Source organism: Panicum virgatum, chromosome 9K (genome assembly GCF_016808335.1).
Source record: "Panicum virgatum strain AP13 chromosome 9K, P.virgatum_v5, whole genome shotgun sequence".
NCBI classification, from domain to species: Eukaryota; Viridiplantae; Streptophyta; class Magnoliopsida; order Poales; family Poaceae; genus Panicum; species Panicum virgatum.
Genome location: NC_053144.1, coordinates 28,714,518 through 28,857,882, shown reverse-complemented (window position 1 = coordinate 28,857,882; position 143,365 = coordinate 28,714,518). Strand labels below are relative to the sequence as shown.

At 45.4% G+C, this 143,365-nt stretch overlaps 9 protein-coding genes, 1 non-coding gene and 1 pseudogene across 28 annotated transcripts in view; 8 read left to right on the top strand and 3 right to left on the bottom strand.

Annotated features, from left to right (window-relative positions):
• LOC120648662 (protein BIG GRAIN 1-like) overlaps positions 1-5 on the top strand; it is a 1,264-nt gene extending 1,259 nt beyond the window's left edge. The window contains exon 1 of the mRNA XM_039925371.1: positions 1-5. This exon is cut by the window's left edge and continues 1,259 nt beyond it. The gene's annotated coding sequence lies outside the window, so the exon portion shown is untranslated.
• Positions 6-17,007: 17,002 nt separating this feature from the next.
• Positions 17,008-18,417, bottom strand: LOC120651132 (solute carrier family 25 member 44-like). The gene has a single exon (XM_039928520.1). The coding sequence runs from the start codon at positions 18,137-18,139 to the stop codon at positions 17,159-17,161; it is 981 nt and encodes a 326-aa protein (XP_039784454.1). The 5' UTR covers positions 18,140-18,417; the 3' UTR covers positions 17,008-17,158.
• Positions 18,418-23,435: 5,018 nt separating this feature from the next.
• LOC120648661 lies at positions 23,436-24,977 on the top strand. The gene is made up of 2 exons (XM_039925370.1): positions 23,436-23,992; positions 24,112-24,977. The coding sequence occupies exons 1-2, from the start codon at positions 23,919-23,921 to the stop codon at positions 24,536-24,538; spliced, it is 501 nt and encodes a 166-aa protein (XP_039781304.1). The 5' UTR covers positions 23,436-23,918; the 3' UTR covers positions 24,539-24,977.
• A 35,277-nt stretch (positions 24,978-60,254) lies between these two features.
• On the top strand, positions 60,255-60,363 carry LOC120653120. Its single transcript, XR_005666803.1, has one exon. It is a non-coding gene; the product is annotated as a small nucleolar RNA R71 (small nucleolar RNA).
• Positions 60,364-66,089: 5,726 nt separating this feature from the next.
• On the top strand, positions 66,090-67,787 carry LOC120648660 (cystathionine gamma-synthase 1, chloroplastic-like). The gene is made up of 2 exons (XM_039925369.1): positions 66,090-67,145; positions 67,239-67,787. Exons 1-2 carry the CDS (start codon positions 66,234-66,236, stop codon positions 67,683-67,685), a joined length of 1,359 nt encoding a protein of 452 aa, XP_039781303.1. The 5' UTR covers positions 66,090-66,233; the 3' UTR covers positions 67,686-67,787.
• A 9,058-nt stretch (positions 67,788-76,845) lies between these two features.
• Positions 76,846-78,725, top strand: LOC120647925 (translation initiation factor IF-2-like). Its single transcript, XM_039924729.1, has 3 exons — positions 76,846-77,064; positions 77,624-77,790; positions 78,311-78,725. The coding sequence occupies exons 1-3, from the start codon at positions 76,846-76,848 to the stop codon at positions 78,723-78,725; spliced, it is 801 nt and encodes a 266-aa protein (XP_039780663.1).
• Positions 78,726-88,035: 9,310 nt separating this feature from the next.
• LOC120647923 lies at positions 88,036-90,798 on the top strand (annotated as a pseudogene).
• On the bottom strand, positions 89,586-96,008 carry LOC120651129 (pentatricopeptide repeat-containing protein At2g22410, mitochondrial-like). 9 transcript variants are annotated; one of them, XM_039928513.1, is made up of 5 exons: positions 93,554-96,008; positions 93,330-93,400; positions 90,338-93,126; positions 90,163-90,244; positions 89,586-90,062 (listed from the first exon to the last, which is right to left on the bottom strand). In XM_039928513.1, the coding sequence occupies exon 1, from the start codon at positions 95,986-95,988 to the stop codon at positions 94,054-94,056; it is 1,935 nt and encodes a 644-aa protein (XP_039784447.1). In that variant the 5' UTR covers positions 95,989-96,008; the 3' UTR covers positions 89,586-90,062; positions 90,163-90,244; positions 90,338-93,126; positions 93,330-93,400; positions 93,554-94,053. The 9 variants fall into 9 exon arrangements, with proteins under 9 accessions (XP_039784447.1, XP_039784446.1, XP_039784444.1 ...); XM_039928515.1 differs by lacking the exons at positions 89,586-90,062; positions 90,163-90,244 and having other exon boundaries at positions 90,337-90,495; positions 90,575-90,690; positions 90,806-93,126; XM_039928518.1 differs by lacking the exons at positions 89,586-90,062; positions 90,163-90,244 and having other exon boundaries at positions 90,337-90,513; positions 90,605-90,690; positions 90,806-93,126.
• Positions 96,009-125,684: 29,676 nt separating this feature from the next.
• On the top strand, positions 125,685-134,668 carry LOC120651127 (regulator of MON1-CCZ1 complex-like). 11 transcript variants are annotated; one of them, XR_005665933.1, is made up of 15 exons: positions 125,685-126,024; positions 126,876-126,977; positions 128,075-128,259; positions 128,344-128,603; positions 128,856-129,009; positions 129,417-129,526; positions 129,625-129,712; positions 129,787-130,098; positions 130,178-130,252; positions 130,375-130,982; positions 131,312-131,420; positions 133,289-133,468; positions 133,595-133,780; positions 133,824-133,851; positions 133,954-134,668. XR_005665933.1 is itself a non-coding variant. In XM_039928506.1 (14 exons), the coding sequence occupies exons 4-14, from the start codon at positions 128,104-128,106 to the stop codon at positions 133,754-133,756; spliced, it is 2,214 nt and encodes a 737-aa protein (XP_039784440.1). In that variant the 5' UTR covers positions 125,685-126,024; positions 126,876-126,977; positions 127,844-127,905; positions 128,031-128,103; the 3' UTR covers positions 133,757-133,916. The 11 variants fall into 11 exon arrangements, 9 of the variants coding, with proteins under 9 accessions (XP_039784440.1, XP_039784441.1, XP_039784436.1 ...); XR_005665932.1 differs by having other exon boundaries at positions 133,595-133,851; XM_039928506.1 differs by lacking the exon at positions 133,954-134,668 and adding an exon at positions 127,844-127,905 and having other exon boundaries at positions 128,031-128,259; positions 133,595-133,916.
• A 1,110-nt stretch (positions 134,669-135,778) lies between these two features.
• On the top strand, positions 135,779-137,231 carry LOC120647922 (protein ALP1-like). Its single transcript, XM_039924728.1, has 2 exons — positions 135,779-136,200; positions 136,274-137,231. Exons 1-2 carry the CDS (start codon positions 135,935-135,937, stop codon positions 137,229-137,231), a joined length of 1,224 nt encoding a protein of 407 aa, XP_039780662.1. The 5' UTR covers positions 135,779-135,934.
• Positions 137,232-137,456: 225 nt separating this feature from the next.
• LOC120647921 lies at positions 137,457-138,728 on the bottom strand. Its single transcript, XM_039924727.1, has 3 exons — positions 138,464-138,728; positions 138,181-138,380; positions 137,457-138,029 (listed from the first exon to the last, which is right to left on the bottom strand). Exons 1-3 carry the CDS (start codon positions 138,726-138,728, stop codon positions 137,457-137,459), a joined length of 1,038 nt encoding a protein of 345 aa, XP_039780661.1.
• Positions 138,729-143,365: the final 4,637 nt, after the last annotated feature.

The window sequence follows — 143,365 nt, the reverse complement described above, 5'->3', positions numbered from 1 at the left end:
CATATTTGCGCTTCAAACAGGTCTCGCTTTCTTTTGGTCACTAAAATGAAACGAAGCATCTTAAGGACAACTTCAACCGAACTCTCAAATTTGAAACTCTATTTCTTTATATGAGAAGCTCTCATCCAGATTCCAGCCCCCTACTTACCTTCCAACTCCAACCGAACTTTTATATATCTCCCTACATCTTCACTATCTATTTTTCAATTGATATCATGTAACTAACGATCGTAGAACTATATAAGCAAATGGTGTTTATTATCAATAATGATTATCTCAATGAATATATTTCAGATTAATAATTTTTGAACAGGATTATTTATAATAATTAATTATTCAATAATTTGGCCGTTAATGATAATTTGAACGATGACTAATATTCCAACGGCTATATTTCAAATGGGTATATTTCAACGGCTATATTGCAATTAAGTATATGAAACGTCTATATTTCGAATGGGTATATTCCAATGGCTATATTTCAAACGACTATATTTCAAACGGACATATCCCAACGGCTATATTTCAAACGGCAATGTCTTTCATCTCTATATATACATGCTCATTTACCCTATTTTGCAAAGAGCCAATCACTTTGTTGTTGCTTCCTCACCTCAAAATGAGTAGACTCTATCGCTTAGACTCGTCGTCCTTGTCAGATGATGATGACGAGCCTGAACTCACCCTTGGTGCACTACATCAAGCTCATACGAGATACTTGGCTGTGCATAGTTCACAGTGGGGTGGGGGTTGGGGTGGGAGGGGGCTCTGTACCTGGCCGGCAATATATTCATCGCGATAGAGAAGCTGGACATTGGAGGTTGTACCATGACTATTTTTCAGAAGCTCCAACATATGATGCATCTATCTTTCGGCGCAGGTATGTGAAATTGTCTTTTTTTCCCCTCGCATTCTCCATCCATCGATACGAAGCTCCTACATTTTTCTTATTATTGATCCTTCGACTCAGGTTTAGAATAGCTCGTCCTCTATTTCTTCGCATAGCACATGCTGTAGAGGAGCATGATCATTACTTTGTGCAAAAAAGGGATAGATGTGGAAGGCTTGGGTTATCTTGTCTGCAGAAAATTTGTGCTGCCTACATGATGATTAGTTATGGCGTTCCTACAGATTTTATGGACCAATATTTTCGTATTGATGAAAGTACTGTCATAGAGAGTCTTAGAAGGCTAGTTAGAGCTATTATTGAAGTGTTTGTGGATGAGTACTTGAGATCTCCAAACGAGTAAGACACAGCTAGATTGCTTGCAAGTGCCGAGCATAGGGGTTTTCCTGGAATGCTTGGGTCCCTAGATTGTATGCATTGGGTGTGGAGGAACTGCCCTACAGCATAGAAAGGTCAGTATACAGGACGTGTCCATGAGCCTACAATCATTCTTGAAGCCGTTGCTTCTAAAGATCTTGGATTTGGCATGCTTTCTTTGGATTGCCAGGCTCTCATAGTGATATCAATGTGCTCCATCGATCGCATCTGTTTGCAAGGCTAGCGGATGGGCAAGCCCCCAAAGTTGATTTTACCATCAACGGACATAGTTACAGCATGGGCTATTACCTTACCGATGACATCTATCCTCAATGGGCAACATTTGTGAAGAACATACAATCTCCACTAGGCAATAAGAGGAAATACTTTGCCAAGGCTCAAGAAGCAGTTAGAAAGGATGTTGAACGGGCTTTTGGAGTTTTGCAATCTCGTTTTCCATTGTTCGTGGACCTGCTCATTTCTGGGATAAGGAAACACTCAGGGAAATAATGACAGCTTGTGTTATAATGCACAATATGATAATTGAAGATGAAGATGTTGACATCCACTACGAGGGGGTTGGCCAACTTGTAAGAACTATGCCACCTGAACAACACAACTGTACACGTGAGTTTTCTGATTTCATTCAAGCTCATTGTGATATCAGAAATAGAGAAACACGCCAACAACTTCAGCAAGATCTGATCGAGCACCTTTGGCAACGCCATGCAGACTTGTATTGATCATCCACTATGTATCTGATCAAGTACTTTCTATGTAATGTAATCTCTATTTCTAATCATGTACTTGCTATTTAATGAAATATGTATTTCTCATCCATGCATAGCTTATGTATTGAACACAAAATAGCATAAACAGTCCACAAGTATACCAAGGCAAATAATAAAATTGTTCATACATACCATACATAACTGACAAATGCCCATAATCTCAAGTACTGCCGGTACCCAACCGTCGAGCAATGATCTATTTTTGCAGCGTACTATAGAATATTTGCTGCACCTCATTCAATTGAGTTAAATCCACATTCATTATTTTCTCATCATCCATCCTTTGTTTCAACAGCAATTCTTGTTGTTGGAGATCAATGCGTCTATTCTCTACTTGTTCCATGATATCAAGCCTCCTAGTCTCAACTTCTTGCTTCATTTGCATCCTTCTAATTTCTACAGCAAGTCTCTCATCATTGTGCTCTTTTTTCCTAAGCTCTTTTAGCTCATCAGCCTTTTCTCTCTTAGACCAACTATATTCTACTACTTCCAAGTAAAGAGTTTCACCATGAGCTATAGGATTTTTACCTCGCCTTTCTTTCTCCTTCTTCTGACCATCTGGCCTACCTTTTCTTGGTGAAGTATGACTTGGACCATCTTCTTCATCACCATGGTGACTTTCATGTGTTTCAGGAGTAGCAGCCCTTGGACTTGCTATTGATGATGTCTTCTATTTTTTGTTGGTGCTGTTACAAGGGAGGTCCTTCCACTTCTGGGCATGCTGCAACAGGTTCCAACAATGCAGCAAACCAAATGACCTCTTATTCGTATCTGCATCCTTGTACAACACACATGCTTGTTGAATTTAAAAAACACAATATGTTAGTAACCAGATACACACCATTTTAAAACTAGTCAAAGTATAAGACTTCGTACCCTGTCTTGCTCGGTGACACCGCTTTGATTTGAACGAAGTACTTGACTGTACCATGAACAAAATTTACTAACACTTCCTTGAATTATACCCCAACGGTGTGAGAGAGAACTGATATTACGATCAGATTCAAATGTCTTGTGCTTGTGGTAGTACTCATGAATTCGCTGCCAATAACTACTACGAGTTTGATCAATAGATTGAACATGATCCATGCTTACTTCTAGCCATGCCGACACCAACAAAATGTCCTCTTTCTCTCTGAAATTTCTGGTTCTCTTCTTGTTCTTGTTTCCAATCTTCAAAGGGGGAGAAGACTCTGTAGGTATCTTTGTGGTATCCCTGTAGAAGCTTGTTCAGTAAGCATTGCTCCAAAATTAAACTCATCAGCATCAAGCTCGATCACTGCTCCTGGTATTGTTCTCCACCAATTCCACCCAGCTTTCCATTTGAACCTCCTGCAATTGAGTATAAAAAAATCAAATAGCAGCAACAGAACAGAGGGCGGCGCAAGGGGCAGCAGCAGAGGGCACCGCATGGGGGCACGCCACCCCCAGCCCCCTCGCACGACCCACGATTGGTGCGGGGCAGGGCGCCACCTACCGCCCCCCATGGGCATAGGCGCGGGGCGGGGTGCCGCCAGCCCCCTCAGGCGCACGCGCGATACGGGGCGCCGCCGCCTCCCACATGCGCAGCAGGCATAGGCACGGGGTGGCACGCCGCCGGCCCCCATGGCCGTGGGAGCTACCGCCTCCATATCTATGAGGTACACCATTACCCTTCCCTTCCCTAGACTGTATGGTCACCGGAGACGAGAAATCCTCCGTGGACAGCGCGGGGGGGCCGGCCGTTGCCGCCGTCACCGGATGAGAGCTCGAGAGAGGACCTCCTACAAGTGAGAGTCTGAGGGGGGAAATGAGGTCGCCTCATCCATCGGGGGCGGGATGAGAGGCCAGTTGGAGAGATATTTTTGCATTTTAGCCCTCATCTATGAGGTAGGGGTCCAAATGAGCACTCGGTTGGAGTTGCCCTAAGTTCTTAACTTCGATAATCTATTGTAAAGTTTCCAGCATAGAGAAAAATACCATAAAAACGTACAGCATCCATCGAATACGCTGCAACGATGATGGCAAAATAGCCACTTTAGTCCCTCCACTTTATTACAAAGGTCAAATTTGTCTCCGTACTTTCAAATTGGCCAATATAGTCTCTCAACTTTCATTTTCGGGTGATACATGTCCTTACGCTAATATTATACTCTATAATAACATGAGATAAATGCAAAAAGTCCTTTTTACCTTTGGCTTATTCTTTTCCTTCTAAATTTCCACTCTTCATGAGCCCGCAATACAATGCGATGCATGAGTAAATAAAATTCTATGTTTCAAATTTAACACTTGTGATATTCAGCTCCTAAATGCATTTTATGCTCGTGCCACTACATTAGTTTGCATAGCTAAATATTTTATTAGTAATAACAAACTGTTGAGGAATTTAGAAGGAGAAGGAGACCAGGGTAAAGAGGATTGAGTATAATATAGCACAAGGATGAGTTTGACCTAAAATGAAAGTTGAGGGACCATATTGGCCTATCTGAAAGTTGAAGGTCGAATTTGACCCTCAGCTCAAAGTTGAGGGATCAAAACGCCTATTTTGCCAATGGTGAGTAAAGCCAGACGTGAGACACAAATTACCCTATTTTGTAGTATCCTATCTCATATCGTTGGTAGTTTGGTAGTACTCTTTTTGTATGCCCTTCTCTTCTGCTTTTTCAAGATTTTGAAAATTGCATATCTGCATGTAAAATTTGTGGTTGTTGTATATTTTTATTTGAAATGATTTTGTTTCGTCTGCCTGTGGCTGTTGGCTGGTGCTGATTTGCTATCAAAAAAAAATACTGCTGACTGGCTGGTGACTGTTGCCGATTTGGTGTGAGAGAAAAGCACTGCTGCTGGTTGCCAGCAGAACAGAGTGAATACAAATAGAATAACATGATATTGATTCCGCAAAATTTTACCATTAATGTTTCTACTGTAGAGAACCATGAAGAAGATTTCATCATTAAATGTGCCAACACAAACCTGCTGCATCAAAGAAATAAAAATGTCAAGGAAGCTGGTAAAATTCTAGTAATCAAACAAATAGATGCATCTTTATTCGAATAAAACAAAGATGCGCCCTTTGACCCTGAAATAATTTGCATCGCCTTACCACCATGCGGAGGCGCCTTTCTGATCTAATTACTGAATCATAAACCTTTTTCTCATAGACCAAAATTTTGGTATTCTAGAAAATTTTGCTGATTTAGCCGTAACACAATCAACAATGCAATGTGTACTGTATCACGCTAGAGTTTCATTGTCATGATGCTACATGATCACTGCTAAGCCTCCCTAGCAAGTATCACCGTACCAAAGCGATAAAAGGAAGGAAAGCGAGCTCAGCGTCAGTTATTTTTAATTTCCCTAGAAAGGAAAGGGACAGCTAGTAAAGGAGCTAGCGATCCAGGGGAGAGAGCTGCACCCGTCGTGTCTCCCTTCCTGCACGAGAGCGCATCATCACGGGGATCACCAATGGAGCTTGCCATGCTCAGCCGTGACAGCCGACGACTTGCGAGCCAAGCGAAATGATGCCAATGATCATGCCCCCCCCCCCCCCCCTTGATCGCCCAAGCAATTGTTGAACTGAGCAGAGGGAGTGGTTCTCTGCCCAGTGACACCCCACATTGAATCCTGCCACATTGTGTAGAGAGAAATTGTTTGTAAAATTTTAGAATCCAAACTCTCCAAGAATTAAAAAAAAACAGGACGTGTTTACTGTTGATGAAAAATAAAAGAGAAAGAAAAAAACACAAGGACACGTGTATGCTTGTGTGTTGCGAAGATAGAGCCCGGGCACCATCTGTACGATGTTCGATTTCTGCATACTACTCGTACAATTTTGGGCGTCGATCTCGAGAAACAACGGACGGGGAAAGCAAAAGGATGGACCGAAGAGAAGATCGATCGATCGAAAGGCCGGCCTGACATTTCATTCCTCCCTTCCCTGGCTCCGTACCTGCTGGTCTTTTCTTTTCCCCCGAGGCAGCTGCCCAAAGCACCCTCGTCCGACCGCGACCGGTGACTTATCGAGAGGAGAGAAGATCACGGCGGAGGACGACTACTGGCCGATCCCAAGAATATTTGGGAGTTCACAACGCGCGTCTTCTCGTCTCCTTTGTTACCTCCACCCTTGGGTTGCGTCGCGCATGCTTCCAACATCCAAGTTCCAGGCGGCAAGCGAGCACCCGTCGAGTCACGTTAAGTGCGACAGGGCGTCCCGGCGCCGGTGCCATCGCTCCAGGCAGACAGGCAGTAGGATCGCGGCCGCGGATTTGTCTCGCAGGAACGCGCGGCAGCGGCAGGGTGCGGAACAGAGCAGCCGGCGGGGCATGAGAGCCGGCAGTAGGATGCCGCCGCGCCGCCGCGGGAGAGAGTGGCCTTGTTTGGATTGTGCTAGCGTCTAGCGTGTATGCACGTTTTTCGAAAAAAGAATCTCATATGCATGGACCATTAAAGGAAGTCTATTTGCAAAAAATTTCAGAGATGGATGTAATTTTTCGCGACGAATCTAATGACGGTAATTAATCGGTGATTGGCTATAGTGATGCTACAGTAATCATCCTCTAATCACGCAATCAAAGGTCTCATTAAATTCTTCATGGTTTCTAACACAGGGGTTCTGGAGTTAGTTTTATAAACTGATTTTATTTAACGCTGTAATTAGCAGTCAAAGTTTTCTAGCACTCCTAGTAGTGCAGAGAACCAAACAGGGCCGTGTGTCCCGAGCTTGACATGGGCTGACTCACGGCCCAGCAGGTGGTGTTAAGCCTAAAAAATAGCAGGCCCCGCTGCCAAAAACAGGCACCCGCCTTCGCAGGCTGCAACGCAACGTTCAGGACTCCAGGGCCCATCATGGATCTCACGCCATCAAAATTGGGCGAGCAGCTCGCACAGGAGATTTTTTTAAAAAAAACTGGTACGATCTTTTTAGCACTAGCTTCAATAGGTGGGATGTGAGCACAGGCTGCAACGCCAGTTTTTTAGCACTTCCACTAGGTGCGGTGTGAGCACAGGTGCACAAACCTTCTATCTCCATTTCAAGCTTCACTTCAACTTCAAGCCACCACTGTGGAGGGTTTTAGCCTAGATATTTTACATTCCAGATGCGAATTGCCTAAAACCTTGTGCTTTACATTCATGTTTTGGGTCGGTACCATGCACGCAAGATGTGCAATCGGAGTTCAAACAATCTAGCTGACATCATCATGCTCAAAAATCATATAGAAACTAAAAGAACCTATAGATTCTAGACAAAATCTTTAAAACAAGATCACACTTAACTATATCAGAATGAAGTTTTTTTCCAATTATATTAGATTTTGTTTTATGACATGAATCTCTCCTACTTAAAAGTTGTTGTATGTAGATGAATTTCTTATGAACCCTATTTTTAAAGTTGAAATATTTTATTTATGATAGGTACCCCCTCATATTAAAAAGAATTACCTACTAGGCTTTCCGTTTCTGCCCTCCATGCGTTCTGCTCAAGGCTTCATTTTGTTTATGCTCTTATGCACTCTTAGTGTTCCATCTTGCCTGACGTACACTCCCTCCTCTTTGACGACGCTCACCACTTCACCGTGGGCCATGGCCTCTACCCACCAATTTTCACCCTTCCATCAATGAGCTTACTTCACTCCTTCTCTATCGATACTGGTGGTGTTCCTCCTTCTCTCTCAAATCTGACGATGGATCTTCTGACCTCACCGGACCCTCCACCCACCCTCACCATATTCTATTGTCATTATTGCCACCATCCTCACCCACTAGAAAGAAACTCCCCCTCCCTCCTTGGGCATCGACGCAGATGCAGGAGGGCGGGAATATGAATGCTAGGTCGTGTCCAAAGGTATCGATTTCCATGTGCCACGTCGTGAGAGCAACAATAACAACAATACATTTTCCAGGTGGCTGAATTAGATTCCCTCCACCGCCATGTTGAGGTGCTCCACGCTACCACTACTACCCAGCCTCTCCTTCATCGATTTTGCCTCCTACAAATAGCCAAGTGATGAGACAAGCCGCACTAAGTAGATACAAGTCAGCAATCCTGATGTCCTTCATGGGAATCCCATACACCGTGATGTTCCGTCCATTCTCCATAGATGTTCTCTCAAACTACATTGTTGTATACCTCCACCCCCTTGTGTCATCTTCATTGCTGCAAATCCCAGCACGTGACTTACCGGGTGAGGATAAGTTTTGAAGACGCTATCATGGTACCCATCCTTCTCAAATCACCCAACTTTCAACTATAAGTTCTGAAAGACTTGCTAGCTACTTTTGCTTCTGCAACAAAACTTTCCGTTAACATCAATAAATCTTTGATGGTCCCTGTCAACACAAGTCTAGAAAAACTCAATGAGCTGGCCATCTCCTTCAATTGTTCTACTGGAAGTTTGTCCTTCACCTACTTAGGTCTGCCTCTGAGCATCTCCAAACCAAGTGTGGCTGATTTTTCTAGGAAAGTCTATTCATCGCAAAGTGCGAATGGAGTTTGCCACATCGTAGAGGCGATGCTCGTCTTCCCCGGTGAGCCGCAGTGGCCTTAGAAGAGGGGGAGGGGGGCTAGGGAAGCCTAGCGGCGGAGGCAGGTAGCTAGCGGTAGCGAACAACGGCCGGGACACCGCCGACCAGGGGTGGCTGGTTGACATCCGGTGGGCCAGACACCGGGTGGGAGAGCTCGGGTCCGAGCTGATTAGCGTTGGTGGTGGGGGAAGGTGGGGGTGCGCGGCCAAGAAGCTTCTGCGATAGATCATCGCTAACTCGCACAAGGCGAACCCCCCCCCCAACACACACACACACACACACACACACACACACACACACACACACACACACACACACACACACACTTTTTCTTCCCCTGTTCTCCAAATGTGAAAGAAGGCTTTCCTCAACATCGGCATTCAACAATTCCCATGGTCCAACTTAGAACACTACTCCTGCCACAAACAGTAATAAATAAAATTGCCAAATACAGAAAATATTATCTTTAGAGGGGGTCTAATGTTAATGTTAATCAACCTCCTGCTTGGACCATGGTCTGCCTGCCAAAGGAAGAAGGAGGGCTGGGTGTTCTAAATCTTAAAACTGAGAATGAGGCTTTACTACTCAAGAACCTTCACAAATTCTACAACAAAGTAGAAAACTCTTGGGTACGCCTAATTTGGGAAAAAAACATTACGGAAATGGTAAGCTACCCACCAGTCATGTAAAAAAGGGTCTTTCTGGTGGAGAGACAATCTCAAACTTCTAGATGCTTATAAAGGAATGTCAATGGTTAATATTCAAAATGGCTCAACTTGTTTGCTGTTGTAAGATCTTTGGAATGGCCAAGTACCAAATCAGGCTTATCTAGAGCTTTTGTCTTTGTGAAGGAGAAAAACAGTTCCTACCAAAAAGCATCAGCTACAGTACCCTTCCACACTCTTTCATCTTCCTCTATCAGAAGAAGCCTTCTCCTAGATGACATCTCTGCAGCAAAACATGAATAGGCCGACACCCATTCAAGAACCTCATTGGTGGGCTTAAATTTGAGGCAGTCACCTCTTCTCCTCAGCCAAGGCCTACAAACATCTCACTGGTCATGCACATGTTCACAAGCCCTTTAACTGGTTGTGGAAATCCTGTTGTCAAAATAAGCACAAAGTGTTCTTTTGGTTACTACTAAAAGATAGAAATATTCTAAGAAGGAAGACAATGTTCCTGGATTCCTATGATTGTGTTATGTGCACTACAAAAGCACTGAAGAACGATATCCCAGTTATTCTTCCATTGCAGTTTGCCCAAATTTGCTGGAACCTCCCCAACTTACAAGTGCCAGGTCAAACTTCAATACCTAACATTGTTGACAGCTTCAAACAAGCACTGCATTAACCCCTCTCGATGAGTCTCATCATAATGCTCTGCTAGGCTATCTGGACAATAAGAAATGATTTATCTTTCAAGGAACCCCGCCTATGGTGCAAGCCTGCTGACAAACCCTCCGGAAAGAACTCGCCCTGCTTGAGCAGAGTTAAAACAAAATACAAGAACAATTTTCAGGAATGGCTAAACCTCCTGGTGTAATTTTTGGTTGTTTTCTTTGATTTTCTTCCTTTCCTTCTTTAGTTCCTAGAGGTCTCTCATGAATGGCTATACATGAAACTTCTTTTAATATATTTCAGTGGGGGATTACGAAATCCCCTCCTATTTACATGAAAAACTCTCATCATGTTGAAAATATCAGATTGTAAGTCATGCCTATTCAGATTCTGTTATCCTGAAGCAAGTTCTTTGTGGACATCAGCAGACAAGACTTTCCATAGCAATCGAGACAACTGGATTTTCATGCATCCTAATACATCACCATGATCAAAGGATCCACTGCAGAACCTCATGCCCTCTTCCCCTAAAGGTATGAACAACAAGGAACCGAAGAAAGCAGACAATCATCCCTTGTTAGTTTCAACTGTTCGTAATTTGGCAATGTATGGTTAGCATTCCAACCAAAAATCATAAGGCCTACTAATTTTTGAAATGCCTACTCGTGAACCAAATGTTCCCTTGCTGGTCTCTATAAAGTTTTTAGGGCTTCTTAATTCCTAAACCTGCCACCTAATGCCTGCCCAATGAATGTTCGTCCGATTAGTAAGTAGTAACTTATGTCTCATCTCATCAGTTTTGTTTGCTGCCATGGTATTGTAAGTTTAAGGATCCCCTGTTATGCTAGGAAAAGGTAAGAAGCTTCGTCAAAAGATAAGTGACCTTCACGAGGTAATTAAATAAGCTGGTTAACATTCTTGAACAGCTTAGTTGGTTGTTACCTATACTACAAACATAGCCCTCCCTAAACAAAACATAATATACAGATTGTGTGAGTAAGAACAAACCGCACTATTATTGGTATTGGCTGCTGTTTGGCGCAAAAGTCATCACATGTTTCCTAGGGTGTGGGCTCTCATGTGTTTCTCATTGAAGGAATGCATGGTAAATGATACCACATGCCGATGGTAGCCTCCTTCCTAGATACTACCTCTGTTCTAAATTATAGGTAGTTTTTGGTATTTCTAAGTGCATAGTTTTTGCTAAGCACTTAGATATAAACTATGTCTCAATACATGACAAAAATTATGCACCTAGAATGATCTATAATGTGGAAGGGAGGGAATAGTTTTCTACAATGTATTAGAAACATATCTTGCATTGTTGATCATGAATAATGCATAATATTGCTGCAAGGTCAAAAGTATGTTTTCCCCTTTGCTGTGATCACCATGAACCATAATGCCATTGCAAGATCTAGCCTTCTATGAGGAAGCTAAAAAACGTTCTAAACTTGAACTGAAGTGAGGGGGAACTGCTTGTTCATCAATGTTATTTTGATGCAAAAGATGAGTATCTATGTGTACTGTTATTGAGAGGAAAATGAAATGACCTCTGAAAATTGTATGAAAAAAGGACTTGACCTTGGCTGTTGGAAGATATATGTATGCACAATCTTCTTTACTTTTGGTCCCATCAAGGGTCAAGTTTGTTCTGGGGGAGTTATATACAAGGTGTATGCCGGCTGTTTGTTTCATTTTTTTAGATAATGGAAACGAGTTCCGGCCTCTACAAAGTGTACACAGCCCAATAATTGTTATAAAATATTGCCGTCTATTGGCTAACTGGGGAATGAACAAAGAAAAAATGATATAAACCAATCCTAAGGTTATGTTTCCACCCGTGATTGGCTATCTCCAAGGCAACAGCCTCCAATGCAAGACTCGCCCTTCGGAACAGCACCTTTATCATATCTTTATGCTGCAGTTGCGCCCATAAGCGCAACTAGTAGGTCCCCCTGAAAACAGCATGCATAAATGATGGATACTTGGTTTTGTTAAAAATAATATCATTACGGCATCTCCAAATAGCCCAACACAATGCAGCTGCCCCCACCAAAACGACACGCCTCTCGTTGTTATCAAAATTTGAGAGCCAATTTCCTAGCATATGGAAAATAGATTTTGGTGGGGTTAACCCTGTAGCTAAATAGACTATCTTCCAAATCTCCTTTGTATGGTGACAATCAAACAGGAGATGTGTAATTGATTCATTACAATTACAGAAGCAACACTTCAAACTCCTCTTCCCATTCTTCTTCGCTAGATTATCTTTTGTTAGGATAACTCCTCTTTGGAGAAACCAAAAGAAGATCTTTATTTTGAGAGGAATTTTTAGTTTCGAAATCAATTTGTGGCGAAAGGGAGCATGTTCGTTTATCTTGTGGAGGTACATAGATCTAACAGTAAAGACCCCGTATTTATGTAAATTCCATCTAAAGTGATCACTCTCTTCAACTAAATTGATGTTGGTTATCTTAGCTACCAGATCAAGCCATTCTTGGAGTTTTTCATCCACCAATGCCCTTCTAAATGAAATATTTAGGGGTTCTGAACATAACACACTCGCTACTGATGCATGTGGTTGGCGAGCAATGTTATAAATTGATGGATACTGTTCTTTGAATGGCCTTTGGCCCACCCAAGTGTCCTCCCAAAATCTTGTTTGTTTCCCATCTTTAATCTCAAAGGATCCACAGGCCAAGACTTCTTCTTTAATCTTCATTAACCCTCTCCAAAAATGAGAGTCGTTCGGTTTAGCTTGGACTTCTTCTTTAAGTCTTGAGCTCAAATATTTATTTCTGAGTAAAGGCTGTCATGTGCCTTCGTTGTTTAGCAAATTTACTATCCATTTGCTTAAAAAGCACTTATTCTGAACCTCGAGGTCAATGACTCCAAGGCCCCCTTGATCTTTTGGACGGCAGAGGATGTCCCATTTAGCTAAGTGGTATTTTTTTTTATCTGAACCACCTTGCCAGAAGAAACGCGATCTGTAGTGATTAAGTTTTTTAAGAACTCTTTTTTGGTATCTCAAAAAAGGACATCATAAACATGGGTAGGCTACTAAGAATTGAGTTTAGGAGAACTAATCTGCCTCCGTAAGACAAATGCTTAGCTTTCCAACATGTTAGCTTCTTTTCGAAACGTTCTTCAACTTTCCTCCCGTCATTATTAAGGAGTTGTCGATGATGCGTTGGTATCCCCAAATATCTAAAGGGATACTGACCAACATTGCATCCAAAGAGTTCAATATATTCCTCTTCAAACTCTTTCACTTGTCCATAGTAAAAGATTTCACTTTTGTGAAAGTTTATCTTAAGACCAGACATCTGTTATCTTAAGACCAGACATCTATTCGAAGACACTTAGCAAAAGTTTCAAATTTTTTGCTTGTTCGATGTCATGGTCTAGAAAAAGGATGGTATTGTCTGCATATTGCAAAATCGACAAGCAATCATCCACTAGGTGTGGTATAACACCCCCGATTTGTCCATCATCCTTAGCTCTTTTAATCAAAATTGCTAACATATCTGCAACTATATATTGAATAGGACGGGTGACATAGGTCATCATTGACCTTGACCCCATCACTACCCCCCTTAATCATTCCTTCAATCCATCTACACCATTTGGATGAGAACTTTTTCATTCTTAGTGTTTGTTGAAGGAATGACCATGTAACTTTGTCGTAGGCCTTTTCAAAGTCAATTTTGAAAATAACCCCATCTTGTTTCTTAGTGTGTAGCTCGTGAATGGTTTCGTGGAGTATGACCACCCCTTCCATGATATTTTTGCCTGGCATAAAAGGCACTTACCACTGTTTGAGCTATCCTATTCAACCTATTGGTGCAGACTTTTGTGAAAATCTTGAAGCATACATTAAGAACACAAATTGGTCTATATTGTTGTATCTGTTTTTGCCTCCGCTGTCTTTGGAAGCAATGTAATCACTCCAAAGCTGTTTGTTTCATAGCCGGCAGCTCATCGAAACCAACGATGGCTCTTTATTAAACTCATTGGGTTATCTAGCTTAAGCTAAATCCAGCCTATCATTTCATCGGAACAATTTGAAGTCTATTGAAAATGTGAACATCGAGAAAAACGCAATTGGATAAAAGAAACTTTCACCCTCACGGGTCAAGTGACATTTCCTAGAATATTACGATGCCAATACGCCAAACAGAGGTTAGTACTACTCCAAATGCCATTTCTTGGCATTGTAGAGCTGAGGCACTTCAAGTCTCCTCATGGGGAGCAGAGCGTCCAGCTCAAGCGAAAAGGCCATCCGCCATTGTTCGTGAGAAGACTGGCGAAACTGAAACGAATGGCACAATGCCATGCTCAGGAAAGGTAGGCAGAGGCTGCAGGAGGGGAGGTTAGGTTATCCACACTCGTGGTACTCTAAATCTATTCTCTAAAAGGAATATTCTATCATTGTCATCAATATTCCCTTCTCTATATTCAGTTTCTCCGCACCCATCATACTCTATACCACATTCTCTATACCAACTACCAGCACATGGGGTCCACATATCATACACTGTTTAAATTTTCTATCCCCACCCACCCACCAACCCACCCATCTCATCGCCCTCCTCTCTCTCTCTTCCCTCCCTTCTGTGACACCCCAGCCTAGGGCTTAATAGGATTAATAGGATACTCATACCGACAAGTTGCAACTTCTTTTTCGGAAGCCTGTCTCCAAAGAACTCCGAAGTTAAGCGTGCTTGGCCCGATGAAATTTGGGGATGAGTGACCGACCGGGAAGCTCTTCCCGGGTGTGCATGAGTGAGGACAAAGTGTGCAGAAACGACTGGTGTTGGTCTGGGAGGGCAGTCTATGTCCTAGAAAGCAGCAAGATGTAAGCGGGCTCGGCCTCGGGGGGGCGGAACGTTACAGAATGGTATCAGAGCCGACTCTCGCGGCTTCACGGGCACGTACGGACGTAAGTGCGGAGGCATGAGCACGGGCGCGTGGCGGGTCAGTGCGCGGGCATCTGGGATGCGCCGTTGGCACTGGACGCACGGACATGGGCTGCTGGCACTGGACGTACGGGACGTGGCCAAGAGAGGACGTTCCTGGCTTGGGATTGACCCACGAGGACGTCGGTCTCTTAAGGGGGTGAGTATGTGACATTACACCTTCCCTCTCCTGAGGCCGCCGGCGGCCCAGCTCCCGCCTCCCTCGCCGGCGCGCCCCTCCACCGCCCCCTGCTCCAGCTCCGTAATGGATCCGGCTGGAGTGGAGCTCGAGAGCGCCGCATGCGGCGTCCATGGCCCCCTCCCTGCGCCCTCCACCGACGGCGCATCGCGCGCTATGCCGGCACGGCGGGGCGAGGGCCACCGGCGCGACGAGGGCCGGGGCAGGCCTCGTTGCGGTCGGGGCAGGCAGCAGCTGGGCCGGCCAGTGCGGCGAGTTGCCCGAGCAGGCGGCGCGGGGCGGCCACGGTGCGCACGAGCTGCAGCCCAGGCGAGGCAGGGGCGCGCGCCGGACGGCGAGGCGGAGGCGCACCCCTCCTCCGGCCTTCCTCCCCGACGCCGGTGCCCCCCTCCCATCTCTCCATCGCGGGAGGCCGCGGCGGGGCGGAGCGGCGGCGGCGAGCCGGAGCAGCCGCGGCGAGGCGTCCTCGGCGGGGCAGAGGCGGAGCGCCGGCCAGATCTCCACGGTGCGGGCGGGCCGCGTAGCTTGGAGCAGCAGCCAACAAGGGCGGCGGCGAGGAGCGCAACTCCCCTGCTCTGAGCGACGCGGGGTCCCCTCCTCCCGGTGCTTCCCTCTCTCCCTCCCCAGATCCGCCCTGCCGCCGCAGCCGCCCCCTTGCTCCGCGTCGTCGTTGCCATCGGGAGCGCGGCCGATGGCGGAGCGCGGCCGCGGGCTGCGGGCGGGCGTGGCGTGACGCGTGGCCAGGGGCGGAGCGCGGCGTGGGCGGAGCATGGGCGGCACGCGGCATGGGCATAGCGCGGCCGCGAGCAGCGGGTGGGCGTGGCGCAACGCGTGGCCAGGGGCGAAGCGCGGTGTGGGCGGAGCGTGGGCGGCACGCGGCATGGGCGGAGCGCGGCCGTGGGCGTGGGCAGCCTTCTTCCCCAAATCCGGCCGCGCCCTCCACCCAGTCAGCAGAGCTCGAGCGCGCGCTCGTCCCTCTCTCTGAGCCCGGACCGACAGAGGACCCCGGCACGGCGAGCTCCGACGGATCCTGCGCCGGCGCCTCCCCTTCCCAAGCCCTCTCCCTCCTCGTGCGCTCCGACGTCCGCCATCCGCTCGGGTGGCTCGGCGGCGACGACAAGCTGGTGGTGGTTGGGGATGCGCGCGTCGGAAGGCAGGCCCGCGCCATGTCGGTGATGGCGGACGTACTGGGAGCGCTCTATTCCCAACGCGCGGCAAGCGATACTCTTTTTTACCGTGACACATCCAGTACCCGCTACTACGTTTTTCACAGTAAAGTGGCTCTCCATGGAGCGCGGTGGAGTACCCACTGCGGACAGCCTTATGTATGGGTCAACCGCTGCTGGATCGCTATTGCCGGTCCTACCGGCAACCACTAGGACCAAACCCAATCCACAATGAATGGGATGTAATGGCTTAGATATTCCAATCAAATTCTCTACGCCTCACCATGGCCCCACAAGCAGGAAAAAGCCCCTTCCTTGGCCGAGCAGCAGTACCCTTTTTGTTTTTAGATGTTGCTATCTGAAACTACTAGTACTAATCCTGATCTGAATCGTGACTTATCATACGTGTTTCCTTGTACGGTGGCTTTGCTTATTTCAGTTTAGCACGCAACCATGGGTGGGTTCGTCGCAAAGTCGTGGCACCCGACGATCATGTGATGATGAACTACACACTAGGCACAACGTTAGATGTTTGGGAGTTTTCAGTAATTTTCAGTAAATTTTCATCAAGTGCTGATCTCACACAAGTACTGCAATTTCAGTAGTTTTTTTTTTCAAAGATGGAGAAGGAAGAGCCTTTCCCTGGAGATATCTCCGATCCGGCCTGCTCTAGTTTCTCCCGGGGGAAAAAAAAGAATACACCAGTAGCTTCTGTTGTCTCGGTCGCAAGAGGAGAAGGCCAACTGTAACAACCAATGGACCAAGAGCTGCGGACATTCGCACAATTGAGAGGAATGAGATCCACGACAACATTTCAGGAAAGTCTAATCAATTCTTTATTTTACAAAATTTTTCATCATCATCGCCGTCGGCGCAGGGAACGCGTTTGGACATGTACAAGGATCATCCGTTCGCTGCCATGATGGAGACCGGAGCTCAGAGGGAGCCTTCCTTGGCCGAGAGCCGCTTCAAGAACTCGTAGGCGGTGACCATGGTGGCTGATGACAGCGACATGGATGCCCACCTCGGCCCGAGCCCGCGGTAGCACGCGGCCCACCCTCCCACGCGCACTAGGTCGCGCGCCGCGGCCGCGAGCGTCGGCGCTCGGGCCCCGGCGCCCATCACCTGCAGGCGCGTCTTCACGGTGTCCAGCGGCATGGTCACCAGCGCGGCCGCGCCCCCCGCCGCGGCGGCGCTCGCGCCCTGCACGGCCATCGCGGCCCCGCGGCTGTCGTGGTGCGCGGGGTCGACCGCGCGCCAGAGGAGCCGCTGCGCCGTCGCGTAGGAGGCCCACCACGCGGCGCTGGAGGGCGCGTAGGTGAGCACCGAGACGCCGAAGCCGCGGTACAGGCCGCGCACGCCGTCCGCGAGCAGGATCTTCCGGAACGCGTCGGCGCCACCGCGGTAGTGGGCGGCGGCGGCTGGAGCAGTCTGAACCATGAGGCGCTGGCTGACGACGTCGACGGGCGTCCAGACGACCTGTGCCGCGACGGCGGCGGAGACGCCGCCCGCGGCCGAGGCCGCCGCGTTGGCCGCCGGTTCCGCGACGCCGAGGCGGAGCGCGGCGGAGCCCACGGCGCTCTTGGTGGTCTCGAGCGCCGCCATGTAGACCGCGCGGGCGGGTACCGTGCCTGCGAGGGACACGCCGAAGCCGCGGTAGAACCCCCGGGGCCCGTCGCGCCGGAGTATAGCCGCCGCGGCGGCTGCGGCCGCGGCCTGCGGCGGCGGCGCGACCTGGAGGCGCGTCTTGAGGACGACGGCCGGGTAGAGCGCCGCGGAGACGCCGGAGAAGAGCGCGGCGCCGAGTACGAAAAAGCGCGACTTGTCGAGCATCTCCCAGCTCACCTCCGCCGGCATGGCCCGCGCCTCCTCCACTTCGCCTCCATGCCCTGCAGCTCTCACGGAGCTAAAGCTCATCCCTCTCCGCCTCTCCGGATTCGGCTCCCAGACCCAAACGCCCGCCCACCTACAGCAGCTCGATCCAATCCAACCAGTTCCTGCGCTCTGCCGCCGCAAGAAATCAGATGTGGAAGGGATGGAACATCTCGCGCGCCGAGTAGACGTCGCCGGCGGTGTACCCTGTCGCCGACGCCGACGGCAGCATCTCCGCTCCGACGAGGCGAGGGCTCGCTTCTGCACCCCTCTGTTTCTTTGGATCGAACCTGTTCGGCCAACGGGAAAAGCGAGACGAAATATCTGGGATATGAAGGGTGTAACTGAATATTTATATGGGATGAGTAATCGAGGATTAGGTGTGTGCACGGGAACCGCCACGTGGCGGTCGTTGCTTTTTTTTTTTGAGAGGACGTGGCGGTCGTTCTGAAAAGAGAAGCTGCAGACACGTACTGGCCCAAGATAAGATACAGAGACAAGATCCACGAATATTTTTTTTTACATTACCCGTTGATTACTCTGTTTTCACTCAGTTTTGCGTAAATGTTACATGTCGCCCAAGTTGCTGCGATCCGTCGCATCGCAGAAGCTGTTTATCTCACATGGGCCGGCTTTTTTTTTTCATTTTCTTGGCCCATTAGTAGAGATTTTAGGGTCCAGCTCTTCTTCATTTTCCTTCATCTTCTTTTCCTCTCACTACTTCTCGGTACCGTCCATCTTCAACATTTTTGCACTATGATGCAACTATTCTTTCTTTACTGGTCAATTATATCTGTGCGTTGATACGGATAAAATTGCTATAAGTATCGGATATGTGTTGGTGCCAGTGTGTTAATGTGTAGGAATCTACGTGATTGAGTTGTTGATGGAGAGGGGTGGTCCGACTCGCATACGGGATAGACTAAGACTCACCTGTCAATAACACAGGCAGACCAAACTAACGTACCAAATCAAAAATTTAGGTGAAAACTTTACTCGCTTTAGTAATAGGTATAGATATAGATATAAATTAAGGTTACTGTATAGTCATGAATCCAATAATAAATCTTTATGTGATGACTTCATGTGTTTTCTTAGATCAGCGGACACATTTTTATTCGGGTGGAACAATTTTTTTAGTTCTAATGGTAAAATTGGATGCAATTGAACAAATTCTAATATTTATTCCGATGGAACAATTTATTTCAACAGTGCGATTGGATCCAGTTGAACAATTCTAATATTTGTTGTGAAAGAACAACTTCTTCCAATGGTCCAGTTGGATGCAACAAATTCAAATAACAATTCTTAATTGTTTTATTGTAACATATTTTTATATTTGTTCCAATGGAAAATTTGTGTTCTCGTCTGTAATGCCACAAAAAGTTTCAGTTCCAGTTATAGTTTCAGTTCCAGACTATAATAATATTTGTTTAGGCTGTTCATTTGATTAGACTGTCCGTCTTGATTTGATGTTATAATTCTTATCATGTATTAATTCATCTAAGAGAGATCTGAGCTTTTAGTTATTCTGTTTGTTTTGGTTTCGTATCACGATTCGGGAAAAGAGAAACGGTAATGCTAGCGGACGTACGTGTCGGACGCTTTCTAGTGGGCATGCTACCCCTACCGCTGAATTGTTATCCCAATTCCTTTCTGCTCACACGCCGCCGCCGCTTGTCAGCAGCTTGTTTGTTAGGTGACACGACGCCGCCGTTGCTGTCCCATCTCGAAGTTGCGCCGCCGCCCGTCCCCATGTTCCAATTTGCTTCTGCCTCACGCAGCTCAATCCACTCGCTGCCGCGCCTCCTAGCTATGGACTATCCCAAGAGCAGTTACAGTGGGCCGTCTCCTCTTCCTTCTCTCTCTATCTCTCTTCTACAAATCCAGTGATCCGCTGGTGAATTCGGTACCTTCGTGGCTCGCATGCATGAGGTTCATTGTTTCCTGGATGCACCACCGCGAAGCCTTGCGCTGTTCCTGTTTCTGCAATCACCTGACCAGGAGGCCCAAGGGAAGGCATGGGAAGGAGGACCCGGAGCAGATTAAGGCCACGTTTGAAACTGCGACTGCGCTGCTTTTCTAAGAAAAAAAGCAAATTAAACCCGCCAAATGTTTTGCGTTGGACGCGTGTTTCCTGTCCGCTCACAACAACAGATCGTGAGATTTGAACTAGGCGGCGAAAAATCGCAGAAGCAAGCTCTGAGCTGTGTTACGCTTATAAGCACCGCGTTTTTTTTGCACGCGGTCCCAAACAGAGCCTAACTCACCGCCATGTAAGTCACCTGCAAGCCACACACTGTTTCAGTGATGGGATCAAGGGGATCTGGAAAGGGATGCCGCATGGCTGAGCATCCAAGGAGAAGAAATGTGTACGATGTTGTCTTAGTATTTTTTTAATTGTTGCAGCAATATTTATTTAATGTTGCAGTTATTTGTGAGCCGGTTTTATGATTAGGTTTGGGTATGAATGTTGCGCTGTTGCAACCGAAAATTGATGTTTTGTGACTAATATTGTGATTCATGTAAGCAAAGCTCTATAAACTATTTCTATATTTTTTATGTTTCAAAAGTTTAATTCTAATGTTGCACATGCCATCTTCTGATGTTGCAAATTTATCTATATTTTGAGTGGATATTTCATGAAATATAAGGATATGTTGCGGTGGGAATTTTGGACCTCATAGTCAGGATATTATAGTAATTTTTGTACATACTTTTTTATGTTGCAAGCGAAGTTTTTTGATGTTGCAGCGGTTCGTTTCTAATGTTGCGATGGGGCATCCGATGGGAAATTCTCATCAGACGTCCGGGCGGATGGCCAGCAGCCCATAAAAAACAAAGCAAATTGGCCAAATAATTTATTTTCTAATGTTAATCCTCTTGCGATGATTCGGCTGACAGCCACGCATGTTGCCCCTAACGCGACCCCAGTTTTAAGCGTGAAGGATGCTTTTCAAGATTCTTGCAAAGTATTTCGGTTAATGTTGTTCAACTATTTATGTGTACAAGACTAGGCTGGAATGTGTGCACTGTCATTTACTCTCCACTTTCAGTTCACTAGAATAACATTCCTTCTGTTCCAAATTGTAGGTTGTTTGACCTTTTTGACTCTAATATAAATTTGACCACTCGTTTTATTTAAAAATTTGTGCAACATATCGCTTCTTTTGTTGTGGCTTTCATTATCAATATAAGTTCTTCAAAAATCATTTAAAGTTGATTATGTTTGCATAACTTTTTTGAATAGACAAGTGATCAAACTTGAGATTAAAAAAATCAAACGATCTATAATTTATAATTTGAAATGGAGGGAATACAAAACAAACGTCAGGATTCAGAGCACTAAGTGTTCGTTGTGTAGTGTGCAGGGTGTGCACTGCATGTTTGCAGTATGCACCTGCCCACAGGGCTCCTATCGTAGATACTTAGCTCAAACGTCTTAGATCCAACAACTGTCCGATGTATACCTCTAAGAGCAAATATTATGAGGGATTGGGAGCCGGAGAAATTCAATGGGAGGAGAGAGAGAAAGCAGAAGAGAGAGGGAAGCGGGTGGCTCGCGAGTCGCTCGCTCGAGCAAACGCATACAGCTGCTTCTATTTATTGCTCTTCCAACTCTGCTTTAAATGTCTAGTTCTTATTGACTGCACTTTTCACTCTACATTAAATATTTGCGGGATCCACTATTTGTTGAAACCAGCTGCGGGCATAACTATTAGGCCTCCTCCAGAGATTGCAGTCAGTATGGGCGATTTCGCTGGGTGGCTGGGTAGCAGCAGTGCCTCGAGTCGCGTCCGTGGGAGGGGAGAGCCTTCTCGCCCAGCGAGAACCCCAGCGCTAGCGAGAACTATTCTACACTATTCATCCATTAAAAAACTAGTTGAGCCGGCGACGTCGGCAGCCACTGGAGGAGCCCTTAATCTTGCTCTAACAGTAACAGACCCACTCCACGCGCGGTTTTCCTCAACAGAAGGCTGGCGATGTCTTCCATGTTCCGTGCCATGGGGAATTAATGGTGTATCCCGGCTCACCACGGCCCATCAAAGAGGCTAGCAGCTCCAGTGCGCCATCGTCGAATCATGTAACCTGCATATAAGCTAACCAACTGCCAATGTTGCACCACTCAAAAAAAAAAAAAAACTGCCAACGTTGCAACTTGCAAGCATGTGAATCACTGGTGTGATGGTGTTATATAAAGAGTATGACACTGTGTCAATAAATGGTCATTTTTGCTAAACTACTTACTCAATATTTTAGAATACTAGTTTCAACATTTATTTAAACTTAGTACAACATTTCTTATAAAATATTTGAACATATTATATGAAAATGTGGAAAACATATATACGAAATGTTGAACATGTGCATTCATATGTTGTAAGAGTATATTTTCAATGTTTAGTTTTTCAAAAAAGTAAAAAACTAAAATATATGCATATGAGATCTTATTTTTTTGCATAAATTCTAAGCAACACTATGCTTCAGACGGAATTCGAAATGCATTTATGGTTTGAAAAAAAAATGAGATTGAATTTTTGAATCTAAATGGAATCTCTACATCCATCGTGTCATCCACCCACGTGTTGACACCTGGACCAGGCCACTCTATTGCTGTGCGTGCGCTTGGCCCTGTCATTCGCCCAATGAAATCTCGTTTGTTGGATATAGTCTGCACAAATCTTAAAAAATGGGAGGTAAGAGTTGAATGATTTTATGGTCACTGTTAGCGCCCAGACGTCCTATGAAAGAACCATTGGACGATTCATGCAACATTCAAAAACAACGTATGCAATATAGAAACTCAACATATACAATATCGAAAATCAGTATTTGCAACATCAAAGCATGCTGAAAATTTTTATTATCCATCCATCAATGATGAGAAAAAAATCCGCCGCAACATTTATTTCATGTTAAATGAAATATTCTAAATCTTTCGATGAAAATGCAATAAAATATTTGCAACATGTATGTGAAACACATGTAACATCGCAACATCCAGACCTATTTTTGCAACATCCACGTAAAACACTTACAATATTGTTCTAACACAATTAAAACACGTAAAATGTACCTGCAACATGCAACGAACCCTAACAAAAAAAGAGGAGGATGGCAAGCCGGGGGAGCTCGCGCTGCCAAGGGAGGCCGCACCGCCGGGGGAGCTCGCGCGGCCTCGTGCGCCGCCACCCTCACGCGTCGCCGCCCCGAAGCTTCGCCGTGGGGCCATGCGCTGTCATCAGGGTGAGCTCGACCTACGGAAATTCGCTTTGGACGTCCGGCGCCCGTGAGCCGGATATTTCGACGGCAGAGATGGGCTGTCGTGGTGGGCCGGAGACTTCGGGATACGTGAACTGCCATGCTGTTTTTTCAGCAGTATGTTTTATACGGTGCAAATACAAGAGCATACGGGCTCATAGCTGTAATAAAGAAAGTTTGTTTTTGAATGCTCCTTCACTTGTCGTATCCGTCTTCTCCGCTTAGAAAATATCGCCTGGCAATGGAGGAGGACCGATGGATCAGATGGACCGATGCCGCCGCCCATCTCCACCCCTTCCACCGCTCCCCATCCAACCGACAGTCTCCGCTCCTCCCCGGCGCAGCAGGCCGGCGCCCGGCGGTTGGTGCCCCTGCCCGCCAGGTCTCCTCGCCGGATCCGAGGTACCCCAACCCGGATACAATGAGGTGGGGTCACGCCGTCGCCGCCGTCGCTTGCCCCGAGACAGCATGCCTCGCTCGTCCCTCATCCCGCGGCTAGGAGCGAGGGGAGGGGCCTCGGAGAGGAGCAGAGGGGAGGGGCCTCGGGCCGTCCCGCCGGAGGATGGCGGCGGCGGTCGCGGTGGACGCCGCGGGCAGCAGCGCCACCTGCAGGTGGGTCTTGACCACCACGGCCGGGTACATGTTCTTCCTCCATTATCTGCTGCGACCTGCGAGTGGCGATTTCATATGGATGGATTTGCCTATCCTTTTTGGTTCTCTCCCCCTCAGACTTCTCTTTCTTCCTCCAAGCGCAGTTGCACGAGCTACGGCGAGCTTCACTGCTACGGCCGCGTTGATTTCCCAAAGCAAGGGGTAGTGCGACAGGGGCATGTTGGCATGTTGCAACTTGCAACTTGCAACTTGCAAGAAGCTAGCATCCGCATCCAGATGCTGGAGTCGTCGCTGGGGCGTGGCCGCGCTGGTCCACTAAGCAACACGCGCTCCGCGACGGCCTCCAGGACTTTCACCGTCGGGTTGCTGTACCGGCCGTACTCGTGGCAGTGGCGCCGGCCTTCCTTGAAGGCGATCAGGTCCTCGGAGCTCTTGAACCAGTGCGTTGTCCCGCTCACAATTGGCGTCGCGATCGAGTCCGTGACGGCCTCATCCGCGCCCTTGCCAAGCTTCTCCCCAGCGTGGACGGCTAGAGTCTCGTCGGAGGCGCGTCTTGTCTTGGGAGGCTGATCTGCCTGAGCATCCCCGAACAATTCTTGGAGCAACACAGCTGGGGGTGTGGCGGCAACGCGCTTGTGCTTTGGAGAGTTGAGAGGTTGGAGGAGGCGGCGCTGCTGCCTCGGGAGCGAGATCTTGCCAAGGGAGGTGGACGGAGCCATGAGCTTGGAGAAGGATCAAGCCGAAATGGAAGGCGGATTAATCCAAGTGATTGAGCTCAGTTGTGAACTCAGTTTGTGCTTTGGCCTTGCTCTCTCCCCTGAACAAATATATAGGCACAATTCGACGCGCGTTTATACGCGGTTGTTTTTTACACATGCGTGTGCGCGTACAGGACATTTTGGCATGAGCTTATTGTGCGCCAAGAACCAAAAGCGAGTAGGTTATTATTAAGATGGTGTTAACGAATAAGCAAGTAGTGCGTGCAAGTGTGATTAAGAAAACACACGGGAGGATCTGAATAAGATTGTACATCAAGAAGGGCAAAGTCAAAAGCGATTGAGTATAAGCAGGAACAAGGTAACAGTGGCCTTGTCAGCAATAAAGACATGCTAGCTGCTATAACAAGCGTATACTACGCTGGCCCTTCTTCCATCTTGCTAATTGTGTCGAGCCGGGCTGATAAAGTAAATAATAGCGACTTCAGTGTGTGGGTCCTTTCTCGCTAATGGAATCTGAGTTAATTGCGGCTGAGTCGCTTGATTAGGTATAGGTTAGCATGTGATCGTATTCTTGACGGTATACCCGCAGGCGCGTCAATTGGACGACGGCGGTGCTCTCGCAGAAAAGACAAGGCAAGCAGCCGATGAGATCTGCCTATGGCAAGATAGGCGCATCTAGAACAGTGGCAGCAGCATAGTATCTCCAAGAGTTCCTAAAAAATACTCCCTAAATTTTGTTGTTTGCTAACTCCCAAAATAGGTATAGAGAGGGGAAAAAATTCATCTCCAATAGTTCTCTATTTTTACTCATAAAAATGAGAAGTCTGTGGTCCCACAAGAAAAATTCCGCGAGAAACATCGTGGGGGACGGGCGATCGGGAGCCACGAGGGGTGCGTATTTTTACACACAATGGAGCCCAATTTACTAATTGTTAGGAGATGGGGAACTAGGATGGGGAACTATTGGAGAGTGTTTCTTTTTGTTAAAAAAAGGATAGGGAAGAGAAATAGAGAACTTTTGGAGATGTTCTTACGTAGAAGATAAAAGATACTCATATTATCTTGCAAATAATCTTAGTTAGATCTTGCAATTGTGTCTGCAAATGATCACTTTTCTTAACCAATGGAGCTAGATTGAGCCGGGCATGCTAATATTTAGCCTCATCACTTTATTATGCTACAAGGCCAATATTGGCAGGGATAACCATCATCAATAGTGATGGGTACGGTATAGCGCCCGTCCTATGGATAAGTCACTAATGACATGCATGGCGGTGCATGAATCTAGCTAGCTATTAAACATCAAATACGGTGTAAACAGTCTATGTGAATTTTTTATGTAGTAATGCATCAAGTCAAACTAACTAAAATCCTAAACCGGCCTGGATTCTGAAGCTGACCGAGTATTGCACAATATGAATGCGGCTGCGTAAACAGCGGTTCAAAATATGTTATGACCCTTTGCAGCAATATAATGTGTACACGGTACACCATGATGCAACATTTGCTAAAACTACTCACTTCAAATGATATTACTTCTAGAAAAATGTGTTGGAGCAAATTAATTGGATATTTCTTGTGCAGTGCGATACTGTGCAAACACTGCAACTACAGTAATACGGTCATGGTGTAACGTGTACATACTTGGTAATCAATTAACTTGAACACTGCAATCAGTTTCTATATATACTACCACCAAACACACATCTAGTATTGCTTCTAGAAACTGTGATAAGAAAACAATGTAGTGTGCAACCACGCCACAAGGGATGGGCGCTGATCTAAGTTAGAGTATGAAAGGTAGCACAACTAATAATTTCATAACACACCTATTTAAATCAGTTTATTAACTAGCAATAATGTACGGGCATGTGCACCGTTTTTGTGCTTTATCACAGATCAATGTCATTTAAGTTGTTGATTTCATTTAACGTGATAGCAAGTCAGAACTTGGCTGTTGCGTGCAGTTTCACTGTCATGACTATATGTGACAAATCGAACAGTTCCCCGCTAATTGATCTGTAAGAAATATGGCCTCATTAGGCTATAATTTGTGATTTTGGTAATTGTGTAACAACATAGTCAATGAGACTGACCATAGATGAGGCTTGGCTATAGGTTGCAAAACTTGTTTTGGAACGAGGGTTTCACACTAGTTGAACCATAATTTTTAGATAAGAGAATATATTAATTATATTCCAGCCTTTGTATCGATTGATACATATAACTGTTCGAAAACACAACCACACCGCACAACGTGTCCGAAAGAAATGAAATCGAGTAGCAAAAAAAAGAGAGCCTAAAACGTGCTTAAACACAGGCAATCCGATTACTAAATGGCCATCCATTCGACGTGAAGACTTCCATGGCAAGGCACTCAAGTGCGCGACACCCCTCTAACACCGGCAGCCTTTCCTCTTCTTTTTACAGCAGCGCTCAAACCCGGATCCAATATGTTCCTCTGAACAGCACCTGCAGAGACAAAGAAACTTGCGCACAGTTAAAAGTAATATCGTTTCGAGTTAGCCAAATCGCCCATAAGATGGCACATGCTCCCACTAAGGCCTGATGCTTGTGTTGTTTTTTCAGCCCATTTAACCAGTGAGTAAACATATGGTTCACATTTAACGGCATAGGCAAATTAAAAATAACACTTATAAGTCTCCACAAAAATTTAGCATTTTGGCAATCGAAAAAAGGTGTTGTATTGTTTCATTAAGATTGCAACAACATTTTAAACTCTCTTTCCATCGCCGTCTAGCTAAATTGTCCTTAGTGAGAGTAACCCCTTTTATCAAGTACAACATAAAAATCTTAATCTTAAGTGGCAATTTTAGTTTCCAGATAATGTGATTATGTGGTATTATATTAGTGGTAGTTATTGCCCTATACATGGATCACACTGAAAATAGCCCATTCTGTTGCAGAGATCACACAAAACTGTCACTTTAATCTTGTAGCTGAATATCCATTACTCTAGCCACTGGCTAGTGCCACGAGAGTAAGTTATTAGCCACCAAAGACCTTCGAAAAGAGACATTTAGTGGAATCGAGCTTAGAACAGAGCTGACTAAAACTGACTTTTTTCTAACTATGTTATACATAGCCGGGTATTAACTTTTTAAAGGTTCATTGCCTAGCCAAGTGTCTTCCCAGAATCTGATCAGAGACCCACTACCCAGCTTAAACTTGCCCCATCTCAGGAACTCGGGTTTGATGCGCATGAGACCATGACCAGAAATGAGAATCTCTAGGCGATAATTCTACGTGAGTGAGAGATTTGAACCGAAGGTATTTCCTCCTGAGTAAGGTTCGCCACACCCCTTGCTCATTTATTAACTTGAAAAGACACTTGCTTAGTAAACATTTATTTTGAGCATCAAGATTTAAGATTCCCAAACCCCCTTGGTCCTTTGAGCAGCGGAGGACATTCCATCTCGTAAGCCTATACTTTTTTTATGTAAGCCTATACTTTTTTTTATGTTCGTTAGTTTGCCAGAAAAATCTAGACCAATAGAAATCCAGCTTTTTCAAAACCTCACGAGGAACTTCAAAGAACGAAAATATAAACAAAGGTAGACTACTAAGCACGGAGTTAATAAGGACTACCTTTCCACCAGCAGAAAGCAACTTCCCTTTACAGCCCCTTAATTTTTTTAGAATCTTTCATCTACTCCCTTCCAATCTGAGTTTTTAAGTCTTCTGAAATGCATGGGTATTTGTAGGTATCGAAACAGGAACATACCTTGGCCGCAACCAAAGATATGTTCATATTCCGTTTTGAAGACCATGGCCTCCTCGAAGCAGAATAATTCGCTTTTATAGAAATTAATCTTGAGACCAGACAATTATTCAAACGCACATAACAAGAGCTTTAGGTTTTTTGCCTGTTCAAGATTATTCTCCATAAAGAGAATTGTGTCATCTAGATATTGCAAAATAGAAAGACCATCGTCGACTAGATGTGGAATGTGGAACTACTCCCTTGAACTGATGGTTTTCTTTGGCTCGCGCAATTAAGATTGCCTTACTCCTTTTCATGTTTGGAAGTAGTGACCGACATCATCATTAACTTTTATCGCTACAGAACCTTTGGTTATCACTTGATTAATCCAAGCACACCATTTGGTTGAAAAGCCTTTCATCCGCAACACTTGTTGAAGAAACGGCCATTTCACCTTGACATATGTTTTTTTCAAAATCAAGTTTTAAAATAACCCCATTTTTCTTTTTCTTATGCATTTCATGAATTGTTTCATGTAGGATGACCACTCCCTCCAGAATATGTCGTCCTGGAATGAACGCTGTTTGAGATGGTCGTATTATTTTTTGAGCTATAGTGGATAGTCTGTTCGTGAGTACTTTTGTGAAAATTTTAAAGCTAACATTTAGGAGGCATATCGGCCTGTATTGTTGCACTTTGGTTGCATCCTTCTTTTTTGGTAGTAGGGTAATCACTCCAAAGTTCAGACTATGTAAAGGCAACTCGCCCTTATGGAATTCTACAAACAGCTGAAGCAGGTCAGCTTTAATAGTTTCCCAAAAGAATTAGAAGAACTCCGCTGGAAAACCATCCGGACCAGGTGCCTTGTTGTGTTCCATTTGGAACACCGCCTCTCTAATTTCCTTTTTGCTGAACTCATCACAGAGAAACTCATTCTCTATCTGAGACACCTGAGGAATGTCCTCCCTAGCGTCCTCATTTAGAGAAAAGTCATTCTGCTCCGGCTCCCCGAAAAGTTTTTTGTAGTACTCTGTGATATATGTTTTAATATTTTCATGGCATACTATGGTCCCCTCCTCTTGTTCTAGCTGAAAGATCCTTGTTCTACGATGTCTTCCATTAGCTACAAGCTGAAAATACCTCGTGTTGGCATCCCCTTGCAAGAATCTGATCGCTTTAGATCTCTGGAACCAATAAAGTTCCTCTTCTCTATGCATCTCAGAGAGCTCCGCAGATAAAACATGTTTATGTTCCAGCTCTTGTGGTGATAGCAACATAGATTCAGCCTTTCTATCTAAGATATCTAGCTGATGGAGGAGGGAAATTTTTTTTTGTTTTCTCCCACTTGGTTTTTCACCCAACCACGCAGAAATTTATGGACCGCTCTGATCTTATTTTGCATCGATGTAACGGTGTTGTACCTCGGTTTTCAGCTTTCCACACATTTGTTATCAAATCAAAAAAATCGTCTCTAGTGAGCCACCCTGATTCAAACTTGAATAAAGGTGTATTCCCTCTGTGAGACGCTTGATTTGTATCTAACAAAAGTGGTGTATGATCTGAAATTTCCCTAGTTAAAGCCTCGACCATTGACAATGGGAATTTTTGTTCCCATTCAGTGCTAACCAGATTTCTATCAAGTCTTTCGAAAGTTGGGTGTTCCGCTGAGTTCCGCTGAACCATAGATGCATATATAGATAGCATGATCTAGTTTATATTTTGTGCACAATTAGCTTGAGCCATAGATTAAGTTTGCCTAATTCACCCCTGGCCCTCTTTGGCTACGAGCACTGATTCCTTTCCACTACTCCAGCGCCACCAATCACCGCCGGTTCAAAATAGTCAATGTTGCCGGTTTCGGGGGTGTTGGATTTAACTCGACGGTGATGAAGAGGGCCATCATCACCGATTCCAGAACCGGTGGTGTTGTCCTGTTACAAAACAAATAAAAATTGAATCATGCGGTCTCTCTGCTCCATGCACCTCTGCTGCTTGGGCGGCGCACCATCGCTCCACCACACACTCATCCGCCGAGCGCCCTCTGCCGAGCGCCCTCTGCGTGGATTGGAGCCGATGCTGCGACGCAGCGAGCTGAATCAGGAAGTAGGCAGCTGTAGGAGAGGGTGAGGGTGAGGGGAGCAGCGGCCGCCGCCGCTAGCTGCTGCCGCACCTCCGCTTCCTCTTGGAGAGGAGCTCTGAGAGGGAAAGCAGAGCTTGGAGAGTAGCTTGGACGGGAGAGGGGAAGGGAGGGAGGCTGGGGAGGAGCAGGGGGGGGGGGGGGTTCGGAGGGGGGATTGAAGGGAGGGGAGAGAGGATACGTAGAGGAATGAGATAGAGAGAGAAGATGGGATGAGTGGAAAATATCTGCGACAACACGTCTCAGCGGCGATGCTCGTAAATCTATCACCGCAGAGGTATTGATGATATATGGTTTCTTCCTAATTTTGCTTCCTGATCGGTTTGCTCATTTCAAATACAATATAATTATACAATGCTTCCTCTGCTGAAACCGCAAGTGACATGGGAGAGAAGACATACAGCACCAAAACTGGCCGGGTAGAAAACAATGTGCCGTGGCTATTGTCAAAACCACCTCACATAAACAATGGCAGGGGGGATTATTTAGTCCAGTATTTGTTAGAGGTTTTGCAGCAGAACTGACAGCGATTATTCCAAAATTTCATTTGTTAAATCAGATTGGCCCATGCATGTCGCAATGGGGTAAGAAGCTGAGTTGGGTGTAGCGTTCAACACGGCTCCGTGGTCCTTGATACGGCGTAGGAGCTTTTTCTATTTCATGCTGATGTGCAATTGAGCAACTAATGAGTCCACTACCTGATTTTACAAAACATGATGGAAGTACAGACTTTTTGAAGCAAGCATGTGTTGACGACCAAATAAAATTGGCACTGACTGGTCTGGCCGGTACCCACAGCCGGTCTGACCGGTCTGAGTTCTGTAGTTAGTCCAGCAAGGGCCAACCGGTCTGACCGGTAGGCTCGACGGTTCTGACCGGTCCACCAAGAGTCCGATTGCAATTAAGAATTTTTGTAGATTTAGATTTGTTAAAGGATTTCTTACGGAGTAAGACCTCCCACCTTATAAATATAAATGGCCATGGTCGATTGAGGGCATCCAGTCGATCAAACACAAAACCAATCTGCTATTTTATTGTCTCTATTTTTATCTCCAAATCCTAGCTCTTCCAACCTCATTAGCTGCTGTTCTTCCTTAGTCTCGACGATGTCTGAAGGCGTTCTAGGTGGCCTGCTGGCCCTAAAACTACCTACATGTGCTTGCCCTGACGGGTCACTTCCGGGCGAGCGTTCGTTGGACTTCGCTGGTTTACCCGTCAAACTGGTCTGACTGGTCCCTTAGACCGGTTTGCCCGCTCCACACAGGAGCCCACCGAGCTCCTCCTCGCACCGCTCGATCGTGCGTGTTCTTGTGTTGGTCCTCAAAAGGCGTGAATAGCATGCTGTCACTCGCCCGCCCTGCTCCGATGTCATTTTCTTACATAACACTACTACAAAAACATTGATTTGTCCCGGTTGGGAAACCCCTGTTGTCCCGGTTTCCTAACCGAGAACACCAGTCCGGGACAAAAGGGGTGCCCTTTTGTCCCGGGTCTGGCAACCGGGACAAAAGAGGACCTTTTCTCAATTCTTTTTCTATTTCAATTATACTTTTGCATTTCAATTAAACTTATGTATTGGAATTCAGTGTGTATGATCTCCACTAATATATACATACATATATATATAGTTAGTTATATAATATTTGTCCTAGATAGTTTTCATATATAAATTAATTCACTTATATATATGTATATATATACACACACACATATCTATACATGTCTATACATGTGAATTCCTTTACATATGAAAATGTCTAGGACCAATATTATATATATATACACACACACATATATATATTATTGGAGTGCTTATATATATAATACATACATGCTCATAAATAGAAATTTAATACATACACACACATATATATTTACATAGGTATATTCGTTCTTAATTACATATATACACGTATATTATCATATTTGCTGCGATTGTCAATATTAGATAGTCCATCATAGTAGAATTCGCCTTTTGGATTGAGGACTTGCTCAACAATAAATCCGGACAATTGTTCTTGAATCGCCATAATCTTTTCCTCCGGTATGAGTTTATCGCGCATCTCCTCGACCTATGGAAAAAGGGGATAATTAATTTCGACTAATTAAAATACGAGTTCAAATATTAACAAGTTTTTTACTTACTTCCTCCTCCCAATTTGTCCAGCCCTTTGGAGGACCTACCAGACCATGGATGTTCTTGCATACATAGTATGCGCATAAATTAGTGCCTTGTTTCTGCCTCATACACTTTAAGAGAGAAGAGATTATCAGGTATTTACATGAATATATAATAAAACTAATGAATCGTGCAACGAATCATCCAAGTGCGTACCGCAAAATCTGTCTTGATCTTCAATTCCTTGTCAAATTTGCCTGGATGATTTTTAGCGAATTGTTTCCAAATCCTGTACATGATTAGAACAATTATAGTCAAGTAACAAAGTGATTCAAATTATCGGTCATCGACGGAGTAGTGGTAGAATTACTTTTTCATCATGTTAAGAAGATTTTCGTATTGTTCTGGAGGTCTCCTCAATGAGTCCATAACCACGAGTAGGCTCTTCTCGGGAATTATGACAATTAGGACCCAGTGTTCACTGCAAGATTATACAGAGGCAGTTCTTGGTAGTTAAGGTTTAAACAATTCGATTACAGAATAGAAAGAGTTAGACGGAAGGAATCACTCACGCAAAGTTGTAAGGAAACAATATCATTTGCTTGTTGTGATGAACGCTTATGTACTTGAACAAGTTTTGGTATAGCTCATCGGCAGTGTCGCGTAGAATCCTCCAATTACAAGTAATTGGGTCAATGAAGCCGAGGTGAGAGTATCCCTTTCTCCTGCAAGTTTGTATCTCCATTCTACATGATACTGAATAAATCAAGAGATCAGTATGTTGAGATCATGCAAAACAATACGTAAGAAGAGTAAAATACTTACAGAACCCACAAGCCGACCATAGAGATATCGAGGGCCTCCTGATGGAATAGTTGGTAAATTTCTTCCCAGTTTATCCATATAATGGCCTCCCCCCGTAAGAAATCGTCATCTTTAATCTTTGCGCCCTGCATGAAGATGCATTCGGCCATCCCATGCATATAGTGCTGGTGCAGCTTATACATTTGCGTTGGAAGCACGAACACTACTTCGGGGGGTACAAGAGATTTGCCGATCTCATACGTCTATTTGACGACCACATCAGCCTTTGGAATATCTTCTCCCCCTGTAATCTGAGCCACCGTCAGGTTTGATTCTTTCAAAAATGTAACAAAGTATTGTTCTTGCGTCGTCTGTCCCACTACGAGAGGCTCTATTGATTGTTTCTTTTGGGCTCCGAGCTGTGGAACGTCGGACGACGACGACTTTGATTGTCTCTTCTTTTTCTCAGTAGTTTTGATAATTGTGCGTTCGTAGTCTGAAGGGGGGGTCTCTCGGAATGAATTTTCTCTTATTTGCTTCGCACATTCCCTTAAAAAATTTCAAATCTATCGGATTTATCACTTTCTCGGGCTCTGGCTTCGGCTTCGGCTTGAAGTGCTCTTTAACTCTTTCTTGAGTTTTCCGATCGCATTCTTCAAGGCTCATGTCCCAGGGTTTAATAGGAGCCTCTTTGGTTTTCTTCTCCTTTCCCTTCTTCTTTGGAGGCTCCTTAGCCGGTGCAGCTACCTTCTTTGCCAGCGGCCGTTTCTGCTTCTTTGCCGGCGGCGGAGGGGGTGACCATGGAGGTGACGGTGACGCTTGAGTTTTCATCGGCGCATGAGATGATGGTGATGGAGATTGTGCCGGTGAACCTTGCCGAGACAGTGCTGCACTTGGGGAGTTTTGCGGAGATGCCGGCCTTGGAGAGGCATGCTGAGATGCCGGTCTTGGTGTTTGATCATCCGACTTTAAGACAATGTAGCGCTTATCCCATAGGATGTAGCCATGAATGGCTTCTGCTAGTGTCCTCTCCCCATCGCCTCCGAGAATATCAAGCTCGAGCGTCTCCCAACCCTGGCACACCTGCTCCACGCCAACTCTTGTGTATCCTGGCGGAATTTGCTGCCCGTGGTACACGTCGCCTGGTTGGGTTGGCATGGCGGTACCGTACGCAATAGTGAATATTAAGTTCTTAACGGCAGTCTGCAGGTCACAAGGTGTCCGCTGGGTGATCTCATCCACTGGAAATCGCTGCGGGGCCGTCGCTTCAACTGCGGCCTAGATCCCCGTTGGCCCGGCGACGGCGACATCTATTGAAGCGCAGATGCTTTTTCGCTGAGACAGATGATCGGCTGCGACATTAGGCTCTGGAGGCACCGTTTGCGCTTGCTGTTGCTGGCTCATTGCTATGGCCACTTGGCGTTGAACCTCTTCCTCCAGTCTTTGATCGTGTGGCATGAGCCGTTCCTCTAGCCTTCGCATGTGCTCCTGCTCATCATTCTTTCTTCTTTGCCGGCTTCTATATGATTCAATGTAATTCCTGAACCCATACTTCCACGGAACCACGCCTTTGCCTCTTGGGCGGCCCGGATGCTCTGGATTCCCAAGGGCGTAAGTCAGCTCGTCCCTCTCTCTATCCGACTGGAATGTTCCCTCGGCTGCTGCTTGTATGGCATCCTGTAGTCTCTGGGCTGCTCGCTGGATGTTTGGCCCATAGATGCAGTCACCAGTCAATGGGTCCAAGCTTCCCCCGTGACCATAAAACCAGGTCCTTGACCTTTCAGGCCAGTTCGTGGTCGCAGGTTGGATGCCTCTGTCAAGCAGATCCTACTCCATCTTCTCCCATTTGGGTATTGCAAGCTTGTAGCCTCCTTGACCTAGAGTGTGATGGTACACTTTCTTCGAGGCGTTGTCTTTGGCCTTCTGCACCTTCTGAAGCCCAAGCTCTGAAGACTTGTATTCCACAAATGCATCCCAGTGACTCCTGAGCTTTTCGAGCTTGCCGGTAAATACGGGTGTGGTCCCAGTCTTGATATATTTCTTCGTCAAAATTTTCTTGAATGATTGCAGCTGTTCTGCCATCTTACTCAGGGTCCAGCGCTTGCATATCTCTTCGGATTCGCTGGAACCGTGAAGTTTTTCTTAAGCCCCCGCCAGCACCATTCTTTTTCTCTTTCAGGTACCGCATCCCGTTCCTCGCTTGGATTGGAAGCTTTCCAGAGCCTGAAGCTGATCGGGATGTGGTCCCTGACAATACATCCGGATTGTCTTATGAATTTTTTGGCGGCAGCTTCGGGAGCGATCGGTTCGCCATCTGGACCAACTTCCGTTATAATGAACCGCCCTTCCAGTTTTTTATTGGGCCTCGCTTCGTCTTTTTCTGCTGCGACGATGATCCAGACGGCTATAAAAAAACATTCATAGTATTTATATACATTCAAATGAAAATATGATTGTCACTATAAATAAGTATAGTTGTGATATGTACATTAGCACTTTGTTCAGCAGCAGCGTCATCCTGAATAGATGGTGGCTCAATTCCATCACCGGACATATTCAAATATATGTTGGTATTGCTGCCATCATCAGCTTGTTCAGGGACATCTCCTTGACCTTCGCCAATCATATTCAACAGGAACTGTTCATCTTCCGCGTCTGTGTGTCGCGGGTCCATCGTAACTAAAATATGAATACAAATAAAACCCTTAAAAAATTCTCTAAATAATCTACATATTTAGATTGGTAACGATCGGAAACTATCGGAAACGATTCGGTCGGTATCGGTAACGATCGGAAATGATTCGGTCGGTATCGATAACGATTCGGTCGGGATCTGTAACGATCGGAAACTATCGGAAACGATTCGGTCGGGATCGGTAATGATCGGAAACTATCGGAAACGATTCGGTCGAGAAGTAATATAAATGACAAAATTAAATAATAAATACATGATAAATTAAAGGCTTCGAATGATATAATTAAATAATAAAAACATGATAAATTAAAGGCTTCGAATGACATAATTAAATAATAAATACAAGATAAATTAAAGTCTTTGAATGACATAATTAAATAATGAATATATGATAATTAAAGTCTTTGAATGACATAATTAAATAATAAATACATCATAAAAGAAATTCTCTCTAATTCTCTATTTCCTTCTCTATTTCTCTATAAATTCTCTCTAATTCTCACTATATCTCTATAAATAAAGAAAAAACTATATCCATAATATAATTCTAATAATGTCTTTATAAATCAATTCTACCTAATATATAATAAATAAAACACTATATCCATAATATAATTCTAAAAATATCTATATGCATAATTGAATTCTAGTTAATATAAAACAAAATTACATAAACATAAAATTTGAAAAGAAAAAAGAAAATGCCGGCCACACTACTCACACAGGGCGGGGAAACCTAGGGGCGGCGGCCCTGGACGACGAGGCGGGGAGCTGGCGGCGCGGCGGCGTGCAGTGGAGGCCGCCGGGGGCGGCGGAGACGAGGGCGTGCGCGCGGAGTTGAGGCCGGGGCGGCGAAGACGAGGTGGCACGGGGCCGGGGACGGCGGCGCACCGGTGAGCGGCCTGGTGGGGTCATCGTCCAAGGCGGCGGAGCTCGGGCGGCGCTCGGGGACGGCGGTGGAGCAGGAGGCGCGATGGGCGAGACGACGGCGGCGCGGCGCAGATCAGGAAAATGCCCAAGTGTTATTTTGACCATGCAAAAATATATTAGGTGAACAAATTTTTTCAAACTGTTGCTTTTCGACAGAAAGTGGATTCTATCACGATATTAACATTTAAAAAGTGAATTTTAGATAAAATTAAGCAATTTCATGATATTAATGAGTAGTGTGTGAGTTTGATAGATAGTGTGTGTTAGTGAGATTGTGTGTGTTAGTGAGAGAGTATAGTGTGTTAATGTGAATGTAATTTCATGAAATAAATAAAATTAGTTGAGTAATCCATTATTGAATGAAAATTATAATTGAGTCTGGTAATTAAGTGAAAAATATAAAAAATAATACATATATAATAAAAGTATTCGAATTGCGATTACATTTTTATACAATAATATAAAATGATTCAAGTACATGAAGGATTAGCGGTAACAGACTTTCTCTTCACAAATGTCCCATGATTATGATCACGGCGCAAGTATGGAGCATCATCATTGGCTAGCAGGATGCATGGATCAGCATTTACTTCGAAAGATGGAATGGCAACAAAATTATTATATTCTTCTGACAAGTCTGTCTTGTCCTCCACTCCAACGATGTTTCTCTTTCCTGATAGAACTATGTGTCGCTTAAGCTCATCCTTTTGCTTGTTTATCCCCTTCTTTGGCTTGCTGGACATGTCCTTATTGTAGAAAACCTGAGCGACATCCTGGGCTAGGACAAATGACTCGTCTGTATACCCAAGATTGTTGAGATCAACTATTGTCATCCCATACTCATCTTTTGTTACCCCTCCTCCAGATAGCTTAACCCATTGGCAACGAAATAGAGGCACTTTGAAATTGGGACCGTAATCCAGCTCCCATATCTCTTCAATGTAGCCGTAATATGTGTCCTTTTTTCTATTATTGTCTGTGGCATCCATACGAACACCGCTGTTTTGGTTGGTACTCTTTTTATCTTGGGCTATCGTATAAAATGTGTTTACATTTATCTCGTACCCTTGGTATGTTAAGATATTCCAAGATGTTCCCCTAGCCAATAAGAACAGTTGTTCACTTATATCCATGTTATGCATTAGATGCTCCCGCAACCAGCTGCAGAAAGTGTTCATGTGCTCCCATGTAATCCATGCCTCAGACTTTTCCGGGAAATTGGAGAGCAGAATTTTCTTGTGTTCCTCGATATATGGGTCAACCAAGGATGATTGTTGAAGAACCGTATAATGCGCTTTCTTGAATGACAAATCATCTGTGCAGACATAATATTTCTTTCCTAATGTGCCTTTTCCAGTTAGTCTCCCCTCATATCACGATCTAGGGACTCCAATCGGTTTAAGGTCATCAATAAAGTCAACACAAAAGTCAATGACCTCCTCAGTTCCGTAGGCACTGGCGATGCTTCCTTCTGGACGAGCTCGATTACGAACACATTTGTTGAATACCCCCATGAACCTTTCGAATGGGAACATGTGTAGAAATACTGGTCCGAGGATATCAATCTCTTTCGCAAGGTGCACTAGAAGATGTGTCATGATGTTGAAGAAAGATGGTGGAAATATCAGCTCAAAGCCAACAAGACATTGCACCACATCGTTTTGCAGCTTTATCAAATTCTCCGGGTCAATTATCTTCTGAGAAACTGCATTGAGGAAGGCACATATCTTCACGATGGTTAACCGGACGTTATCAGGCAGAATCCCCCGCAGCACAACCGGAAGAAGTTCGGTCATAAGCACATGACAGTCATGGGACTTGAGATTTGTAAATTTCTTCTCTGCCAAATTTAAGATTCCTTTTAAATTGGATGAGTATCCAGATGGAACCTTTATACTGCTCAAGCAGTCAAACATGGTTTCTTTCTCTTTCTTGCTAAGAGTATAGCTGGCAGGACTTAAGTATTGTCGTCCATTATCTCGCTGTTGTGGATGTAAGGCATCTCGTTCTTCCATACGTTGCAATTCTTGACGTGCTTCTACTGTATCTTTTCTCTTTCCGTACACTCCCAAGAATGCTATCAGGTTGACGCAAAAATTCTTCGTGAGGTGCATCACATCAATTGCATGACGAACATCTAAGACTTCCCAATATGGTAGCTCTCAAAATATAGATTTCTTCTTCCACATAGGTGCCATTCCATTTTCGTTCGGAACAGGTTGGCTACCAGATCCCTTTCCAAAAGTAACTTCTAGATCTTTTACCATGTTGAAGATGTCTTTACCACTACGGTGCATCGGTTTTGTTCGGTGGTCCGCTTGGCCTTTGAAATGCTTGCCCTTCTTTCGTACCGCATGCCTGATGGGGAGAAACCGACGATGACCCATGTATACAACCTTCTTACAGTGAGTCAACCATATATTATCGGTATCATCTAAACAGTGTGTGCATACTTTGTATCCCTTGTTCGAATGTCCTGACAAGTTACTAAGAACAGGCCAGTCATTGATCGTTACGAACAGCAATGCTCGTAGGTTGAAGTTTTCCTGTTTGTATTCATCCCACATCCGTACACCTTCATCGCCCCAGAGCAATAAGAGTTCTTCGACCAATGGTATTAGGTACACATCAATGTCATTTCCGGGCTGCTTTGGACCCGGGATAAGCACTGGCATCATGATGAACTTTCGTTTCATGCAGAGCCATGGTGGAAGATTGTACATACAAAGAGTCACAGGCCAAGTGCTATGACCACTGCTCATCTCACCAAAAGGATTCATGCCATCCGTACTCAAACCGAACCTTATGTTTCTCGCATCCAAATCAAATTCAGGGTACGTTCTATCTATTTTTCTCCACTGCGACCCATCAGCAGGGTGTCTCAACATCGAGTCTTTCTTGCGTTCCTCTTTGTGCCATCTTATCAACTTAGCATTATCTTTATTTCTAAACAGACGCTTCAAATGTGGTATTATAGGCGAATACCACATGACCTTCGCAGGAACACTCTTCCGGAGAGGCTCCCCCTCGACATCTCCAGGATCATCTTTTCTAATCTTTTAACGCAATGCACTGCATACGGGACATGCATCCAAATTCTCGTACTCGCTTCGGTAGAGGATGCAGTCATTGAGGCATGCATGTATCTTTTGCACTTCCAATCCTAAAGGGCAAACAAGTTGTTTGGCTTCATACATTGTAGCAGGCAATTCGTTGTCCTTAGGAAGCATTTTTTTAACAAGTTTGAGTAATTCACCAAATCCCTTGTCGGATACACCATTTGTCGCCTTCCATTGCAGCAACTCCAAGGTGGTGCCAAGTTTCTTCAATCCATTTTGACAATCTGGGTACAATAACTTACGGTGGTCCTCTAACAACTTTTGGAACTTCAACCTCTCCGTTTCACTCTCACAGTCTGCCTGCACATTGTGCAATGCCGGCCCTAGATCATCGCTGGGATCATTTTCTGCTACATCTACTTCGGGCTCTTCCATGGGAATATCGTCATCTAATGCACCGATTCCAGCATTCCCGGGAAAGTGGTCGTCAAAATCTTCTTCTGCATTGTCTTCCATGGTAACCCCCTGTTCTCTGTGCTTCGTCCAACAAACATACTTCTCCATGAAACCATTTACGAAAATGTGGCTGTGTATGATTCTTGAAGATGAGTAATCCTTGTTATTGTTGCAATGAACACACGGGCAACACATAAAACCATTCTGCTTGTTTGCCTCAGCCACAGACAAAAAATAATGCAGGCCATCAATGAATTCTTTCGAACGTCGGTCAGCATTGTACATCCATTGCTGGTCCATCTACATTTTAAATAAATCGATTTGAATTCTTTACACGTATCGAATAAATAAAATTTATCAAACCTAAATTAAACTAAATGTAACATAACATGAATAATTAAAAGATATGCAATATCCATCATACATCTTGATTAATTAAAAGGAGTACTTAATCCGTTACAGAACTTAACAAAGGAGTACTATACACGAAACTTAAAAATTCGGACAACAACACATAGGTTTTCAACCGTCCTTGCGTTGGAACGCAGAATGCTCTAACGAATTTCTTGCTGGCGCAGAAGAAGATGGCGGAGCTGAAACCTCCGAGTTTGGTGGTGACGAACTGTAACGCCGCAATAAATCCTCAAGATCAAACGGAGGTTCCTCGCCCCTTGCCATGCATTCTCTATATTCTGTTTCCAAATAATGAGTGCTGCCCTATGAAAAGCACTAGGTTTTTTGGACCGACGACCTACTCGAGTTGTGCCCTTCTCTCCAGAAGGACAATGATCACCCCCACCGGCGCCACTCCCTCCAGCTGCTGAAGCCATATTTTACTAAAAAATACCTTTATTTTCCACAAAATTATAAATTCTTACCATTACAATGCAAAAATTATTTACTATTACAATTACAATGATCAGATTAATAACTCTTGCAAATAACAATGAAATCATATTAAAAAGATGAAATGTATCATTAATCCTCAAGAAATCTCTAATTAATTGGAAGAAATCCCTATAACTTCTAATTACTTTGACACCCTTCAGTTCCAGGAGTACTCTTTTCAATATCCAGAAACCCTCTAGAAGAAAAATAAACCTTTATTTCTGAAAATGTATATGTCAGTAACCTCAACCCTGCGGTGATGACACTGCCTTTCGGGGGGACACGGTGCGGTACAAGGATGTCACCAATCGGCCAATCGCAGCACCAACATTTACGATTAATAGGCACAGCACTTGGCACAGGCAGCATACTCGTTGATATGCTCTCAGTACAACAACGGTCATGCTGACTGCGTTAAATGCTGTCTTCTTATCAATCGGAAGTGCTGGTGATGCGACCAACCGATTCGCGACGTCCTTATAGCGCATCGTGTATCCCCGAAAGGTAGTGTCATCACCGTTGGATGGAGATTAACGACGTATACTTGTTTCGAAATAAAGATTTTTTTAGCTTCTAGATGGTTTCAATGTGAGCCTGAATAAATACATCACTAGAGTGTCAAAATAATCCATTCATAATACAAAAAATTCTAATATACTCATTTCATTAATTCATTCATGAATACAAAAATCAACTATCCACAATATGGTCATATATACAAGTACATCACATGAAGTGTCTACACTCATTCTAAAAATTTCTACTATCCACATACTCATCTAAATCTAAAAGAAAATCACACCTACATATGCAATCTAGCTAAATGTCCAAGAAATGAGCTAGCTACACATTTTCTCTATTTCTAAAGCATGAAATGAGCTATACAAGCCAAGGAAGAAGAGAAAAACAAGCCCCAAACCTTTAGCGCCGATGGATGGACGGGGAATCAAAGGTCTTCACAAATGTGGTGAAGAAATGAGCAAGAACTCCTCTCTCCTGAGCCAAGAACAGCAAGAAACAAGTGAGCTGAAGAATGGCTCGGGCGGGGGGGGGGGGGGAGGAAAGGGGATAAGGGGGCCTTTTGTCCCGGTTGGTGTCTCCAACCGGGACAAAAGGCCCCTGTCCCCCCTGCTGGCCCGGCTAGCCGTTGGACCCGGGACAAAAACCACCTATTGTCCCGGGCCCAAAAGTTGCCGGGACAAATAGCATAGAACAAAGGTCTATTCTGTAGTAGTGTAAGCAACGCAAGTGGTGAATAACACATAGTAAAATTCACTGAGTAATATAACAAGCAAGCAATTCAAGATTCATGAACCTGCCCTGTGTTTCCCACCGATCGGTCTCTGCCAGCTCATCAGCGTCCACTAATTGGTAGCTTTGTTTGAAGTGCCACCAAGCGTCCATTAATCAAGAGCTCCATTAATCAAGAGCTCTGTTCGTGGTTCTAATTAGTATAGGTACACACTGTAGCCTTAACGAAGTAAAACGAGCTTATTTTCTGAGGTGTTGTCACCAAGTGCATTTTCCCCCATTTTTTCGGACTTAGGTGGTGGGCTGCCTAGAATTATGTTAATTGTGTTCTTCCTAGTATTGTTAGAAAGAACACAATTAACCTAATTCTAGGCCCCACCGGGTTCATGTATTCACTTTAACCCCCATTTTATATATGACCTGAACCCGGTGCGGTCAATCTAAGGTGATTAATTTGCTTCAAAAAAGTTTCAGCTAAACTGGATCAAAAATATATACATTCTTCTTTGTATGATTTTAGGGCTCTCATACCTGTGGGATAGTTTGAATTATATTTGCTAATTAGAACTTTCCAATGTTATATCATAAAAATAGAGCACAAACTATAAAAGAGCATACTATATATTTGTAATTTTGCGTCCCTAAGAGTATCTCCAAGAGTTTGCCATATTTTACTTGGCATATCTTGTGTTTTGCCAACTTCTAAAAAGATATGCCAAGTAAAAAAAGAGCTTATTTCCAACAATTTGGCATAATTCACTTGCCAAATCCAGATCTAACTTACATCAGGAACCCTGAGAGAGAAACAAAATTATATTTATGCCCTTCCACCTCTTGAAAACTTAAATCAGGAATCCTTCTCTGTTATTTATTTCTTTTTTCACTCTCCCACCTGACTAGAAACCACGATGCCAACCGCGCGCCGCGCGCGTATATTTACGCGCTGGAGGCTGGTTTTTCCCAAGTTGCCAAAAATTGCCAAATCTTTTGCCAAACTGTTGGAGGAGTATTTTTAACGTTTTTACCAAAAATCAAAGATGGCAACTCGATTTGCCAAACTCTTGGAGATGCTCTAACTAATCAATAGGCTTGCTTTGTGAAGTACTGTGGTAGTGTTGTTTGCTTTCAGTCGATACTTTGTGTTACTAGCGTTTGCTCTCAAGCCATACTGTGAAAGTGGATTTGCTGTTAGTCACCGCGTGGTTAAATAACTAGCGGTGTGGCAGAAGGGTTATTCCGGAAGTTGAAGAATTTTCCACGGGATAAGATTTGTTTCTGAGTGGTGATTTAGGGTTTCATTTTGGGAAATTATTTGATTAACCCAAATTAACCATCCAAAAGCAAAGCAAATTGATAATAAATTTTAATGATGCCACGATATTTTGTATTTTTTAAAATTCTGGATTTGGATTCAAGGATGGGGGCTACGGGATACGTGTCATTAGTAGGTTGTTTTTCAAATTTATTTGGAGGATAAATGAAAGGAATTTCAAACTCAAGATGCACCCTCAGCCTAATTCTTCAATTCAATATAAGGCTCGGGGCAACTCCATATAGAGTGTGATTTTATCACAACCCATATGTGGATATTATTTCTGAGGATTTAACATCTACTTGGCAGAAGCACCACACAACCTTGAAGCAACCAGGAAGGTACTCAGAAGACATGTTCTAGGTTAAGTTCAACGAACTAAAAGATGACTTAGAAGTACTCGAAAGCCTGCACTACTTGGCTACAAAGAGCTCAGAGGCTTGTCAGACCTGGAGCCACAGGATAGCTTATGTGGCACAGATCTGCACAGAATAAGGGATGGGGCATGTTATGTACCCTAACGTCATGTAAAGTACTCGTATACGAGTAGGACTAGATGGTACAGAAGAAAACTACTCAGACTGAGTTCGGGTAGCACTCCAAAGATAGTATCGAGCTAGGGTTTCCATGTAACCGTGTCCCTCCAAGCTAACAGTATGTAGGGTATTACGCAACTCGTGGCCCAAACCTATCTAAAGCTTGTGTTGCTTGCACCATCATGTTCCTGATCTCGGCGACTCCATGCCTGCAAACAACTACCTTAGGGTCCCTAGATAGGCTTGCCGGTATAACACCGACACCCTCCACAACTACTTTACTTTTTTAGTAAGTGATTTAATCTATAATGGTTATATTAATTGTTATACATGTGATAGTAATTTTTTTAATTTAGATAGCTGGTGATTTAGGTTATAATTGTTATAACAATAATTATATATGTGTATAATTTATTTGTTTAGATGTAATTAGCAGGTGATTTAGTTTATAATTGTTATACATGTTATAATTAATCTTTTCAGATGCAGTTTGCGAGTGATTTTGTTTATAATGCTTATATGTGATAATCATTTTATTTGTTTTCTAAATCAATTACTAGGGGCGGGTAACCCGCTCCTACAAATATTATTTCTAACAGCAAAAAGTAGGTGCGGGTGATGTACCCACATGTAAAAACCATTTATGTACTAGCGCTTCAGCCAAATTAGTTAGGAGTCCTATAAAACGCGCACGGAAGACGATGATTCTAAATTATTCTAAATGACTTTTTCTACATATTATAGCAAGCGGCTGCGGATCCCCATTGCCCCACCCCCATCCCCCGACGACCCCTCTCCGCGCACCGCTACCGGAAGCCTGTGCAGCTCGCGATGAGGGCGGCGGCAGGGCCAAATAATCCTGGTCCTCCATCGGATCTGGGCACGTGTGGCTGCTTCAGCCACCTGAGGAAGGCTCGCCGGCCTCGGCGGCGCTCGGCGGAGACGGATTCTACGCTTGTGAACAAAGAGATTATGTCTGCTCATCTCTTGCACTTTTCGCGACAATTCTGGTTCGTGTTGCTGCAGAAAGTAGGATTACATGCTCTATCTTCAATGCGCTTTTTATAGGACTCCTAATATGGCTGGGGCATTGCTCACTACTACTACATAAAATGGTTTTAGAGGTGGGCAAAATTGCATTTGTAGAAGCGGGTACGGCACCCACCCCTATTTTTCGCTGCTAGAAATAATATTTGTATGGGCGGATCACTCCGTCAACCGCCCCTAGTTGGAGCCATATGTTAAGATTTTAGTTGCTTAATTTACCTCCTTCCTTCTTAGACTACGAGCACCTGATTCCTTTCAAGAAGTCGGTAAAGAAGAGTGTCGTCACGTCAGGGAGCCTCAGGAGTGAGGTCTTCACAATGGAGATGGATATAGAGACATTACTTGCTTGCAGCTCTAGGAAGACGGCCTATTTCTCCAGGTGATTAATAATGAACTGATGAGAGCCTGCTCCTTGGTGTGCTGTGCTGCGTGTCCTAGACTCATGTACAAACACACAAATCGATGCGCTAGCTTTTCTGCGCATGTATGTACATAAATGAAAACTTAATTTTTATACACACGTGTAGGGCTGTATAGCCACTTTCCAAATTAAGACAGTGTTAACGATGAATCAAGTGAGGTGGCACTAGAAATAATATTGTAACGTGAATGGAGTGGTGGCTATATAGAAACACAAGAGGGACCCTCCTCTAAACTGGGACAACGGCGGGTTGAAGATAGGAACGCAAAGGACTTATCAAAATCCGACCCTGTTCTGGATTGGATAGGGTAAGCAGGCTTGTCGCTGTTATTTTGAATTGATGGTCTACAGTTGGGTTTATTTGTTTAGCACCCTGTAACACCCAAAATTAAATTTAGTTTGCAATTCAGAACAATTTTATTCAAATGGTGTTTGTGCTGAAAAAAACAAAACAAAATCCATCTCTTGCTCCCTTTCCCCTTCCAGCCCAGCCCACTTTTCTCTCTCCTTTCCCTCTCTTCTTTTCCCTTGCAACCCACTTGGCCCAGCAAAACCCACCATGCCGGCCCATCCCACCTCTCCATCCCTTTCCCTCATCGACAGGTTGGCCCCGCCTGTCCTCGCCTACCTCCCGCCGCTCGCTCGCTCGCGCGAGTCGCACAGGCTGCGCCGGCCCACATGCCGCCACACCTCGCCCTCCGACACGCTTGGCCGGCTCCCCCGAGTGTGCCGCACCTGCTCCGCTCTTCAAAAACTTAGCTAAATCTACCTCAAACAGCTATAGCCGGAGATAGCAGAAGCTATAGCCGGAGATTTAAAATCTTGTTGCCACCACCATGCGCCTTGATGGACACTGGCACCGCGCGACGAGCTCCGCTCTCTTCTCTACCAGCTGAGCCCCTTTCCCTCCTCCCATGGACCCTATAAAAGGCGCCCTAAGACTATCCACAATGGCCCGAGTAAAACTCAGGAGCAAAACGGGCCTTTTGCTCGCACGCTCGGACATGGCCCCCCGAGCAAATTTAGGAGGCCACAGCGGCACGAGCAACACAAAGAGAATCCGGACCAGTTAGTTTCTTCCCGCCAAGCCGCTGAAAGTGTAGATACTCGGGCGGTGGGCGGCACGAGAAAATTTATTGGGTTGCGGTGGGCGGCATATATTTGCTCCACGGGATGCTCTTTCCGCTGTGCGAACCAGACCGATCATTTTTACGTTTGCTCCTCCGGTTACTCGGGTCGTTGTGGACAGTCTAAGCCCCACCTCACCCCCTGCCTCTCCTCTCTCCCCTCTCTCGCTCCCTCGCGCCTCCTCTGTTCGCCGGGCTCGGCCACGCCGATGCTCCGCTGTCTCCCTGCCGCCTTCAAACCGCAGCCAGAGATCTACGTGAAGGTGCGGATCATCGCAGACCCCTTTTCCCCTCTCACTCTCGCTCTCTCGCCATGGCCATTCCTCACCGGAGTAGCCGTGCCGCCCCTCTCCGGCCACCGAACCCCCTTCCCGAGCCTTCCACTGCACTCATCATCACTCCCCTCTCTCCCAGACCAAGCCGCACTCGAAATGTGCTCCAAACGGCCAAATTCGGTCAAGTCCGGCGAACTGCCGCTGTACGCCGCTGCCCACTGGCGCTTTGAGCTGCCCGCTCGTCCCTGACCTACTCTGCGTCGTCCGATTTTGATTCCTTGACTCCAAGACTCTTATACTTATCGAACCTTCTTCATAGCCTAGATAATGAGTATTGCTATAATAGGAAAATGTAGGGTAATGCTCTATTGAGCGATGCCATCTGCATGTAATCTTTAGCCTTGCATGGATCGTTGAGCTTCTGACGAGGGTTCGGGACAAGTTGTGGTGCCCCCAGAGCCTTACGCAAATTGCGGCTGTCAAATGCAGAGTGTCTGCCACTTGGGTGACATGGGTAGGGCTCCAGCGCAGCCCGTTTGCGAAGGTTGTTGTGAGGAGCTGCCGTAGATGGGCCATCTTCCGAGTGGTGAGTTCTCAAGTTCGGCCGCTTTTGTGCTGGTCTCTAGTAATCTTCGGGGATGCGGTAGTTTGAGGAAGGGTTGTATGCCTCCGCTTCTTCACATTCTTGTCTCTTGGATATGATCACGGTGCGATCATCACGCTCAATATTGATGATGTTGCATAGATCATTGTTGGAGTAGTCGTAGGATTCTCCAGCTTCATCTTGATAGCGCTATGCTAGATGGTGGGGGCGTTCGGCGCACTTCTGATTGCGAATTGTCACACCCGGTTTTTAAAAGAAAACCGAATGCATAACTATATATATGCCAGGATCAAGTTCCATACATATAGTGGCGTCATAATGGAATATTGAGCAACAATGTCACGTAAAAAGAGACTTACAACACTAACCGACTATCAGAGATGTACAACTTCTCCTGGAAACGACGGCTCCAAACTTCACAGGCAATCGACCGGGGGTTGCGTACGCCTAGAACTCAGCAACATCTTCAGTTTCATTGCAACTTTCTTCTTTTGAGCAGTGTTGTTATAGTAAGAGTGAGCATATGTCGTACTCAGCAAGTATATTAGAAAAGTAAATGACATGCAAGGCTTAAAGCAAGGATAAATGGCTGGCTGAATAAAACGGTAAGAATTTTAATTAACAGTTGAACATTACTAGCCATTTACTATGCATGTGTAAAACTATCCCACATTTATAAAAAAGAAGTAGATATGTGAGGGTCCGAGCCACTCTTGACCGTGAGCACGGCTGATATATCAGTTTTCACTCTGCAGAGGTTGCACACTTTACCCACAAGTCGCGTCTCCCTTTGTGCCCGGGTTGCAAGGCCCTTAAACACTTTCTTTGGTGAGTGGCACGGATTCACTACGAGGCCTTTACAAAGACTCCCTAACCAATAGTAGCCTGCTAAGGTTTTAGCAGCTAGGCGAGTGCACCCTCCCCTAAAGCGACTGTACCCCGTAGGCATACCAAACTATTTTGGCAGGCCGAGTACCCCTCTTGAACCTAGGCCCCCCTCATGCGTCTTTCGGTAAGCTACTAACGAGCTAGAGACATCTAATTAATCAGCCAAGACCAGAGCCATGTAGTTCTTGTGGTTGCGCTGTTTTTTCGGGTGGTCGCTCCATGATTGATTTTAATCAAGTTCACAAATCCATCATATTGTTCCAAAAAGGTATCAAGTATAGCATCATATCTCAGGTATCATTGTTGTAAGCACCCATAACCATTGTTCAGCAACTAAGAAAACTACCCAAAAGATTTTATAAAAGAAACCCGGCTATTCAAGGACATGGATAATCAAATAGGATAATAGGTACCCATCAAAATTAATGCATGCAAGCATAAAGTAAATATTATTAGGACAAAACATGATCAAGAAATATATTTGTCTTAAATCCAGATAATAACTGCTTAGAGTCTTCAACACTTGTTCTTGCAACTCTTCATCTTCCCAGCTCTCGAACCATGTTCCTTTCTACTCGCGACAAGCATCGGCACAAACATACAAGAAACAAGCAAATAAGCACAACTAAGAAAAGAGCACTAAACAGAACAAAAGTATTACAAGAACATATTAAAGGAGAGGGCTCGAAGCTATGATTGTTGGCGAAAGAAATGCTGAAAACGGAGCTAAAACAGTCAATCTATGGATTAACTGGTGCTGCAGATACCTCTTTTGCATTAACCAAAAACGAGAGAGTCTAGCAGGAAAGGATTGCAAGACACAGTAACGAGTGCTCGCAACACAGGTGAAGCTTTGGGTTAGATACGAACAAAGCATGGCTTAGGTTAAACGCAAGACACTCTAATTAACTATAGAGAAACAACATGCGCTTTAAGGGCGTTACCACAAAAGCTTTGGAGCTACGAACCATGGCCGATGGAGGTTCTGGCCCTTCATGCTCGCCGGTGTTCTGATGCAAGGGAAACGCCGGTTAGAGGGAAAAAACGGAGAGGAGGCGGAGGGGATCTCGTGGAGGCGCTCACCCACGAAAGAAGAGGCCGGATTCGGCCGGAATCCGGACAGCAGCAGATGGCGTTGCAGGACGTGGAGCGAGCAGCAGGGGCACAATGGAAGGCCGAGGCGCTCGTGCTCCTGGTGGTAGTTGCTGGTAACTTCCCATGACCACGGTCCACGGGATAGATTAGTTGAGCTGAATCAATGACGGCAACCAAGGATGAGCCTTCCTGTGTAGATGTGAGGCCACGGAGGATCAGAATTAGTCAAGTAGGGCAACTTACAGAGCCGAGGAAAACAATTGCAGGCAGCGGTTGTTCTGTTCGTAGCCAGTCCTCGGCGGCGGAGGCCGGCAATGAAGGGGCGACGAAGATCGGCAAAACAGGTTCGGTTCAACGAGGGGTCGTCATGGTAGTGGTCCGGCGGCCAACGGACACGGCGAATCGGCGACGAACACCGGTCGGCAGCTGGCTCCGTCGTGCGCTCCCGTCGAGACCTCGCGGTCGCGGAGGCGTCGCGTCGTACAAGCGAGGGGATTGCGCGGCAGATAGGAAGCAGGGCAGGGCGTGGGGCCGAGGGGGCACTTGCAGGTACGGTGCGCCATGACCGGCAGGCGTGTGGCGCTGGCCGGGGAGGATCGCGGCGAGCTGCATGACGCGGGCAGGGTGCGATGAAGACCTAGGCGCACGGCCCCTGGTGCATCGCGAGCAGGATTGGGGAGGGGCGGCGCTGCATCCTGGCATCGCGCGTGGGGGAAAGGGACTCGGCGCTCGGCCACCTGATGCATCGTGAGCAGGATGGAGGCGGCGCAGTGCAGTGCAGGGCGGGTGGGGTTATCTATCACTTCGGGTGGTTCCGCAAACTATCACCTGAAGCATCTATTATTACGGTCAATTATATTGGGTTGGCCCATTTACATTTGATTTTAGTGCATATTGACTGCTAAATGGGGTCGAATCTTTGCATGCATGCAGAAGAGACAAAAGTGCTGACATCACTCACATGCATGCAAAACTAAAATTAAAAAAGTTATAACTATTAAATTAAGCATCTAGATTAAATTTGGATTACACCGTTATCTTTCTTATGCCAAGATCTTCAAAACAAGACCACACTTACCCATATTTGCACAATATTTTTAAAAAACATTTTTATAATACTAAATACTTGATTTCAAAAACCGGGAACAAATATTTTAAGAACAAGAACAAATGATTATTTTCGGCGAACAAAAAGTTAAACATAACGAACAAATACTAATATACAACGAATAAAATATTACACATCACGAACATTTAATTGTATAAGATAACTAAAGAAAAATGAATATTGCGAACAAATGGGTCAACATCACATAACAATTTGATCTAAAAAAGAACAAATAATTTGATGTTGCGAACAAATTATTTACACACACAAAAATAATTTTACATGAAGAAAATGCATATATATTGTAAAAAAAGTATAGTCTTCTACAAAACATGAAAGAAAAAGGAAATATTCTAGTTTATTTGGAATAGAAAGGAATCTATGAATGAGTAAATATATATTGGAAAGGAGAAAGAGAAAGAGAGGAAATAGATAAAGAAAGAAAATAAAATAGAAAGGGAAAAGATCCCACGTCATGAGAAAAGCTAAATATGAAAAAAAAATATTAAGAATCACTCACTTAAAAGAAGAAACAAAAACTTCAGGACTAATGAAGAGAAAAATGATTTAACAGTATAGGTACGTGGGCTAATATTGTAAAGAAAAGCAAGTGCAAACTGTTAGAATATGTTGGGATGTAAGCATAAATATCCCAGTGGGCTCGCTATCTCATTTGAGCCGTAATCAGAGTGGAGCTGTGAAGCCTCTGTTAGAAAATGCTGAGCCTAAATATAAATATATCAAAACATAAGTATATTAGTGGGCCGGCTACCTCTATTTGGACTGTAATTGCAGTGGAGCAGCAGCGCGTAGGCGACAATGTCGCGCGCGCGATGCATAGCTATTCCGGTGCAGGGCTGCGTGGAGGCAGAGGTGCGTGAGGGGAAGGATAGGGGCGCAGCACCGAGGCCTCCTGCCCTGGGCAGGCACGCCAAGAGATCACAACGGCGGCACGGCGTGAGGTGCTGGCCCTCACGGGGCCAGTTCTTTTTCTTCACGGGCGCAAGGGCAGTTGGGCTTTGTCCAGAGAGAGGAAGGCAGGAATTTGGCCCACGAAGGAAGAGAAGAGAAAAGGAAGAGATTTAGTGAAAAAGCAAGAAAAAGGAGAAAACAAAACAAAGGTAATGAAAAGAAATTTAACCTCAAAATTTTGAGATAAAATCTCAGAGAAAATTTGGGACACCATGAGTCCAAATAATATATTTTGAAGCTCGCTGAAATGTTTCCAGAACCTTTCAAAGAAGAAGAAGAAGAAAAATAGATTTGGTCTAGGAAATTGAGAATAAAAGACACCAAAAACTAGAAATATTCTCATAAACTCTAGAATATGGGCAAATTTATTCGAAATGATATTCACAACCCAAAATTGAAATTTTGGGGTGTGACACGAATCTTGCGTCATTCTCTCTCGATGTTATTTGTCGTCCTTGTCTTCCATCTTGACAGTGATCGTGGCGCTTGGAGGAGGATGAGATGACTCATGATTGATATTGGTTGTTACCTCCACTGTTGTAGTAGTTGTCATCGGAGAGGTACTTGACGAAGTGGTCGAAGTGGTTGTCGACGAGGTTGACTCGCTCCATCGAGTCGTCGTCATCTTCAATCTCTGTAATGCGCACCATGAGGACTTCTCGCTCAAAGTCCCTGGCTCCATGGGTCTCTTCTTCTTGTGGAGGTGGTAGTGGTACCCCTTTTTGGAAGGGGAGTTCGTCAGAGGCCTTGTTGTTCGCCTCCGGGAGGGTTTGTTCATATGTGCTTTTCCAATAGACTATCTTACCATGGGGTGTAGATTATATAGCCAGGATGGAGTAGTGAAGGAGTTGGTCTTTGTATCCCGAATCAGGATCAGATTGGTTCGTTGATAGGGCATCCCGAGAATCGGTGGCGTCTTCTTTTCCGAGTAGTAGTAGGGAATCCAGATCCTTTTCGAGATCAACTAGGGTTTTAGAGTTGGTGGCCTCCTAGTAGGCCGGTTGCCATGTTTTGTATCCCTAGGGGGAAGCTGGGCACAGAATAGTAGGGTTCCAGGGGAGGTAGTCCAATCTCGGCATGGACACCTACGTCGTTCATCTATTGCCAGTATTCGCTTATTGGATCTTGTGTTGGCTTGCATAATTCTTCCATGAATTCCTCAATGTTATCTGACCATTGTTCAAGGTCATCAAGTGGGTCGAGATGAGTGAGTCCATTCATGAACTCCTCGAAGTTGTAATTAAATCTTGCCTCAGGAGTGCTGTACTCCTTGGCATCTTCGTAATTAAGGGCTTCTTCCACCAGTTTGATGCAATCTAGCAAAGAGTGATTAACTTGATCTAAACCAGCGAAGATGTCATTTGAGTGCGAGAGCCGCAAACTTGCTACTATGAAGTTTTGGGCTATTTTGGCACCATTTTGATTGAGTGTCATTTGTGTGAGTTCTGTTGACATTTCTTAGCGCAATTACTAGGAATGGTTAAGTCTTAGCAACAGCGCCAGAAATGCCTGTTGGTAGTCCTTAGTGCAATCACTAGAAATGAGGGCGCCGAACCCATCCTAGCAACTGCACCCAAGGGGTGCCACTCTCGTGGTATAATCAATACGATTACAGATGGATCCGCAAGCGCACAGATATACCGTTGTAGCATTTCACCCGGAGAGTAAGGGTATCATCATTTATTTGTGTCCCAAAGGACGGCAGCGGCAAAGGTATTGTACTCAACATTAACTATGATATTGTGCCTCAAGCAATAGGCAATACTCTAATAGGGGTAAGTACAGATAAAGAATAAGCAAGGGTAATGCGACACAGCACACATCCACACTCCAAGAGGAAGGAATAAAGGAGAGAAACTATAAAACAAAGAACTATTCTATCCTACATCAAGTCAGCTGGAGCTTAGGCTAGGTTAGGTGTCCTAGTGCTTCTATCCAAAGCTGGGGTCATGTTAGATCATGGTTAGGACTGCAAGTGCCAGGAAAATGGGATAGCGGGGAGAAGGTCCCGCACTAGAGTACATCCAGTTCCGTTACCTCTTTGCATGAACTCCTACACCGAACCCGAACGTCGGGGAGTACGCTAAACGCAACACCGCTGTTACGTCGGACGGACAGGGCTGTCACCACCTGCCATCTACCCCAGTCACACCGTGGAGTACGGTCATATCCGAAGGATCCCACATACCCGAGCACCACACTCGTGTATGAAGTCACTACTCTGGTGCCCCCAGGTCTCCCACCCTTCGGATGGACGAGTAAAACACTAGAGCAAGCCTGAAAGCACAACGAACCTCTATCCGTATCCGGATTATCTAGCGTAACCAAGACCGTAGCATAATTTATGAATGAACTAAGCATGGATTGATAAACTATTAAGATAGTAAAGCAACCATGGCAAAACTCTATATTATGAATAGAAGTCTGACAAGTCTGATACAAAGCCATACCAGGAGCCGAGGATTGCTCAACGACCCCGAGGACGACTTGCTCGCTAAAGAGAACTAGCCTAGCTAAGAGAGCAAGAGAGAGGGGAGCCTTCTTGGAGAGAATGGAATGAAGTGTGTGTGTGTGTGTGTGTGTGTGTGTGTGTGTGTGTGTGTGTGTGTGTGTGTGTGTGTGTGTGTGTGTGTGTGTGTGTGTGTGTGTGTGTGTGTGTTGAAGGGGGTGGAGGAGAGGCCTATTTATAGCTCTAGAGGTCGGTTTCCCACCAACGCACATATGGAAGGTAATCAGGTGCCTTGGCAGCCACTCCTCCTCGAAGTGCACCTGGACGGGAACCAGGCCAGGTTCGGCCGACCCAGGGGGGTCGGCCGACCCCACCTGGCAGCCTCTCGGCTTGATCTTCTGCTAGATGGTATATTCTTTGATCCTTATCCTTATCCTCTGGTGCATCTTGCGTGGAGGCCCCATTTCCTCTGACATGTGGGCCCTCTTTGTAAGGGTGTGACGCCGGATGCGATATTCTGCATAGTTGTATGGCGTCTGCTGCGTGTTTTCGTCTTATTCCGCTCCTGCTTATCTGAAATTTACAAAACTTGAAAACAACTGTGGAGCGAGGTTAGTGATACAAATATGTGAGTAAGGCATGTAGTTTTCCTTTAATATTGAGTATAGTTGATGGGTGAAAATGGCACTTAAGCACAGTCAACAACTCCCCCAAGCTAGCCCTTTGCTTGTCCCGAGTAAAGTTTTAGACTTAGGTTGTTGATCAGGAGTTGCTACAATGTCGCATTCCTGACTTATGCCCAAGGCACAACCGAGTGTTCTTACCTTTATTCTGAATAAGTTGGCCTTGTTCGCACATTTTACCTTACTCCTGTGGGGCTTATAGCATCATACTCATCTTTGGCGGTTGAGGGTCAGAATGGCTTGTAGAGTACCACTTACCACTTCTTTGTTCAACCGTCAATCTAGAGGTTTTATAAAGTTTTTGAAAAGAAATATTGTAGTTCCTCGGGGTGATCTTCTTTTCTTTTTTTGGCACGTCTTGTAGGCATGTGGCATATCTTCTTTGGGTATGCATCTTTTATTTCTTTTTGTATAGCCCATACATCATGATGATACTTTGGAGAGAGATAAACATGGTACAACATGGAGTTTTATTTGTGGATGGATGGATGTACTTGCTATCTTCCAGGTGTTAGAAGTATAGCATGTGAGTGGTCGCGTACGTGATCTTGATCATGGGCGTATAAAGTGATTCTCATAAAGGGTCACAACAATTTGACAAAGCTCAATAAGAAGACAAGTTGCATATGTGGAAAGGCTGTTCAAACTTGTAACTCATATGGCTCTGGATGGGAATTGCATATCACTGAGGAACTTTTATTTTTATTTTTGTATTTTTAAAAAGAAATACTCCGGATATCAAGCATCACGTTGGAGAAGATCATAGCAACTATTTTCAGCCATATCATAACCCACAACAATCTAGATTCGAATTCTGCTTTTTTGCTACCCACAAGTTTCAAGCTTAAGGTTTGTAACTAGGGAGTGGAGGGCCTACTACCGTTGGGCTGGGTTTAATCCCAACCGGCAGTAGTGAGCCTGAAGCTAACTTGGGGGAGGACCCTAAACCCTAAATGCTAAACCCTAAACCACAAAACTCAGAACTTAGGGAGAGCACAAGGTTGTAACTAGGCATATGAAAGGAACTAACAGAGCAACTATTCATCATCTCAATAAGGAAAAACTACACATGCTTACTACACATACTGGAAAGCAAGTAAATATTTTTGGGTTTAAAGGTTTTGCCAATTTTTATTTGATTTTAGTTATGCGAATTTTTATAGATTTTCAGAATTTTGCAAATTTTTGTTTGGTTTCATGCAAGGTTTTGAAAGTAGTAAAGATAGAGTTTGATACAAGGTACCTCTCATGGGGGTCCTCCCCCATGTTAGCTTCAGGCTCACTGCTGCTGGTTGGGATTAAACCCAGCCCAACGGTAGTAGGCCCTCCACTCCTCCTGGGATTGCTGCTGTTGCTGCTCCAGGTTGCGGATCCTCTCGCCTTTGTATCGCTGCCAGTTTTGAGTTGACTCGATGTGCTGGCCCAGCGACTCGTCGATGTTGGTGGTGTGCACGTTCAGCTCGCCCATCTGCCGAGTCAGAATGGCGAAGCCTCTGGACTAAGCTGTACTTCGTGGGGGACCACTGGAGCTGGAACTAGTGGACCGGTGCTCTGAGGCCTGCCGTGCCCACTCGGTGGAGCTGGCACTCTGCCATGACGAACCTCTAGCCTCATATTGCTGTGGTTGAGGCTGAGGTTGCTGCTGCATGAACTCATCTCTTCTGGCCCTGCTTCTTGTAATCCTGCCAAGAAGACCAGAAACACTATACATGCGATTCTCCTCTTGTGAAACAAGAGAGATGGTTAGCGAACGGCAATTATACAAATGATACCCCGCGTTTGGCAACGGGATTTCATTTGCATAACCAAGCGAAAAGAAAATCAAGGAGTCATCCGGGCCTTTCTTCAGTGTGTGGCCTTGAACCAAGTACGCCTCATCGATCATAACACGGGGCTCCTCAATGAAGGGAATGGGGTTCCCATCTAAAATTCCCATGTTTGATGCGATGCGGGTGATCAAAGAAGTGCATTCAATAGGACCCGTCATCCGAAAATTTGTGAGCCATTGCTTAACCATTGCTTGTGCGGGGGAGATTCAGATTTTGTTGACCATGGCGTATAATATCATCAACTCATCGTTCCGCTCTGGTCGTGGATCATCTCTTGGAAAGAGAGTGATAGCCACCCACTTGTGCAACAAACGAAGAGTCGGATTTTGAATGTCATTGCACCGAGGTGCAAACTTGCCATGAACAACTTAACCCAAAATCAAACCCCAAAACTCATGTCGATCAAAACCGCGGCAATCTTTTGCAAGGGAAACTGGCAAGCGCGCGCTAAAACCAAGGAGGTGACTGAAATTTCTCCAATTAAAATAATGTTCAACTTCAAAAAGTCGGAAAGAAACACCATCGTCCACCTCCCGAAGAGTGCAAAGAAACTAGATGGTGAGGAGACGAGAACCATTCTCCTCAATGGGCACAAAACCATCCCATCCAACCGTATGCCAAACACGAGCGAAGTCAACGTCCATACCTGTTTTTTTTTCGAGAAGGTCCGGATCGAAGGCTCTGGTATGACCAAAGATTCGATTTTTGATCATGGCGTAGGCTTGACGCTCGCAGTCATCTTGCAAGTCGAGGTATGGTGCATCATCTTCATCTATCTCCATGTCCTCGGCTTGCGGTTCTGCAGCTTGCTCCGCGAACTGTTCTTGTTGTTTGTCTTGCTCATAATCCATTGTAGTCGATGTTGGTGCAGGTTCGGGGGAATGATGAGAGCTCGACTCGCCCTGCGAACGGGATGAGCCCAACCTCGTCATCCTCTTGAGAGCTCTGGAAATCTTCCGCCCTGCACATCTAATGCTTGCAACAAGAACGAACAAGAACGAACGAGAACAACTCGATTCGGGTTATGTTAGTGAAATGAAAATGAAACTCTTACCAAAAAGTTGTTCCTCCAAATATGTGATCAATCTTGCAGCAAAGAAATGAGAGAGAGAGAGTGTTCTTGCAATCAAACTTGAGTCAAAATCCAAAGGAAACCCGAGCAAGAATGTGTGAGAGGGAATGAGAGTGGAGAGAGTGAGCATGAGAGCTCATCGCCCCTCTCTCGACCTCTATTTAAAGGAATTTGGACGAGTGCACTCGAGGAGGAGCCAGACACAATGGTCAGTTAGCCGTTGGAGAAGGTGGGGCCTAGGAGCCATTGGTCCTGGGTCGGCCAACCTGTGGGGTCGGCCGGCCCCAGGGTGGGCCCCCTGGTGCCACCCTTTGGCCAAATGCTTCCTCAACGGTTATGAACTTTGAAAATATGGTGCACGGCCAAAAGTTTGCTCGAAAAGATGTCTAAATTATTTTTCCCAAAGGATTTTAAAACTCAGAAAATATTTTTGATCTTTTTGTAAAAAGAGAAAAGTGCTAGAAAAAATTCCAGCATGCAGAAAACAATTTTGAAAATTTCAAACATGCAGTGGAATAAGACAAATAAGGTGCAAAGAAAATGTTGAAAAGCGGATGAAACAAATATGAGATAAATACCAATTTACCTTTGGCAAGGGCGCGTCATTTAAAATCCGACGTGCACGACTTTTCTCCATCGTTCTTACCATTCGTCGGCTCGTCCCGGAGAACTGGACGAGGCCGAACTCTCGACCTTCCGCCACACCTTCTTTTTCTTCTTCTTTCTTTTAGGTGTGGAGGGTCGTTGTTCTGGCTGGGGTTCTGGTGCATCCCAGAGTGCTTGCCCTTCACTGTATTGTTGGATCATGAAGCGCTGCTCTTCCTTCTTCTTGAACCTAAAAAAGATATCCTCCCTTCCGACACGGAAACGGATTTCTCCCTTTCCGATATCGATCCTTGCCTTGGCAGACCTTAGAAAAGGTTGCCCAAGTACGAGGTCGACTCCGAGGTCGCCCTCCATATCCATTACCACAAAGTCGGCAAGGACGAAGTAGTCTCGTACTCGTACGAAAACGTGTTCGACTATCCCTTCGGGATACCCAATGGTTGAATCTGCAAGCTGTACAAGCATATTTGTTGGGGAAAGAATAGGATATTCAAGTGCTTCATATATTACCTTGGGCATTATATTCACGCTTGCCCCCAGATCGCATAGACATTGCTCGAAGTGTTTGATGTAGATCGAGCAGCTGATCATGGGGACCCCTGGATCCTCTTGCACCGCTGCCACCATGCTATCCCAAACGTCGTTCCTTGGGGGATAGTACCTACCTGTATGGTTATTGCGTGGTGACCTCCGAGACGAGTTACCCCGTCCGGTAGACACCATGCTGACATTTTCAACGGGAGACTCGGGTTGCCCCAGGATCTTCCCGCTCTCAATAGCAGATAACGAAGCAGCAATTTGTGCAAGCTGGGTTTCGATAATTTTGTTGAAACTTAACTGGTTTTTAAGAGTAGAAGACAAAGCTTCAAGCTTAACATTTAAACTTTTCAGGGATTTATCAATGGCCAAAAGCTTTTTATTTATATTTTCGTTGATTTTAACTTGACCAAGAACAAGTTCTCTCAAGGGAGGTTGGTTTGAATTGAAATTTGAATTATAAGAAGGATTGTAGTTATTACCTCCCTGAAAAGGTGGACGTGGCTGGTTCCACCCCTGGCTTCCTTGTTGTGGACGATACCTGTTGTTGTTGTTGTTGAGGTAGGCGCAGTCTTCACGGGTTTCGGGGCAGTCGTTCCCCGAGTGTCCTTCATTACCACAGACTTCGCACGTGAAGTGCGATTCCATGGCACGAGCATAGTTTTCTCTATGCTTCTTGAATTCGGCCCTTTCGCCGAGATGCTTCAGTAGGAGGTCCAGTTTGGCAATGATCATATTCGTCTCCTTGACGGTATGCGTGCCCTTGGTGCGGGGTTGGAGTCGTTCATCGCTCCACCCCTGATTGGAGACCATCTTCTCGACCAATGCTTTGGATTTGGCTATGGTCAGGTCGAGGAAGGCTCCTCCAGCAGCGGCATCAATGTTGGCTCGAGATGTCGTTGTGAGCCCATTGTAGAAGCTTTGCAGGACGAGCCACTCATCCATGCCATGATGAGGATAGGCCATGATGTATTCCTGCAGCCTCTCCCAAGCTTCTGGGATGGATTCCATCCCTGTCTGCTAGAAACTTGAAATTCTCCCTCGCAGGGCATTTGTTTTGCCCAGCGGGAAGAATTTTGCGTGGAATGCCTTTGAGCATTTGTCCCAGGTGTCAATGTCCTTTTCTTTATAAAACCACTATTTCGCCTTCCCCAGGTGGAAAAAGGGAAACAGACTAAGCTTGACAACGTCAGCGGTGACACCCCATATGACAACGGTGTCGCAGAGCTCCAGAAAATTCTGCAAATGTGCATTTGTGTCCTCATTTGGCTTGCCACATAATGGGCTAGCCTGCACCATATTGATGAGGCTTGATTTGAGCTCGAAGTTTACATCCCCAACATTGATGTTGGGGCCAGTGGCCACATTGTCGGTGGAGGGGATGAAGAACTCGCGGAGAGTCTTTTTAGCCATAGCCTCAAGAAAGAGTGGTGCTTCTGAAATGGGTTCCTGTGCCGGGAGGATAGCGAGAGGAGGAACGACACGAGGTCGTGCCCTTCTCACGAGCCTCTCTGGATTGTTTGTGAAGTTTTCCGGCAAGGAGAAACCAGTCATACACTACCCCTGTCTTCTTTCAAATCAAAAATAAAAGAAGACATAAAGTGACATTGGCCTGAAAGAGTAAAGACTATATCCTGAGTACAAGGTCTAAGTTAATATCAGCACAATATCTTTGTTCACATGCCGTTCCCGGCAACGGCGCCAGAAATGCTTGTTGACATTTCTTAGCGCAATCACTAGGAATGGTTAATCCTTAGCAACAGCACCAGAAATGCCTATTGGCAGTTCTTAGTGCAATCACTAGAAATGAGGTCGCTGAACCCATCCTAGCAACTGCACCCAAGGGGTGCCACTCTCGTGGTATAATCAATACGATTACAGATGGATCCGCAAGCGCACGGATATACCATTGTAGCATTTCACCTGGAGAGTAAGGGTATCATCATTTATTTGTGTCCCAAAGGACGGCAGCGGCAAAGGTATTGTACTCAACATTAACCATGATATTGTGCCTCAAGCAATAGGCAATACTCTAATAGGGGTAAGTACAGATAAAGAATAAGCAAGGGTAATGCAACACATCACAAATCCACACTCCAAGAGGAAGGAATAAAGGAGAGAAACTATAAAACAAAGAACTACTCTATCCTATATCAAGTCAGCTGGAGCTTAGGCTAGGTTAGGTGTCCTAGTGCTTCTATCCAAAGCTGGGGTCATGTTAGATCATGGTTAGGACTGCAGGTGCCAGGAAAATGGGATAGCGGGGAGAAGGTCCCGCACCGGAGTACATCCAGTCTTGTTACCTCTTTGCATGAACTCCTACACCGAACCTGAACGTCGGGGAGTACGCTAAACGCAACACTGCTGTTACGCCAGACGGACAGGGCTATCACCACCTGCCATCTACCCCAGTCACACCATGGAGTACGGTCTTATCCGAAGGATCTCACATACCTGAGCACCACGCTCGTGTATGAAGTCACTTCTCTGGTGCCCCCAGGTCTCCCACCCTTCGGATGGACGAGTAAAATACTAGAGCAAGCCCGAAAGCACAACAAACCTCTATCCGTACCCGGATCATCTAGCCTAACCAAGACCATAGCATAACTTATGAATGAACTAAGCATGGATTGATAAACTATTAAGATAGTAAAGCAACCATGGCAAAACTCTATATTATGAATAGAAGTCTGACAAGTCGGAAACAAAGCCATACCATGAGCCGAGGATTGCTCAACGACCCCGAGGACGACTTGCTCGCTAAAGAGAACTAGCCTAGCTCCACTACCTAGCTAAGAGAGCAAGAGAGAGGAGAGCCTTCTTGGAGAGAATGGAATGAAGTGTGTGTGTGTGTGTGTGTGTGTGTGTGTGTGTGTGTGTGTGTGTGTGTGTGTGTGTGTGTGTGTGTGTGTGTGTGTGTTGAGGGGGTGGAGGAGAGGCCTATTTATAGCTCTAGTGGTTGGTTTCCCGCCAACGCACATATGGAAGGTGATCAGGTGCCTTGGCAGCCACTCCTCCTCGAAGTGCACCTGGACGGGAACCAGGCCAGGTTCGGCCGACCCAGGGGGTCGGCCGACCCCACCTGGCAGCCTCTCGGCTTGATCTTCTGCTGGATGGTATATTCTTTGATCCTTATCCTTATCCTCTGGTGCATCTTGCGTGGAGGCCCCATTTCCTCTGACATGTGGGCCCTCTTTGTAAGGGTGTGACGCCGAATACGATATTCTGCATAGTTGTATGGCGTCTGCTGCATGTTTTCGTCTTATTCCGCTCCTGCTCATCTGAATTGTACAAAACTCGAAAACAACTGTGGAGTGAGGTTAGTGATACAAATATGTGAGTAAGGCATATAGTTTTCCTTTATTATTGAGTATAGTTGACGGGTGAAAATGGCACTTAAGCACCGTCAACAAGTTCAATGTACTCGGAGAGATTGTTTGTGATGCGATCGATCCCTTCGACCAGATCGGAGTTGTCTACTCAGGGGTAAGGGGTCGCTTTGACGTCGTTTAGGTAATTTCCGATTAGATCGGAAATTTTTTCTGCTTGACAGTTTTTGGTCTGGCCTCCTGCATTGCCATCCTGAGTTGTAGCATTAGCCTCCTTGTTCTCAGCCTCGGCAAGGTGCATGGTGAAACCGCCCAAGCCATCGGCTACGTAGACCTATGAACCGAAGAGGATGGTTGTGCCCTTTTTAGGGGCGTTGGTGAAATCGGTGGTGGCCATCGAGTTCGTAAGGAGATCGTCACAGATCTGCCACATAGTGGGTACCAGCTATCGGTGTTTTACCGGCACATCTACCTAGAGATACCCTTAGGTAGAATAAAGATCATGGGAAATCACCAATATCAAGAACACGATGGTGCAACACGAGGGTTTAGACAGGTTCGGGCAGTGAGTTGCGTAATATCCTACATCTTGTTAGGTGCTTTGTATTGCCTAAGGATCATAGATGGGTGCGTATGTTTTGGAGGGGTCCCTTCTCGCCCTTATATAGCCTAGTGGAGTAGGGTTACATGGAACCCTAGATCGGTACTAGCCTTGGAGTCTATCCCGAGTACTACTCCGGTGGTTTCTTTCTATACCGACTAGTTCTAAGTCTACATGACTAGTTACATGAGTATGGGTGTTGGACATGCCCCATCCCGTATCCCGTACTGATCCGTGCCATGTCAAGTACCCAGTGGCCCCTGGTCTGACACCGTTACTGCGCCTCCACTCACCATGTTATGTATCTCCACCTCCGCTGTGCACGCCTGTACACCGACGTACTCCTTCGCCGACTCAGGGGCCGCTCCTCCTCCGCTACTTCCACGATCACACAACGAGCCCACAACGCTGGAGCAGCGAGGTCGCCGCGCCCGCCATCGGCCAGCCACATCGGTCGTACACGCCACTGCCCCTCCGCTTCCTCATGGCCGCGGACAACCACAGAGAAGCACCTGCTCGTCCCTGTAGTACGCGTGGGCAGGTCGTTCCCGCCAATCTCCATGCACTCATTGCCCCCTCGAGGGCCTCAAAGTCCATCACCATGGCGGCGACGGCGTCGCCCCTGTGGGCGCCAGAACCAGAAGGTCGATGTCCCGGTGTCCACCCTGTGCAGCAGGACATCCCCTCTTCCTACTTACGACCTGCTTTGAGGTCACTGCACGCTAAGTGGATGGACGACTCGCCTTGCGCTACGCCTGCGTTGCTGCTCTTTCTCGCAGCTCTAGAGCCCGCCCACCTGCCTGTCACGCCAATGGTCGCTGGGGTGCCACCACATCCGATGCCTGCGGTCCTTCCTCCTAGCACAGCTCGGCTCCACGAGTACAGCACACTACCAAGACCGCCCCCAGGCCGTGCAAGTCATCATATTCGGATCCATAAGGGCAGTCCCAATGGAGAGTTTCTATGTACAGTTTCCAAGAGCAAAATAGTATAATTAATGATACTTAGAAACTATGTTCCCCAATCCATGATTTCTACAGCAGTTTCTGTATAATGAGCCACTTAATTACACTATAAAAAAGATATGGATCAGTTGTGCATATAACACAGTAGCCGCCGCCACTACCTGCCTTTTTGGGTGGTCGCCAGGAAGAAATTTGCCCTTACCACAAGCTTATCTTATCTATTCCCTTTCTTCTCTGTCCGGTTCTTCTTCTTTCTCATTCTCCGACCCTCCTCTGTCCTGCATGCCGCCGCCACAGCCATGGTGCATCCTAGCTGCAAGCCACACGGAGGTTGAGATCCCTCTATTGTTTGGTTGAAATCGAGACCCAAATCGAAGCCTCAAATCGAGACCCATCCAAGCAGCCTTATAAAAAAAAGGAAAAAAGCAGGAAGCATGCAGGCCCCCGTAGAGCGCCTCACGATGCTGCTTGTGGACCTGCTCAATTGGGCCAGCCTCCGCGCCGCCTTCGACGGCTACGACGGCGTCATCCACACCGTCTCGCTGATGCACGACAACCAGTGCCACCGCTGATGATGCTCGGATGAGACTAGGAGCAAGGTGCAGGGTGGATTTGGCACGGCGGCAGGCGTCGGAACAGTGGATCTGAGGAAAAGGCACTGGAAACTAGTAGTCTCCCCAACGCCAAATAGCCGGTTTCTTTGAGTCTCGATTCTAGCGACGACTCGGTTCGTTTCTTTCTTTTCTAACCTCTCTCTTCATTAATTTGTTGCCACATCAGCAAAATGGTGAGTTGTCAATGTATTTAAGAGAGATAGAAACTACAATTAATATCCCATTGGGACTGCCCTCCCAGACGTAATTAACCAAAGTTAAATGCGATTAAGAACTAGCACCCGCACACTCTGACTTGATGTTAGAATAAACAAGAAAGGCTGGGGAACAATGAACGATCCTTTATAGGCCAGCTTGCTAACTTCTCCTCCATTCTATTGTCTTATGGTGCGTATCTTGATCGGTCTCTCTATCACAATATATATTAACGTTGTAACATTAATCTGTTCAATGAAGGAGGATGCATGTTTGATGTTTCATTTATTACCTGTCCTTCAATCAATAAGATAATAGATTAAATAAATGATTGAAGAAGTGAGGATGTAATTAAAAAAAGGGGATATATGACAAAATCTATAAGACACCTACACATTAAGCGGGTGTTCGTATTTTGTGGATTTATTTCAAGATTTTATCGGCATTATTCTTTGATAACTTCATCAGTCTCAGGATATGTTGGCGTAATCTTTTCTCGAGGTTATCATAGAGATAGATTTATGTGCGTGTATTTATAGGATAAGTATGTGTGTGAATTTGTGAGCGTTGTATTTGTACTGTATGTTAAGAAAAATTGATGCGCGCCTATTCTTTATCCACTTCACATGACAGTCCCGCCAGCGGGATAAGACTACGACAGCACGCATGAGTATCACAGGGCGCCTCTGCATTTTGGGCAAGCCATTCGGAGTCCATGACGTCACTAGCTGATCCTGCTCTGATTCGGCGTGACACAAAATTAACTAGTGGGCAAGGCCCATCCCAACTGCTCCTGCTTCTTATTCTATCTTCTGATTCTGATTCGCAGTTGGCTCCACTGCACGTGTCGTCTGCACAGCCGCCGTCCTAATAATTAATTACGGACGACATCACATGGTTTTTCGCCGTTACTTTGTTAATTACGGCGAGTTGCTACACTCGGTTTTGACTCGTAGCGCGTGACACGCTTCATGTAAAAATGGCCCACGGCTGCGCCCACGCGTAACTACAATCCACGCCTATATAAATGCTCCGGGGAGAGGCACCAGACCACCGGCACGGCGGCACCGATAAGCTCTCTTCTTCAGCCTTGGCACTCGAGTTCTTGTGCCATCAACAGACCACACAAACAATTACACCTTAGCCATCAGCTTCATCAATCACTTGGAATACTAGCTATCCGCCTTCCGGTTCTGCTTCATCCTTCTCCAAAATCTCATGGCTCCGTCTATCTCCCTTGGCAAGATTTCGCTCCCGAGGCAGCAGCAGCGCCGCCTCCTCCAACCTCTCAACTCTCCAAAGCACAAGCGCGTTGCCGCCGCACCACCAGCTGGGTTGCTCCAAGAGTTGTTCGGGGATGCTCAGGCAGCTCAGCCTCCGAAGCCAAGACGCCCGTCTGACGAGACTCTGGCCGTCCATGCTGGGGAGAAGCTCGGGAAGGGCGCGGGCGAGGACGCCATGGACTCGATCGCGACACCAATTGTGAGCGGCACAACGCACTGGTTCAAGAGCTCCGAGGACCTCATCGCGTTCAAGGAAGGCCGGCGCCACAGCCACGAGTACGGCCGGTACAGCAACCCGACGGTGAAGGTCCTGGAGGACAAGATCAGCGCGCTGGAGAGAGCCGAGGCGACGCTAGTCACGTCGTCAGGCATGAACGCCATCGTGGCAACGCTGCTCGCGCTCGTTCCGCCGGGCGGCCATGTAGTAACGACCACTGACTGCTACAGCGAGGTGCGCGCCTTCATCGGCGATAGGCTCTCCAAGATGGGCATCAGGTCCACATTTATCGACCTTGACGACATGGAGTCGCTAAAGGCCCTCCTTGACCAGAATGATGTGACTCTCTTCTACGCCGACTCCCCAACAAACCCACTGCTCAAGTGCGTGGACATCAGGCTGGTTGCTGAGCTGTGCCACCAGAAGGGTGCCTTGGTGTGCATCGACAGCACGCTCGCGTCGCCCATCAACCAAAAGCCCCTCACCCTCGGCGCCGACATCGTCCTGCATTCCGCTACAAAGTACATGGCCGGTCACCACGATGTCATTGCCGGATGCGTTAGCGGCTCGGAGGCACTCATCTCCAAAATACGGGCATGGCACCACGACCTTGGCGGCGCTATCAGTCCGGTACGTGTGCATCTCAACATGAGGATCATTGAATATAATCCCGTTGATTTTCCTAAAAAGTGTTGTACTGATTTACACTCTGAAATTATGCAGAACGCGGCTTACATGATCATACGCGGGCTTAAGACGATGGCCCTTCGTGTTGAGGCACATAACCGTACAGCACTGCAAATGGCACGCCTACTGGAGTGCCACCCGAAGATTGAACGGGTGCACTACCCTGGGCTTGAGAGCAACCCATGGCACCAAGTCGCCAAGAGTCAGATGACCGGGTATGGCGGCGTTGTCAGCTTCGAGGTCAAATCAGACTTCTGCGGCACCATGAGGTTCGTTGGTGCACTGGAAATCCCCTTGATCGCAACATCGCTTGGTGGTTGCGAGAGCCTGGTGCAGCAGCCGGCAGTCATGTCATTCTGGGGAAAGAGTGATGAGGAAAAGGCCAAGAACGGGATCAAGGACAACCTGGTGAGGTTCAGTTTCGGGATTGAGAAGTTTGAGGATTTGAGGGACGACGTTCTCCAAGCATTGGAGAAGATTTAGGATTAACTCATAAAAATATTTTTGTAGGATTTGTAGATTTTGGCTGACTAGCTAGAACTTCTTTGTACATGTATTGAATCTGCTAACTTCAAAGTTAGTTCTTAGGATATCCATTTATTCAAAATGCTTATTGGCTCAGAGATAATGATTTTTATGTCTTATATCACTTAAGCAGTTAATAAAAAAAATTACATGGTACATTAGGATCTATTTTATTCAAAAGGCTCATTTGCTCACAGATAAATGTTCAATTATTCCGTTATGAATTTTATGTGAGAACACTACTTTTTGTGGACATGACAGATTTTATGTAGATATTGGCACGGCTATCATTGTAGACTTTCAGGCCATACTGGCATAGCCATTTTATCTTGTAGATAGGTAGGCCAGGCGGCTGAGCCTTTATATGAAAATTAATAGGAAGGAAATTTGCATAAAGTTTTTATGATCCAGCAATGAGTTGATGATTTATTCCCAACTTCCTGATTGAGAGGAATCTCTACAGCAAATTTTGCTTTTCCTCAGTGCAATGTTTGATGCACTTTTGAAGTGAAAGAAGATTTGCTTTATTTGAGAACAAAGTTCATAACAATATGGGAAATATGATGATTTCATATTTTAAACATTTAGGTTTTTATCCGAATTTAAGTTGTAACTATGATGCCATTGTGGACCATACTGAAAATTGATAGATTGAGTTCTCACTTACTAGAACTTACTCACTGAAGGGATATGAGGTGGGCTACGCTAGCGATAAATAAAAATTTCCACCGCATAAACCAGAAAATCTGCTGTTATAGATCATGGGACTACCACTAGACGCGTGGGGACAGAACTTCTGTAGCGCGTCGGGGTAATGCAATCGGTCGCCGACAGTGCAGTTGCAAGACCTCCTGACGTGGCTCGTTCTCATGCAGCAAATGCGACACCTCCAAGGTATCCACATGTATGGGGAAGAAGCGTTACACTCCGGACTGCTAGGTCCGTGAAAGCAACCGTAGGCGCGGACGTTGGAGCACGCGGCGGTGGTGATTAGAGTTAGCCCCTCCTTGCAGCCACCCCTGTTTATATAGGTGCCCCTAGGCGCCCCCTAATGGGCTTCCCAGCCGAGGCCCATTAGTGCACATAAGCCCAATCTAATGTGGATCATATCCTCATTAAGCTTCCAGCCCCTTAAGTGTGTGACCCTAAGGGCTCATATGCGAATAGACATGGCCTGAGTACTCTACTCGGCCAATAGTTGATAGTGGTCTCTAGCAAGACGTGTCAACTTCTATGTGCAACGAGCCATCACAATTTCATATACACATGCTATTTCCTTTGCATCATGATATTCATTCTAGCTCCAAGTTGACCTCTCTTTCTCGATGCCGTGATCCAGAAGCCTTGGTTAACACTTAACCATAGCACGACCATGCATTTCTTGATCCGATCACTCAAGAAGGCCAGAGATATCTCTCTCAAGTAGAGAGAGTCAAATCTCATCTTGACTAACCATGTCTCACAGCATGCTTCTTGTCAAACCTGAGAACCACCTTTATTATCACTACTAGTTACGGATTAGCGTTTGATGACTCATAAGTAAGTCAGTTCACATCTTGAGTACATGTGACAAACCTTAGGTCTAAGGACACATTGTACATATTGTGTAATGAGAAATTTCTCACTATCTCTCGTGTTGGGTCGGTCCATCATGTCATACATGTGCCCACATTATTAGTTTGACATCTCTATGTCTATGACTTGTGAAATATAGTCATCAACTAATACATGTGCTAGGCTAATATTCATGTGTGTTCTCACATGAACGCCAGCTAGGGACTACTTTAGAATAACCGAACAAGTATGAGTCTCACAACCAATTCATATAATTGTTAATCAATACAAGTCGTCTTTATTGGATATTCAAGGAACACTTTATTTATCATGGATACAATGAAATACAATCATCTCTATTATTGCATCTAGGGCATATTTCCAACACTCACTACTTGTGTGTTTGCATGGCAGTTCTGGTTAAGCGTGCTACTGCCCCTGAACCTATCTCGTCTGACGCTTCGCTATACATCCAGTTCATTTGAAGATTTGTGGAAGAAATCTTGGAAGATAATTCAGAAACAACTACCAAAGGGATTCAACTCGCTAGTAATTCTTGGAGCCTAGGTTCTCTGAAAACATAGGAATGCCTGTGTCTTTGATGGAGCTGCACTGAATTTCCAGGGAGCTCTTCAGGCCTTCAAGGATGAATCCCACTTATGGCAAATTTCTGGTGCCAAGGGGCTTACTGCCTTGGATCTAGAAAGAGTTGTGTTCTAGTTGTGGTCAGCTCCCTGGTCCTTTTTTTTGGTATGTAATAGTTATCCTAAAACACATACATCCCTCATTCTAGTCCAAGGTGAGGTGATAGTTCTGTACTTTGTCATTTTTTCTCCCTTAATACAAATATATGCAGCTCTCCTGCATGTTCAAGAAAACACTTATTTTAAAAAAAAGTATCAAATCCTTTAGGAGGTATTCACATGATCCTCAAGTAACTAGTTGGATGCCTCTCAACTAGAGGCTCTACCAGCCAAACTATTTCTTGGTTTTCCATCCCAATCATTCTGCAGTATTTTATTTTGTTTTGGTGAATGCAAGTGTGTCCACTGAAATTACAAAGACAATCCCCACCAGTCCATATCGCTACTCAGAAAACATTGCGACGATGGCAGGAGTATATTTTCATTGTATTCTCGGTTGAATTAATATGTACATGGTGGTAGAGTCGAACAAAAGTAACTATCAATTATCAGCCGTGAGCAGCCAATGTTGGGAAACGGGTAGGCTACGCTAGCATCACTACCGCATATACCCAAGATACTTGCGAGTAGAAGATCATAGATCGTTACCACTAGACGCGCAGCGCAGCTGAAGAAGTCGCGCGTCGATGTAGAGGAAGTAGTCGATCACGTCCCACGAACCGAGCTCCTCGTACTTGAGCCCAGCAGCCGATCAGCGCAGCAGTCGCAGTAGCGCCTCCACGGAGTCCACACATACGGGGATGAAACGACGGGCGTCGGTGTGCTAGCACCGCACGCACGGCAAGGGCGGCGGCCGAGAGAGAGAGGGAGGGGCGGCGGCTAGGAGGTGGCACGGCTCACAGGGTCTCGCCCCCCCTAGCCCCTCCCTCGTATATATAGGGCGTACTAATGGGCTTCTATCTCATAGGCCCATTAGTAACCCTAATCCCTCTTGGATCAATATCCTTTTGTTCCTTTAAACCGTATTGTGATGATGGGCTCTTGGGCATATCACCAACAGCCAATGCAAAACAAAATCTAAGGACATCTCCAATGTTGGTGACAGTTTTTTTTCATGAGAAACTTGCTTTAGTTTATAACTTGCATGGAACTGATTTTTTTATCTCAGCAATGTGGAAAATAAAAAATATAACAATTTTATTGTTTGCTTTTCAAAGGTAAGAAAGATATAGAGTTTTATTTGGTTCCACAAACCTCGTTCCTGGACCAATACGGCAAAAATGTGAAAGAATGAGGTAATATATGGTCCAACACAAAAGATATCTATACCTATATCTATATCTATATCTATCTATACCTATTTCTAAAGCACGGAAGCAATCCTTCATATGTTCTGACTTTGGTTGTCCGTCTCGTGGTTTTGCCTTTAGTTCGTCCGTTCCCATGGGCACCGCGATCGGATCCCGCGCGCCATAAGGCAAATCGAGCCGGACTCGAACACCGCCCATGTGGATATAAAACGAGTCCATGCTTCCCTGCCTAGCCTTATTGAATCACCGTCGCTGCCCATAGTAATCGCTGCCATCAATCGATGCTCTCTCCTTTAAGAAGTCGACGGTAAGCTCTAATTGAGGTGACGAAGCTTCCCATCCAGCCCCATCTTCTCTCTCGCTCTGCTTCCACACGGCACAGACCAGCGACGAGCTCACCGCAACCGACAAACAGTTTGATGTTGTTGGTGAGTGAGGATACCGTCTTCGTGGAGGGATCAAGGTTTCAGGCTTTCAGCTCTACTCACCAGGGCAGTTGGCTAGAGAGGCGCCTCCTACTCTGGATCATGTCAAATAAAAAATGAGCTAACCAGCCTCCTCTGCGTCATCATCGATTCATTTGCTCATCAATCGCTACTCGCAAGCACCACCGCGATCTTTGCCGCCGTCATGGTCATGCCGTGTCACTCCATGCCTACATCCACGTGTAGCCTGCAAAGCTGTGCTGTGCGAGCTGCCGGGCGCCACGCCATGCCCCTCGTTGCCACGTCGTTCTCCTCTGCTGCGTGTGCCTCTTCACATCGTCCGCTAGAAAAAAAGGAGACCAAAGAGAGAGGAAAGATCCAGATACCAGAGAAATCACGCACGGGAGAAGCCTGTCAGAGTAATAGGAGAGATTTTTTCATTGGCATTTTTATAGCCCTAGCCTTACCAAAGATATTTTTCACAAAAAGTCCTTTCAGTAAGCAATAAGGATGTGAAATAAAATAAAAAATTACAATACAGTCATTCCGATAGGGCTATACTCTACACACAATGTATCTTTCTAAAAAAAAGCTCAAAATAGCATACAAAGATTAAATTTGTGATTGATCCATGCATATTTTTATATGTGCTTGGTTTAATCTAAAAGTCCTGCCAATAAGATAGCTTCTTATTTGTATTTTTCATCCATCGGTTCACATATTGGGTCCCTATATGGAATCTCCAAATAACTTTGCGACATGAATCTATTCACACTTTTGTGGTGCATCCTTGGGTATCTCATTTCATTATCACATCTAAATTTGAACTAGAACCGACACATATTTCTTGCAGATGGCTTCTTCGGACGGATACCAGAAACACACTCAAATGAATGACCAAAGCACATCCACCAACACAAGTAATATTAACCAATTATTGTCACACCCGGTTTTAAGGACAAAACCGAATGCATAACTATATGTATGCCAGGATCAAGTTTTAGATATATAGAGACATCTTACTATTACTAATTGGAGGCTCCTTTTGAAGCCTCCAGGTGAACCCATCTAGGATCCTAGGTGGACAGTCTTAAAAAAATAGATAAATCCTACAAATTCTCACAAAAAAACAGAAACATCCGGCCATCAATTTGACAACTCTAATCATAATAGCCATTGAATCTGTTATATTTTTTATTAAATTACCCAGCTTTGCCATTATGAATGTAGACTAAAGTAACCCCCTAAACATGTATCTAAATTACCCACATCTGCCATTATAAAGAACTAATTTAAAGTAACCCCCTAATCTTCATGTAAATTACCCACTCATGCCATTATAAAATAATATAAAATAACCCCCTAAACTTTTATATATATTATCCAATGATAACATAATAAAGAGTTAAAATGAACCCAAATCTAAATCAAAATTATGTTATTATAATAAAATCTTAAAGCGCATCAACATAAAATTCTAAAGTACTATTCCTGTATTTGTCACCATATATTCATGTATAAGAGAAGAGATATGAATACCAATTTTTATGTTGTTCACATAGCTCAAACAAAAATGTTCAATTAAACACATATCAAACATATATGGAGGTGTGATGTGAAGTGAGAAAAAAATTATTAGTAACTAAACCTGTCACATTTATTACAATTATATAATAATAAATATATATCTTTGCATTACTATATTATAATATTTAATTAGTTAAAGAGAGTGTGAGATAGATAATTATTAGATATTTCTAACTAGCCTGTGCGGAAGCACGGGTTGATAGACTAGTTATAAGTAAATAATCAGTTACGTATCACGAAAAAGAGAAAAAATAATAAATAAACGACTATCAGAGTTATACAGCTTATCCTGCAAACGAAGACTCCAAACTTCACAGGCAATCAACTGGGAGTTGCGTACGTCTAGAACTCAGCAACATCTTCAGAAAACTTCATACATTTTCTCCTTCTGAGTAGCAGTCAGCAAGGGTGAGTACACTTATGGTTGGTACTCAGCAAGGCCACAAGAAATAACCAGAAAATGATTTAAATCCATCTTTAAGTTTATTAATCATGTGAGGGTCCAAGCCGCTCTTGACCGTGAGCACGGCTGATATATCAGTTTTACACTTTACAGAGGTTGTACATTTTCACCACAATTCGCGTAAAAGTTCCAAAAACTTTGAACCCAACCACGCATGTGCTAGCTAGGCACAATATCACACTTCCGAGGTGTGATTGTATAAGGACGCTATGAGGTCTTTCCAATGAATCCCTATATGTATGTGTTGGTCCCTACTTTTGCGGTACCTCAGAAGACACAGCTTCCTTCACCCGCTCCACCACACAAACTCATAACCACCAAACAAACCACCCCAACACAACATATAGTTCATCTAATTACTTAGCCAAGACCAGAGCCATATAGTATTGTGGTTGTACGGTTTTCTTGGGTGGTTCTCCATGTTCCAATTAAATCATAATACTCTCATAAATAAGCATAGATAGAAGGATAGTTAGGGTCACTTGCCTTTCTCCAACGAAAAGCTACTCTTACTGCTGTTCAGCTCTTGCTCACTTGAAAATTTTGATCTTTAATCTTTGAACAACGATCCTTCTACTCGAAGCAATCATCGGGCAACCATACAAAGCAAACAAGAAGTACAACTAAGAACAATACACTAAAACAAAGAAAAGCTTTAAAAGAGCGCAAGAAACGCAGAAAACAAAAGTAGGGTTGAAAAAAACAACTATCGGAGGATTTATATTATTAAACAAAGAACTATGGACTTCATTTATTTTAGTTAGAAAACACATGTAAAAGATATTTAAAAGAAGATATCTTTCGTTGTAACTCATATTATACTTTTATTTGTAAAGGTGAAGTAGAAACTTAATCAAATTTTATTTAATTATCTATGTACAATTTACTAATTAAGCAATTAATTAGAAAGAAACTTGTGAGAACATCTACACGCGCAACTTTATATGATTCGTGTTTGAACTAACCAAATTAAATTATAAACACCTTTAAGTTGACATTAATCAAATTAACATTAATTATGAAAACCGGAGTAAACATATAATTAGCTTTTAATTAGGAAAAACTAGCTAGATGAGAGATAGTTAATCAAATTAAATCTATATTTAATTTTGAAACATGAACTATGATACAACAACGCGGCAACACGAAAGCTTATGCTAAAACAAAGCTAACGCAACAAGAACGAACTGAAACGGATCTAAAACGACGATTCTACGAAAGAAACAAGGCTCTAGGGATCTAGTCGTGACTAAATATAGACTGCGAGGACGACTAGCCGCTGATTTTTACTAGACCCAAAAAAACTGATGAGCTCGCAATTAGGGCTAGATCCGAAAAGGTCACGGGTGGGGCTAGGTTGAAAAGAACTAATAGATCTAGGGGGTTTTCTGCAGATTTGGCAAGACACAAGAAAAATAAGTTTTATAATAAATGGATTTAGCTGTAGATAAATTGAGAATAAATTTTCCCAAAAATTCAGGAAATTTCTCAGAAAACCTTAAAGATAGATGAAGACATTCTAAAAGTTATTCACATCCTAAAATTAAATATTTTAGGGTGTGACAATTATCTTCTACAAATGTTTATTCCACCTCATATTGCAACTAAAAATGAATAATATTATTTTCCAGATGACGACAACATTAGCAATGATAGTGGGCCCATGATATCCGGTGACCAACCATCACTCACAGATCATAAAGAAGAGGAAGCGAGAAAGAGATCAAAACTATATATCTGACCAGCAAAAGGACGAATTACTACAAAAATATTGTGAAACTCGTTAGCAAAAGAAAGTTTTGCAAGAAGAACTACAATGCACATCTAAGAAAATTGAAGGAAGACGTGCAAATGCTAGAGCATCGTTATGCAATACACCCGAGCAGAGACAGGCAATATGCTCTGAGTAAAAAATCTATCGCCATGATAAATCTTTTGTAGAACTTGTCAAATTCAGACTAAAAGATTTTTGTAGAAAATATGTTCATTTTTATAATATTCTAAAGCATGAAGGTAAGCACTTAAAAAACTACTCAGGTTCATGTGTTGTGCTACTTTCTTGTGTCTAATTCTCGTGAACCCATTGCAACACACGAGCATACTTATTATCTCTACTTATTTCTAAAGCAGGCAATATTTCCTTGGTCCGTCAATCGAAATCCTAATTGAAGTGTGGACAAATCGATCTGAATCCTAATCAGAACATGAACAAATTAATCAGAATCTCAATCGGAACACGGACAATCAATTCTCGCACAATCACAGCACAACCTGTACACGAAACATAAAGTTAACGGTATTATATAGGTCTATTATATTATGACCCGTAGCAGCGCATGGGCAATATGCTATCCTATAATATAAGATACTAAGATCCACTCGGCTCTGTTGTTCTGCTTGTTCTGCTAGCTTTCCAGACGAAACCCAACTTCGGCTGGATTTCGTGCGCGGACCATCATGGGACACTTTTTCTATGCCTAGTGAGTGCTAAACAAATAACCCAACTGCAGACCATCAGTTCAAAATACCAACGACAAGCCAGCTTACCCTAGCCAATCCAGAATAGGGTCTGATTTTGGAAGTCCTTTCGTTCCTATCTTCAACCCGCCGTTGTCCTTGTCTTTGAGGAGGGTCCCTCTTGTGTTTCTATATAGCCGCCACTTCATTCACGTTACAATATTTTTATTGCCACCTCACTTGATTGATTGTTAAGATCATCTCCAGTGGGCCTCTCTAAATCAGCCCCTTATTTCTCTAAATAGGAGCCCATCTGTAAAAATTAAGGGCATAAATCAGAGCCCAATTCCATTGGGCCTCTCAAATTTTGGCATGTAAACTTGTGGGACCCGCTAGCAGCAGTGCGTCTTGTGCCCAGGCTTTATTGGGCCAGGATACCGGCCTTGAGGAGCGGAAAAGAGCGAATCTGAAGAGGCCCATGCATTTGGCTGGCCAAGTCGCGGCTGCAGCGTCGTCTTCAACCTTCAGACGCATCTCATCCTCTTCCTCAATGCATCCATGTAAAAAATTTCAAGAGGGGCTAAGGGAGGGCGGGCATCGCAAAGCGACAGCTCGGGCGGAGGAGCGAGGACGTGGTGGCAGGCTCGTGCGGCGGCGCCACGAGCTTCGGCGGCGGGCATGTGCGGCCTCACGGAGGAGCGGACCGGCGTGGCCGTGCGGCGGAGTGAAGGAGAGGAGCGGGGACTTGGCGAACGGCCCATGCGGCGGGCAACTACGGCCGCGCGGAGGAGTAGGGGCGGCGCCGCCGTCCCGGTCCGTGGCGGCGTCCCGGAGGAGCAGCCGAGGAGGCGCGGCGCGCCAGGCCAGTTCTTGGCGGCGGCTGCATCCCGCTCGCCAGTGATGGCCTCGAGCGCCGCATCCCTCAGCTTCAGGGGGCAGCCTCCGCCATACTCGCCGTCGCGGCTGCCGCGCGCTGGACGGTGGCGGTGCTAGAGCTTGGTTCTTGCCGCGGCGGCGGACTAATTCCACGGCTTCGACGGTGCGGTTCCACGGCGGCGACACCCCCCCCCCCCCCACCCAGTTCCGCGGCGCGGCGGCGAGTTGGAGCGGCGGTGCCACCGGCCCTGGTCCATTGCGGCGGCATGCAGGAGCTGGGGCACCACGGCCAGCCCAGTTTGCGGCGGTTCGGCGGCGGGGAAAAAGAAGGGATGGGAGGAATGGGAAGCTGGATTGAGCCCTCCTATTTCTAGAGATTTGGGGTGCTAATTTGAGAGTCCATTTAGAAGTCCTGTTGGAGTTTATTTTCTCTCTAAAATCTTAAAATTTAGAGTAGGGGTCCAAATAAAGGTGGATATACTTGGAAAGTGGATATACTGGCCTCTTGGCGCATAAGAAACTCATGCTGAAAATAACACTATCGTTAACACTATCTATGACTGTGTGCACACGGTCACAGTTACGGACGCAAGCGCGGCTGCCCGCCCCGCGTCCGCATCAGCCGCAACAGATTATGCGGGTGGCCTTCGCGGCAGCCCGCGCGGTGACCGCGTGCCCGCTGCGCGAGCAACTTGCTAGTCGCCTGCCGCAGTTGTCAGCACGTATATGCTTCCTGGCTGTTGATTGGTATTTACCGGCTGTAAGCATATCTTTAACTACAGGAGCAGTTCCAGCAGAACCAGCAGGAACAGTGAATCAAAATAAACTGTATACACTACTACAAAAATCTTGATTTGTCCCGGTTGGGAAACCTTTTTTTTTGTCCCGGTTTCCCAACCGGGAACGCCATGCCGGGACAAAAGGAGGAACTCTTTTGTCCCGGATCTGGCAACCAGGACAAAATACACCCTTTTGTCCCGATTGGTAATACCAACCGGGACAAAATGTTTTTTTTACGTCCCCCGCCGGAGCTCCGCATGCACCACCGGCTCCTCCCTCCTCGAGCTCCAATTCCAATCACTCCATCACAAAAACATGCTGAACTCCCTCACAAAGATACAATCACACTTGAAAAAAATTTCAAATTTAAGCTAGAAACATTCTTATCTTACATGGTCATCACACATCACACAAGTAAAATAGCAAAAATCTAATTCACAATACAAGAGACTGATTTGATTCACCATACAAGAATTGACCACCACAGTCACAAACCAAAAAAAAAAACAAAACAAAAAAGCATATGTCGCCCTCCCCGGCCCACGGCGACGGGCGTGCCGGCCCCTGCATATGGCCGCGCGCGGCAGTGGCGGCTTGCTGGGCCGCACCCGCGCCCCGTCCCCGTCAACGTCGCTGCCGCTCCTGGCCGCGCGCGACGGCGGCTGGCCGGCTCGCCGGCCCGCACCCGGGCGTGCCCGCCCCTGCCGGCGCCTGGCCGCGGCTTGCCGGCCCGCAACCGCGCGCGCTTCCCGCGGCTCGCCGGCCCGCAGCAGCGCCCGCCCCCACCAGCGTGGCCGCGCCTCCTGGCCGCGCGCAGAGGCGGCGGCGGCTGGCTAGCTCGCCGGCCCGCGCCCGCCCCCACCGGCGCCTGGGCGCGGCTCGCCGCCCCCGCTTGCGCCTGAGAGGGAGGAAGGACCGGATCGAGGAGGGAGGGGAGGAGGAAAGCTCGAGGGAGAGAGATGACAGGGAGAAGAAGAGTCGAAGAGATAAGAGAGGGGACAGAGTTAAATAAATGAGAGGGAGAGAGATGCCCGTGAAACTCTTTTATCCCGGTTGGAGACTCCAACCGGGACAAAAGACTATCTTTTGGTCCCGGTTGGAGTCACCCACCGGGACTAAATTCTTTAGTCCCGGTGGGTGACTCCAACCGGGACTAAAGGATATTATTTTATTCTGGTGGAAGTCTTCAACCGGGATAAAAGGTCTCTTTCTACTCTTTATTGGCTGCTAGACTTTAGACCCGGGACTAAAGCTTTCATTTGTCCCGGGTCCAATAACGACCGAGACAAATGTGCAGGAACAAAGCCCTGTTTTGTAGTTGTGATAACAAGTTCTAGGTAGATAGGGATGGATGTTCCAGAAACAAGTAAACCATCCTAAAGGACAGATCAAATTCAGAAAAAATTGAGCAAAAGGGCATGTAGCCTAGTGGTTACAAGAGCTTCTGTAGCACCTGAGGTCTTAGTTTCGACTCCACATGGGAGCGAATATTCTGGGATTTAACGACGTTGTATATTCAGTGGTAGGCGACGTTCCCGTCGACAGCGAGGCGTCTATGGTGACTTCGTCAATCTCGAGAATTTGTCGGCTCAGTCTTCGAAAATGCTCATAGGGGTAGGGTTTGCGTACCTATGTTCATAGATGTGTGAGTGGGCGTGCGTTGTGAGTGTCAGAGTTGTACGGTGTGATCTCAAAAAAAATTCAGAAAAATCAAGAGAAAAATCAAGAACATGATCAGCTTATCACATATTGATATCAATATTACAAAACCTAAACAATTAATAAAAAAGGAGCTGAAATCTCGACAAACATTTAACTTGAGTTATATTCAAGTACAATTGGCATGTAAAGAATAGTACAATTGGCATATAAAGAATAGATGCCACAAGAATTTCAATCAGTACTAATGTCTGATTCCTATAGAAGTTTTGTTCATCATGTGAAATGCACACACAAGAGGCTTCTTGGTGGCCAGTTCTAACAGCAATGAAATAACACATAGGAGCTGAACACACAAGAGGATTCTTGGTGGCCATTAGTAACAGCAATGAAATGAACACATAGGAGGCAAGCAGGGCAGCTGCAGCAAAAAAAAATGTAACATCAGTAGCATAACTAAACATTAACACAAGCTGCAGTATAAAACAAAGTGATGATAAGCTGTAGTATAAAAAAAAACGAGCCATACACATTCAGAAAGTAGCTCTACATCTCTAATTAAAATAAAACTGGCGTAATACATAAACATAAGCTGGTCAGCCAAGCAACTGGTTTTAACAATAGACAGTGGATTTGCTTATTTTGATGACAGAGATAACCATGTCAGGTGTTATTGTCCATATCTACTGCCAGCTAATCCACTCTTTCTCTCTTCATTTCTCCCTTCCTGGCTGCCACACCTACACCCCTCTGTTCTTCACCGCTACTCTGCTCATCTCTCCAATTCGAGCTCAACAGCCACCACCGTCCCAATTCCCTCATCTGTGCTTCTCCCTGCTAGCAAGAACGAACTCCCACACCATGCATCAGGACCAGAGCAGCACCCAAGGGTTGGTTCTACCAACATTGGTTTCAACACTACCAACTGACTTTGCAGAATCATGAGTATAGTCACTTGATTGTGAGTTATATTCGTCGAAGAGTTCTCAACTATAAGGAAATACTATGATATGATTCATCAAAATATTTTCTTAGACGAAACTCAAGAAATCCCAACTTACGAGGGAGGGGCATTAATACCTTACGTTTCTTCCCTTGTTCTCTGGATTCCTCCCTGTTCTTGACGATGGGGTTGAGGGATCTGGGAAAGGATGGTTGCTGCAACGAAAGTAGGAGTAGTAGGGCTAGGGGAAGCAGCACGGAGGCCTGGAACCATTCTCAGCGACGCCATACAAGCGGATGGAGACGCCATGGCTTCTTGATGAAACTTGCGGCGGGGCGACGAGTTCTTGCGGCGGCGGTGGATCACCGCCGGAGTGGACGCTCCGGTGAGTTCTTGCGGTGGCAGTCGGAGGCGGTGCAGGACACGGCGAAGGGAGCAGCACGGGGCACGGCGGAGTAGCGCAGGGCGGAGTAGCGCGGGTGCCGAGGGGCGAGGGGTGGACCAGAGCGGCGCGGCCGCGGAGGGCACGCCGGCGATGAAGGAGAGGGGGGGACATGTCGGCGAGGAAGGAGGAGGGGGCACCAGTGAGGGATGCGGGAGAGCAGAGCGGTGGAGGGAGGAGGCGGTGGCTAGGAAGGAGGCGGCGGCGGCGCAAGACTGCGAGTGGATCTCGCGGGGGCAGCCAGGCGAGCGCTGGTTGATGCAGCTGGCTCTCGCGGGCTGGCCGCACAGACCCACTTCACTACCACAGGCCGATATTGTGACAATACCGGCCGAATTAATCAGGCTCAAGTGCGCTATCCATTCTCATAAAGGAAATTCCAGCTAATACGCACTTCAAACAGAGTAATTCGACAGCCCAATCGGGTAACATACCGATTTAACCACTCGAATTTCGATCGAACAAAACATACTAAATACCCGCACGAAGGCGAGCTCGGAGTTTACAACATTCCACAACTTTACATCACAGAGTCTTAAACTGAAATATTACAAACCAAGTTCGAAATCTCAGAAAGGTACTTGAACTTCAAATTTAAAGTAGTTCAGAGTTCAACTGCAGCGGAAATAAAACGAGTTCTAAATGACGATACAAGATGTCATGATAAAGCCCGTACATGACATTGCTCGGCATTGTCATCATTGGTCGGAGTCGGATCCCACTCTATCGACCAGCATTGTCATCATTGGCCGGAGTCGGATCCCACTCCACCAACCAACCAGGAGGTAAGGTACATGGCCAAGTCAAGTTAGCTATCTGTTCCCCAAATATCTCACCTGAAAACAAAGTTGAGTCACAAGAAAGGCTGAGTATACTAATACTCAGCAAGACTTACCCGACTATGGGTATACATAGCCCACTATCTAGACATGCAAGGCTTTTGACTTGAGGGATTTGTTTTGCCGAAAAGCAACTAAGAGTAGGTCCATACTTTCAGATTTCAGCCTCAAGATTCAAGTTCAATTAACCATTCTAGGTGAGCAACTATCCAATAGCATATATGGTGGAAACAATTATCTTTCATCATCCAACAATATTGATCATCATCATGTTTCACTTCTTATTAAGTAATCTCAACAACCACGAGAAATGGACGATTCGAATCGAATTTCTTAACCTTGCAAGGCAAACCTAACACACACGCATGGGAACCGAGTCACCCACACCACATTTCTCTTCAATTCTTGCTTCACGGCCCACCGCCCTTGGGTACAGAGCCCCTCGAACCACGGTATGGCGCCGGGCCGAGACCACACTGCACTCACCATTAGCTAGATGTGAACAAGTTCAAGATGGTGGGGAGTATGTTCCGGCCTCGGTTCAATCCAGTACTTAAGCTTACCAATTACCATATTCTCGGCATATGGTTAGTACGTTCAAATGCTTAACCATCACAACCACACACTGCGACCTTAGCCATTTTCACTATCCAGGCGAGGCCTCAACCAGTAACATGAATATCGTATCACAGCCCCGCCCATCGACCTTATAGTTTCAACATAAAGTAAATGAGCAACTCCTAAAATTCTCGCGAATGACAGGCAATCACTAGATTTTCACGGAATCCTATTAGCATTGCATTATAACGAACTTAACATCTAGTATCCATAGCATTGGTACCTCGGATCATGCAACTAAGGTTTCAATCAACTCCTACAACTTAAATGCACAAATATATAGGAATAATAAGTTGCATAAATTTGAACGTAATAGGTTATGCTCCGGGGCTTGCCTTCCTGACCGTACCTAGCCTTGGGGTCTTCAACAATTTCAGTTAGATTAGCTTTGGCTTCACGCCGATCACTCTCGGACTCCGGCACCAGCTCGTACGTACCGTCAGCGAGAGTAGTCGTATCTATATGAAATGCACATGCATGAGTTGTTGTGATGGTAACAAAACTTAAATTCAATTCACTATAGAGTTGTAATCTAACACAACCCAAGTTAAGTGGTTACACATCTTATCTTCATTTTAATGGACAATCGTTTATAGAGTATTATCAAAGACAATTTAGTTCCTAAAGGAAACTAGGAATGGTTTTCCACACATTACTAAATCATCCATAGTCATATAACATGTACTAGTTAATCATTTATATATCAAGTAAAGTTGCTCAGCTCCTCTGGTCATGAAATATTTACACAAGGTGCAAGTCTTAATCAATGACCTAATGTAAAAATCTCAGCTAATTTCATGTAGCAGATTAACTATGAAAAATAGTTTACACAGCTACTTCTAGAAAAAAATTTAATTTGTATAGAGCAAACTATACAAGTACTGGTAGTGAAACGTTAACGGAGTGTTTATGGTACCATTATAAAGCCATTGAAAATTTTTCAGATTGAAATAAGCATTACACAAGGCACGAAAACAAGAATACAAAATCGCTGCATGGATAAAAACTAATTTGCATAGACTGTTACACTAAGTTCTAGATGCTCAAAATTTACAAGTATGGTTATGAACTTAATAAAATGCTCTATTAAAAATGTTAGATTTTTTCAAGCACAGGAACTATTTTTCTTGATTTAGTATATTTCTTCCTACTATAAATTATTTGGACCAGTTTGACTTAACTAAAATTCCCAAACTTTTTTTTACAGCATCCATGCATCACAATAAAGGATCTGTATAATCTTCAGATCTTGAAACATATCAGAACAACTTAAAGAAATAAAACTATTTAACCTAGACATAAATCAAGATCTAAATAAAACCTATAGCTAGAAGTGTCAAATGGCCATCAAATTTTTACACAAGTATAAACTTATAGCATGCATCACACTGACCAAAAATGGTAGACATGCAATGGAGAAAACTTGAGATCTGATTAAGAGTCTAATAAACATGCATTTAATATAGAGCAAAAACCAGTGAGCAAAAACAAAAGCACATGTAACAAAAATAGTAGATCTAGTCACATGGAACACAGAATAGTTGAGTTTGTATTTTCTGATTTTTCTACTAATTTATATCAAGTTTACAAGTTTACTATTTTTTAAAACAAAAAGGAAAAGGACTTTTGCGGCTGGAACCTGGTAGTGGTCTGGGGAACTGGCCCAAAACCAAACCAAACCGGTTTGACGTTCCACACTCCAAATCACCCCAAACCACCAACTTCCAAAACTAATCTAAATTGGACTGCAACATGATTTCAGCCAAATCACCTTTCAAACCATGGTTTCACCCCCACGGTTTCACCCGAGTCCCCATGCAACAGCTTCCGGCGGGTGTTCTCAATGCATATCTGCAATTGCATTCCCACGGCATCCATTACTAAGCAAAACGAGCTGATCACGAACTGATGGCATGGTACTATATTTTAAGTCAAATTGACTAACCCCTACACAAGGGAGAACACCAATTAAATATGACTAAAAATCTAGAAGCTAAACTGCACCTTTTCAACTTGTCGATCATAAATCCATCAAGTCTCAGCACTGTGTTTTCTTTCAGGTTGAGCAGCAGACCAACCGGCGGCTAGCTTGGCAGGAGCAACAGGCATGAATTTTGATAACAGTGTTGACAATCAAAATTGGCAACAGACTAGATCAACTGGTCTGACCGGTCTGACCAAGCGGTCTGACCGGTACAAACAGAGTCTGAGTACAACTTGAGATTTTCATAGATTTAGATCTTGTAATAGGATTTTAGGATTTCTTGCGGGATAAGTCCACCCAACCTATAAATATAAATATAAAGGGTCACGGCCGATTGAGGTATCTAATTGATCAAATACAAAAACTTTTATCTTTTTACTTTTTCTTGCCCTAACTTTTCCAATCTACTATTTGATGTTACTCCTTCGTCTCTACGTCAATTGAGGGTGTTCTAGGTGGCCTGCCGACCCTAGAGCAACCCTACGTGCGCCTGCCCCGACGGGTCCTTCCCGAGCGACGTTCGTTGGTCTCGCCGCCGGTCTTCCCGGTGACAACCGGTCTGACCGGTATACCCGACCGGTATAACCGGTCTGAGCATCGGCGTTGCGTTGTGCCGTCGCTCGCTGCGCGTTCTAACGCTTTGGTGTGTTGACCCTAGTTCTGCGCCAACAAACAGATATGACCAGTAAAAAATTATTGAAACAAACTTGTAATAAATCCATAATATACCATATACTATTCACCAGAAACTAACACCAAATCGGAAAAATTATCCAGAAAGAATGAATTGGAGGGGAGGGGACTTGCGTGCAGAGACTTACCACGAGATTTCTTCTGCACAGATCTGCGTCAGATGCGAATACATGGATAGACATACGGCAGTGTGACGACGGCAGTCGCTCTGATCCCAGCGCCAACCTTCGGGATCCCACGAGCGAAGGGCAGCTGCTGCTGCGCCGCCGCCAGTGACAAGATAACAAGGGCGACAGGGATGAGACGATGGATCCACAAGCAAACCGGGGCCAGACCAGATTGACCCATTTAAATTATCAATCCAAACCGAACAAGCCCACTAGGTATTTCAGTCCAGTTATCATCAAATTGTTTTGGCCCAAATGCAAAAACTGAACCACACGGACCGGTTTCAGCCCAAACCACCCCCAGGTTGACTATTGATGGTTGTCCCTGCCAATATTGGCCTTTTAGCATAATATAAAGTGATAAGGCTAAAAGAAAATATTAGAATGCCTGGCTTGATCTAGACCAACTAGTTAAGGTAAAAGTGACGATTTGCACCCAGAATTAAGACTAAATGATTTGCAGGATAATATACGGATCGGAGTACCTTTTATCTTCTAGTAGATAAGCTGCATGCTGCCACTATTCTATTAGATGCGCCACCGTTGATGTGATGGAGATATGTTGTTACAAAAATATATTGTGCCCTTATGGTGACACATACTACTATGTGGCTTATGAGAGTTGAATATACTATATGTGTGCCTCTTACATTCACTTGCTTTATTGTATGGATATTTGAATATTGGTTGATATAGTTGCAATGAAAATAATTTGATAGTGATGCTTCTCCATGGTAATAAGCATTTTGTATGACTTACGAGATTATGGAGATATTGTACGTGTTATTTCCTTGCATTCCTTTGCACCCTAATTGGATTACAAATATTATTCTATTTTAATTAATATATGATCAAAATATTGCTACTTTTATTTTTAGTTGCTACGGAGACCTATATACTATGGATATGTTAAGAGTTGCTTACTATCATCCTATTTGAATCTTACATTATTCATTATTAGTAGCTCAGTATCAAAATAATATTATTTTATTTTTACTATGCTCTTGGTATATCTGACCAATGGTGGAGCTATCTTTTAATACTTGCTACTTCATCAAATCATTAATTAATGCATTACAGTTTAAATAGTTTGTTAAATTAGTTTACTTCCTGAGATTATTCAATCTCATCCTTATTATATCCCTACCCACGTTATTCTTTGAAAATAGCATGAAAAAATTGAATTAATTGCACGCCATACACTTTTACAAGATCTCATAACAATGTGGTGCATAATTCTGAGTTGTTATAGCGTATGGTAACTTTAATCATATTTGTACAGAATGTAGAGTTGTTTTGTTGGAGTAGCATGATATATATATATATATATATATATATATATATTTGTTGTTTTCGCGTTGTGCTTGTTTATAGGTATATGTTGCTAAAATTTTAATTTCTAACATTGATAGTGTAGTTGTGTAACATCTCATCTCATCTCTCGATACATGGGGTGTTGCAGCGCTGCTCGGGCTACCTCGCCGCCACGAGCGAACAGGGCGGGGCGGACCTCGACCGCCGCCCTGCGGCGTGGGGCGGAGCCAGCACAGGTAGCCGCAGCGAGGGAGCGGAGCCCGACCGCAGCTGCGTGGGGAGCCGCTTGGCGCTGCTGCGGCGGCCGTACGTTGAGAACGTTGCCTTTCACGGCTCTCCTCGCTCTCCCTTCTCTCTCTCTTCTGCTGAGTGCTGATCCCTTCCCTTTGCATTGCCCGCCCAGCAATTAAACCGCTATATCCTCACGCTGCAGGAGAGGGAGAGAGGAACCAAAATAGCTACCTTTCCTTGCTTGCTTGCGAGTCCAACAAACGATAGGAGGCCGGCGCTCGGCGGAGGGGAACAAGGTAGAGTAGTTTTGTTTTTTCAGCTAGATTATCTCTTTACATGCTAAATTTCTACGGTAGTTTGTGCTCAGACCGATGGATCTTGTTTGTGCCCTTTGCGGCACAAAAGAACTGTTTCTATGTTTCGAGTTCTTGATAGAATAACCATGGAGGCTTCTGCCCGCATCGATATGTCCAATCATGACTTCACGCTTTTCCATATACGCCTTGAGATTTGATCATCTGTTAAATCAATTAGCTGGTTTCTTGAATCGACCCCGTGTTGGACTATATTATAATTGATTATGATTCGTATTCATTCTTGTTAGTCTTGTTAGTATAAATAGGAGCACGTTAAAAGCTAGGTTTTTTAAATCACGCGCGACATGCTAGTTTAAAGTAAAAGACAAGGGACTATTCTCTATTCTCTGAATTTATGATTTACATTAATAAAATCTTCCCTCATACATATACTGTGAACTAAGCCTACAGTTTTGGTAAAAAACCCACAACCAATCGGAGTAGAAACAGAATTTATTATTCTCCTTTCCTTCGATACTGGAAGTCCGATTGTTTTCCAACAGACTGCATAACAAAAAGATAATGTATGCTATGCAAACCACTTTCTTATGCAAATTATGAAAACTCTAATCTGTACCACCGGATAAAGATCCAAGAGGCAACGCAGAGGGAGTGGTTAGAGAAATTTGCAAAAGTATGATTACCTAATCCAAAGACGGACGGTTAATTATAAAATTACCCCTTTTCTCATGCCCCTTGAATCTTGATCCGATGGTCCAAATTAGAGTTTTCATAGTTTGCATACAAAAGTAGTTTGCATAGTATATATTGCCTAAAAAAACCCCAATACCTTGGTATTCCCTGCCTCCTTGTGTGCCAAGAAGCCTCTCCAGACTCGGTGAACGGCGCTCAGGAGTCGAGCCACGGGCAGACAAGCGGCCGATATAAATACAGAGACCAATCGGGTGCCGTCAGGACACACAAGCTGCAACACGCGGAACCTGTAGACGGCCGCAGTGCTCCAGCATGGCAGAGACGGCGGCGGTGCTGCCGGTGGCGGGGCGGCGGAACGTGCTGGTGACGAGCGCGCTTCCGTGCGTGAACAACGTGCCGCACCTGGGCAACCTCGTCGGCTGCGTGCTCAGCCCCGACGCGTTCGCGCGCTATTGCCGCCTCCGGGGCCACAACGTGCTCTTCGTCTGCGGCACCGACGAGTACGGCGCCGCCACCGAGGCCAGGGCCCGGCGGGAGGGGTGCTCGCCGCGGGAGATCTGCGACAGGTACCACGCCCTCCACCGGGAGGTGTACGAGTGGTTCGGCATCAGCTTCGACCACTTCGGCCGCACCTCGTCGCCGCAGCAGACGGAGATCTGCCAGGACATATTCCGGAGGTTGCTGGAGAACAATTGGCTCTCGGAGAAGACGATCCAACAGCTGTACTGCAGCTCGTGCCAGAAGTTCCTGGAGGACAGGCTCGTCGAGGGCTCCTGCCCCGTAGAAGGTTGTGGCCACAACTCCGCGCGCGGTGATCGGTGTGAAAAATGTGGGGAATTGCTCGACTCTGTTGAGCTGATCGATCCCAAGTGCGAGGTGGGTGCTTCTGCTTCACCATGCTCAACTGCGATGCGTGGCGACTGCCAACCTTGGGGCTGAACTCCAACTCCGACCACCCTTCAGGTTTGCAGGAGCACGCCCTGCGTCCGCGACATCGACGACCTGCTCTTGGAGCTCCCCCTGTTGAAGGAGAAGCTGGAGAGCTACATCGATGGTGCCTCTGGAGATGGGTCCTGGAGCCAGAACGCCGTCCATGTGACCAACGCTTGGCTCAAGGGAGGGCTCAAGCCTCGGTGCATCACCAGGGGGCTCAAATGGGGCGTCCCTGTGCTACACGACAAGTACAAAGACAAGGTCAGCCATCTGTCCATGCAGCCAATTTTTAGTTTTCAGTCTGACTGATAACCTTTGCGTCTGAATCAAATGGCTTTTCTTTTAAAAAAAGGTGTTCTACGCCTGGTTTGACGCGCCAATTGGGTACATCTCCGCAACGGCATGCTACACGCCTGAATGGGAGAAGTGGTGGAAGAACCCGGAGAATGTCGAATTATACCAGTTCATGGGCAAAGATGATGTTCCATTCCACACGGTAAGATGTATACTTTAGCAACTTGCATTAGAACCTAATTCAAGGCTTCCTAATCATATATGTGCAAGCATAGCAGCTCAGTTGTGACTTCAATTTTCTTTCACAAAGTCTTACTTTATACGTACAATGATTTTCAGATCATGTTCCCCTCTGTGCTACTTGGAACTGGCGAAAATTGGACTTCGCTGAAGACAATTAGTGTAACTGAATATCTAAAGTACGAATCAGGTATGTCCACTTGTTAACTGTTTCGCAATTGTTCTAGGCTAGTTCCACCTCAAAACTACAAGCCATATTACCTACGCTATATTGCACATACAGGAAAGTTTCCCAAAGCTAAGGGCGTAGGAATCTTTGGCAATGATGCAAAAGACAAAACATTCCTCCTGAAGTCTGGCGATACTACTTGCTTACCAATCGTCCTGAGGTTAGATTTCGGATTACTCAATAGACCTTGATGTCTTTATGCAGGTATATACATAACTAAGATATCTCTGTTAAATTAATTTCTCTAACTTTCAGGCATCAGACACACAATTCACTTGGACAGATTTACAAGCCAAGCTCCGCAACGAGTTGGTAAAAAAGTTGGGGAACTTCATCAATCGAGTGCTAAGCTTCATTGTGAAACCAGAGGGTCAGTAGACAAGAAACATCTTACTGGTTTGAATATGCTTTCAGATTCATCATGGCATCCATCGATGACTGCTGAACTGCTGTTGCAGGAGCTGGATATGGTTCCATCATACCTCCTGCAACAAATGCGGAGTCGCATCCACGGACTCAGGCATTTTCAGAAACGGTTGGCAAATTGGTTGACCAGTATATAGATGCAATGGACAAGGTAATGACTTGATTTTCGATCGATTTTGTTTAGTCAATAATCTTAATTTGAACCGCTGTCATCAATCTGGTGCATTCATGTCAACATCAAGTGTTACCATTAACAGGTCAAACTAAAACAAGGACTGAAGATTGCAATGGCCATTTGCAGTGAGGGAAATGCATACCTGCAAGTAAGCCTTCATGCCTTGTTATCCAGAGAATCTTTATGCATTGATGAAACCACCTCAGGGTTAACCTAATCTTTTCCTGGATATGCAGCAGAGTCAGTTTTGGAAGCTTTACAAACAAGATCCACCTTGTTGCACAACTGTGATAAAGACTTCTGTTGGCCTTGTGTACCTCCTGGCCTGTTTGCTGGAACCTTTCATGCCATCCTTCTCAAAAGAGGTTTGTCCCCGATTTAACGAGCAACAATGCAACTACTTGTATTTGAGAATATTCTCCATTTGAGTCTAAAGCATCATTAATATCTTATTTAGGTCCTCCAACAGCTCAATCTATGTCCAGAAGAGCATCTATCATTTTGTGATGAAAAAGGAGATAAATACAAAGCAAAAAGGCTATGGGATCTCATACCATCAGGCCACAGGATAGGGAAACCCGCACCTCTATTCAAAGGATTGGTAATACTCTTGCACAGTTTTGGACACTCTTTGTTTGTGCCAGTACCTTCATTTCATTGACACCGTACACTATACGCAGGATGACAACACAGTGAAAGGCATCAAGATAAAAATTGCAAGCAGTCAAGCTGAAAGAAGATTCAAGTTGCTGCACAATTGGAAGACAACACTATCTAGCTAGTACCATATGTGCTTGAGCCTCATATCCAACTCCACCCTAATAAAAGATATATCTTCTTGCCTTTTCGCCAAGTGTCTCTATCAAGTTCCAGCAATGTAAGTTGGAGGGATGAATTAGAAATTTAGAATGTAGGAGTGACTTTGTACATGTTGATCATAATGCATTAAGGAAATGTACATAATGTGGGCTTCAAGTAGAGAAATTTGGAGATTTGACTGGAACAGTCGATCATTGTAAAAAAAAGAAAAAGTTAATCCATATTTTCATGGTTCTTTTGTTGGGAACTGCAATGGAGGAAACAGGGGTGTTTGTCCAAGTGGGTCCCTCATAATCCCTAATGTTCCTTGTGTAGGAGAATACCTTAAATGGTGCTGAATATAACTTAATTCTCTAAAAAACAAGAATGTCAGAACTGTGGCCAAGTCCATGCCAAGCCATACTAGAAGGGGCGCGAGGTGCTGATTCCATTTTTGATGCAAAGGAACCTATATTGGAGAGGAATCAAGAAGCGCAGACTTTTCCGATGGAAACTCTTGCGATGCTAAAGTTTGGCAACCTGCACTCTCCGATTGTGTCAATGATAAGCTTGCCTGTTCTGGGTTAACTATTCCCGTACTTGTAAATAACAGAATACATTTTGTGTTCTCCGCAAAATGAAAGTGGTGCAAATATATGATAAAGAGACAAATGTGAGGGTTTGTATGCAAAGTAAATTGTGTATGTTTGCCAAAGTAAATATGATAACCCTCACATTTGTCTTTGTCCCTTGCCTCCTCCGCCGCCGCCCGTCCCTTGCCTCCTCCGCCGCCGCCGCCGCTCTCTGCTCTGCCTCATCCCCGGGTCGCCGGATCTGCCTCGTCCCCGGCCCCTACCACCTCCCCCGCCGGCGCCGACGAGCTGGCGCCGCCTAGGGGTCCGCCTACCCCCTAGGCGAGGCGGTACCCCGCCGCCTAAGCGCGCCTAGGCGAGCGCGGAATAGCGCCTTGTGGAACATTGACTCCAGCTCAGGATATCACTTGAGAGAGGGAGAGCAGAACGCACAACACAACTTGAGAGAAGAGAGGGAAAAGGAGATGAAGGTCTGCCTAGATTTGGTGGCTCTGAATCGATCTGCTTCAAGTCAGTGATTTGAGGCTCAAACGTGCATGGATTTGTGCCAAACTTGGTGAGCTCATTCTACACTTAGAGTACTTCGGTCTGGTCAGTTTGTTTGAGGATTCGTTGAGCATACCATCAGATTTGGGAGGGGTTTCGTCAGTTCTGGTGACTGCAGTTTCAACACAGAGCAGTTTCGGTAGATGATCAGTTTGGGTGGTGAAACGGTGTCCGATTGAGCTGAAACTTTGTCAGTGGTTATGGGACTCGTGGATCTGCTTGCCTACCAAAATTTGTGTACAGTGGACCTGTGGTTTATGAAATATGAACTGATTATGGAAGGGAGCAGAAACTGTGACTTCTCTATTTGACAGTTGTCATACCTCTTGCTAGATGGTTGTGGTGGTTGTTGTTGATGCCAAGTTTGCATCATGGTGAATGTGTTGCTGCTGGTGTAATCCTCTAGAGGCCCTATAGAAGACTCCTTGTAACCATTTGTTGATTATAATGGAAGCTTGGAGTGGACTGATTGTTCCCATGGGTTTTACTCCTCACCTTCAGGAGGTTTTTTCCATGTAAATTGTTGTCTTTTGTGCATGTGATCGTTATCATTCCGCTGCATCTCTGTTGGTAGATGTTCTCCTCAACATTCAATCGTTCATCACAAGATGAGGGATTAATTAGTGCATTGTTACTGCTTTATCCCAACATGTTATCCACTCACTACTATAACTTAGGATCAATCATTTTGCTAATAGTTGGTCTACCTTCACCAAACTAACTGCAATACGCTATAAATTATCCTTAATTCTTGTAAATTGTTGGGTTTAGTAGAAGCATCTTAATTTCGAAACTTTCAGTGCTAGGGTCACTTTGTCATGTGTTTCTGAAATAAAATTATGATACTTCAGCATTTGCATTGCACAAAGGTCTGTATTAAATTATGATACTTCAGCATTTGCATTGCACAAAGGTCTGTATTTGCTAGTTCACCTGTTGGTACAAAGGCTAGACTATCATCAAAAAGTGAGGAGGAATCATCAATTGCAGTTATAAAGATAAGAATTACAAAATGCAGCTCTGCGTGTTGCAGATTATCAAACATCTTTGCATGTATTTATATACATACCAGCAGGCCACTGTTGTACTTGAGGGACACTAATGGAACTGCTTTTGAGACTATGGCATGTGGCTCCATGCGGCGGCAATTTCATACTAACATCCTTAATCTGCAAGACATGGAGAATCATGCTCATTATCAGAAAGTAGAGTTCTCTAAAATATCACTTGAAAATGTGAAAATTATGAATAATATGAGTGTGTCTGATTTTTTTAACTAGCAAATCAGCACTTGTCACTTTGCAGAATATGTGGTGCATGTTGAACTGGTCAACCAGCATCTAGTACCTAACAGGAAAATTTTGAGGCAAACCTGCAGAGTTCAAGACCTTATGAATATAAAGGTACACAGCTTGCAAGTTGCTACTCTCTTCTGTCACTGTTCTGCAAAGATGATATTGAATTGGATTGTGAGAAGATGTAACCCTGGGCTAGCTCATGATAAGAATTTACAGGAATGGTACGAATGTAAAAGCAGGCAGATAAGTACTAGTTCAGGGTTTTACAATTTTCAAAGGTTATAAGTTGAAAAAATACCTTCCAGTAAATTGTGCTCCCTTGAGCATGTCAAGGACATCACTATCTTCATTAATATGCAAAATCATTATCTCAGTTAAGCTGCAAAAGGACCAGAAATGCTCTTGAGGTCACACAAATTTTGATCAGCATTGTTAGCAAGGGTTATTAGGCCGGGCCTTTGGCCCTAGGTGCTGGCGCACAGGCTTCATGCCTTGCCCTATGCTGCAACCCTAGGATACTTAGATGGGATAGATGATGATCTATTAGGCAAGAATCTCTTGGCTGGTTCTGTTTCTATAGACCCTAGAGACCCTTGCCTATATATGTACATGCTCTTTGCAAGTTTGCATCTCATCAATCTATTATTCCAAGCCATATTGCTTTCAAGCATAAGAAAATCCACTTCTCTAAGCACATTGCCTGGCCAGCTGGTAAAATTCATCAGATGATTGAGCTGTAGAACACAACAGACGCAACATATCTCAGACCTAGGCTAGCAGTTTCTAGGCCAAAAAATGCTACATGATGCCAGTAGCTGAAATGTCAGTCATGTTTGCAGTATGTCTTATTTGTAGCGTGATCTCATATAAGCAGTCATAAATTGCATTACTATCAACATGTGATTTATCTTTCACGATAAATTCATGAACTACACCATTCAGCTCAATGCAACTACATCCAGGAACCTTCTCCACTCCCAAATGTTTCATCATAGCCCTCACTTTGTCAGCTTTCTTCCGCATGTTTGCCTCTGCATACATATTAGCCAGCAGCACATAGATTCCACTATCACTTGGATCTAGTTCAACCAATTTCATTGCTGCCTTTTCGCCAAGAGTGATATTACCATGCATCCTACAAGCAAAGAAGAGAGCACCCCAAACTACAGCATCAGGATCCATAGGCATGGTATTTACTAGCTTTTCTGCTTCATCTAAATGCCCTGCTCTGCCTAACAAATCTATCATGCATGAATAATGTTTCATTTTCCTCTTAAGGTGATATTTTGAGTCCATCAGTGAGAAAAATTCCTGACCTTCTTCAACCAAACCAGCATGACAACACGCAGAGAGAACCCCAATGAATGTAATCTCATCCGGCTGTAATCCAACCTCTATCATTCTACGGAAGTGCTCTATAGCCTCATCTGCGTGTCCATGATTTGCCAGACCACAGATCATTGCTGTCCATGTGAGAGCATTTTTCTCTGGGACCTCTTTGAAAATACATATGGCTTTCTTGATGTTGCCACACTTTGCATACATGTCAACTAGAGATGTGGCAAGAGCAACACTAAGATAAAGCCGATGTCTGTCAATGTAATGGTGAACCCACATCCCCATTTCTAATGCTCCGAGCTGAGAGCAAGCAGATAGGAGATTGACCATTGTGATCTCATTTGGGGCCACCTTTGCTTCCTGCATCTCATGAAATAACGCAATAGCCTCCTTGCCCTGCTTACTCTGTACATAACCGGCCATCAGAGCATTCCACGGGAATGCATCCCTTTCGGGCATCTCATCAAACAACTTCCGTGCATCCTCTATCGTCCCAAGCCTTGCATGCCCAACAATCATTGTTGTCCAAGAAACTACAGTTCTGGTATCCATCCTTCCAAACACCGACGTCGCCAGCTCTAAACTGCCGCACTTAACATACATATCCATCAACGCATTCATCAGCCTCACAGTGCATCTCACCCCGTTACACTCCACAAACTCATGCAGCCTCTTCCCAAGTTCCAAATCACCCAGCTGCGCGCAGCCTGATACGGCTCCAATCATCGTGACCTCATCCGGCCTAACTGTTCCTTCCTCCACCATCCTCCAAAACACCTCCAGAGCCTTTCCAGGGAGACCCCTCCGAACATACCCGCCGATGAGCGTGTTCCACGAGACAACGTCCCTCACGGGACTTTCATCGAACAATCTGCGGGCGTCCACCATGGACCCACAAACAGACCAGTAATGCGCAGCGGCGTTCACCACGAAGACGTCCGAGTTGAAGCCGAGCCTGGTAACGTGCGCAAGCACCGCGCCGCCGCTGTAGAAGCGCTCCCGCAAGCGCGCGCAGGCCTTGAGGAGGAAGGGGAAGGTGAGGTGATCCGGCCGCGCGGAGCCGGAGCGGAGGAGGGCGCGGTAGAGAGGGAGGCAGTGGCGGTCGAGGAGGTGCGGGTGCGGGCAGAGAGAGAGCGCGCGGAGGGCGGCGTTGTAGGGGGACGCGGAGTCCAGCGGGGAGGGGAGGGATGCGAGGAGGGCGAGCGCGTGGAGGAGCGGGCGCGGGGAGGCGAGTTCGGTGAGTGCGAAGGCGGAGACGAGGCGGGGAGCGAAGGGGGATAGGGAGGAGAGGAGGCCAGACACGAGGAGGTGCGCGTGGAGCTGAAGGAGAAGACGGAGCGGCGGCGGGTTGCCGGCGGTGAGGAGGGCCAACAGGCGGGAAGGCGGAGGAGGCATCGTTCGGTGAGGCGGAGCCATTGCTCGGCCTATCAAATTGGTCAGTTCAGCATATAGATGTCCAACAGACCGGCCCGGCCCGGCCCGGCACGATGTCGGGCCGGCACAGCCCGGAAGTGGTCGGGCCGCCACGGGCTGTCGGGCCTCATGGGCCGTGCACTGTGTGCTTCGTGCGGCCCAGGCACGGCCCTGTGGGCTTTTTTTCGTGCCGTGCCGCCGTCAAGCATGACAAATTTTACGGGCCAGGCCAGCCCACAGCCCATCAACCTTAAAATACCTCAAATATTTCATCATATCTCACAGTTCACCAGAAAAATAAATAACTACATATCTCACAACAATTCACACAGATTAACAGGTACGAGTCAAGATCACCAAGATCGCATTCACAAATCACACACAAACAAGATCACGACACACAACAGGGACAGTCGGAGTCAGAGGCGAGCCGTGAGTGACAGCCGATGGATCTAGAGCGAAGCAGAGTCGGAGGCGAGAGGCATCCAAGTCCCCGTTGGCGCCGTCGTTTCGCAGCTCGCCGGTGAGTCCAAGCTCGCCGTCGACTCGTGGCGCTCGTGGGGGGCGAGGAGGAGGAGGTGTCGCAGGCCGTGGCCCTCATGGGGGCCGAGGAGGAGGCGCGCCAGAGGGACCAAGCAGCGGTGGCGGCGTGGCTCGTGGCTGTGCGGGAGGACGAGGAGGGGGAGGGGGCGTGGCTGTGCGAGAAGACGGGGTGGGGGCGGAGTGGCGGCATGAGCGACGTGGCGGCCGGCGGGGTGGGAGGATTTGTTGGGTTAGGGTTGGGACCGCCGGGGTGGGTTGGTAGTTTTATATGGGGGGAGTTTCGTGGGCTGGGCCGCTGGGGCAGGAGGGAGTTTCTTGGTCTGGGCTGGGGGGAGTGGGAGCACCGGGCCACTTACCGGCCCGACTGTTGGGACCGGGCCGTGCCCGTGCCGGCCCACGTGCCTGGGGTGCGGCCCAGGCACGGCCTGCACCCCCGGGCCGTGCCTGCCCGGGCCCGTAGGTCGTCAGGCCGTGCCGGGCTTGGGTCGGGCCAAAAAAAGGGACTCGGGCCGGGCTAACGGGCTCAGGCTGCATGGCCATATATAGTTCAGCCTAACCAAAATAAATTTTCAGTCCAAGGTTTTCCTTTTCGGACTGAATCGATAGCCTGTCCAGGGTCTAGAAGGCCAACTTGGCAAGAAGGTCCAAATAGGGGGCTCCTATATGACTTGTGGAAGATGGTTAAGTAATATAACTTTAAAATCCATTAGGCCCAAATTAGATGTAATATTTTGAAAGATTAAATTCAACATTTTCAAAAATATAGATCAACATTTAACAAAAACAGATTCAACATCTTGTGTAATACAAATCAACATTTAGAAACAAATACTAACATCAACATTTTTCACCACCTATTTCAACATTTTCAAGAAGTAGATTCAACATTTTGTAAAATCTAGATCAACAATTTTCTTCCTATCTTCCTCTTCCCTGGCGACGGCAACGACGCGCCCAGGGAGGGCCGAGAGGCGCCACACGCGAGGGAGGCGGTGGAGCGGCGGCGAGCACAGGGCCGGGCGGCGCGCCCAGGGAGGGCCGAGAGGCGCCACACGTGAGGGAGGCGGTGGAGCGGCGGCGAGCACAGGGCCGGGCGGCGCGCCCGCAGGGAGCACCCGTGGCGGCGGCGCGCGCCGGGACGCCGGCCGTCCGCAAGAGCGGCGGCACGCCCAGGGGAGTGCCGACGGCGGTGCAGCGCGACGCGGGGTAGCCATGGTGGCCGCGCTTGGCGGCGGCGCGAGCACATGGGAGAGGAAGATGCAGGTGAGAGAGAGAGGGTTAGGGTTTGGGTGTGTTGATCCAATGAATACAAATATTTGCACGAATCTCAAATACTGAAAAATTCAGCCCATCCCTACCTTCTGAAAGATGGATAGAATTTCTGGTCCAAACACCATGCTTTGGACCAACCCATCACGCCAGCCCAACTTTGGCCCTTTTTTCTCTTTGGGAAAGTCTTTTCCAAATTCTTGGCATGATGTTTGATTTGGGAATAAATTAGGTCCATCCCTGTTTTCCGGTTTGAGCCCAGCCCATGTAGTGTTTGGTTAGAGGGATGGATTCAACCCAATTCTTTATTTAGTTAGAGGAATTTGGAGGGATCGTATGGATGTCTTCTTCACACTGTTAGCACCAGCATCTGCAGAGCCCACCTGTCATCCTCTTTTGCTTTCTTTTTGTGTGCGGTCATCTCCTACCTCAAGCTCCTTTGCATCTGTCTGAGATCCATTCCTCTCGAGCTTGCCTCGAGCACCCCCGCGGCCTCCTCGTCGCCCCTGCCATGCCCGCAGGACGAGCCTGTGCCCGCCGGCCGCGCCACGAGCCGTCGTTGGCCGCTGCGTGTGCCGGGTGCTAGCCGGCCGCGCCACAACCCGCCACCACCGTTGGCCGCAAGATCCCACCGGTGGCCATTGCAAGCGCCGCTCCTCCCTCCGCCCCGAGCTCGCCGGCACCACCCGCAGCGGATGCTCCTCACTCCGCGTGGCCTCGCTTCTCGCCCCTAGCCCCGCCCTTTGCTCCTCGCCCCGCGAAGCCTCACCTGCTCGCCCCCGGCCCTACCCCCTGCTCCTCGCCCCGCGCGACCTCGCCGGCTCGGCGCTCGCCCCCTGCTCCTCGCCAGCTCGCCCCGTGCGGCCTCGCCCTCAGCCGTCTCGAGTGAGACAGACGCCCGACGGCGTCGAAGCAGGGGCGTCCCGCCAAACCAGGGCCCTGTGCGAAATATTAAAACCCGACAACATAATTAAAATGATGAAATAAGAAAAATAACACGATGCTGACGTCTAGACTCTTGTGGCCGTCTGGGAGTGGGAGTGGGAGTGGCCGTGGCCCGTAGCCGTAAATCTGACGACCGGCGTCGGCATCGGCGTGTCTGACACCGCGTCGAGCGCCGCCGCGACCGGCGAGCGGAAGGTTCTGTGAGTCGGGCGGTTGACAATTGGGAATATGATGCGACTTCTAGTGCAATTTAGGTCTCATTTTGCTACGAATTAGGCTACAAATTAATAAAATTGAAGTCTCCTATATTACTATACACAGTATACTTTATATTTTGGGGACCCTTTAAATTTGGGGGCCTATGCGGTCGCACGGCCCGCACAAGCCAAGGAACGCCCCTGGTCGAAGTGGGTTGGGGTGGTCCGCTCGATTTGGACAGACCATTCCGACCCGCATCTAAACAACATGTATGGGGTTAAACCCAACCCACATAAACCTCAAACCAAATACGAGTCCAACTGGGTCGAACCCGTCTCAACCCAGTTGGACCATCCAACCAAACACACCCTTATATAACCTAGTGGTTACAAGAGTCTAGAACCGTTATAGATTCAACTTCCTATGGGAAGCGAATTTTTTAGAATTTAATTGCATTGTGATTTCAGTAGTAGGCAACGTTCCCATCGATATTGAGGCACCTGTTGTGACTTTATTAATATCGAGGTTTTGCCAACTAAGTCTTCGAAAATGCTCATAGAGTTAAAGTTTCCGTATATGTGTTTTTAGGGGGGGTGAATGTGTGTTATGAGTATTTGAGTTTTATTGTGTAATTTTGAAAAAAGTTAGGTAACTCTTATATCCTCGAAGAATTCCGAGCGACAGGGTAACTATGCTTGCACGAGAACTCTCGGGACCACAACAAACCCGACACGGGGAGCACCATAACCGACTCCCCTTCGAATTGCGCAATTCTGGCACTGTTTATCAGTGTGTTAGAAGTCCCTCTCCGCCTTGGCTACTTCTACTCGGAAATGGAGAATCTATATGATGACTACCTCTCGGACTTGAACGATGACACCCGCCTTTTATCAGGTGATGGGATGGGTCCCTGACAATAACATCAACTCCACAGGGCCGATCCGTGCACTGGAGAGATAGAAACCCTGCGATCATATTTTTATTTTTGAAATAAAAAAGAAGGAGCACTGCCGCATCATATAAGAAGAAGAACCATTGGTACATAACACGTCGAAATGAACACCACCACCACACAAACAACGCACGCAAACAACACACCCAACAAAACACTACACCATCACAACCTGGGAGAGGAAGCGAAATAAGCCACCGCGAACTGCGCCGTCGTCGCCAACGCTGTGCTACACCGAAGCTGCGGCCCGCTGCAAGCTAGAGCGGCAACCCGAACTCCTCCACCAAGGAACTATCACCCTCAAGCCACGCACACACGATCGTCGATCCCCCGGCTCCAGTGGTGCTTTAGCAGAACACACCCATCGCAGTGCTAATGAAAAATACTGATCCTGGCCACTCTGTGTGGGGGCCTCGCCTCTCCCACCGCCTTACACCTCTGTCAATGACTCAGATATCTGAAACTGCTCTGAAAGCAACAACATTCGTCCAGCCATCACCGGAAACACCACTGCACCATAAGCGCCAGCTCAAGACTTCGAGCACCCCTGCGACCATACTTAGATCGTGCCCTAACGCACACCTTGACGCACTCCCGTTTTAGGAAAGCAGGCCACTAGCACCCTCCGAAGGTGAAGAGGACTCAGCAACCAAGAACCACTCATCGACATGAGAAGTATTCATGGCACGCATCGTGGAGATCTAGGAGACAGATGACGATGCTACGGAGCGCGTCGATATAGACAATTACTACATCTACAACAAATGAGTACTCCTCTGACACACTTGAAGCAGGCGCTGTTAGGCTGTTAGGATCGACACAGTGCATAAATCGAGTAGTATTTCTTTCTTTTCTTTGCATCAAGTGCAAAAGTCTCTAGTTCTATTACATAGACGGTATAGGAAGGAACACAGTGTGAGAGTAGAGAGAGACCATCACCACCAGCGCTTGAGCTCGATCCAGCGGCCATCTCGGGTTCGTTGATGGAGATCCGCTCAAGGGCGGCGACGAGTGAAGCAGAGAGGTCGACGCCGGGCCGACGGTGTAGAGGACAGTGGCGGCGACAGCGGGAGGGAGTCGGCTGCAGCGGAGGAAACGCCAGTGAAGCAGAGGCGGCGGCTTCCCGTTGCTCCTGCGCTCCCTCAGATCGGCTAGGGTTTTCGGTGGGTTTGGCGGCGCACTGGTGAACCTCGTACCGTATGCCGCCGGCCTCCACCTTTCTTTATAGCGTAGTGCAACGGGGGCCCACCAACCATTAAGGGTTGGACGCCCCCGATCAGGGCGCGGATTAAGGGCCTAATAGGCCGTTGGGCCTATTAGGAAGGAGATCAACCTAACATTCTCCCCCTTGATCTCACTTTATACTTTAACTTTATACTTTAACCTGAAACTTTTTCTTTAGTTGTTCCATCACAGATTAATGAATAGAGCATGCCTTATCATCACGGTCCAAGACCGATAGACTCAACAGCTACCACACACATCACTGTTTTTAAACAAATTCTTTATCTTTTGGGCCCTTTTGTTTTCCAGAAATCACAGGCTTTTCCTTAAACCCATGCCGGCAATGTGTTCCATGAACACATTGGGTGGTAAGCCTTTAGTGAGCGAATCCGCAAGCATTTTCTTTGTACTTATATGCTCGAGTGTAATAGAGTGTTTCTGGATTTTCTCCTTCACAACATAAAACTTTATGTCAATATGTTTGGCAGCACCACTTGACTTATTGTTGTGAGCATAAAACACTGCTGGTTCATTGTCGCAGTACATTCTGAGTGATCTTTGAATGCTGTCTACCACTCTTAAACCGGGTATGAATTTCTTTAACCATTCAACCTGCCCCGAGGCCTCATAACATGCCACAAATTCAGCATACATCGTCGATGATGCAATGACGTTTTGTTTGGAGCTTTTCCACGATATAGCTCCTCCTGCGAGTGTGAACACATAACCAGACGTGGACTTTCGGTCATCAATGTCCCCCGCAAAATCCGCATCTGAGTACCCTACTATCTCTAGGGAATCGGATTTTCTGTATGTTAGCATGAGGCCTTTTGTGCCTTGCACATATCGTAATGCTTTCTTTACCATGATCCAGTGTGCCTGTCCTGGATTACTTTGATATCTGCCAAGTATCCCGGTAACAAAAGCTAAGTCAGGGCGTGTACAAACTTGAGCATACTGTAGGCTTTCGACAGCTGAAGCATATGGAACCGCTTTCATTTGATCGATCTCATACTGGTTCCTGGGACATTGAAATTTCCCAAATCTATCACCCTTGACTATTGGAGCAGGTGAAACATATGCATACTGTATTTCTTTAGAACTTTTTCTAAGTATGCCTTTTGTGACAGTCCTAATACCCCCTTTGTTCTATCTCGGTGAATTTCAATTCCCAAAACAAATGAAGCTTCACCGAGATCTTTCATATCAAAGTTTGAGGACAGGAATTTCTTTGTCTCCAGTAGCAGACCAACATCACTACTAGCAAGTAGAATGTCATCCACATATAGGATCAGGAAAATAAATTTTCCACTTCTGAACTTTGCATAAATGCAATTGTCCTCCTCATTTTCTTTAAACCCAAATTTTCTTATGGTTTCATCAAACTTTAAATACCACTGCCTAGAGGCTTGCTTTAATCCATAAATGGATTTCTTTAAGCGACACCCCATATGTTCTTTTTCTTTCACGACAAAACCTTTTGGTTGTGCCATGTAAACATCTTCATACAAATCCCCGTTAAAGAATGCCGTCTTTACATCCATCTGATGTAACTCTAAGTCATAATGTGCCACCAATGCCATTATAATCCTGAAGGAATCTTTACACGAAACCGGAGAAAAAGTTTCGTTATAGTCTATCCCTTCTCTTTGCGTAAAGCCTTTTGCCACGAGTCGTGCTTTGAACCTTTCTACATTCCCTTTGGAGTCATGTTTTATCTTGTAAACCCATTTACAGCCTACTGTTTTGGCTCCTCTAGGAATTTCCTCTAAGTCCCAAACACCATTGGAACTCATTGATTTCATCTCATCCTTCATAGCTTCCAGCCATTTAGATGAGTGAATACTTCTCATGGCTTCTTCATATGAAGTGGGATCACCCTCCATATGAACTTCTTCTGTATTATAAACTTCATAGTCGCTAGAAATAGCCGACCTTCTTTCTCTTTGTGACCTTCTAAGGGCCACTGCTTGTGGCACATTTGGTGCCTCAACTTCTGGCATATTTTCCATAGGGGGCTGTAGCACCTCCTCCTCATATCCAACCGTGGGTTCAGGCGGTTCCTGGATGACAGGTTCCAAACCTTCGCTCACAGTTGGTATGGGTGGAGTTGCGACAGGTGTTGACACCGTAATAACTGGAATAGTTGGCGCAGCAGCAACAACCGAAGAAGGTACTGACGTCACTATTTCAGGAACTTTTGATGCAGCATCAACAGGTAGTGAGAAAAATGGCTCTTGAATCATAGGAGTAGGCACATACACCCGCTTCTCCTCAAGGTCAATTTCTCTAGGTACCATGCTCCCCCTGATCATTTCATTTTCTAGAAAGACAGCATGTCTCGTTTCTACAAACTTTGTATGTCTGTCTGGGCAATAGAAACGAAAACCTTTCGACTCTTCAGGATAGCCTATAAAATGGCAGCTTACAGTTTTGGAATCCAGTTTTCCAATATTTGGATTAAACACTTTAGCCTCAGCTGGGCTCCCCCAGACCCGTAAGTGAGTCAGTGAGGATTCTCTTCCTGTCCATAGCTCATACGGCGTTTTGGGCACCGATTTGCTTGGCACTCTGTTGAGAATATGGATGGCGGTTTTCAACGCCTCCATCCACAGACTCAATGGCAATAAGGAATAACTCATCATACTGCGCACCATATCCATTAGTGTACGGTTGCGCCTTTTAGCTACTCCATTTTGCTGAGGCTCCCCCGGTGTAGAGAATTGGGCAACTATACCATTTTCCTGTAAAAACCTCGCATAAGGTCCAGGAACTTGTCCATAAGGGGTATGTCGACCGTAGTACTCCCCTCCACGGTCTGATCTTACTATTTTAATTCTTTTGTCAAGCTGATTTTCAACCTCAGCTTTGAATATTTTAAATTTATCCAATGCTTCAGATCTTTCTTTAATTGGATAAATATAACCATAGCGGGAGTAATCGTCTATGAATGTTATGAACGAATCATAGCCATCCACACTTTTCACAGGAAACGGTCCACATATATCAGTGTGAATTATTTCTAACGTTCCTGCACTTCGTTTGGCACCCTTTTTAATTTGCTTTACAAATTTTCCTTTAATGCATTCGACGCATTGTTCAAGATCAGATAACTCTAACTGTGGAAGAATTTCACTCTTCACTAATCTTTCAATTCTCCCCCTCGAAATATGGCCTAGACGACAGTGCCATAATTTCGATGAAGTATCTTGGGTTCTCTTTCTTTTCTTTGTTTCTTTCTCTGACAAGGATTCATTCACATTCACATTACATATAGAATGCACTTTATCACGCATAGATAATAAATAAAGATCATTGTAAAGGACAGCATCAGCAATACAATTATTATCAAACCATAGTTCACATTTGCCATTCGCAAAATGACAACCAAAACCATCTGTGTCTAAACGTGATACACTTATCAAGTTTCTTTGAAGCGAAGGAACAAATAAAACATCTTTTAATACAAGCATGAAACCATTAACTAGCTCGATGGAGACATCGCCAACAGCTTCAACATCTGCTTGTACTCCGTTCGCGATTTTAATGTGTCTTTCGCTTCTTTGCGTAGTCCTTGTCGAACGGAATCCCTGTAAAGAATTTGCAACATGCACAGTTGCACCAGAATCAATCCACCAAGTAGATTTAGAAAACTTTAAATATAGGGATTCATTAACAAATGAAATTACATTCTCACCATTCTTTGCCATTATCATCTTTAAATAAGCGGGACAATCTGCTTTACGATGCCCCTTGTCAAAGCAGTGAAAACACTCATCTTGTGCTGGAGTGCGCTGTTGCTGACGCTGTTGCTGATACTTCTGTAGCATAGGGGCTTTGTCTTTAGCTTAAGAGGAAGAAGCAGCATGGAAATGCCTTTTCTTGTTATTATGTACAAAATTGACAGACCCACCATTCTGTTTCTTGAGTCTATCTTCCTCTTGTGCACACATGACAATTGTCTTTTCCATGTTCCACTTCTCTGGCTGTGAGTTATAGTTTACAACGAATGTTGCAAACTCTTTTGGCAGAGAGGTGAACACCAGGTGCACCATAAACTCTTCCTTGAGATCCAAGTTCATTGGTTTGAGCTTGGAGTTCAAGGCGCACATCCCCATGATATGATCTCTTATGGTACCGGCATTGCCATAGTACCTCTTTGTCACCAACTGCTCTATGATTTGTGTGGCATATGTCTTTGAAAAACCAGTAAACTGATTCTTTATCTTTGCAAGGTACTCAGCAGCTGAATCACACTCTCCAATTGAACCCAAAATATTAGGATCAATTGTGTTCTTTATAACTGCCACACATTTCTTGTTGGCGTTATTCCACTTTGTCTTTTCGAGATCATAAGCCATCTGTAAGGGAGTATAGTCCCATTGCTTTTTCTGCCACTCAGCATCAGTGTCAGAATCTCCTCTCACTGGAGCCGGTGGCTCAGTGGGCTTTGGAGTGGTGATTATCTCATCCACTTCTCCACAGACGAAAGCAAGATCAACCTTCTTGATCCATTCGCCATAGTTGTCTCCTTTTAGAGTCGGGATGTGACTGATGAATCCCATCAAGTTCATCCCCGCTGAAAATTTCAAAAAATAGTGAGAACATAATAACAATAATTGTATGTAAAATTCTAACGTTGGTCAAAATAGAACATACAACTGTTTATGCAATTAAATCTATATCACCGTTGGGCAGAAATAGAAATAAATGCACAAGAACTATGAAATTACAGTATTGTAATTAACAACGTTGGTCAGAAAATTAACAATACCATAATCCTAAAAAATAACCTTTAAACCATGCTCTTAAACTTTAATTGCCTCGTTGTTTCGAATTAAAGTATAAAAGCAACTATATAAACTTAGCAGCGGAAACATGTAGGAATTTCTATTTCCAGAAGCAAAACTATAAACTTTTATCTCTAAACAATAAACACGTTGGTGCAAAATTGAATCGAGATCAAACTATAATCAAAACCATTAAAAGAACTATTGAAATTGCTTCTGGAAAAATAGAAAAAACAATAAAACGAAAAACATTGTTCAGCAGCCCAGGAGCAAAACCGGCCCACGGCCTGCTCGGCCACCCTTACTTGGGCCCTAGGCCCGACAGCCAACGGCCAGGCCGCCGAAACGGCCCGCCGCGGCGTCCCCTCCCCCGCCCGCTTGGGCCGCTTGCCGGCCCAGAAAGCGAGACGCTCTCGCGGCCGTTGATCTCGATCGGACGGACGTCCGCGGTTTTCGCCAGAACAAAACCGCGTCGCCGTCGCCGCGCCCCAAACCCTAGCGTCATTCTCTCCTCCCCCTTCTCTCTCCACACTACGCGGCGGCGACGGCCACTGGCCATGGTGGCCTGGGGGAGCGAGCGGGACGGAGCCGGCGCGGCTTGCTCGCTGGCGCGCGCGCTCGCCAGAGGGTGAGCGCGCCGCCGTCGAGCCGGCCGTGGACGGAGCCACGCTTTCGAGCCCCGCACACGCGACCCCGGTGTCCCGGAGCAGCGAGCGGGTGGCTCCACTGTGCCGCGAAGTCCGGCGAACGGCGGCGCAGGTGCGTCACACGCACTGGCGACGGCGTGGCGCGCGGACCAGGTAAGTCCCGCACCCTTTGATCTCTAGGGTTAGGGTTAGGGTTTGACAGTTGAGATCGATTTGACATCGATTCGATCTGTTCTTCTTTGATTCTATCAATTCGAGTTCGAATGATGGGGTTTGAAACTTTTCGATCCGAGATCGAGTTGGTTTTCTTTGACTGTTGTTTCGATTCGCACTGGAAACTATCTTTTTTGACCTCGATCTACACATGTGTAGGCGTCTGATACCATTGTTAGGCTGTTAGGATCGACACAGTGCATAAATCGAGTAGTATTTCTTTCTTTTCTTTGCATCAAGTGCAAAAGTCTCTAGTTCTATTGCATAGACGGTATAGGAAGGAACACAGTGTGAGAGTAGAGAGAGAGACCATCACCACCAGCGCTTGAGCTCGATCCAGCGGCCATCTCGGGTTCGTTGATGGAGATCTGCTCAAGGGCGGCGACGAGTGAAGCAGAGAGGGTCGACGCCGGGCCGACGGTGTAGAGGACGGTGGCGGCGATGGCGGGAGGGAGTCGGCTGCAGCGGAGGAAACGCCAGTGAAGCAGAGGCGGCGGCTTCCCGTTGCTCCTGCGCTCCCTCAGATCGGCTAGGGTTTTCGGTGGGTTTGGCGGCGCACTGGTGAACCTCGTACCGTGTGCCGCCGGCCTCCACCTTTCTTTATATCGCAGTGCAACGGGGGCCCACCAACTATTAAAGGTTGGACGCCCCCGATCAGGGCGCGGATTAAGGGCCTAATAGGCCGTTGGGCCTATTAGGAAGGAGATCAACCTAACAGGCGCCACTGCGGAGAATGCAAGGAGCGACGTTGGCTGCGGTCTCCATGTGGATGCTCCCAGCATCAAAGTCATAGTGAAACTATAGGACGACGATGACGATGCACAATAGGAACGCCGCAAACTCAAGAACTAAAAATATGGCAGGCGCAGGCCGCACTCCGCGGGACAACTTAACAACAGCAGGAGTACGGCGACCTCTACGACTACTCCACCAGCGACCTCTGCATCAACATTGGTCGTGACGCTTGCAATGTCATCGTCGCCAAGCAATAGGAATGACCGAATGAGAAGGGGTCGAGCTGTGCAGCCCTACTAGCTCGCTCTGCAATGTCATCAACATTGTTCGTAATGCTTGCAATGTCATCGTCGCCAAGCAATAGGAATGAGAAGGGGTCGAGCTGTGCAGTCCTACTAGCTCGCTACCACATCAACCAGGACTACTCACCCTCAGCTCGGAAGCGCAAGAACGATGCCCCGACCATCACTATTGAGTTCAGGGCACAAGGTAAGAAGCAGTGCACAGGAATGTTTCGAGCAAGCGCACTCCATGGATACTGCCTATGGCACCCAACTGGATCGCACTCTGTATTCGAGTGCCACAACCTAAGGAAGACCCTAGGGGCGTAACTCGGATGATCGTTCATGCGTAGACTATAGATCCGGCTCAAGGAGGTTTCTCGCGAGTCTTTAGTTTATTTGTGTAATCATTATCTAGAGTCTTTATCTCGAAACAAGCGGTTTTTCAAATTTAAACCCAAAGATCCTGCCCAAACACTCAGTCAGGAGTTTACCCAATTTTGTATGAAACAAGAATTTTTTGTTCAATAATACTTATTTCAGCGTTGTAAAGACTACGCGAGTAATTGCTTTATTAGTTCTTTCGGTCCAACCCAACATTGTCCACATGGACGCATGCGAACTAGTTAGGGCCCGCCAAAACAACTATCCAAGCAATCAACACCTAACCTTCCCCTTGTGAGTAGTAAGTAGACCTCGGGCTACCTAGTCCAAACGCGACGAGCTTCAGCTCAGGGGCTCAGGACGGGGACGCCAGAGATGCAAATGAGCAAGGTAGGAATGTGTTAGATAACAACAGTGAGGCCACAAATCATTTTTGTAGTAGTGCTTAAGAGGTGAGATTTAATTAGAACAAAACTGAAAAGGTGTCTCCAGCAAATCAGATATATAGAGGCCAAACTGCCAAAGGTCCTACCTCTAGTCTAGCCAATGATTTTCTCCACCAAGATCAGAGTGAGAAAAATACGAGGGCGATAGTGGGGCTAAACACACCACAATATAGTAGTCGTATGGGTGATGACCAATGCAATTGATCATAATATACTACCTCCGTTCCAAATATATAGCAACATTTTGATTCGGTCAAAATCAAACATTTTCATTTAACCAATAATATCTTCAAAAATAATTAGTTTTGACTAGAAAAGATTACACAATATGATATTTGTTTTCATTACGAATCAGCTAATATCATTTTTATGTTATCCATCGTCAATGTTTAAAAGGTTTGACTGAAAAATCCTGGGATAGAGAGAGTATTAATATTCGATACACTACGGTGCTAGTGTTTTGCGTTGCTATTGGCCTGTTCTTACATTTTTGTACATTGTAATTTCTATAGGATTATTCTATATAGTCGGTTAGATCATCTCCAGCAGTTACCCAATAAACATCTCCTAATAAAATAGTATCAGTTCCCAATAAACATCTCTTAATAAAATAGTATTAGGATGTTCCAATACCAACCACTTTTATAGTTTATTGGAAGAGATGCCTTTACTGTTCCCCAATAACTTTCTCCCACTACAACTAACATATTGGGGGAGAGCCAAAATTCTCCCTTTATCTGGGGAGCTGGGATGAAATATTGGGACAACTGCGATACATTGACTTTGGTCCATCACGTGTCGTGGACCTGGAAGAACTGAAGGTTCGAAACCATGTAGAATTGGTGCTTGATGAGTAATATCATATATTATATACAATTTCTGAAGTAAGCAATGATTTCTTACTCCGTCAATTATTGGAATTCTAATTGGAAAACGAACAAATGGTTCAGAATCCCAATAGAAACCGGACAAATCAATCGGAACCCGAACAATCAATGCCTCACGCGGGTGCAAAGTCAATGGTCTTATATATGTTTGTGTAAAATTTATATTACTTGTGGCAATACACAGGCATCTTGCTAGTTATTGAAAAAGAGAGAGGTTTTAGGGAACCGCTGGAGTATATTATTTTTCATATTTTTTTGAATGGTCACCGGAGGGGAGAGCATTCCCCACCTGAATTGTATTCAAAAGGTGTAGAAAACCACAGATCAAAGGCCTCATTTTTAGGGAAAATGAGACAAAAAAACCCTTTTGCTCGGTTAATTTGGGGAAAATCGGGCCAAAACCTCAATAACCTAGCTAAACTAGGTCCAAACCAACACCGAGCCCAAACACAAGGGCAAATTTGTGGCATAACCACGAATAGAAAAACACCACCCCGGCATAAGGGTGAAAATGTGGAACAACCACATATAGCAATAACACAGGTGAAACAATAGAAGTCAGGGTAGTCGCTTGCGCCATCTTACGATGATGTACCGCACCGGATAAGCCATCCATCATAGTCCGCTGCAAGCCAAGTCGTTCCACTCTGCTGGAGCTACAAGCGCCACCTTTTGATGCAGCCCCACGACGTCAGGCACCGTGGTTCGCTGCAAGAAGTTCGACAACAGCGAGACAACCCCTGGCCACCATCCATCCGCCACCTACTGCTGTGGGTTGGGTCTCAAGAGACAACGCCTCCAAGAAGGGAATAACGCTTGTGGCGCCGCCGGTGCTCATCCAGACATGGATAGGGCTTTCTCCCAGAGAAACCCCCCATGCAGTAGGTGTTGTGCCCGGGATAGCACCCTCAACAGGGAGAACGACGTCCTCGGACGCTGCTGCCATTGACACCATCAAAATCGCCGGCAAGGCTTTCACCCAAAGTTTCCCACTGCACGTACTCAGGAAGATCGAGTTGTGAATCAAACAATCGTCGCTGACACTACTTGATGGATGATGCATCGTCGCTGCATAGTAATAATAAGCACACACTGCCAGAAATAACTCTGCAACTTGCGTCCTACGTTTTCAATTTGACCGCCAAGCAGTGGACCCGCAATAGATTCGTGACTATTTTTACATCGTCCAAGGTTGAGTACACGTACGTCCAAATTTGACTTTTGGGCTGGGCTAAGGCACAAGAAATAATAATAATAATTGCCCTCCCCATGTATGTGAAGCACGTGCCAAGTTTACCTCACGTACTCCGTGACCGTCACAAAATTCAGACTTCCACACCTGATGGGCCTCGCCGACATGGGCAGCTGCCCAGCTAGCTATAGCTATAGTTGTCCAACGGGCCGAGACGGCCCGACCCGGCCCGGGCCCGATCCGGCCCGACACGATTAGCCCGGATAACTAATCGTGTCGGGCCGGGCCGGCCCACGTGCCGAGCACTGGGCACGAGCACGGCACGGGGGCTGTTTGGCGTGCCGGGCCGGCCCGATATGTCAAGCGGGCTTCGTGGGCCGTGCCAACCCGAGCCCGGCTAGGCATCTGCACTAGGCCGCCACTCCCTCAACTCAGAATGATTTCAAGATTTCAAATCTAAGATTCAAATTCACAAATACATTGAAGTCTAAGATCATACACACACAGATCACAGCACACACATAGATCACAGAACACACACAGTTCAAACTTATTAAATTGAACTGTTTTGGGTGCTGTCTCGTTAAAAACCTTTATAGGTAAAACCCCACACCTCGTGAGGACAAAACCCTACAAAGGAAAAGAGTACAGCCAGCTCTAAATGCTCAAATGTTCATCACAAGTTCAAGTCTTGGACTCCACAGTCCACACTACACAGTTATACAGATTCAACTTCTAGATATAAGTTTTCAAATGATTCTTCAAGTTCTTCATCCTCTATAAGATGCTGAAGTCTTGCATCGGCTTGCTCCCAGTCCTTGATCAGAGCCAACATCTCCACGATCTCAGGGCCCAGACGCCGTCGTCGCTCCTCGATAATCCTGCCAGTCATACTAAATACAGATTCTGATGATATTGTTGAAACAGGAACAATCATTACATCTCTAGCTAGAATTGAAAGAACATGATATGATAGCTTATGCTCATGCCACCACTGCAAGATATTGAAATCATCATCATACTGGTTAACAGTATCACTGTCCAGGTAGGCAGTCAATTCAGAACTAGATGCTAGAGAAGCACCAGAAGTTGCAGCTTGCAACAGAGCACTAGCAGAGGTTCTTCTATGCAAGGAGGAAGTAGAACCAGAACCAAGACTAGTAACAGAACCAAGAGTAGTACCAGACAAACTAGAACTAGAAGAAGAAGACTCACCACCAAAGATTCTTCCCCAAGCAGTTTTTATCTTACCTATAGGGCCTGGTTGGGCAGCCCTTTGCAACCTTACACCACCAAACTTCTCATCATACTTAGCAAAAATAACAGACAACTCAGCCCTTACCTCAGTCAAGTAGCATGAGTAATCATTACCATTAAGCTGAGATAGAAGTCTAAGAACATTGGTGAAACCTTTCAGCTTAGCCCTAGGGTCTAGTATAAATGCAAAGAAGTAGAGCATGGGTATGTCACACCAGTATTACAAGAACTTATCTTTCATAGGAACCACAACTGATCTTAAATCTCTATCATTTTCATAATTATTTAGATGGCTAGCTATCTCAAGAACATGATGCAATATTAATGGAGATGTGGGGTAATAAACACCAGACATAACAACAGTGGAATCATAGAACTGTTCAAGGAATTCAAAAAAAAATTCAGCAACATACCAGTGCTGGACTGTCAGGAGTGGCTGACCATCAACTAAAGAATGCTGAGTAGTGATGAAAACAGAGAATGTGGCCTTATGGGGCTGGAGATGTTTTAACATAGGATAAGTAAAATTCCATCTCACATCCATATCCAAGCCAAACTTGCGAGGTCTTTCACCAACAGCAATGCAATATGACTTGTATGCAGCAATGTGCTGGTTAGATGAGTTTAGAAATGATATAGCAGATCAACAGAGGATACAGACTTCAAACACTCAACAAGCTGAGCACGACGTTCAGTGAAGTACTTGGCAAAATTTCTAGTGGTTGTTTGTCTAGACACCTTAGCAAATTTAGGATTATGAGCAGTAGTAATGTACTCTTCAAAAACATCAGACTCGCCAATGCAAATAGGCAGGTCAAGACGAGCAATTAACCTACACAACTCAGTACGGGCTACTTCTGGTTTGTACTCCCAAAGGTGCACAGAGCCATCAGGATTAAACTTAAGTTGAGTTTGAGTCATGGCATTACGAGATTTTAAAACAGGGCATATAGGAATGTGCCGCTTCAAGTGACCAGTATCATGGGTTGATTTACCAGTGATGTTTTTCTTGCAATGCTTGCATCTAGCACCAGTTCGACGTTCCTTACCATCAATTACCTCATAGATCTCATCAAAGTCTTTCCAGACCTTGGAGGTGGACGCCCTCCTCTTCCTGGTCGCGCCAGACTCAGTGGCAGCGGCGGTGCTCGCGCTGCCAGTGCCAGATCCAGCGGCGGTCCCCTGAGGAAAGCCTTCTGGATCCAGGTCGATGGCAGCATTGCTGCCAAACAGCTCAGCGGCATCCGCAGACAGGTCATCCTCATCATCTCCACGAAAGCCCATCGACCGCAACTCATTGTTGTAGGAGTCGGCGGCGGCCATCGCCGGTCTTCGGTCCCTCACGGCCTGCACAAGGAGGAACATCAATGAGGGGGATTCGTGAGGAAGAATGAGAAGAAAGGCGAGTTCTGACTTACCTTTGGCCGGAGCACCGAAGACCGAAGTTGCCGTCAACGCCCTCACCGGAGTTGCAGGCCACACAGACTCGCAAAGAGGGGAGAGGAGGATTCGTGAGGAAGAAGTAGAAGAAAGGAGAGGGGATGAGGTGAGGGCCTGAGGGGAGCGGCGGATCTGGCCGAGCAGAGTCGGAGGAGGTCCACTGCAGCGGCGGATCTGGCCGAGGAGAGGCGAAGGAGGTCGGAGAGTGGCGGATCTACGCCGGAGAGGTGGGGTGCAGGTCGGGGTGCAGCGGATCTGGCGAGGAGCGGGGGAGGCGGAGGAGATGAGGCAACGGCCAGGCGGGCGGGGAATGGAGGGGGCTAGGGTTACCGGCGATCCGCGCGATAGGAGGAGGTCGGAGAGCGGCGGATCTACGCCGGAGAGGTGTGGTGGAGGTCGGGGTGGAGCGGATCTAGCGAGGAGCGGGGGAGGCGGAGAGGCGGAGGAGACGAGGCGGCGGCAAGGCGGGCGGGAATGGAGAGGGCTAGGGTTACCAGCGATCCGCGCGACAGGAGGAGGTCGGAGAGCGGCGGATCTACGCCGGAGAGGTGGGGTGGAGGTCGGGGACTCGGGGTGGAGCGAATCTGGCGAGGAGCGGGGGGAGGCGGAGAGGCGGAGCGCGGAGACGCAGAGGAGACGAGGCGGAGGAGCCCTGGAGCCAGGTGGGCGGGGAATGGAGGGGGGCTAGGGTTACCGGCGGCGCCCGCCCCCTCCCCCCTTATATGTGGCCGGCCGGCTCGGGCTCGCAGGCTACGTGGGCTTCGTGCTCACGGGCTGGCCCACGTGCCGAGCCGGGCTGGCCCACGTGCCGAGCCGGGCCGGCCGCTAACCGTGCCGGGCCAGGCCGGCCCACGTGCCTAAGGCGCGGCCCAGGCACGACACGACGCCCGTGCCGGGCCGGCCCGGGCCTGTTTACCTTCGTGCCGGGCCGGGCCGTGTACCGGGCCCAATTCTCGTGCTTCGGGCTGGCCCATGGGCCTCGGGGCTGATGGAAAACTATACAGCTAGCTAGCTCCTCTCCGCCGCTCGCATCGATCGCCGCTCCTCGCTCCACGGGCGCGCGGCGTCGCGGCCGATCGATGCGCCGTCCAGTACTTGGTTGATTGACCCACCGCTGGGGGCTTCGTTATTCCGCGCGACACCTGCGCGCGCAGCAAAACTAGCGAACCGCGTAAACCTGGAGATTAAACTAGCTCGCCGCGCCCATCTCCACGTCCTCGATCACAAGCACCCATGCACACGCACGCAGCAAGCATGCATCTATCGAAGTGTGTGTGCTTGCGTGCGTCGTCGATCGGCACTGGTTGTGAAGAACATCGATCTCCAGCTGGCACCTCGAAGAACGGAATACATGCATGTACACTTTTCACTGCTGGCACTCTGACGTACGACAATGCAATGGAAGAAGCATCCTGGTTTTGGCAACCCTAGCGACGGGTATCTAGCTAGATGCCTCTAGACCCACCTGGCTGCTCCCTTCACGGCTATATATAGCCGAGGCATCGTCTGCCATTCCACACCACCACCACACCGGCGAGCTCACCAGCAGCAGCAGCAGCTCGATCGCTAGCACAAACGGCAAGCCGCCGATCGATCGACCGTACCGTACCGATCAGCCATCATGAAGCAATCGGCGGTCGGCGTCGCCGCTGTGCTAGTAGTAGCTCTCCTGGCGGCGGGCGCGGCCACGGTGGCCGTGGTGGCCGCCCCGCAGCCGCCGGCGGGGTACACGACCCAGGAGGACGCGAGCAGCGACTTCATCAAGCAGGTGGGCAAGTTCGCGGTGAACGTGTACAAGATCGCGTACATGATCCCCATGACCTACGTGAGCACGTCGCAGTGCTGGTCCGCGCCGGCGGGGGGCGGGGCAAACTACTACTGGATGGTGCTCTGGGCGACCAACCGCACCGGCGCCGCCGGCCAGTACGTCTCCACCGTGTGGGGCATCCCCGGCTCCGAGTCCAAGACGTGGAAGCTCCTCAGCTTCAACAGCACCACCAACTGATCGAGATGGTCGTCAGTTATAGCTAGCAGCTTCTTCAACTCATGCAATCCGCGCTATATATATAGCCTGCTGCTAGCTAGCCATATATACAGTAGTAGTATCATCTCTATTGGATACTTGCATTGTCGCGTGCGCCGGACTTGTGGTCAGCTAGTATCATACTAGTAGTAGTATGTATAGCTGGCTCGATCAGTTCATAGTGTCGCTATGACGATAGTGCTCGTTTCAGTTTTGATTACAGAGAGTGGATTCCAATTATTTTAGCGTATCAAAAATTTGATGACCCCGTGTTGTGTCTGCGTGCTCTGGTCTTTTATGTATGCATATCCTAGCTAGGACTATATGCTACACGAAGTGTTCAATATAGAGATAATGCATGAAGTTATTATTCGCAAGGGCGAATGAACTTGATCGATCCTTTAATAACTTTGAGGCTACTAGTAAGAAGAGAGAAGCCTTGAGCATAGTTATACATGTGTCTGAAGATGGGAGACAGAAGGGATCCCATCCTAGAACGCATTTTGACCACTAATTAGGGGTATTAAATAAAGGCAGTTTGCAAAACCAACTCAAAAACCCCTGCGCTAGTAACTCTGAAGAATCTAATGGGGCCTTTGACAGCGTGATTAGAGAATAGTTGCTGTAGCATTATTGTAACCAATCATCAATTAATTACCGTTATTATATTCGTCGCGAAAAGTTATACCTATTCCTAAAGAGATTTCGCTAATATACTTCATTTAGTACTCCATGCATGCGAGATTCTTTTCTCGAAAAATATATTCTAGGATCCCTAGAATGAACCAAACATGGCCAAAAAAATATTTATAAATGTACGCAGTACATCAGAAAATATTTATGAATGTGCATTGTGAGGTGCATGGGATGCATGTACACCAAATCCACCTTCCCTGTTCCTCTTCCTCCCTAGGTTCTCCACTTCCTGTATTTCTTCTCTATATCTCTTTAGAATCTTCTAGATGTTTCCTTTCTTTATACTCCTCATCTCAAAGCCCATCTCACTTTATACACAATTGGGTCCGTCGTACAGTTTGTTGTACAAATACTAAGTTGATTAGCCAGCCAATCCCTCACACATTGTAAGATGTACTCCACGAAACTCAATCACACAAGGCACAAGCCCAGCCCATTCTCGGTCAACTGTGAGACCGGGCCTGAGAAACGTCCAGCAATTGTTTAGTTGTAACACCCCAGAAGAAAATACAACAATCCTCCTGAAAATTATCACAGTACAGCACAAAAACATAACAGAGTATACGGAAACAACTTAGATACAAATTAATGATATAAATAACTTTACAGCTTACTAGATTAATATATCTCAAACCAACTGAACCATGCTCCAACATGTAAAGACAAAACGATCGATTCTACTAAAGCATCATCAACAAAAATTTTATTACATCACATGTTTCCAAAAAAAAAGTATGATCTCATAAGTGATATGTACACACGTGTCACTACTCCCATCCCAATCATGCAACTTCCAAGCTCAAGCACCTGTGAGGGGAAATACATCATTGAGGTTTATGGAAAAACCTCAGCAAGAAGAATTGCTTTAACCAAGTCATTTAAATCACAATCTGATTAAATATTAGATTAAGAATTTGATATAAAAGAAGTATCATATTGGGATTATAAATAACTTCAGGTAGAGAGATCAGGGTGGGAATTCAGTCTAACCGAAACCAAACCAAGACGAACCGATCAGTTCCTTGAATTTCGGTTCCCTAAAAATAGGAACTGATCGGTTCCTAAAATTTCCAAGAACCGACAAATTTCAGTCTCTGTTAGTTCGGTTTGATTTCAGTTATACACGAACTAATCGAGGAAGAGGAAGAGCAGATAGCTAGACAGAGCCGCCGCCGTTGCACGAGCTTGTCGGGGGTGCCACCGCGCACGCTGCCGTCAATCCACCACAGCAGTGCCCACCTGCAGCCCCTCTTGCCATCGATCCGCCGCACCCACGCCCTCTCGCGGCCTCACACCGTCGATCTGTGGCAGCCACGGCCGCGAGCCGTTGATTCGCCGCCGCCCTGGGTGTTGGCCGGTGCTGAGGGCCGGCCGCAGTGGGCGATCCTGTGCTGAGGCGTTGATTAGAATTATGATCAATTACCGCCTCAAATTCTTTCGCATAATAATATTCATTATGGAGACTGATGCAACGCCAACTTGAGGTCTGATCCGGCAAATAATTAAAGGGAACATATCAGGTGTGTAAACCAAACTCCTTGTGCAAATCATGCAAACTTCAATCTGGGCCACCGAATCAACATCCAAGGGGGTGGGAGGGGGATTTGCAAAGGTGTGATTAGAAGCGGGTGGTTAATTGTAAAATTATCCAATCCCATATGCCCCTTGGATGTTGATATGGTGGTCCAGATTGATGTTTGCACGGTTTGCACGAAGGGGTTAGTTTGCATCTAATATGTTACCATATATAGGCCCTGTTTGGATCCATAGTTTAGAGTTAGATTGTGTTAGATTGGGGCTCATCTAACTCAAAATATCCAAACAGATGGGTTAGATTGAATTAGATGCATCTAACCCACCCAAAAAACTATCCCCTCTATGGGGGCGCTTATTGAGGTTAAATGAGGTGGGGTCCACCTTTTCCCCTCTCTCCTGCTAGAAAGAGGCCAATGATTGAAAAGGTGCAATTATTGTCAATCTAACCCTTCTATCCAAACACCTTTGGTTAGAGTTAGTTTAGGGATACCCATGAGCTAGATACTAACTTTAGCCTCTATCTTAGTTAGAGTATCCAAACGGGGTCATAATTAAACTAGTGAACATTATTTTCATGATGAGAAAAAAAAACTACATGTACAGTAGTATTTATATCTGGGCAAGAGAAATAATTAGTGATGTTTCTATATTGGGATTACTTAGATTACATTCAGAGCCATGTCATGTCATAAGAAAGCAAAACTCCGTGGCACACACATATTCGTTGATGCCTCGTATATACACATTTCTCTCGCGTGTGTCTACAGTACTAGATCTGTACCCCGGAGTCCGGAGGTACTAAATTCATTTCTACACCTCATATCAATTACTCACTCACTACACCAAAACTGAATTAACTTGGCGGCCAAGTTTGAACCGCCAAGAAATATGATCTTATCTTGGCGGTGCTTATTAACAACCAAGCAAATACTATTCCATGGCGGATTTTTTAGACAGCCAAGAAAATTTGTAGTTTCCTTGACGGTTTTAGATGGCCGCCAAGGAAAGGGCGCATTTCCTTGGCCGTTTGGTCAAACCGCCAAGTTAAGTGCTCATTTCCTTGGCCGTTTCGTCAAACCGTCAAGGTAAATGCGCATTTCCTTGGCTGTTTTGTTACACCGCCAAGAAAAATATGCATACATTTCTTGTAGGTTGTAGCACATTATAGATTGCAATAATTAAGGTCATATTTAGTTTTGTCAAAACAAAATATACCTTAGTTCTGCAATTATTATTTTAAAACTGAAACGTGATGAATAAATATAAACTTGCTGACAACGTGTACACACATAGGTTCTGTACAACATATATCTGATCCTAAATTAGTACACATGTAATGTATGAAAGGAGTATGCATAAGAGTTGTTTTACTCCTTATATCTACACATACACATTTATATTTGCAATCATGGAAATATTATGATGTTGGCTGGCCATTAGGTTGGCATGGTATATGCTATCTAGCACAAATCGGCAAATGCTTGCAATCCCAGATGATCAACGCTAAATAAAATAAAAAAGACGTGGAAGGGGAATGTATCATTGCATATGTGTCATTCCGATTAGATATTTGTACCATATTAGATATATGTGTCATTCCGAGTATACAAGTAATTGATGGAAACAAGGGTTTGATCAATGGCTGGTCATGCATGGCCACCATTGCAGTACAAAAACAACAATCACGAACACTCAACAAAGTTTTTATTGAAATCATCACCATGCCCACATGAAGCATGCACATGTTATTTATGAAACCATACATGACTAACGCAATTTTCAGAAACAAGAATTTGATGATGTTTAGTGATCATATCTTGTGTGTGTATATGATTTTATATATATATATATATATAGCCGTGTGTGTATATGATTTTTTGGACTAGAATTAGTAAATTAAATAAACCAACTAGTGAAGCCGTGGTATCTATCAACACTAAGTTTTTATTTGAGCAATAATACCAGTTATTATAAACTAAACGAGGTAATTTTGAGAGTATGTCGGGCAGCGCGTGCAAGCCCAATCCCAAATCGCCGTATCCCGCGCACACATCTACTCCGCGCGCGAGAGAAAAACGCTGGATCCCTAAATATCAGACCCCGCCGCCGCCCCCGTCTTTTTCATGTGCGCCGCCCCGGCAATTCTATTTATCGCGCGCGTGGCTGGCAGCCATTGCGTCGCAGAAGCGAGAAGCGTTCCGCTGTGGGGTGCTGTTCCGCAGTTTTGGATGGTGGCCTCGTCTATTTTTTTAATATCCGGCCTCATCTAGTGCTATTTCACTTTCCAAAACCGGTCAGTCCGTATTGATTAAGCGCATGTTCTCGTATCAATTTGCCAGCTTCGGTTCTCCAGTTTTCCATGCAAGAGGTGATAGGATTCTCCATTCTCATTTCACCGTCATTTTTTATTTTGTTAATCGATTAGGATGGACCAATGACACGTATGATTCTGTTTCTTCTCATTCGTTTCTTTTTTCTATTCTAGTATTCTAATACTAAGTTTTACTTGTTTAATTTGCTTTGGCCTTTTGTCTTCAGGCATTAGGTACGGAGTGTTTATTCATTACGTGCACTTCTACGCGCCGTACCGTCGCGGAAGGCTTTCCCTGAGACTGTTGTACTGTACATTTAGCGTTTTCCGCGGCCTATTAATTAGGTCAGCCCATGAAATGTTTGAAGATTAGTTTGACTTTTTTTCTTAGAATATATATTTATTGCTAAAGCGAGTAAAGTTCCCTCATAAATTTTTATTTGGTTCGTTTGGTTTGTTCCATTTGGTTTGTTCCATCCTCCTCGATGATACCCATGGTTTCAATTGCAGCAGTGGGTGGAGAGGCACCCATTTGGACAACTTATGAGAGGCTAGCGGTGGAGGCATGCCTAGAGCAGCTTAAGAATCATGGGTACTTTGTGCTCGACTTTTCATATTTTCGAGTTAAGCAGCTATAGGCGAGAGAATCCAATGTTATTCTGACTACAGAGAGGCTTTGTTATCTTAATCGACAAGACAGAGTATGAGATTTTCTTTTTAATTATTATTAATTTTAATAATATTGCATTATTCTTTCAACTTTCATAACATTATTATCACCTTTTGTAGGATCTCGTTGATCATCAATATACCATTGCATCAGTTAGCTTTCGGGCTATTTTGAATCAAGTCATGGACACTTTTAGGTTTGACTTGCATGGGTGGAGAGCCATATTTTACAAGAGGTCTCAGGTTTCAAGCAAAGCTCTCCTTCTGCAGGGCAAGTCAGCCTAACACTCCATTGTTCGACATTTGTAGTTCTCTATGTGGCCACCAATGGGAAGCGGAGGAGAGTGCACTTGTTCGTGCACTAGTGTATTTTGATGAAGTTCTAGGGTGGACGATTGGAGACCGCAACTATCTTATCTATCTACGGATGCGAGCAATGCAGTAGCTTTAAATTTGTAATATGCATGGATATATCGCTACTATTATCGTTGAACAGCTTGTACTGCTAGTCCTTTATCTTATGAAATTTTATTTAATTGCATTGTTATTTGAGTGTTGGATCAGAATGGGACAATATAGACTTAGCTTGGTAGATATATAAAGTGGGAATTCATTTGCAGGGGCGGGCCACCCCCACCCGCCCCTACAAATCCATTTTCAGGGTCGGGTCACCCCCTGCCCGCCCCTGAGCCCCTGAAAATGGATTTGCAGCCCCCCGCCCCTGCAAATGTGTTTTTAGGGGCGGTTTCGCTACCCGCTCCTGAACATAGGTATTTTTAGCAGCGAGAACTAACAACGAGCGCGTTACCCGCCCCAAAAAATGTGTTTTTACCCGCTCCAACAAATGCTTTTCGTAGTAGTGTTGACCGCTCCCGTGGCATTGTATTAAGAAGGTCTTCTCACATGGGCCGAGAAAATCCCCGAACTCCCTCCCCACTCATACACAGTGGTCCGTTGCTCGTGAGAGGGTCGGTCCACAACTATGGCCCGTAGCCTAGCCGCTCGTAGGCGCAATTAAGCTCCTATAGCAGATATATATGCACTGTTCTGCTAGTTGAATCAGCCGAAATCAGCCAACTTTTTCGGCGGATCTCTCACATAACACTATTAAATTAACCGAAACAAGTCAGTTTTTCCACCAGCGAGACTACTTTTTGATTTGACGGAGAGGACCCCTACCCTAGTCCCGAGCTGCCCATGATTATCGTTAACGCCACAGTAGTATACTACTAGGCGACGTGCGTGTCTCCCAGGAATTGCTCGCGAGACGATGAACATACAAGAACCCCTCTATTGCATTCCATGCACAGTCTAGCTCGTTAAGAGCAATTCTAATAATCGGCGAGTAGCCGGCGAAAGCCAATCCAGAAGAGAGAGAAACGGAGAGAGAAAGCGGGACAGGCGTCTCGCGACGCGCCCATACTCAGCCGGCGAAAACGGAATAGAATGTTGCGATTGGATGAGCTCTTTTTTATGGGAACATATCTAGTGCAAACCAAGAACCTTGTGCAAACCCGTACAAACCTATTAAATAAAGTTTCAAAAAATTTTGAAAAAAATCATGAATGTGCTTCTCAGATTATATCATCTATATATAAAATTTCATGGTCAAATTCGTCTTACTCTAGAAGTTACAAAAAAAGACAAATTTGAGATGCATTTGAACCATTATTGTTGTCAGAAAATTTGTCTTTTTTGTAACTTCTAGAGTAAGACGAATTTGACCATGAAATTTTATATATAGATGAGGTAAGCTGAGAAGCACATTCATGATTTTTTTCAGAATTTTTTGAAACTTTGTTTAGTAGGTTTGCACGGGTTTGCACGAGATCCTTGGTTTGCACTAGATACGTTGCCCTCTTTTATCAATTAAATGCCAGCGGGGTCCACCATCCTCATGCGCTGGATCACCACGCCAGACGCCCGCAGGCAGGCGTGGTCATTAGACCTGCTCTAACACTTGCTGGAGAGAGTAGGGTCGCCTAATGGCACCCGCGGTCAAGATCGTGGCCAATAGAGAGAAGCCGCTGACGTCGCTTGCATCTCAAGCCGAAGACCGTACCCCCTTTCCCGCCGTGTCCTCTCCCGCCTCGGGATTCGCGACGCCCCCGAAGACTCAGCACCCACTTGTCGTTGCGGCACGAGGTCGCCGTCGGAGGCACGCGCCATAAACCATGCTCGGACGGCCATCTAGCTATGCACCCCGGGCTGTGCATGGCCGGCTCGCCACGCTATAAATACGTGGCCTCTCGCATGCACTTGCCTCAACTCATCGTCTGCAGCTCTCTAGTGCCTAGCTATACCTATCGATCGACGAGAGAGGCGCGATGGTGAGGTCGTGGTCGCTGCTCTTCGTCCTCCCCGTCGTCTCGCTCCTCCTCGCCGCGCGTGCCTCCGGCGGCGCGCCGCCCTCCCTGAGGAGCGATGCCGCCGCGGTTGCGGTCGAGGAGCGCCGGGAGCATCACCACGGCGGCGGCGGTCACGCCGCGCCCGAGCCGGAGGGCGGCGCGTTCTACTGGAAGGTGGGCAGGTTCGCGGTGATGGTGCACAGCATGTGGCACGGGATCGAGCCGGTGCCGAGGCTGGAGCGCGTCGTGTCGGCGTCGACGCGGCCGGCGGAGGGCGGCGGGGTGGACTACCTGCTCGTGCTGCGCGTGGGCCCGCCGCTCGGCACCTGCCGGGTGCTCGTCTGGGGCGTGCCGGGGGAGGGGTCGCAGGACTGGAAGCTCAAGTACTTCGAGCCGGTCGCCGGGGCGTGACATGACCAGCTCATGATCGGCGGTGAGATCACGACCATTCATGCTCGCGCTGTTTGGTCTATCTCCCGTAGAGCAGAGAGATGGACGAGTGACGAAACGGATCTGCGCATGCGCGCGTCTACCTTGTGCATCAACGCTTTCGCGTGCTATATCTATATAGTATATATATGTAGCTAGTATATATAATAAGTCGCGAGCAGTAATAACGTAACTAACCCTTTTCAAGCAAGCATGCATGTGTGGGTTCGTTGTCACTTCATGGATGTGTATACCTTTTCTTTTTTGCTGGACAGTGTCATGGAGTGTATATCTAAGTTGTGTAAGCTTCTATGTGTCGTCAATGTGTTTAATATCTAGTATAATGAAATAATAATAATGGAGAGGTTTTTTTTTTTGAGGGGGTGAGAGGTTGGTTATCATTCTGCTAGCTAATAAATTCCAGTGTCACAAGCTGAGAAATCAACGCTTAGTGGGTTGTGGATTTCCGGAAGGAGGCGTACCTAGGGTTGGTAATGGGTCATGGTCTTACTAGTCTCTTCACGGCCAACATGACCCTTAAATCTTTTAGCTTAAAATTGTATATAATTAGGTCCTGGCCCTTTTAAGACCCAGACCTTCAATTCTCTAGGTCAAATTCTAAGGCCCTGTACCACCCTTAGGCGTACCAATCTTCAACGATACTAGAGGGAGCTCTGGGGCGGCATAGTAGCGGGCGGTGGTTGCGATTCAAGCCCATGACGAGGCAGCGTAGGCACCACCGACACCGAGCGTGGGCGGCTGGTGGACAACGGGCTGGTCTGTGGAACGCCGACGGGCCTCACTGATGGTGATGGAGATGGCATCGGCGAGAAGGAGGGCTGTGGTGATCTATGGTTGATCCATGCAACACGGATGAAAGTGGGAACAGGAAAATCCCGTCCCGACTGGTGCTGTATACCATATAAACCGATTGAATATCGTATTAGCACGAAAAAATAGGAAATGGAAAAAAAAACCCTGGAAAATTCTGCTGTTGCAGGATCGGAAATGGCAGGGTGTTTTTCCGACTGTTTTCGCGATTCTCTTATTGACCCGGGAATGTTCTCATGGTTGATTCCCGAATTTCTACTGGCAATCCTCCTATTCAGTCCACCTTTACTTCCTCGGCCCAATCCAAAGCTTCAGTCGTCACATGTCATTAACAGATCGTCTACGTCTATTTTCTTCTCTATTTTCTCCCTACTAGTAGAGATGCACGTGCCAGTGTGGTACATATTTAATTTTTCTTCCATCAAGTAATAATGTCATTTATTTTCTTTTCAAAAATAATACAAGGCTTTCTTTCCTTCCATAAAACAATATTGTCAACAATTATCCTTCCAAAACAAATAATAACGCAAATTATGGGTGAACACATGTGTAAAGAAAAGTAAAGTTTGTGGCAAAGGAAAGTGATAGCGGGTACAAGAGATGGGTAGATGAACGCATGGTGTAAAAAGAATTAGGATTTTGGTGGAAATATTTTCCTTCTATCAAATCTCCGGACCTGACAAGTGAGACATTCGTGACTCGTGAGGGTATGGTGGGCCTAATCTTGGTGAAAAAAGTTTCAATTATTTCAACTTTTGTATTAGTATTAGAAAAAATTCTAAATTCCTCCCCTCAATTTTAGCCAAAGTCCGAATAACTCCCTAAACTATAACTTAGTTCAGTTTACCCTAAACTATTTCATTTAGTTCATTTTACCCATAATATTTTTTTTGTTTTTTATACACAAGTTGAATTTTAATTTCAAATTTTACAGGATAGTAGTGGATATCACAATGAATATTTTAAAAATTGGTAGAATTTTTTGTTGTTATTTTTCACATAAATTTGAACTCCAATGATTAATTTATTATTAATTACCCTAACCTATCAAAATAATGATAAAAAATTATATTGTATTTTTAACATGTTTTATATTGTGTACTATCATCTTGTAAAATTTCAACTTAAAAATTCACCTATGCATGGAGAAATAAAAAAGACAAATTATATTAGGGGGTAATTTGTACTAAAAGGCATAGTTTGATGGGTAAATTGAACCAAATGATAGTTTAGGAGTTATCCAGACTTTGACTATAGTTGAGAGAAATAATTTAGACTTTTTATAATAAATATAGATATAGATATAAGATATAGATCGAGAAAAATACCTTCATTTCCGTGGTCGCGTTTTCATTTCTCCCTATTTGGGCCCTGACCGGCTGACCCTGAACGGCATCGTCGACTAGAAACCAAGCCCACCGGCCACCGCACACCCAAACGGCCCAGCAGCCTAGCGCAAAGCTTCTCCGCCCATCCCCTCCCTGGAGACCGGGCAGGACGGCAAGGTAAGCGGCGAACGCCGGGCCGGCACGAGCTCTCGCCCCACCACCACCGAACCCTCGATCGCATCCAACCCCTTGGCCACTGCTCGGCACGAACTCCAGCGGCTAAAGACCCTCGAATTTCGCTGCTCTTCCCGGGCGGCGCTTCTGCGGTGAGGTCTGTGTTGGGCATGGTGGCCAGAGTACCCAGCTAGGGCTCGGATGAAGGAGCGGAAGCCGGCGGCATCCTCCCCCGCTCTCGCCCGGATCCTCGCATCCTGCGTGTCCCAGGTGCCGTTCGCTCTCGCGCTCGCACGCTAGCCTCCCTTCTGTGTATGCTTATGTGGTGATGACTCTTGATTCATGGTTTGATCTGCTCGGTGCTTAACTCGGCTGCCGCGTCAGGTTCTAGTACGACCAATCTAGTTCCGCTTTTAAGGGTAGCTGATTAGCTGGTACAGGCATGGGGAATTGGTTGACCTTGTGGTGAATTATGGCTAGCAGTTCGATGCTCATATGATCCGTTTACTCTGGTTGTGGCAGATTCCTTGGAGTTGCACGGCTTTGGGGAGTTTATTTGGTCTTACTGCGAATACCATTATATACTGCTGATTTGCTGCTTAGAGTGCTTGTGGATGTTTGCTATAGTTGCTTTTGGCCATAATAGTAGTTTCCTTGTGATTCCTATCCTGTGCCATCGGAGCATCTGATTGCACTTCAGTTCTGATACTGGAATCCAGCCAATCCTAGCACTGTTTGAGAGTTTGTGCAGCCAAAATCATCCTGCAGCATTTTAATACTGCTGTGACCAATGGCCAAGTATCCTATTTAGGAAAATGCAGCCTCATTTGTTACAGATATGTGCAGTGTTAACATGTGAATCAGGTCAATCTAAAGCCTTTTAAGTCTTATAAAGCATGTTGCACCTCCCTGTCATAGACTCTTAGTTACAGGCTTTGAAGTATGCGCCTAAATAGGAAAACATCCTGCCAGACAAATGGCAATTATTTACAGGCTTTGAAGTTTATTGAAGCATGCTACACTTCCCTGTCCTATTTAGTTAGTGGCATCGTACACATTACCAAATGCCTTGGTTGTATACTTATGTTTTGGATGTTCTTGTTTTGGCTACGTAAATGTAGGCAAAAGATTATGGGAGATGCATAGCTGCAAAGGTCCCTGAGATTGAACATAATATGTGTTCTAAGGAGTTCCTAGCGCTCAGAGCATGCATGCAGACCGTGGTAATTTTCTCTGCCATCAAATATATATGGTCCTATTGAATCGTAAAGTTACAGGCATGTTACTTAAGTGCCCAATTTATATGCTAGGGGTCATTTTATCCTAAATAATTTAGTCGTCTGTTCTCTAGGTCCTCTAGAAACAAATATCTATGCATGAGTACACATTGTTGTGTTTCAGTCCAACTGTAAGAGGCTTAGCTTGGAGTTATGGTTTCATTAGTAAATGTGTCTAATTAAATCTTAATGTTAGATGCAGACAATTTATATGTCAAGGGAAAATGTTCTTTGTGCTGACTGCATCTCCTGATATCTAGGTCATGTAGGATTATTGGTATCTGTTGCCTTCAGTGTCGTGGTCCATCGGTTGAATCTGTCCTTGTTCAAGTATGATGTCCTAATTTATTATACTATAAAAGTTGAAACAATTGAAACCCTTTCTCACCAAGATGAGGCCCACCTTACCCCTCACGGAGACCCCACTTGTCAGGCCAAAAGGTTTGATGAAAGAGGGAGAGATTGGTTTCGTCAATATTTTCCACCAAAATTCTAATACTTTTTACACCAGGAATATTTTATACCCACCTCTTGTACCCGCGTATTACTTTCCTTTGGCGCATACTTTACTTTCCTTTGAACATGCATTCACCCATAATTCGCATCATTATTTGTTTGGAAGGGTAATAATTGATATCATTGTTTATGGAAGGAAAAGAAAGACATGCATTATTTTTGGAAGGAAAAATAAATGACATTATTGCTTGAGGGAATGAAAATTAAATACGTGCCTGCGGATTTCCTGAAACATGTGTTGTTTTCCTGTGTACAAGTAATCAATTGTAACTGTGCTCTCTCTTCTGTTCTGAAAGGTTAAGAACAAAGCTTGAGGTTAAGAACAAATCTCATTTGGTGTGATTGCTGTGGATTTCAGGTGAGAATCTGGCTCTTAATTTTTAAACAATGGAAAATATTTGATATCATGATACTTTGTTATCGACTTATCATGTAGTAAGAAAAACTGTGCCATGTTGATGGAACATCCCTTTCTAGTTTCAGTCATCTTGAAAAGTGGAACTTTATTTTCTTGGTTGAACAAACAGTCTATCATAGTCGCTTGAGGAGACAAAGAATGCTGGGCAATCAGATGCAAGGTGGTTTGGGCACTCCTGGGGCGCTGTCTCATGCTTATGTCCAACATCCTCCACTGCGATGTGATATACCAGACACACGGGGTCTGTTCTATGATGATGCAAATAAGTTCCTTATAGCTCCAACAGCTGATCGGGTATGTGAACATTTAATCAGCTGATTCTCTTTTTTTTTGGTAAGAAATCTGGTTATCGCTAAAGTTAACCTGTCCATACTGCAGATTTTGTACTGGAAAATAGCTCCACCTATTCCATCTGGACCTCCAAATTCTGATCCAGTTAATGAAGGACCTGTCTTGTCAGTTAGATATTCCCTGGATCACAAAGTCATTGGGATTCAACGTTCTAGACATGAAATTGAGTTCAGAAATAGAGAAACAGGGGAGACCTGTAGCAAAAAGTGCAGAGCCGATTCCGAAACTATTCTTGGCTTTTTCTGGACAGATTGCCCCACATGTGATGTCATACTTGTCAAAACAAGGTACATGGATGTGGAACGTGTTACAGCTAGTCAGCTACAACTTCAGGAACATATATTCTGCAATGTCTCCCCTTTGTAGAAGCATGCAACTATTAGCTGTTTATTAGTTAGGCCAATAAGTTTTTTCATTATTTGTGATCTAATTATTTGTCAACTTCAGAGAAGTAATGCAAATTCCTTCATATTTTAGTTTTATGTTAAGAGGATACAAACATATTCTTAAGTTATTTATGCAATAAATTTCTGTTGCAGTGGCCTAGATCTGCTTTCCTATGAGTCTCAGTCCCATGCTTTTCGCTTGGTAGAATCAAAGAAATTCAATGTGAGCTGGTATCTTTACACACATGAAAGTAGGCTGATTCTTCTTGCTTCTGGAATGCAATGCACGATATTCACTGGTTATCAGGTAATCGCACCCATTTTGAGACAACATCCTCCAAACTCCAAGTAAAAGATTCTTTAAGTACGTCTTTGACTGGAATACTTTTGCATTTGACTGTGTTGAGCCATGCCAGAGTCGCATGCTAGCTGATGCTGTAGCTGTCCTATAATGCAAATCCCTAGTTGAGAATTTCGTGAGTTCTTTGTGGAAGTATTTTCTTGTGAGTATATTTATATTTATTATTTATAGAGTATACAACATCCTATAGATAATAAAATATCTTTTGAGTGCTGATATTTATTCAGATTGAATGCATTGCTTCAGAGTGATTATTTCTCGAGTTAGCCTTTATTTATGTATCTAACATCCAAACAAAAACTTTATTGTGCTGTTAGCTGCGTGCTAAGTTTCTTAACCTTCCTTTCTGTCAGTTTTCTGCTGGTGGGATTGTCAAAATACCGAAGTTTGAGATGATGATGTCTAAAACTGAAGCAAACAACAAGCCTGTTCTAGCTGCAGATGATGTTCACATTGTAACAGTGTATGCTTTCTCAAATTTGGCAAAGCTTTAGCCATCACAGTTTATACTGTCTTTCTTTTGGCAAAACACTTCCTCTAACTTATTCTCAACTTTGGCAGCTATGGTAGGATTTACTGCTTGCAGCTTGACCGAGTTAGTATGTCATTGAATTTGTATCGTTTTTACCGTGATGCTATTGTACAGCAGGTCTGAACTAATTTTCCCTGTTTCCTTTCTTTACAAGGAATGTCTGGCCCCTAACTCGCAATTTTTAATTTCAGTGTGCCCTGCCTACTTACTCAAGCAGAATTGCAGTTAGTGCGGTTGACAACATAATTATGGTTCATCAAATAGATGCAAAAGTAGTCATACTTTATGATGTGTCCTTGGATTCTTACGCCCCAGTTTCTGCACCACTTCCACTGCTAGTGAGAGGGCTGCCCAGCAATAGTAGGCAAGGTTCTGAAACTGCAGATAGTCAATATAGTACATATGGTGGAACTATTTATGGAGATGGTTGGAACTTTCTCATTCCTGACCTGATCTGTGATGCTGAGAATGGGCTCTTATGGAGACTCCATTTAGACCTTGAGGTAATAAATTGTAATATTCTATTTGATTACAGCATTTTCGTTGTAAATACTTTTTCTCTAACATACATAGCTATTACAGGCTATTGCTGCTAGTAGTTCTGATGCTCCTTTGATTTTGGAATTCCTTCAGAGACGGAAGTCTGACCCAAGCATGGTAATACTATTTTCTTACTTCGTCGATAAGCATATCCGGTTGTTCAATTTTGGACAACTATCATCACCACCTTACTAATTTATGTTGACTATTATGTATTTATGTTGATTATTATGATTCAGGTTAAGATGATATGCCTTGCTATAGTTCGTACGATCATCTTGGAGAGGAGGCCGGTGACCACAGTTGCTAAGGCAATGGATGTTGTTCTTGATTCCTACTCCCGCCTGATGAAAATGGGTGGTGGTCTTCCTGGGGTTAGGCAAATACATGAGCAAAGCCAGCGATTGGGTGGTCAACTTGTTGAAGACTCCCATGTGATTTCTCAGGGAACTAGTCCTGGACCAACAGTTAGTCCTTCTGTGAACCCAGACCAAGCAGGTGGGATTGCAAACAGGTCTGCGCAGGGAAATTCAGGAGTTGATCATGGAATAGACAGGGCAACTTTAAATACATCTTCAGATTCTGATGAGATTACAAATGTATCAGGAGTGACAAGTCAGGTAACATCTGGTTACCAGACATCTGATGCTATCAACAAAAGACAGCAAGTTGTGGGTGAAGATAGCAGACCGTTGTCTTCAGGCACAACGATGCAGTATGGACAACATGCTGGAAGTGTGGCAATTTCTCCAATTGAGATGTTCCAGTCTGTCTTTGCACTTGTGGAAGATGAAATGATGGGTGACCCTGCATATCTTACTGCTGTCATCATGGAGTTTCTGCGGAGGTATTTCTTGTTGGTTTTGTATTGATAAATTGTTGAGGATTATCAATATTCTTGTTCGTAATATGAAGAACAATCAATCTGCAATATAATGCCACATGATAACATGGTGTTTCCATGCAATATGACCATGTAACCATTCACTCCATTTTATCAAGCCAATGCGATGCGGATGATCTTTTTCTAAGAAACAACTAACATCATCCGTTTTCATCATTCATTTTTTTGAGGTGACTTCAGTATGCATTGGTTTTTGTGTAGTGCATGCTTTCTATATCATATCTCAAGGAAACACAAGATAGGAACAAATACTTCGTTGTTTTTTTTGGCAGTGCCTCAAAGGCTGGGCTCAAGGCTCCTCCCAACCTTTATGTGATGATGGCAACATTGCTAGCTCGTAGCAACCGTTATTCTGAAATACAATTGTTTGTGTCAAACAAGGTCAGTTTATTGTTCTCAGTTTTCGATGATGATTATATTGTTTACTATCAAGCTATGTTTCACCCATACAGGATATGGTACCGATATGAGATATGCCTATGCCAATGCGGCAAGTATATATGAATATACATTTTAATTGCATTGGCATGTTTTCAAATAGAATAAACAAGCAACATATAAATATATAAAGAAGTAATGTGGACTCCAAATCTTTGTCAAACTCTGCAACTTCGTTTTGAAGCTGTTGTAATCTTTGAGCATGCACTGATCCCATACTTTGATATTTGAATCAAGTGTGTTTTAACCCTATAGCCTCCATTAAATTCTAGTGCAGTACTTGCATTTGAATCGAACCATTCCAGCAGTAGTTCCCCACAAGAACAGTCACGTGACTCCACAATGGACAAGTGTCATTATCCCCTCCCACTCCCACATCCTAAAATTGTGCTTCTAGCAATTTCAACAAACCACATATGCATGAAAGAGCTAGAGGAATGGGAAAGCTAGGAACTCACCATGGATCGCGCGCTTCGGTACCTTGATGGCGACCTTTCCCCCGATGGCACAAGATTCGGAGTACTGAAGCTTCACAATGCAGTGGGGACACAAAATGCCGAGGGTGGCCCTTGGCTTACAGCACTTGCACTATGGACCCAGGTGCCAGTGCTGGAACCAGGAGATGAGAGGGAGAACGATATGGAGACTTGACTGTTGTTGGCAAGTGTGTTTTTTGGATGGGCTAAGTTGTTGGGCTGGAGTTGGGCTTTGAAATGAGATATTATGAACCCAATTTATCGGGATGGAAGTATCAGGTAGTGTTGAAAGCATATTCGGAAATAAATCTGTTATTTTTAAATTATATCTTCTCGATACTTGCCTTGCCAATACCTGTGTTGGGCCGTAGCGTACACAGGTATGGTGACCTTTTTGGAGTATTTGTGGCTATTAAGTCCACTAGCATGCCTGGGATGTTTGTGATTAATTAATGATGTAGCCATTAGGTTGTGTGTTGTGATTTGCCCAATGGTTCTTCTTATATGAGTACTAACATAATGCATAATTTTTTGTCTTGTAATTCGCTTAATATTTCAATAATTATGAGGAGTAACTTTTCATGTAGATTAGGTTGTGTCAGCATAAATCACAAACTTGCATGTAGTGTCATCTTGTCCCCCTAAACCATTTGGACTGTCTAATGATCATCAATTGGGCATTCTTTCTCATACATTTTGCTTGCCTAGTGTGCAATGCTTTGTTACTTTTGTGGAAAAGATGATGACAGGCTGACAGCCTTCGGCCAAATATCATGTTTTCGGAATGTAAAAATGCAGTCCAGGATGGTTGTGGTTTTATTTAGCATTTATTTTGTCTACGATGCTAAGGGGCTAATTTTCCCCTTGAATGCTATACCTGCAAAACTGGAAACAAGTATGAGCAGTCCACATCAAAAGAAATATGGTGGAAATATTGATTTGTAATTTCATGTAGAGCACGAAATTTTTCACTTGTCGGCTCCCTATGGTATTAACTTTTGTTCAATTTAGTACACATTTGGAATTTCAGCTAATAATAAGTATATTTACTAGATCTCTTTGCTTATTGAGACCCTGACTCCACTCAACCATTCGACGGATGGGATTCATTATGGCCACCAGACTTTGTGAATATGAATTGCTAGGCTATTTCTGTAAAATGCTGGGCTAATTTCATAAAGCTTTTTCTACCATTAGTAATTCCCTAAAAGTTGGTGGTTAACAGTCAAGTTTGAATTCACTTTTTGGTTGGACAAGTGGTTCTGATGTTGATTTTCATTAGACACTAAGGGAAAATGTGCTGTCTTCATTTTGGTTAACGATTCATCCCTGCAGATCCTGGAGCCGTCCAAGGAACTGGCAATGCAACTCATGGAACTGGGTCAGCAGCACTCTCCAACAAGGAAGCTGGGCCTGGACATGCTAAGGGAGCGGAGCCTGCACCACGACTACGTCGCTGCACTTCTGCAAGACGGGTACTACCTGGAGGCCCTGCGCCACGCCAGAAAATACAAGGTACTTGAGTGACAACGCCCCTACTTAATCTTTTTTACCTCTCGCCCGCTCGCCTGCAATTCACCTTGCATTTGCTTCCTTAAACGTTTTTGTCACCTCGGATCGCTGACGCGAGTACTGGCCCAGGTTATTACCGTGCAGCCCACTCTGTTCCTGGAGAAAGCCGTGGCGAGCAACAGCGCCCAGAACCTGGCCACAGTGCTGAGCTTCTTCTGCGAGTTCACGCCGAGTTTCAAGACCACGTCGGACTTCGGCAGATACCGGCACATTCTATCCGAAATGGTTTGAGCGGCTTTGTGTTGTACAATCTTCTTGCGCCCAAATGACTTCAGCCCGTTATACATAATAGTTAACATTACTGGGGAGAAATGACGTTCTGTCAGGTGATTTTTTAGCAGCTCTTGCAGAAATAAATAAATGAAATAGATTGAAAATGTCGCTAGCTAAATGATGAATTGTGGCGTATCGCCTATCCATCTTTGTAGATCGTTGTGGCCGTTAATTTTGTGATCCGACGACGCACTCGGCCTGCAAAGGGGGCGGAGCGGGGTGCTCCTGATGCTGATCCGCTGCCCCATTTCATCAAAGACAGGGTCAAGTGTCAACCCGCCCCTTCTTCCATTTGGCCAGAGATGATCTGTGGAGCACCACGGGTTGAACCTCCCTAGCTAGCTGGCTAGTCTAGCAAGTCATAGTGCACATGCAAAAACAAAACTTAACAGGGCTAATGGCTGATTAACTCTCAGCACTCAGCACTAGCGACCTCTTTGATGCATGCATATACTTGCTCAATGATTAAACAGAGAAAATGCAAGGAGCAGGAATCGCTCACGGAACCAGGCTGCGGCAAGAAGCATTTAAGAGTGGACGTTCGACCCTAGGGTCTCCGGGGGTCAATAGGATAATGACCCTGCCGCTCCTCTTTTTCTTAGGGTCGGTCCGCTTTGATCCATCGGCTGATTTGAGGAGCGGGGCGACGTTGGAAAAGGTTTGACCCGGTCCCCTTGCAGCCAATGTCGAATCTTTTTACGGCTCGCGCAAAATGAGATGGTTGCAGGCACCTTAATGCAGTCTAAGGCCTGGTTTAGATGCAAACTTCAAAATTCCAAAACTATTACATTGAATGTATGTGGCACATGCATGGAATATTAAATCTAGACAAAATAAAAAATTAATTACATAGTTTTGTTTGTAAATTAAGAGACGAATTTAATGAGTCTAATTAAGTCATGATTAAGCAGTAATTTGCCACAGTATTTGCTACAGTTAATATGCGCTAATGATGGATTAATTAGTCTTAGTAAATTTGTCTCGCAATTTACAGATGACTTCTGTAATTAGTTTTGTAATTATTCTATGTTTAATACTTCAAATATGAAAAAAATTCTTTTTAAAAACTTTACATCCATCAACTAAACAAGGCCTAAGGTTAGAAAACTCTGCCCATGTTTGTTGATAGATTCCAGAAGCATAATCAGCAAGTGATGGTGATGTTCGGTAGCAGAAAAAGAAACGTTACCTCGTTTAATATGCCTGCCTAAAGGTAATGCTTGGTCTCAAAAATAAAAAATATGGTAGTACTCCCTCCGTACTAAAAAAATACAACTCTTGCCTTCGGAGAAGTTAAATAATTTTAAATATTATTAAAATTATATAAAATAGTATTAATATTTATGTTACAAAATAAATATTATTAGATTAATTATTATGTAATGTATGTTCATACTAAATCTATTTGAAGTAAATATTAGTAATTTTTTTATAAATCTATTTTGGTAGTTGGAAACGAACAATGCAAGCCGCAGAAAGAAAAGTGATCTAGAGTCGCACAGCTTCCAAGTTTGCACAATGCCACATATACACAGCACAGCACATTACACATTACAGCGTTACACAGTTCAGAAGAGTGGCGAGACAGCTAAGGCTTCCTCCAACGGTTCCCCCCATCCAACTCCTCCTAAATGTACTTTTTATTATTTTTAACTACCTCTCCTTAAAAGATTCCTCCCCCTATAATTCCTCCTCTCCAACTATTCTCTCTATATGCCCCCCTAAACTAACTACCATCTTTTTTTATTCATTTTAACTTCTCTTTCGAACACAACGTATATGGACTATACGCGATGCGTATTTGTATAAATGAACAATAACAATTTTAATTTCGGCATGCATTTTAATATTGGCGTTACAATTAATTTGTTATTAATTTTTAATTCCTATTAAAATTTAATTATGTAATTTAGAGGCTTGTGGTGGAAGAATCGTACCCGTTCTGCTGTGCATTTGTCATGACACGGGAGTAGCTTGTGCTGGAAGGAAGTCGGAGGCTTGTGACAGAAGCTTGGCTGAATCTTGCGGAGGAAGATTCTTCCATCGCAACCTTGTAGCCGCTATATAATCGACGCTGGGCAACCCAAACGTATTGATCCACTCAGTTGATCCTATCTGTTGTGAACCACAAACACTATGGCAGATGACAACCTCACCACCGCCGCGATCTTCCAGTGGGTAAGCAGGAGTAGAGCCAGGCTACTGATCGACGACGATGACGACACCGCCGTCGTCGGTCACATGATCCACGAAGAAGAAGCAAGGCGCCGGGAAGGCGGGAGGCGTGGTTCCGTTCCCGGTCACATCGTGATCGACCGAGAACATGGTTCTGGGCATGCAAGGATCATGGCGGACTACTTTGTAGAGAACCCGGTGTACACTGATGCTCAATTCCGCCGCCGGTACTTGTCATTTTTTGTTCTCGTTGTGCGTAGGAGGAAAAGGTTTGTTTGCTAACTCATGCTATTTGTGTAGGTACCGAATGAGGCGTGCCTTGTTCCTTCGCATCATGGAAAGCGTGACGGCGAGGGACCCTTGGTTCTCTTGCCGGCCTGATGCGACGGGGAAAATGGGTCTATCCCCGTTCCAGAAGTGCATCGCGCCATTAAGCATCCTGGCGTACGGTGTTCCGGCCGATGTGGTTGACGAGTACGTGCGCATCGCAGAGTCCACCTCGTTGGAGGCTCTGAACCGGTTTTGTGCAGCGGTGATTGAGCTCTTTGAGGAGCAGTACCTCCGCCCACCTACTGCGATGGATGTCGCGGCTCTCCTTGCATTCAACAGCACTCGTGGGTTTCCGGGTATGTTGGGGAGCATAGATTGCATGCATTGGGAGTGGAAGAACTGTCCAACCGCTTGGAAGGGCATGTTCACTGGCCGTGGGAAGCAAACCTCCATGGTGCTAGAGGCAGTGGCTTCCCATGACCTATGGATATGGCATGCATATTTCGGGATGCCCGGTAGTAACAATGATATCAATGTGCTGCATAGGTCACCTCTATTTCGTAGGCAGATTAGGGATGAGGCACCCCCCGTGCACTTCACCGTAAATGGCAACGCCTACAATATGGGGTACTACCTAGCGGATGGGATTTACCTTGATTGGCCAGCTTTTCTTAAAACTGTTCGTCACCCCATGACGAACAAAGATTGTCGGTTCGCCCAGGTTCAGGAGGGGGCACGCAAGGACATCGAGCGTGCTTTCGGAGTTTTGCAGGCTCGGTGGGCGATCATTCGTGGACCTGCTTACGGCTGGGACCGGTACAGGCTCAAGAACATCATGACGGCGTGCATCATCTTGCACAATATGATAATTGATGACGAGCGCGGTGAGAACCTACCATACGTGTACGACATCAATGGTCCTTGTTTGGGTCTTCTTAGCTGTATGATGTCTTCTAGTTCCTTCGGATTTACATATGAAGTACCTTAGGCTTGTATTTCAATAACGTAGTCATCTGTTGTCTTCATGTTGAGAGTTGATGTTCCATGTGTTTGTTACGTTCGAAGTTGTTATGTACTTTTCCGAATTGTCTTAAGGACGTAGTTCACAGCAGAACGCGAGTCCAAACAAAATAGTTCAGAACAAATCCAACGACAAAGCCCGGTACAAGTTATAGTAGTTCACACACTGCAGTAGTAAAAGTAACAGAACAATCTACGGAGCATCTTCATTGCGTGCAGCCCAGCGCTGTAAAATCTCTCGCTGCATTGCCTCGTACAGGACACGCTGTCCGGGATTGCAAGTGGTCAGGTCAATAGCCATGATACGCTCGTCCCGTAACTCCTGCTCCCAGGCATCTTTTTTCTTCTTCAACTCAATGTGCTCTTCCTGAATGGTAACCAGCCGGTCCATTTTGCTTGCCACACAACCGTCAAATGTCCTGTTCAAGTCCATCTTCTGAATGTGCATTGCAGACAACGTAGAAGAGAACTCGGACCCTGCATCACTAGGAGACCCACTGGAGCAAGTCTGTTTGCCTGGCCTCGAAATGTCCCTCCCCTGAGGCCTCTTGGAAGTACCAATCTGACTCTCGCTCCCGGCTTCCCCACATCCAGATTCTGTGACATCGATGGGCGCATTAACATCTTCGGGGACCCGACCTCGGTCCTGCTTTCCACGGTTGTTTAGGTCCATCCACTTAGGTTCGTTGCGAAGCATCTCCCAGCAGTGGATCGTGGTGAATGGTCTATCTTCCAGACTATTGTACAACTCAATGGCTGTTGCGATCTGCACCAAAACGAAAAAAACAGTAAGCAAGTATCTAGGTGCAAGGGCTGCTGGCATCTGGAACACCTTCAATCAGGGATACATTGACAGAGTATATTGACAAGTATGTTCATGATAAGCATTACAACACAAAGGGTTAGAGAAATCTGACCTTGTCCATATCGCTGTAGCCACTGCGCCTCTCATTAAGGACATTGTTGTAGTGGCTCTCAAACTTATTTGCTTGTTCCTTAATATCAGACCAGCGACCCTCAAGGCCGCGAAGGGTGTGGATAGGGTAGATGGGCCCTTTATGGGCATTGTAGTTCTGTTCAATGGCCTTCCAAAATGATGCCTTGCGCTGCCCCGCTCCTGGAACATACCCATACAAGAGAAACACATGGTTAGGCCTTTAAAAAATGTGCAGCTGAAACAAATTGACATTGACACATCACCTTTAACTGCATCCAAGCTCACATTGAGCCAGCTGGACACTAGGTTTTTGTCTTCCTCGATTGAAAAGTTGTTTTGCTTCGGTCTGGACACAATTTTCTTGCGCGCCTTCCCCAAACCACCTTGGCTGGAACCGGGCTGAAAAGCCGGAGTACCAGCTGCTGCACCCGGTTCTTCAAAATTAATATTGAGCATGTCTTGATAAGGTGTGTTGGAGGGACCAGAGATGTCTGGGAGGCCCGTATGGAAGTCCCACCCGCCATCCATGGCCCTGCACAAGAAGCATGCAAAGCGTTGATGACAAAAACAGGATTGCTCAGCCATTATGAGATGCAAAAGGAACCAAGATATCTCACAGTTAACATAGCGCAACCATGTTAACCAGGAAATTAAAAGCAGCAGCACAGAGAATTCAAATTAAGTAGGCACAAATAACATTGCACATTTAAATCACAGCCGAAACGAAACATAATACATGACTGAGTAGAAGCAGTTCCTTCGAAATTAAGAGTGGTTCATACACGCACTACGTATTAAGGAGTAGTAGTACACCCTCAATACCAAATAGTTCATACATTACGGTAGTTCAAATAAAATAACATGAAAGCAGAGTACTAAATATCACGATCCGAGCCGATGTAGTGGTACTCTTCTTCAGGCTCAAGCTCGTACTCCGAGTCCGGGGGCGAGAAATCCACGGGCACAATGTCATTGGCGTCAACATTGTGCTGTCTGCACTCTGCTCCCGCTGCACACCAAAGGACAACTCCATCCGCAAACGACAGTCGATGGTTGCGTTCTCCAAGTCGGTGGCCAAATCGTCTATGGCTATGAGGGTCAACAGGTTGGCCTCAGGTTCGAGTGCAGGGGTGAATCCTTCATGGCAAAGGCCCCGTATCTGACAGGTGGTATTCTCAACCATGGTCATCAACGAGGCCATTGCTTTCATTAGAGCGGCAATCTGCGGGTCCATCTAATCCCATGCAAAGCAGTGTTAGTAACCTAGTAGGCTGTGCTTATCTGTCTATGATCTAATCTGTCAAAAAAATCAGTACTATCAACAAAATTCAATACTGTCAAGACCACACTCATTGAAGGGGTTTAGGCTGTCATATCAAATTCAGTACTATCAAGAGCACACCCGTTCAGGGAGTTTTATGCATGTTCTTTGATGTTATCTGTCAAAAACAATAAGAAGAACTAAAAATGTAACATTTTACTTGTACACTGTAGTAACATGCATGCAGAGTCACAAAAAGATTGGAAAATTACTAGTTATGATAAGTTACAATCATAATTATTGATCAAGCCTAAGACATAACTGAACAACATGTTGGGGTGCATTGTTGAACAATCATTGCAATTTCCAAAGCATTGGAGTGAAGGAAAATAACAGCAATAGCACGTAGCATTCCTATTCAAGGAAAAATAAGTGGTGCAACACTATAACTTTAGAAATTTCTTTCCCAACCCATCTATTCCCCCTACAAACAAACATCGAAATACCAAGGCAAGCATTCCTATATGCAACTGTCGTGCTGATCAATAAAGGAACAATAACAATCGCTGCATATTTCTATCACAGTACAAGGAAAAATTATTTGCATTTCATCGGACTCATAACACTACAGAGAACAAATGAGCTCACAAGTTTCCCTCGATCAGTACCTAGAGATCTACATGTTCATGTGCTGGATTTTTCCAAGAACGTAAGCTAAATCAGTCCCTAGATCTAGGATACATTCCCCATTTAGGTTGCACAATCAAAGGTTCATAAACTGGAATCAACGCCAACTGCAGAGCACCATGGAGATTTTCGAAAAACGAAAATTGCACCTAGACTTACCTTGCAGATCAGGCCTTCTTCCGGGGAGGCTTCGGCGACGAGTTCTGCGACCGCCGCCGGATGCCGCCGCTCCGCTTCTTCCCCCGCGTTCCGGATCTGCTTCCCGCGCGCGACGAGCTCCTGGATTCCCCCCCCCCCCCCGCTACGCCGGCCCTCCACGCCCGCCACCTCGCCGGACCTCCCGCCGCACCCGCCAACCAGATCTACCGCCACCACCTCACTCACCTCGCTTCCCGCTTTAGCTTCGCGGATCCGACCTCCCGTGGGGCAGCCAAACAGCCGGCGCCCCCGACTTCCCCGCCGCCGCCGCGCGCGTCCACGGGCTCGCTCCCTGCGCGCGAGAGATGGAGGTTGCAACGGCTCGCGCGTCCGGGGACGCCGACCTCCCTCCACATTTGCGGAGGCGAAGCCGCTCAACGGACGGGGGGGGGGGGGCGATGTAGGGTGTGCCGTTGGAGCGTTTCAGGGATAACTGTGCACGGTATGTGGGGGGAGGGGGCCGTTTTCGGGGTAGCGTTGGAGGAAGCCTAAGCGGAGAAGAAGCCGGCGGCGGCGGCCATCCCAGCGCGCCCCCAGTCTCCGTGCGCGCCACGCCGGCCCCGGCCGCCGGTGCCCAAGCGCTCTGCTTGCTCCTACCGAAGGCGGAAGCTGGGCGATCGCAGCCATCGCCATCGCCGGCGGGCGGCTCTTGGCTCCCCCGCCTCATCATCAGTTATCCCCTCTTGATCCCCCGCTCGAACTCCTCAACCACCAGCAGCGCAATGTCCGCCATTGCAGCCCTGCAAGCGCGCGCTCTCTCTCTCTCTCTCACACACACACACACAGAGGCGCACATCGATTTCCTCCTCTGTCTTTTCCTCTGCTCCAAGGCTCTGGTGAGAGTCGCAGTCGCGATCGAGCTGGCGGTGGCCGCCGTCTATTATACCCTCGTGACTGCTGATCTGCTCGACGGAGCCAGGCGGGTTTTGGATAAGCCTGACACATGAGCGCAGACGGGACGGGACCCGAACGCCGCCGCTTGAGTTAAACATGGACATCTGGCGGCGGGGTGAGTGCGACGTGTCAAGCTATCAGTGGGAGTCTCAGCACTTTTTTTTAGATGTCGTCGCACTCGTTCATGGTTGCTGTGCAGTGGCCTTTTTTTTATACTAACCAAGAGAAGAATCTAGCATGTATGGAGTACTAAATAAAGTCTATTTATAAATTTTTTTAGAAATGAGTATAACTTTTGTCGAATCTAATGACAGTAATTAATTGATGATTGACTATAGTGATGCTACAGTAACCATCTTCTAATCACGCAGCCAAAGGCCTCATTAGATTCTTCAGGGTTCCTAGCGTAGTGGTTTTGAAGTTGGTTTTATAAATTGATTTTATTTGACACTGTAATAAACGGTATAATATAATATTTGATACATGAAATAGTATGAATTAAATTATAATAATTTAATAAGAAATCAAACTATATAATTGTTATATAGTTGTTTACCGTAAGTCCATACCTATCCACATATGCACGTAATGCCAACATGGCTTTCTAACTGTACATTCTCCTTCTCTTTAACTGTCAACTTAGTTTATAATGAAAATTATGTACCTTTACTTATTCTGGAAACAGATAGCCAGGAGTTTGTGAAGCTTTGGAAGGAGGGAGCCAATCAGCGCTCAAGAATTGCATCCATCATCAGAGAAACAAGGGAATTTAGCTCTAGTCTTGTTGATTTTTTTGTAACTTTCACAAGTCGTGCTTGTAACCGAGTAGCTCATGTTCTAGCTAAGCAAGTTTCAGGTGATGATAGGCTGGGTGAATGGCAGTTAGCCCCAACCTGTGTAGTTCACATGTTAGCTTCAGATTGTAATCCCGATTGATCAATGAATGAAATCGCCAAGTCACAAAAAAAAGACATCTCCATCCTCTGGTCAGCGGGACGCTCGTCGATCACACCACTTGCTTGTCTAGCCAAGACCATCGCTCTAGGTGCCTCCCATCTATCCCACCACTCTAGATATTAGCTATCATTAATATCTAGAGTGTTACATTATATTCTATATTCAACAATTATATAGTTTGATTTCTCATTGTATTTCTTATTAAATTATTATAATTTAATTCATACTATTTCATATATCAAATGTTATATAGAACTTAATTGGTGGAATCATGATAAACACGTGAAGTTGGAGACGATCCAATAGAGGTACAAGTGCTTAATATGCTGTTAAAATCTTAAATAAATTATTTAAGCATCTTAATGACTTCAAATAAAAAACTCAAAACTACAAAGTTGTAGATCTCGTTGAGAGCTACAATTTTCATATAAAAACCATCTTCATCCGAGTTCGTATGAAAAAGATATAATTTTTCTAAGGTCAGACCTTGTCACGCCAGCGGAGGTCGCGTGACAAGACTATACTATCACGCCGGTGGGAGTGGCGTGACAAGCTTGACACGTAGAATATGCGCTGGCAGACCCCTTCCGAGCGCTCCAGAGCGTGACAACGTGGCACACTTTGTCACGCCAATGCATGTGGCGCGACAGTATGTTTTTGTCACGCGTGCAACCAAATGGGTTACATCTGCAAATATTTGTTTGGGTGAATTATTTTTAAAATAAAACTTAAAAATTGGTTAAAAATAAAAAAATTCCCATGTTTTACAGGGCAACCATGATCGCGCCATTTCTTTGAGGAACAATTACTGCACCAAGCACCATTTCATCGTCGATTTCCACGGTAGCCTAGGCACAGTTTATTTCAGCTCAGATTTATAGAAGGTAGTTTTAGAAAGTCTGAAGCCTGAAACGAGCACACTATTTTATCCCACATTTAGCTGACCTAAGATTTCACAATCCAACAATTTACCCATGTCTAGCTTTTATAGATTATGAATCACAGATTTATCAAAATACCACTGGACTTGAGAAGTAATTGTCAACTCTTACCACCAAATTAAGAGTAAATTATACATATATACCGTATAATAATTTGACAAGTGAGTGCTAATATTAATCCAACGACCTATAAATTATTTAATATAGTGCACCATCCTTACAGATTG

Coding starts and splice junctions, on each gene's coding strand:
- LOC120651132 (XM_039928520.1), bottom strand. CDS start 18,139: ATGAGCTTTAGCTCCGTGAGAGCTGCAGGGCATGGAGGCGAAGTGGAG.
- LOC120648661 (XM_039925370.1), top strand. CDS start 23,919: ATGGCGGCGGCGGTCGCGGTGGACGCCGCGGGCAGCAGCGCCACCTGC. Junction 23,993..24,111: donor GTCTTGACCACCACGGCCGG/GTACATGTTCTT, acceptor CTCCAAGCGCAG/TTGCACGAGCTACGGCGAGC.
- LOC120648660 (XM_039925369.1), top strand. CDS start 66,234: ATGGCTCCGTCTATCTCCCTTGGCAAGATTTCGCTCCCGAGGCAGCAG. Junction 67,146..67,238: donor TTGGCGGCGCTATCAGTCCG/GTACGTGTGCAT, acceptor GAAATTATGCAG/AACGCGGCTTACATGATCAT.
- LOC120647925 (XM_039924729.1), top strand. CDS start 76,846: ATGTGCGGCCTCACGGAGGAGCGGACCGGCGTGGCCGTGCGGCGGAGT. Junction 77,065..77,623: donor CGGCTGCATCCCGCTCGCCA/GTGATGGCCTCG, acceptor ACACGGTCACAG/TTACGGACGCAAGCGCGGCT. Junction 77,791..78,310: donor TGCTTCCTGGCTGTTGATTG/GTATTTACCGGC, acceptor TGACCACCACAG/TCACAAACCAAAAAAAAAAA.
- LOC120651129 (XM_039928512.1), bottom strand. CDS start 95,988: ATGCCTCCTCCGCCTTCCCGCCTGTTGGCCCTCCTCACCGCCGGCAAC.
- LOC120651127 (XM_039928501.1), top strand. Junction 131,421..133,288: donor AATTGTTTGTGTCAAACAAG/GTCAGTTTATTG, acceptor TCATCCCTGCAG/ATCCTGGAGCCGTCCAAGGA. Junction 133,469..133,594: donor GCCACGCCAGAAAATACAAG/GTACTTGAGTGA, acceptor GTACTGGCCCAG/GTTATTACCGTGCAGCCCAC.
- LOC120647922 (XM_039924728.1), top strand. CDS start 135,935: ATGGCAGATGACAACCTCACCACCGCCGCGATCTTCCAGTGGGTAAGC. Junction 136,201..136,273: donor GATGCTCAATTCCGCCGCCG/GTACTTGTCATT, acceptor CTATTTGTGTAG/GTACCGAATGAGGCGTGCCT.
- LOC120647921 (XM_039924727.1), bottom strand. CDS start 138,728: ATGGATGGCGGGTGGGACTTCCATACGGGCCTCCCAGACATCTCTGGT. Junction 138,381..138,463: donor GAGCTTGGATGCAGTTAAAG/GTGATGTGTCAA, acceptor GGTATGTTCCAG/GAGCGGGGCAGCGCAAGGCA. Junction 138,030..138,180: donor GCTACAGCGATATGGACAAG/GTCAGATTTCTC, acceptor GTTTTGGTGCAG/ATCGCAACAGCCATTGAGTT.